This window comes from Thunnus thynnus, chromosome 10, assembly GCF_963924715.1.
Source record: "Thunnus thynnus chromosome 10, fThuThy2.1, whole genome shotgun sequence".
Taxonomy (NCBI): Eukaryota; Metazoa; Chordata; class Actinopteri; order Scombriformes; family Scombridae; genus Thunnus; species Thunnus thynnus.
This window is the reverse complement of record NC_089526.1, coordinates 848,266-968,265: the sequence shown is the minus strand read 5'-3', so window position 1 is coordinate 968,265 and position 120,000 is coordinate 848,266. Positions and strand designations below refer to the sequence as shown.

Here is a 120,000-nt window from a genome sequence, read left to right as displayed (position 1 = left end):
TTCTCCTCTAACATCTCTGTGACGTCACATGATGCCTTTCCTTTAGAAAGATGGTTTTTACCATCTAACTTCATGTCAAATCATTCCCTCTTTATTTCTGTCTCAGCTGATGGATTCATGTTTTCTAATAGTTTCAGCTCCTCTAATACAACAGCTGACACTGATAAATGTGTCTGCTGGTTTCTGACAGCAGAAAAATCTAATTCTGCTTTTCACTCTTATTGAGAACATTTGAATGAAACCACAAACGGAGCAGAACTAGTCTCTTTATATGGACATTTTAGGGGCGTCAATGATGCTAATGATGAAATCTCAGGAACGTTCATCAGAGATTTATAAGAGTTTGTGACGTTAAGAGAGTTTGTTGGAAACAACAAACCTCACAGAGAGAGAAGTCCGAGAGGTTCAGGAGGAGAAAATGTTCTTGCATGAGGTCCACATTGTTTACTGATGATGTCGTGCAGAGTACCAGCTGGAGTCGGAGAGCCTGAGCCGATGTGAGTCGCTGAGGGGCGTGGCTGTTGCCAAGCAACAAGGTGACATCCCTCACTGTACAGAAGATGGCAGGTTCAGGTATTTATCTGTCTGTAACATCAAGGTAGAGTTCATGGATTCATAAATATATTATTGCAGTATAACATGTGTGTGTGTGTGTGTGTGTGTGTGTTTCTGTGTGTGTGTGTGTGTGTGTGTGTGTGTGTGTGTGTGTGTGTGTGTGTGTGTGCATCTGTGTGTGTGTGTGTGTGTGTGTGTGTGTGTGTGTGTGTAGACCTGTGCAGTGCAGTGGGCGGGGTCAGGAGTGTTGGTGTGTGGATGCTGAAGGTCAGGAGGTCGTCGGGACTCGAACCAGCAGCTCTGCTCCAAACTGTGAGAGAAACTTTCACACTTTAACACATTTAATGATCAGAGGTGATAATGTCATAGTTTACATGTTTTATCACAGTTTAATTGCAAAACTCTGTGTGAGTCGAACAGCTCAAACACTTTTAGACTACAGGGACACAATACTGCTGTCATGTGGTGCAGAAAATGTTCTTCATAGATTTTACTGGCAGGAAAATTCAGAAATAAAGAAAAAACAACAAAGAACTAAAGGATTAAAGGAGGTTCACATATTTCCAGTGTGTCCACACAGTCATTTAAAGTCTGTGTGAAGCTTCTATTCAGCTTCAGCAGTCTGAGTTAGTCATATCAAGTGGATATCTGACACATTTACAGTCTTTTTAGCATCAAATTCCCTCTTTGTGTTTCCTCGGACAGTGTTTCCCTGTTGAGCTGCAGGTGGAAGTATAGTAACAAAAAGAGGAACTTTGGCACTAAAAAGACTGTAACGTTGAAAGATATCTACTTGATTTGACTCATTTGGACGCTGAAGCTTCATATTAGCTTCAGACTGTGGATTTTGTCCTCCATCACTTCCATTGTAAGGTCATTATGAAGGGATCTTCTAATGGTCAGTATGAACAGGAGGAATGATTACAGCAAGATAAACAGCTTTAATGTTCATTTGGGCTCAGTGTCATTTGGTTTAAGACACTTGAAAAACTGTGAACTCGTCCTTTGACACACCTGTTGTACTGACGTGCTGAGCTGCAGGTAGACATAACACTCTCAGTCTTTTTAAAACTTATACGTCAACGTTTCCACACTTATTGTCTTCGTCAGTATAAAAGTGACAGCGATGAAATACAATCCAGGTTTTTTGGGGACTTTAAGATAAATGAAATTACTATTTATATATCTTTTAGTTATATTATCTGTAATTAATCTCTCTACCTGTCTGCCTGTCTGTCTGTCTGTCTGTCTGTCTGTCTGTCTGTCTGTGTGTCTGCCTGCCTGTCTGTCTGTCTGTCTTTCTGTCTGTCTGTCTGTGTGTCTGCCTGTCTGCCTGTCTGTCTGTCTGTCTGTCTGTCTGCCTGTCTGTCTGTCTCTCTGTCTGTCTGTCTGTCTGCAGGTCCGTCTCCCTGCCAGCTGCAGTCCGTCCTGCAGTGTTCTCCTTCAGGACAGTTTGAGTCAGTTCAGTGTGACTCCAGCAGGGATCAGTGTTGGTGTGTAGATCAGGACGGCATGGAGCTCTACGGGACCAGACAGACCGGCCGACCTCAGCGCTGTACATACTGATACTCATACTGACACAACTGTTACTAACACTACTACTACTACTACTACTACTACTACTACTACTGCTACTACTGCTACTACTACCACTAATATACTGCTGATGCTATGAAGAATGATGCTTCTAAAAGAGGGAAACCTCTCCAGTAAACAGACACCTCGGTCTGTTTTTAGTTCAGTACAAATGCAGAGCTTTTGGTCTCCAGCACTGTGTTGTTTGAATGTGTTTGGTGTGACCTGCTGACATCATCAGACCGACTCACCTGTTGACCTTTGACCTGCAGGTGCTGGCAGCTGTGAGGTGAGAGCGAGGCGGCTCCTCCACGGCTCCATGTCTCCGTCTCCTCCTCAGTGTTCAGCAGACGGAAGTTTCCTCCCTGTTCAGTGTAAATTCATCAACATGACGGACAGAACAGAGCTGGACCTGCTGCACACCTTCAACAGGTAACTCACCTGTCTGTCTGTCTGTCTGTCTGTCCGTCTGTCTGTCCATCTGCACACTTTCAACAGGTGTATATTTAGGGCCTGAGCCCCAAAGGGGTGAAGATCCTATTGTATTTCGTGTGTTTGTTTGTTTCTTTCTTCTTTATTATTACGCCACTTGAACCCTAAATTTGACCCCCCAAACATGCTCAAAAACTCCCAAACTGCCAAAATGTGCTCGAGAGCGCCACCTATGTATCTAATATGGCTGCCACGGCCCGTAGGAATGTCGTAAAGAGATCAAACCAAAACTCAACTATTTGTCTCATCAAGACCTACAAATCACATGCTGACACCCCTGACCTAAATCCAACAGGAAGTCCACAATATGCGCATCGGAGTACGACTTTGCATCAATTTTGGACCCCAAGAAACGCTATCTCCTCTTAGGGCGTTAATGGTATCGGCTTCAAGCTTTGATACATGTCTTATAACACTGTGCTGAACAAAAGTAATTAAAGACTTTGTAATAACTTGAACGGTTTAGATTTTGTAAGCCCTGAAAGTTGGAGTGCGACATCACACCTTACAATGTAAACCAATGGGGAGGCAATCTATGGGCATGAACTTTGTGTCAAACTGAGGCATCTGACGTCTGAACTATAAGTCTGACCACTTTCAAACCTGGATCAATGGATTTGCGATGAAAATTCCTACTAAAATATGATATTTAATGTAAGATTTGGCCAAAGTCATGGGATTTATGAGGAGATTTCACAAGAGGAGTACTCTGAAATCCTCCTCTCCAGCTGAGAGGGAGAAGGAGGGAAGAAAGTGGGGGGGGGGGGGGGGGGGGGGGGGGGGGTTGAATGGAGCTTATTTTTGTAGGATGCAGCAGAAAGGTCTATATACATACAGTACATTATATACAAACTTTGTATGAAGTTTGGTGTTATTATCATTTATTTTACAATAATTATAGGTCTTACATGTATAATTCAGTAGTGGGGATGACCTATGAGGGGAAGGGAAAAAATGGAGTGAGGGTGACAGTTTAGTGATAAAGTGCTGCAGAAAAATAAAATCAAAACTAAAATTTGTAGCTCTGTACTGCAGTTTTTCCTTTATTAGGGCCCGAGCACCTAGCGGTTCACTCACACTCTCCATTCAAATATATGAGTATTTTTCTGTGTCCAGCTGCAGTTACTTATTGTCTCTACACACCTGACAGCAGTGTTCAATGCTGACTTTTTTGTCGAGGAGTACATGTGTTCCTAAATGTAAAAAACTAGGAGCACATAGAAATTTAGGAGCACACGTCAAATGTTCAAGTAACTGTTTATTAAAGACAACAATTTATCACATACATATTTAAATGCTTTGTGTGTGTGTATGTAAATCAAAATTTCTGTTCTCTTTAGGGGTGTTTGATTATGGCAAAAAGCATAATCACAATTATTTTTGCTCGATATTGACATCACGGTTATTTAACACGATTACTTTTTGACTATCATTTTTTGTGATTGCTGATATATGCACATATTTTTTCCCACTTGGCTGAGGGAACTATTACACATGCAAGCATAGCTTGTACTAAGTATGATCAAAAAAGACAATATGTGAGGGAAGAAGTCAGGAAGACTGGAGTTCAGGAGCTCAGCATTAAAACTTTAATGAACCTGCCAAGTGGGAGCAGCAGTTTTGGGGGTTTTTTGAGTTTATTAGACAGACAGGATTGATGTGTAGGATTTAATATTTGGTCTACAATCCGAAGTGGAGGGTGGCGGTAATGTGCCTAATATGCTATAATTTAGCTATCGTTGAAGCGTGTGGCTGTGGCGTGGCGTTGAGTTTTGATGTTTCGCCATGACAGAGGAAGTTGCTATAACTTTAGTGTAAATGCTCCAGTCTGCCCCAAACTTTACATGTTTGATAAGAGTCCCAGCCTGAACACGTCTACATGACAATATTCAGTCAGTGATGCAAACTGGCTGAATAGCGCCCCCTATGAAATTTCAGCGAAGCAGCCCCAGCAGCAGGTAAAACAGTGGACAAAGGAAGTGATGTTTATCTCCTTCTTGCACTGTCTGAAAACAGCCGGGTCTGAAGACGTCTACATGCCCGTCACAGAAGCCCTTCGACTGCGGCGCTGTTCGACAAGCGCGGAGGCGCGAGGGCCCATTCAATGCTGCTTGCAGCTTTAATTTTATGTATTTTTGTGTGTATGTTTGTGTATAACTGTGGATATTTTGTTTATATTTTTGTGTTGTTTCAGGTTCCCAGAAGCCTTCGAGACGTTCGGCAGTTTCAGGAAGTTTTTCCCGCTGGTTTCTTCGTACTGCTTCTGTTCAGACAGCAGAGGCCGAGAGCTGGAGGACACAGGTACACACACATTTTCACTATTTTCTGACATATTATAGACCAAACAATTAATCAATCACATGCTTGTTTGTAACCCTGTCAGATATAATATGATGACGATGATGATGATGATGATGAAGGGGTGTACTTCCTGTCCAGGTGTGGAGCTGCTCCTGTCTGAAGTGTACGACTCGGCATTCTCAGGTCTTCAGTCCGGTCGCTCCTTCTCTCAGACCAACATCTACAGAGTCCTGCAGAGGAGGATGCTGGGAGTCCGCCTCGCCCTCACCGGACGTTTCAGATGTAAACTCACTTTTTAAAGTTTATACTGGTTTAAACTGGTCATGACGATTTAAACTTAATGTTTATATCATATATACTTGTTTAAATTAGTTAATCAGTAAAGTTAAACTGGTTCAGACCAGTAAAGACAATAATGAGATAGTAAAGATCCAGTAACTCTGATCTCATTTATACTGGTTTAAAGTAGTTTGAGCAGACGTAACCTGGTTCAAACTGCCTCGCAGTGTTAAACTGACCATTTTAGGGAGCTTTAGAAGTAACGTCTGGATGAGTTAACAGTGGTTTGAACTGGTTTGAACTGGTTTGTCTGCTTCATTAAGCGCGAAGGTCCATTCTTGACCTTTGACAAAACTATCTCAACTGAGGTCATCAAGTCTTGATCAGCAGATAATCATCGTTTTTACTGAGTTGGGTTTGTTTTGTCGCACTGAATTACACAGTTTTAGGTGCTGCTACAGATGTTAGTATCTGGATTAATTAACATCACATTAAACCAGTTTAAACCAGTTTAAATTAGTCCTGACTTCATGAACTACATGCAATAATCTGGATCTGCTTTACACAAGATTAAATTTGTTAATCCTCAAAAGTAAAATTTATTCAGACCAGTAAGCAGCATCAATGAGGTTTGTAAGATGTATCTCTCTGCACTCATGTATACTGGTTTAAACTGGTTTGAAGAGATGTGAGCTGTGTCTGTCTCTCAGGTCCGTCTCCCTGTGAGGAGGAGCGGCGGGCAGCGATGGAGGCGTCCAGCGTTTTCATCCCGTCCTGTGAGACCGGCGGATCCTTCAGCCCCAGACAGTGTCAGCAGGGGGGGCAGTGCTGGTGTGTCGACCCCACAGGGAGGGAGCTTCCTGGGACTCGACAGCTCGGAGACTCCCTGGTCTGCAGTGAGTGTCCTGGAGCTTATTCTCATCTCATTTAGTCTCCTTTATCTCCTCTCATTTCCTCCCATATCCTCTTCTATCTCCTCACTCTTCATCTAAACTCTTCTATTCTTCTTTTCATCTCCTGTAATCATGTCATCTCTCCTTTATTTTTGCTCATCTCATCTCATCTCATACATTTTTTAATCTCATCTCGTCTTGTTTCTTCTCACTGAATTTTATCTCATCTCATCGTTTTATCTCATTGCTTCTCATCTTTTCATTCGTTATTCTCATTTCCTGTCATCTATTCTCACATCATTTCATCTTCTCATCACCTTTCATGTCTTGTCATCTATTCTTACATCATCTCTTCTCACCTCTAATTTTTTTTTCTCATCTCATCTTCTCATTTCCATGAATATAATCTGTTCTAATCTGTTTCTCTGCTCTTCTGTTCTTGTCTTTATCCATCTCATCTCATCTCATCTCATCTCTTTTAATTTCTAATATCTTTATTTCTCATCTCTTCTTTTCTGTACTCTTGTTCTTATCATCATCCTCTCATTTCCTGTCATCTGTTCTCACATCATTTCATCTTCTCATCTCCTTTAACATCGTCTCATGATTTTATATTTCATCTCTTGTCATGTTTCAACATCTTTTCAATTTTCATTCTCTCTCTTCTCATTTCATTTCTTCTCATCTTCACTCTTCATATCTCTCATCTCTTCTTCCATCTTCTGTCGTCTCCTTTTAAGTCTCATTTCTTCTTCTCCTCTCTTAATGTCTTGTCTCTTTTCATCCCGTCTACTTTATCTCTAACTCATCTTATCTCTGCGTTTCTTCTTGTCTTCTCATCTCGTTTCCATCTCACTTCATCTCATCCGATCTCTTCCCTGTTCTTCTTTTCTTTTCTCATTTCATCTCATCTTCTCATGTCATTCATTCAATGTATTTGCTTTACCTCTACCCCTCCTCTTCCTCCTCCACCTCCTCTCCTGATTCTCCTCCTTCTTCTCCTCCTCCTCCAGGTTCAGGTCTTGCTGACTGTCCCTCTCAGCGTCGTCTGGCTCTGTCCCGGCTCTTCTCAGGCCCCGTTGATCCTCCTCTCCCGGCCTCGTCAAGCAGATCTCCGGCCTTCTGTCGCTCCCTCCTCCGGCCTCTCGAGGAGCTCCTGCCGGTGGAGGCGGATCTGACCTCCTTCCTGTCTCACCTGGTCGAAGTCCTCCACGGTCTCTTCCCCTCGGTGGGTGGAGCTCAGCAGGCGCTGGCTCGCTCCTCCCCCCGCCGCCTCCAGGAGAACCTGTTCGGAGGGAAGTTCCTGAAGAACGCCGCCGCCTTCAACCTCAGCGGGGCGGTGGGAGCGCGAGGAGCCCTCGGCCTGGACCGGCTCTCTTCTCAGGATGTCATCTCCAGCCTGCAGGAGAACCGGGACCTGGTCCAGTCTGTCAGCAGAGCCCTGGAGGACCCCGCCTTCCTGGCCGCCCTCCAACACGCACTGATGGAGACGAGCAGCTCGGACTCCGCCTCACTGCAGCAGGTCAGAAACCACAAGTCCTCCAACACCTGACAAAACCTCTGAGGTCACGCAGACAGTTTAGAGCTGCAGCGATTAATCTGTCGATTATTTTCTCCATTAATCAATGAGTTGTTTGGTCTTTAAAATGTCAGAAAATGAAGAAAAATGTGGATCAGTGTTTCTAAAAGTCCAAGATGACGTCCTCAAATGCCTTTATTGTCCACAACTCAAAGATGTTCAGTTTACTGTCATAGAGACTAAAGAAACCAGAAAATATTCACATTTAAGAAGCTGGAATCAGAGAATTTGGACATTTTATTCTTAAAAAATAACTCAAAACAATTAATCAATTATCAAAATAGTTGCCAATTAATTTAATAGTTGGCAACTAATTGATTAATCGACTAAGTGCTGCAGCTCTAGTGGAGTTTCCTTGTAAACAAACAAAAGTGACGTTTACATTCACTGTTACTCACCAGAACACATCGTGTTAATCGTCCAAAACATTTGCAAAATATATATTTTAAAGTATTTTAAATCTCTGCTTTGTTTATGTCTGTGTTTACTGTGTTTCCGCTCTTCTTCTTCTCTGCCTTTGCTGGCACATCGCCGTGTTTCTCGGCTCACTACAGCCACCTGTAGGTCAGTGGGAATGTGAGACGATCGATGCATCGCCAACGTGCGCTGGTTATTACAGTAACTCCCACATGACCTGCAGAGCTGCTTCTCATCACAGCTGAAACTAACTTCATTCATTCTTCTTGTTTTTAGGTTCTGACTCCTCTGCTGCGTCGCTGCTCCGGTGAGGACAAGGAGGACGCGGCGTCCATCTTTGTCCCGAGCTGCACGTCCAGCGGTGGTTTCCAGCAGGTTCAGTGTCGGGCAGCTGAGTGCTGGTGTGTTGATTCTCAGGGTCAGGAGGTCGTGGGGTCGCGGACCGCCGGTCGTCGGCCTCGATGCCCGACCCGCTGTGAGAGAGAGCGAGCGGCGGCGCTGAAGGTGAGAGAAAACATGGCGGCCGGAGCTGAAATCCACATCCCAGCATGCTCGGAGGACGGGGACTACCTGCCGCTGCAGTGTGTCGGATCACGCTGCTTCTGTGTGGACGCTGACGGAAAAACAACCACTGCGGGGTCAGCAGGGGGCGCCGTCACATGTAAGTGATCGCTGACGCTCAGCAGATGTCACAGCTGACGACACAAAACTGCTTTAACGTGAATAACCGAGTGTGTTCTGGTCCAGGAAACTACCTGCCAGATCTGCAGGAAACAGTCCAAACTCCTGCCAGCGCCCCCTACAGGCGGCAGAGTTCATTACAGCCACAATATGAACAAACATCCTGATGATTCATCTGTTCTTACAGGCTGAGCAGCAGCAGCTTTGTCCTGAGGTCAATGTCTGCAGCAGAGTTCAATCAGTCATGCTGTTGATTTTATATTGTTTTTGGCTTCAAGGCCCCGTTTTTAAGCTCCGTCTCTCGTCAAATAAGATGAAGCCCAGTGGATGAAAGTAAATTACACTACATTATTAAACTTAAACTTTTTGGCGTCTCCTCACATAACTGTTATAACAACTGTTTGTGGCCCAGAGAGGTAAAACTCTCTAATATTTGACAAGAATGCAAATAAAGCAAAGAAAACTAATCCAAACATCTGCTGACTGTTAAAGGTCAGTCAGTCACAGCCCAATTTTACTTTTGTACTTTTACTTAAGCAGGATTTAAAATGCAGGGCTTTTACTTTAAGTATTTTTACATTGCTGTTTTGGTACTTTTACTTTAGTAACGGAGTTTTTCTTCCACCACTGATGAAGCCACAGAGCTGCTCTTTAAAGATGAATATACAGTAGCTGTGAAGGATCATTCGGCCTCTTCTTTCTTTACATTTTCCAGCTCTGAGATTTGTTCATAACATCCTGATGATGTGGAACCTTCCAGGTTCTGATCTCAGTCACAGAGGATCCGTCTGTCTGTCTGTTGTGTTTCAGGTCCAGAGAGAAACGAGGAGAAGCTTCAGTCCTCCGCAGGTCAGATAAAAACCTCAAACTTCAGCTTTAATTCATCACAAATTCACCCTGTAAACATTTGTAATTTTGGCTAAAAGCTGGACAAACCTCTTTTAGAAGATCTGACTTTTGATCTGACTTCTGGCTTTTAAAAGGCACTCAGCAACACACAACAACGACAACAACAGCAACAACAACAACAACAACAACAACAACAACAACAGAGCAGCAGGAAAGACTCAGTGTTAAATGTATAAAACAAATGCAGTTTTCTTTTAGTTTATTTACAGATTAATATTTGTGAAATTTTACTGTAATAATAATTCTTTTATGATAAAGAATCAATCAGTCATTTCATGCAGGTTAGTTCAGTTCAATACAGATGATTGATGAGCTGATTTAGAAAAAAAGAGAACAAATGGAACAGACTAATGGACACGAGCGATAAAAGAAATTAAAATGCTGAATGATAAAAATGTATAAAACAGATCAGACAGGAGCATAAGAAGTAAAAGCGCAGTAACTACAGTTTGATGTTGACTTCCAGGTCGCTGCTCTCAGGTGTTTGCTGAGGTCACAGCGTTCAGACAGGAAGTGAAGAGCATCGTCGCTCTCTCTAACTCCTCCCACCTCCTGCTGGGATACGGATTCCTATTGGCTGAAGGTCTGCATCTGACCCCCGAGGAGCTGCAGATCAGCCAATCAGAGGAGGAGCTGCGGGTCTCTGACAGGCTGCTGAGCCGCTCCAAAGCTGCGCTGCGATTGGCTGCCTACTCCAGTGAGTCACAACTGCAAATTAAGACGAAGGTTTATGTTCCACATGGAGAAAATATCTGGAATTTAATCCAAAATACTTTGATCCCAGAATGAATTTCTACATGTTGAAGGTTTTATTTCAGTTAATCAACAACAATTATTCCCGCTGATCATTTTCCAAATAATCCATCAGGTTTTATATTGATTTCCTTCGTTACAGGAAGCTTCAGTTCTTCACTGTAAAAATCAACCAGCAGAGAGAATCAATATTCAGTAAACTATGTTTTAGTAAAGTTAAGTTTCATCACATGAAAGTCGAGCTGCAACCATTAATCAATCAACTGATAATTAATCTGCAACTATTTTGATAATCAAATAATCATTTTATTCATTTTTTTTGGTTGCATCTTTTCAGATTTGAAGCTTTTTACCGTCATACATGATGATAAACTGAATATTTGTTGATTGGACAAAACAAGACGTGAAATCGTCATCATTTATAAACAAAACAATTAAACAATAATGAAAAAAGTTTTAATTGGTTTGTTTAAGAAAGTAATATAACAATAATTTAATAGTTATAACACTGTTATAACAAGTACTTTTACTTTTGATACTTCAAGTACATTTTGGTACTAACTTCTGTACTTCTACTTAGACTTTTACTTGTATTTTAATACTTTGCTATTGATACTTTTACTTAAGTAAAACGTCTCCATACTTCTTCCACCACTGATGATGTCATAACAACATCGTGCTTCATGTCCTCAGCTGTTCAGATGTTCCTGCCGCCGCGGCGTCGCTCCTACCAGCCGTTCACGCCACAGTGTGACGCTGACGGACTCTGGCTGCACACACAGTGTTACCACAGCACAGGTTACACACACACACACACACACACACACACACACACACACACACACACACACACTCATAAATCAGAAAGAATGATATTATATCATAAAACACTATAAGTGTGTTGTGTGTGTGTTTGCAGGTCAGTGTTGGTGTGTTGATGAAGATGGCGAGTACATCCCTGACTCTCTGACCAGCCGCTCGCTTAGCCTGCCCAAATGTAAGATAACACACACACACACACACACACACAGACATATACACAGACACACACACAGGTGTAACAGGTGTGTGTGTCCTCCTGCAGGTCTGACTCGCTGTCAGAGAGCTCAGGCTCGCACTCTGCTCTCTGGTTGGATGAAAGGCTCTGATGTCACTGCCGCCACCATTTCATCCTACCGGCCAAAGTGTGAGAAGGTAACACACATGCACACTCACACACGCACACACACACACACACACACATGCGCGCGCACACACACACACACACACACAAACACAAATGCACACACACACACACACACACACACACACACAAATGCACACTCACACACACACACACACACACAAATGCACACAAATGCACACACACTCACACACACACACACAAATGCACACTCACACACATACACACACACACACACACACACACACACACACACACAAATGCACACACACCCATCTGACATTTTAATTAATTTGAACATGATGTCATCCTCTGTAACACAGAATCAGTCTGTGATTCATATGCGTGTGTACTTGTATTGCTATCTTTTTGGGGACCATCGTAGTGAGGACCGGTCCTCACAATGTTTGGTTTTAATACTCATGTTAGAATTAAGTTGTGTGTGTGTGTGTGTGTGTGTGTGTGTGTGTGTGCGTGTGTGTGTCTGTGTGTGTGTGTGTGTGTGTGTGTGTGTGTGTGTGTGTGTGTTTCAGGACGGTTGTTTCTCGCTGCTGCAGACAGAAGGCGCTGCAGGCTGGTGTGTGAACCCTCTGACCGGAGAGATGATACAGACGGCAACACCGAGCCCTACCGGACAGCTGACATGTACACACACACACTCACACACACACACACACACACACACACACACACACACACACACACAGACACAGTCATGTTTTCATCACTTTAGAGGACATCAGTATTTTCAGCAAAAAGATTTTAAACACTAGTTTCATCTTTAACACATTGTATTTTATGAACTTGTGTGTTTTTAATGTAAAATCTGAAAAGTAACTATAGTTATTAAATGAATGTGTTGCAGTAGAAGTATAAAACAGAAACAGAAATACTAAAATAAAGTACAAATACCTCAGAATTGTTCTGAAGTACAGTACTGTAGTAAAAGTACTGCAGTAACTGGTAAACTGTTCATGGTGCGTTCAGGTCCCAGCTGGTGCGAGCTGCAGGGTCTCCAGTGTCGCCCCAACGGCTCCTTCATCCCTCTCCAGTGTGATGTCACTTCCTGTTGGTGTGTCTCTGAAGACGGAAAGGAAGTAGGCGGGACCAGGACGCTCCGGCAGACAGGACGCACGCCGTCATGTGACCGTAAGTTTGTTTGTTTGTTGTTTGTTGTAGTTTCACTAAATTTGAATCTTCACTTTGCTCACTTCCTGTCTCCAGGTCCTCTCTGTCCCGACCCCGCCATTACCCATGGTGCACTGGTCTGCCACCCAGCAGCCAATAGCCGACAGAGCTGTGATCTCGTCTGTCACCGTGGTTACCAGAACTCACTTCCTGTCAGCAGCTTCCTGTGTGAGACTGACAGTCGGCGGTGGGAAGGAGACAACAAACCGCTGCCTGGATCCTGCCAGAGTAAGACCTCTGACCTCTGACCTCTGACCTTGAAATCACCAATCCCCTGTTTTTAAAGGTTTCATCCCCCCAACTTTAAGTCACGTTAACTTGTTTTTAGATTCATTTCCTTCCTTTCAGGCAGAATCAGGTTTCAGTTTATTTCTATGAAAATTAACCTGTCAGTGTTTCATTAACATCATCATTCAGTTTGGAGCAGAGATTGAAATGTTCAGTGTATTTAATTTTTAGTTAAAGGAATAAAACATAAGAAAGACAAAAAAACATTATCGTCCTCTTCAGTCTGTAACTTTTAAATCTACATTGATCAATTTTTCGCCACTAGAGGGCAGAAAAAAACATTAGAGTCAATATCATAAATGTGTTTCTACACATGACACACTTTGCACGTATTCACCAGGACAACTAAGAAACAAAAACACAGGTTTAAACCATGAACATAAAACAAAAACCACAAAACATAAATGCAGTTTTCAGCACAACTGCGGTTTATGATCATTTAAATTCTTGTGTGTGTGTGTGTGTGTTCAGTGTCTCGGCCTCTACAGTCGGTGTCGTCCTCTCAGCTCTGGATGTTGTCGTCTTCCTGCTCTCAGATCAACAGTTTACAGTCTCTGTTGTTCAACATGATGACCAGCAGGGGGCTCTGCTCTGCACAGGTGAACACTGCACACTACAGCACACCTGATACTGACTCATACTCTTTATTTAGTACATACACCGTATTATATATTGTATGGAAGCCCATTTATGCCAAGAAAAGAAAAAAAATGGATCTAATGGATGTAAATATATGGCAAGAAAAATTCTCATTATGAGTCAAAATTTTAAGATACCAAATGATGTCATATTAGAGCGTTTTATTTTAATCAAGCCGAACTTCTCTTGTGTTTATATTTGTTTCTTGGTGGAAATGAGCTTCCATAATGCAGCACATGAAAAATATAACAGTGTTTATGCTATTATTATCATTATTACTATTTATTTTTTATAATGTTTGATTACAAATGAGTCATACGACTGAAGAGTGTTTGACACATGATTTAATATAAATAAACAAACAAGTACAAACTAAAATAACATAACGCTGCTGTGGCTGCACAGTCATCTTTGTTATTGTAATAATAGAAAATATTTATATATTTCTAATCTGATCATCATTTGAATCATTTGAATCTGGATCAAAATACACAGCAGAGCAAACAATCAAAGTTACGTCTACCAGACTGTTTTCATTCTAGTAGTAAATATTCATATGTGTTTTTATGATTTTATCCAAATGTTTTATTTTAAACTTTTATTAATGTACAAATAATTATGTTTGTTTTTATTTGAATGTAATAGTCATGTCCTTGTAAAGCAATTTGGTTTTGTTTTTAAATGTAATTAAATTACCTTAATTTGACTAAATTTCCCCCGAAGTTGACTGAAATTCAGTTTTTGCTCACAAACAAGAGGAACAGATGAGACCGAGAACATGAACTCGTTGGCAGACGTGAAATTTAAACTTGTTCTTTGAATTTGAGCTGTAATTTGGGACAAAACTGGATTAAAAGTCTGACTGGTGAATGTAAAAGTGAAACGTGTGTGTTCAGCTTCCCGCGTCCGGCCGCTCCGTGTCGGTGTGCGATGACTCGACGGTGCGTCTGCGGTGTGACGGCGACGACGCGCTGACGTTAACAGTCAGGTGGACCGCCGTCCTGTCTGACCTCCCGACCTCTGACCTCCCCGACCTCCACGACATCGGTGAGTAGATACAAACTGACACTGAGGGAAGAAAACGTCCCACCAGACTCCATTAAAAAATCGTCAAAAGTCCCCAAACTGGGTTCAGGACTCTCATGTTGGTGTGTTTTTTAATATCAGGTCTGTTCCTGAATGAGTCTCGTCTTCTGGAGGGAGTTCGGGGGCTTCTGGGTAAGATGACATCAGAGCCCAAACTGGTCTCCGTGACGACTCCGAGCTTCGGCTGTTCCCGTGGTTATCACCTGGACGGTGACGGCGAAGGCTGCGGTGAGTCGCTGTTCTGTGTCACCTGACTCTCACATCAGTGTCAGTCTGTGAATGAAGCGGTCAGACGGTGATTTCGTGTCTCCGTCTCTGTTTTTTCGCAGTCGTTTGTCCCGCTGGGAGTTTTTCCAGCGAGGGGGCGTGTCTTCTGTGTCCTCAGGGAACCTATCAGGACGAAGAGGGGCGGGACTTCTGCAACAGGTGTCCCAGAGGCTCCTCAGCTGCTGGAGCATCGTCTGTCAATCAATGTGAGACCTTTTTTAATTTCTAAGTTAGTCATGTGACTTATTGATCACCATGGATACTAATTACACGTCATCTTAAACAGTATTAAACAAAATACAATATTCTACTTAGAAATAGAAGGAACAGATTCAACCCATCAATTAAATTTCATCATCATGACGACTTGACTAAATGTTGTTGTGCCTGTTTGTGACTGACAGGTGTGACAGAGTGTCAGAGGCGGGGCTTACGGTGTTCAGACCGAGGCAACTTCCTGTCAGCGCAGCCTGACTTCCTGTCCGGCAGGTGGAGGTGTGTCAACAGTGAGGGGGCGGAGCTCGAGTGGACCAACAGCGACACGCCTCTGACTGATGAAGAGTGCTCAGGTGAAAACTCAGCAGCCAATCAGAGAGCAGCTCAGAGATCAGCTGTTTTTGTTTTTTTGTAATGTGTTTGTGTGTGTGTGTGTGTGTGTGTGCGTGTGTGTGTGTTCTAGTTCTCAGCAGGTTTCAGGTTGTTCCTGGATCAGAGCTGCTGGTCGGAGCTGAAGACGCTGAAGTCCTGCAGACGATGACCTCTGACCTCAGAGCCTGTGTCCAAGGTGACACACACACACACACACACACACACACAGAGTATGTTTGTGGTGTGTATTTGTGTGTTTACTGTGTGTTTGTTCCCTCAGCTTGTGCAGTACAGCCGTCCTGCCACCATGTGGCGCTGTTCAACAGACAGACTCAGTGTGAACTGTACAGCACACACACACTGAACACACACTGCAACACCTCGCAGCAGGTACACACACACACACACACACACACACACACACACTGCAACACCTCCCAGCAGGTACACACACACACACACACACACACACACACACACACACACACTGAACACACACACACACACTGCAACACCTCGCAGCAGGTACACACACACACACACACACACACACACACACACACACACACACTGAACACACACACACACACACACACACACTGCAACACCTCGCAGCAGGTACACACACATACACACTCTTCATCCTCGTCATCCTCATTCTTTCACCTACAAACTGTTTGTTTACTTTAAGTTGATGCAGCTCAGTATCTGGAGGTAAAATATCTTTGTGCATAAATCAAATCTTTTATTTATATATTTTTAACGTAAACATTAACGCTGATTAAAGTTTTATTTTCTGTCTGTGTGACTCCAGACCAGCGGGTTTCTGGGTAATTCTCAGGCCGAGCTGTTTGATTGGCTGAGCTGCTCTCTGAGAGTGAGGGGCGGAGCTTCAGATCTGCTGGTTATCAGGAAGAAAGGTGCTGTATCCATAGCAACAGATGACTGACACTGACATAATAACAAACAGGTGTGTTTACCTGAGTGTGTGTGTGTGTGTGTGTGTGTGTTTCAGGGGCGGAGTCTCCCTCGCAGCAGCAGCAGCAGCAGATCTTTGTGAGGATGAGGATGATGAAGGCGATCTCAGGTGTGTTCAGGACTCAGGTGTTCTCCTCCAGACAGACGTCTCTCGCCGACGCTCATCGTTTCTGTCAGGACGGCTGCAGCCGCGACACCTGCTGCCACGGATTCATCCTCAACCAGAACATCCTGAACGGAGGTACGTTACCATGGAGACGGGAGCACATGTGACCTGAGGGAATGAATGGATGAATGAATGGATGGATGAATGAATGAATGAAAGTGTACATTTATGAATGAGAGAGTGAGTAGATAAACTGGGTGAATAAATAAGTGAACTACTGAATGAGTGAACGCATGAAGAAATTGAATGAGTGAATGAATTAAACAATGAATGAATTAATGAGTTTATGAAGGAATTTAATGAATAGCTGGGATGAAAGAATGAATAAATATATAAATGTGTGAATGAATGAGTGAATGGATGAATGAATGAAATGATTAAATGAATAACTGTATGAATAAGTGAGTGAGTTCATGAACGGCTGAGTGACCAGAAGGAATTGATTGAATACGTGAATGAACAAATGAACTGAGTGAATAAAATAGTGAATTAGTGGGTGAATGAATGAGTGACTACATAATAATGAACGAATTATGTGAATGAATACGTTACTGTGGTGAATAAATGACGTAAATGTGTGAATTAGTAAATTAGTAACTGATGTCAGTGAATGAACGCATTTGTGTGAAATGAATGAATGAATGAAACAGCTGGTCTCACCCCCCCCCCCCCCCCCTCAGGTTCTCTGCTCTGTGGTTGGCTGAGAGCTCCGTCAGTCCTGATGTGCGGGGACGAGGACTGGGACGTGATTGGACAGGGAACGGCCAATCGTATCTGCGGGGCGGGGCTTATCTACAACGAACAGCGGAGGAGCTTCGTGTTCGACTTCGGAGGACAAAAGTTCACCATCAGTAAGAAAATAAAATGTCAGCTGACTGGAAGAGACGAACGCCATCAGGAATCTTTCCAACGTGTGTTTGTGTGTCTGTGCAGCTGATTCTTCTCTGCCGGCCGACAGCAAGAACAAGAAGGACTACCAGGCCTCCATCGTCAGCTTCCAGGCCGTCTACCTAAACACCGGTACCTGACCTCTGACCCTAACATGAACCCTAACCTCAACAGGGTCCTTACATCCCTGCAACCCCGACGACCTCCTCTATATATTCATATATGGAGATTAAAAACTTATGGATATTAAAAAAGAAGAAAAAAATACAAAATTTACACTTACATGTTTAGTTTCTCTCAATAAAAAGTCTTCAAGAGTATGTAGAGTTCTCACAGTGACTCTGACCAGAGGTCAAAGGGTTAAATGTGATTATATGATTCACAGAGAAGTTTGTCCCTCAGTGCTGCTTGTTGATGTTTTTCACTGTTGTTGTTGTTGTTGTTTGTGTGTCAGACGCTGAGTCAGCAGCTGGTGGTTCTGGTTCTGGTTCTGGTTCCTGTGCAGCAGCAGAGCTCAGTCCTCCTCTGGACGGTTCGTATCATCGATCAGCTGATGCTGAATGTTTGTTCTTTCTGGTCTCTGCTCTGATGTAAACATCAGTACAGTATCTAGCACAGCATGTAAATACATAGTTCAGTTAATTTATGAATAAATATTCTTGATTACGCAGAGTTTATTGAGTACTAGTGTGTGTGTGTGTGTGTGTGTGTGTGTGTGTGTGTGTGTGTGCGTGTGCGTGTGTGTGTGCGCATGTGTGTGTGTGCATGTGTGTGTGTGCGTGCAGCATCAGTACAGTTGAAGTTTGAGTCTCTGTCAGAGGACGACGTCCTCGTGGATCCTCAGAGGAAACTCCCTGCTCTCTCCTTCTGGCTCAACAAGCAGAACTACGACTCCCAGCAGGCATTGCTCTGGTGTCTCACACGTACGTCACACGCTGAATTTATTTTCTCTTACAGAGAATAAAACAGAGTTAAAGTTTGATCAGCTGACAGGTGATGAATGTTGTGTTTCAGGCTGTGACGGGGAGCAGCAGTGCTCTGTCGCTGACCTCAGAGACGCTGACTCGGCAGGTTTCTTCAGCTGCTCGTTGTATCCGGACAGCAGAGTGTGCGGAGCGTACGACAAACCGCTGAGACGCCCCTGCCGCCCCCTGCTGGACAGGACGCCCGACAACACCTACAGCAAGAAGGGTGAAAACAACACTGCTACTGGTGGAGGAACAGGAGGACGTTTGTAAAGATCTGTAGGTTTATTAAAGGTGATTTAACACTGTGTGTGTGTGTGTGTGTGTGTGTGTGTGTGTGTGTGTGTGTGTGTGTTCGTGTTTGTTCAGTGGATTTGTCCGGACCAGTGAAGAGTTTCTACGAGAGAGTTTCCTTCCAGAAGATGGTTTCTTACTCCGTCCGCAGCCGAGTCAGTCTGACAGAAAACACACCGCTGTCTGAGGGGTAACACACACACACACACACACACACATACAGACACATACACACACACACACACACACACACACATACACACATACAGACACATACACATACACACACACACACACATACACACACACATACAGACACATACACACACACACACACACACACACACATACACACACACATACAGACACATACACATACACACACACACACACACACACACATACACAGAAACACACACATACACAGAAACACATACCTTCAACTTATGGTGAAATGTCAAAGTTTTTATTCAGATTTCTGCCAGTTTAACAAACAGAAACATAACAAATGTTAAATATGTGTTTGGTGTGTGTTCAGGTTCAGGGAGTGTGAGCGGCGCTGTGATGAGGATCCTTGTTGCCGTGGCATCGGCTTTGTTCGAGACACCAAATCCGCAGGTATCCATGGTTACCAGCAGATTTCTATATTTGGAGTGACGTCATGGGCTGGTTTCCTGACATTTAACTCTGGGCTGCTTATTTTGTAAATTCATTAATGATGATTTAGATGAACTATTGAAACAAACTCAATGTGAAAATCAGGACAGACTGATCAAATTATCCAAGACAAATTTAATATAAAAGCGGCAAGCAGTGTTGGTCGGGACCTCGCACTCTGGCCCGTCAGGATCAGATCATTTTGCTTTTTAAAAATGAGGGATATTTATTACAAATATGGTGTGCTTTTATTTTGAAAGTTTGGTTGACATGTGTACTGTCAGGTGTGTAGAGACAATAAGTAACTGCAGCTGGACACAGAAAAATACTCATATATTTGAATGGAGAGTGTGAGTGAACCCACACCTTTTTGAACATTTACTGTTTCCACATAGTTTTAGATACAAACTTCATTTGAACTTTAAATGAGTCACGAGACTTTGACCTACAAATCTTGAATTTACATGTTTTTTCTATCTGTTATTGTTTTTGAGATATTAGAGTGTGAGTTTTAAAGTCTTTTCTTGCTCCTCCTGTGATTTTATAATGAGTGTGTATTGCGGAATGTTTCACAGCACTGAGGGAGTGACATCACCAGGAGCAGTTGGAGAGGAGGATTTTAGAGTATGCTTCTTGTGAAATATCCTCATAAATCCCATGACTTTGGCCAAATCTTACATTAAAAATCATATTATAGTAAGAAATTATGTTGGGCATCCATTGATACAGGTTTGAAAGTGGTCAGACTTATAGTTTAGACATCAGAAGCCTCTGTTTGACACAAAGTTAATGCCCATAGATTGCCTCCCCTAGTGGTTTACATTGTGATTGGATGTGGCACTGCAACTTTCAGGGCTTATGAAATCCAAACCGTTTTTAACAACTTTTTCTCAGCACAGTGTCATAAGTCATGTATTAAAGTTTGAAGCCGATACCATTAACGCCCTCTGAGGAGATAGCGTTTGTTCGGGGTCCAAAATTGCATCAAAGTCTTATTTTGAAATTGAGATTGCGGACTTCCTGTTGGATTTAGGTCAGGGGTGTCAGCAGATGATTTTTAGGTCTTGATGAGACAAATGATTGAGTTTTGGGTTGATCTCTCTACGACCTTCCTACGGGCCGTGGCGACCATTTTAGTTACATAGGTGGCGCTAGAGAGCACATTTTGGCACTTTAGGGGTTAATGTTTACATTTTATCAAATTTTTCACCAGACCTGATGTGCGTGCTAAATTTGGTGAGTTTTTGAGCATGTTTAGGGGGTCAAATTTAAGGTTTAAGTGGCGTAATAATAAAGAAAGAAACAGCGAACGAAAGACAATAGGGTCCTCGTCCTTAGGCAGAGGACTACCGTTTTACAGTAGTCCTCTGCCTTTTGGCCTCAGTCCCTAATTATAAAAAATGACATGAATAATCAAAATTTTAAAAAATGTGAGTACATTTAGGGAAAGGAAAAAATATTTCAAAAATTTTAAATGTGCGTGCGTGCGTATGTGTGTGTGCAGGTGTGGTGTGTCTGGCTCTGATCAGTCTCGGGGTTCAGACCTGCGGTGAGGACGACAAGACGACCTGGAGGACGCAGGACTGCAGACCGTCTGAAGTGAAGACCACACCAGACCCCTTCGGCTGGTACCAGAAACCTGGTACACACACAAATACACACAAATACACACACAAATACACACAAATACAGACAAATACACACACAAATACACACACAAATACAGACAAATACACAACAGATACACACTGACATATATAAATACCGACGGTGTTCAACCCGACATGTTCGTGTTTTCAGTGAATCAGTGGAGTTCGTCTCCTGCTCTCTGTCCTCCGTTCAACCTGCCGCCACTCAAAATAAACGGTGAGACTGAAAAACTGCAGTACTACTACTAATACTGCTGTTACTACTACTACAAGTACTGCTACTGTTAACACTGATACTGCTGCAACTACTACAAGTACTGCTACTGTTAACACTGATACTGCTGCAACTACTACAAGTACTGCTACTGTTAACACTAATACTGCTGCTACTACTACAAGTACTGCTACTGTTAACACTAATACTGCTGCTACTACTACAAGTACTGCTACTGTTACACTAATACTGCTGCTACTACTACAAGTACTGCTACTGTTAACACTAATACTGCTGCTACTACTACAAGTACTGCTACTGTTACACTAATACTGCTGCTACTACTACTACAAGTACTGCTACTGTTAACACTAATACTGCTGCTACTACTACAAGTACTGCTACTGTTAACACTAATACTGCTGCTACTACTACAAGTACTGCTACTGTTAACACTAATACTGCTGCTACTACTACAAGTACTGCTACTGTTACACTAATACTGCTGCTACTACTACAAGTACTGCTACTGTTAACACTGATACTGCTGCTACTACTACAAGTACTGCTACTGTTACACTAATACTGCTGCTACTACTACTACAAGTACTGCTACTGTTAACACTGATACTGCTGCTACTACTTCTACAAGTACTGCTACTGTTAACGCTGATACTGCTGCTACTACTACAAGTACTGCTACTGCTAACACTGATACTGCTGCTACTACTACAAGTACTGCTACTGTTAACACTGATACTGCTACTACTACTACAAGTACTGCTACTGTTAACACTGATACTGCTGCTACTACTACAAGTACTGCTACTGTTAACACTGATACTGCTACTACTACTACAAGTACTGCTACTGTTAACACTGATACTGCTGCTACTACTACAAGTACTGCTACTGTTACACTAATACTGCTGCTACTACTACAAGTACTGCTACTGTTAACACTGATACTGCTGCTACTACTACAAGTACTGCTACTGTTACACTAATACTGCTGCTACTACTACAAGTACTGCTACTGTTAACACTGATACTGCTGCTACTACTACAAGTACTGCTACTGTTAACACTGATACTGCTGCTACTACTACAAGTACTGCTACTGTTAACACTGATACTGCTACTACTACTACAAGTACTGCTACTGTTAACACTGATACTGCTGCTACTACTACAAGTACTGCTACTGTTAACACTGATACTGCTGCTACTACTACAAGTACTGCTACTGTTACACTAATACTGCTGCTACTACTACAAGTACTGCTACTGTTAACACTGATACTGCTGCTACTACTACAAGTACTGCTACTGTTAACACTGATACTGCTACTACTACTACAAGTACTGCTACTGTTAACACTGATACTGCTGCTACTACTACAAGTACTGCTACTGTTACACTAATACTGCTGCTACTACTACAAGTACTGCTACTGTTACACTAATACTGCTGCTACTACTACAAGTACTGCTACTGTTAACACCGATACTGCTGCTACTACTACAAGTACTGCTACTGTTACACTAATACTGCTGCTACTACTACAAGTACTGCTACTGTTAACACTGATACTGCTGCTACTACTACTACAAGTACTGCTACTGTTAACACTGATACTGCTGCTACTACTTCTACAAGTACTGCTACTGTTAACGCTGATACTGCTGCTACTACTACAAGTACTGCTACTGTTAACACTGATACTGCTGCTACTACTACAAGTACTGCTACTGTTAACACTGATACTGCTGCTACTACTACAAGTACTGCTACTGTTAACACTGATACTGCTGCAACTACCACAATTACTGCTAGAGTTTCTACCAGTACTGCAAATACTACCCCTACTACCACTACTGCAGTACTCTCACTGCAGTACACAAAGTACTACCTGAGTATTTGTGTCTCAGTGTCAGGGTGGCAGCTCCTCGCTGACTCGGCGTTCCTCGTTGACCCGTCTGTCTCTACGTATGATGTCATACATGTGAGCCGTGACATTGCCGCAGATCGGGACGAGACGAGGGACTGGTGTCTCCACGGTAACCACAGCTGTTAAAAGATTCAGAGATTATTATCAGTGTTGGGTCAGACAGGAAGTAGCGGACCCTGATACTTCCTGTTGACTTCCTGTTTCAGCCTGTCAGGAGGCGGAGTCCTGTGTGGCGGTTTCAGTCAGTGAGGCGGAGTCCGCCACTCGCTGCGTCCTCTATCCCGACACCACCGTCTGTGGGCTAAGCTCCGCCCACAGCTTCTCCTGCAGGCTGGTCATCAGAGAGCCCGCCCCCCAGGTGTACCTGCGGACAGGTGAGCCAACTAGCCAATCACAGCGCAGCTACTCTCAGGCCAACGTTTTTATTCCCACCATGCTCACCTGTCCCTTCGTCTTCAGAGCCGTTGCCATTGGATACGTCCGTCTCCATCCCGGGTCATGGGACCCTGCAGGGTGTTGCCGTGGAAACAGTCCTTGGCTCAGAAAGGAAGGCGGTGGTTCAGTTCCTGGGAGTCCCGTACGCCCGTCCACCAATAGGATCACTCCGCTTTACAGCAGCTCAGCCGGCTGATTGGATGGGAACCTGGGACGCCACGAAACCACGGTAACCACCTGTCTGTCTGACAGAAAATACTAAACTAATAGATATAATATGATTTAGCAAAATACTAAGAAAATAAATTATGGGAACATTTCTAAACAAACTAACGTGTCCAAACTCTTGATGATGAAGGAACATGTGACCCAGTGCAGCGGTGTGACTCACTGACGTGTTTTTAATAGCAACAACGGAGGAATCAGATATATCAGGCTTTGATACACACACAATACTTGTTAGTAGATCAGTTCATTGTTGGATTTGTTGACAATAAGAAAATATAGAAAATAGCCAGAATTATCCTTTAAATGCGATGACTGTCTCTTGATGTCCTGTCCTTCAGTCCCAGCTGTATCCAGCCAGGTGATGTCGAGTCTGCAGCTTCCAGCGAGGACTGTCTCTACCTCAACATCTTCAGTCCTGCTGGTCTGGTCAGTACTTTTATTCATTTATTTATTTGTTTACAATTGATTGACAACAAGCAGATAAAAACTGTGACCAAATCCTCAACACCCCCAAGATCTCCATGTGACTTTAAATCACACTGACAGTTATTGATCTCACTGAGGTCAAACTGCACAAACACAGAAACATTTTATATAAACACAATTTGCAATAGAAGCATTACATCATCAGTGACCTCAGCTGACCTGTGTGTGTGTGTGTGTGTGTGTGTGTGTGTGTGTGTGTGTGTGTGTGTGCGTGTGTGTGTGTCAGAGGGGGCGTGTCCCAGTCCTGGTTTTCTTCTTCAACCCTTCTGCCAATCAGAGCGCAGGACTGTTGGATGGCTCCACCCTGGCTGCCATGGGTAACATCGTCGTGGTAACAGCCAGCTACCGAACTGCAGCGCTGGGATTCCTGAGTACAGGTAAACACACACGCACACACACCTGCACAAGTAAACACACACACACACACCTGCACAGGTAAACACACACACACACACACACACTTGCACAGATTAACGTACACACACCTGCTCAGGTAAGCACACACACACACACACACACACACACCTGCTCAGGTAAGCACACACACACACACACACACACACACCTGCACAGGCAAGCACACACACACACACACACACACACACACACACCTGCACAGGTAAGAACACACACATACACACACTTGCACAGATTAACGTACACACACACACACCTGCCCAGGTAAATACACACAGGACTTCCTGAATAAACTATGTAAACACCATCTGTCTCCAGGTTCATCTGGTCTCCATGGTAACTACGGCCTGTCGGACCAGGAGGCGGTGCTTCGTTGGGTTAACGCCCACGTCTCTCTGGTGGGCGGAGACAGCAGCAGAGTGACCGTCGGGGCGGAGCGTCATGGTGCTGACATCACCAGCCTTCACCTCCTCTCCTCTTCGTCTCCTCTGTTCCAGCGTTTGATGCTGATGGTGAGAATCCTGCAGACAGTCTGATCATTTAACACCTACAGAAAACAATCTGAATAGAAACTTACCTGATAAGCTGCGTTTCCACTGGAGGAACCAGTGTCGGGTTACTTTTAAAAGTACAGGAACTCTTGGAGGCAGGAAATAAAAGAAATAAAAGCTTCAAACATTTAGCAGATGATTTACTGGGGAGACAGAGACTCTCTGCATTCCCCTTTTCATTCATTCGTTATATCCAACTCATCAGCAGCAAATACAAAGAACAACAGGACAAATCTGTGCTGTTGTTTCCTCATGTGTGAATGCTGCATTTCAAATCTGAATCCATCTGGTTCCTCAGATGTGGTGGAAACACAAACAGGATGCACAACAGAGACTTTTAGTTCCAAGTTTAGTTCCTGAAATCAGTTCCTCTGGTTCCAAAGTACCTGAACTTCTGATGGAAACATGGCTGTACAGTCTGATCTGTCATCTGCTGAATGTAGCAGCACCAGCAGTTAGCAGTAGTGTTAGCATTTAGCAGAACAGCAAACAGAGGAAGCAGGTAGCAACAGCAGTTAATCAATTAGTCAATCAACAGAAAATTAATTGGCAGAAATTCTGATAATCAAATAATCATTTAAACAATTATGTAAACAAAAATGGAAAAAATGAACTGGTTCTAGCTTCCCAAACGTGAATATTTTCTGGTTTTAATACTAAACCGTTTATCTTTGGGTTTTGGACTATGATCAGACAAAACAAGACAAGTAAACATGGACTCATTTTTCACAGCAGTTGTTAGTGGCAGGAAAAGTAGAACTAGCAGCAGTACTTGCACTCACAGTAGGAATAGTATTAAACAGCAGAAGCAGTTAGCAGTAGTAATAGCATTTAGCAGCACTTGTACAAGTTAGCAGCAGCAGTAATCAGCCGTAGTAAAATGTAGTTAGCAGCAGTAATGCTAGTTAGCAGCAATTAGCAGTTAGCAAATCTTTAAACTATTGAGCAGCAGTAATAACGGATAGCAGTAGTAAAAGTAATTAGAAGCTGCAGTTAGTAGCAGATAATTGTTACTGAGCATTTAGCAACAACAATACGAGTTAGCAGCAGCATTAGCCGTAAACAGGAACAATAAACAGCACCTGCAAAAATAACTAATGAAGATTTACAGCTGTTAAAGGCTTTAAATGTGAATGAAACCAAAAGTAGAAAATAGTAACTGCTGTCAGTAGTTTAATTTCCCACCAGACACACACCACAACAAAACGTCTACAACTGAATCTCAGATGGAAAAGTCTGCGTGGAACTAGAGCTGCAGCTAACGATCATTATCGATTCAATTGTTGATTAGTCTCTCAATTAATCATATTAGTTGTTTGGTCCATAAAATGTCAGAAAAAGGTGAAAAATGTGAATCAGTGTTTCCAGAAAGTCCACGACGACGAAGATATTCAGTTTGGTGTCATAGAGGACAAAAGAAACCAGAAAATATTCACATTTAAGAAGCTTTAATCAGAGAATTTGGACTTTTTCTTCTTAAAAAATGACTCAAAAGGTTTAATCGATTATCAAAATAGCTGGTGATTAAATTAACAGTTGGCAATTAATTGATTAATCAACTAATCATTGCAGCTCTATTCAAAACCATTTAAGGCTCTAAATATGTAAAATAATCAGTCAGATGTTTGGCGTCTCTGCTCTGCGTCACAGCTGCTGTGTTCTTGTTCTTCCTGCAGGGCGGTTCTGTGTTTTCTCCATCGCTGGTTCAGACTGCCTCCACATCCAGACGCCAGGTGGTCGATCTGGCCAAAGAGCTGGGCTGCGTGACCTCTGATCCCGCTGATGACGACAAGATGGCCGCCTGCCTCAGAGCGACACCTGTGCACACGCTCAACGCTGCTCAGACCAAAGTAGAGTCCACACAAACTGAGACAGGTTATCATGATGAAAGTCCAGGTTTCCACATGTCTCACCTGTCCTGTGTGTGTGTGTGTGTGTGTGTGTGTGTGTGTGTGTGTGTGTGTGTGTGTGTGTGTGTGTGTTGCAGCTGATGGCGGTCAGTGGTCCGTTTCAGTCCTGGTCTCCGGTCCGTCAGTCCGTCTCTCAGTCGTCTTTCCACAGAGTCGACCTGCTGCTGGGAACGTCGGAGCATGACGGTCTGATCAGCCGAGCGCGCAGGATAAAGGTCAGAGGTCACCGTGATGTTTACATGAGACAGAAACAGCTGCATTCAAAAAACTGTAACTGTGAAAGCTGCTTAAAGAGGAAAAAACGTTTTTAAATTTGAAGAAAGAAACTAAAAAATACTCCAACATTCATTGTGTCGTTTTATAGAAAGTGTGAAAACAGCTGAAACTGAAGCAGGTTCTTAAATAGAAAAACTGTTGTTTTAAGAGGTCAGGAGCAAAACATCTGTAAACACAATTAAATCTTTGAAAATAATAGTATTTAATGGAGCTTAAAGACAAAATAATAAAAAAAATACTGTACAATTAATAAGATACAAAAGATTTCCTCAAAAGTAAAGATGAAGATCACTGAGACACATTTTCTGTTTTCTCAGGATTCCAACACTGCGAAGATATATAGTTACACTAGAAATACCAATAATTATTATACAAAATAAAGTCCAATAGATAAAATCACTTTAAGCACAAAACAGCAAGTTAGTTGTCAGCAAGCTAAGAAATAATCCAACAACATCAGATCAGATTAACAGGGGTTAGAGTCTACGAGGTCCCAGTTAACAGTTAAAATAAACAAAAAGAAGAGAAAAAACATCAAGACAGCAGCCTGACCTAACCTCATATAACTAATCTCCCCGACAGGAACAATTACCCTTACACACAAATGCTCAAGGAGCTCTACAACACACACACACAACATTCCTACAATAAAAGATGAATGATGAAATCATTCCAATGTAAACATACATGTACCTCAGAAAGGCTGCAGATTAACACCCACCCAACCCCCGACACTGAGCTCTCCTCTGAAACGGACGCCAAACTGCCACAAAATAACACGCAAGATAGTTATAATAATAATAATAATAATAATAATAATAATAATAATAATAATAATAATAGAGAGATAGTTTCCTCACAGTGAAGCAGGAACGTCTGCAGTCACAGTCAGCATTAGGGGTGTGCCCGAATACAAATACGTTATTCAGCAAAGCACAAATAGTGGGTTTTGTACGAATATTTGTTTCATACAAATATTCTTTTTAATTATTTCTATTCGAGAAGAAAAAAAAACATGTCAAATACCAGCGAGCAGGTCGGTTACATCACTATCTCAGTGTCTCTCCTCTGCTCCGCTGTGACGTCTATCAGCAGGTCTCAGTGAGGGGAGTCACATCCACCTGCTACATGACGCACATTTCCTTATTTGGACATCAGTCCTGGAGTTGGGGGTGTTCCCCAGAGATAAAGCTGAACTACTGACACAAGCAAAGTGCTCTCAAGAGACTCTCCATAACCTGTTGTTCCTCTTCTCCTTTCCACAAAGTTAGGTTGTAAAAAAATAGGCAATAAATGAAAAGTGCAAAGCAAGAATCACCTTTGAAGTTCTTCTACATGTTACCTGCTGTGCTGTCTGTGTGTTATGGGTGTATAAATAGGTAGAGGTCTGTCTGCAATGAGGTGATGAGTAAAGTTTTATCTCAGTAGTCAGCGCAGTCGTCTCTGATCTGGGAGACTCCAGTTAGAGACCCGGTGTGGGGACGTTGTCCTTCATAAGGTAGTTTATTCATGAACACTGATTATAACACTTTAATTTTCTAAAATTAAAAGCCTAATAAAAACAAAAACAGGATTTTTAAGCCTCTTTCCACTTGTATTCAAATATAAATACTGGGCTCTCTGCACATCTCTAGTCAGCACGCCGCCGCTATCACACACCAGGTGACGGCTACAGTCCCCGTACAACTAAACTTAATTTACCCTCATTAGCGTCATGTGCAAAGAATTATGCAAAAAGCAATGATGTCTCTCAGTTAGGTGCCTGTTATGGATGGAGGTGATGAAGCATGACAGGATAAACACGTCAAAATAAAAGTTAAAATAACTGATTTCCATGGTTGTTCTGGAAAACGTGTCTCACTGATCTTTGTTCCATCTCAGGTTCCTGCAGGTATTTTTCCTGAGAAATACCAGAGTATTAATTCCTGTTATTGAACCCTCGTGTCTGTTATTGATCCTGTTTTCTCTCCTCTCTCTCTGTGTTCAGGACTTTGAGGCTCTGCAGGGTCGTGCTGACGGTAAGACGGCGTTCTACGAGGCTCTGAGTCGCTCGCTGGGTGGAGCGAAGGGCAGCGAGCTGCTGAAGGAGGCGGCGGCCTGGTTCTACTCTCTGGATCACAGCCCCTCCCCCGCCGGATACAACCTGTTCTCCAGAGCGCTCAACAACGCCACCAGGTCAGATACTGCGGTCACATCTGTAAGAACATCTGTTCATTCAGCTGTAAATCCTGGATGTTCCATATATGTGCTGCTGACGCGTATACATGATCCAGAGGACGTTTGGTTGCTTCAGTTCTACAAAATGATGTTTTTCATGGAATAAAAGAAGAAAAACAACTGATTCATTTAGTCACTGCGGATCACTTGGATTTAATGAGGTTTTATTTCAATCTTGTGGATAAACTTCAGGTGTTGTTACAGGGAAATGTCTTCTTTGTCACTTTCCAGATAAATCAAGAGCACTAATTAAATAATCTGTGTGTGCAGATTATTAATCGTTCGGGGCTCTGTAGAAACCAAAGTAGTCAAATGTTAAATGTCTGAAAACTGGCAAACTGACGGTTTAAATGAGGAACTAACTGATCAAAGAATAAATTAACAAAATCCTGAATCTACTTGGTCTTACAGACACATTTCAGTCTGTAATTACTGCACACTAATTAGAATAATGTAATAATGAATAATACCAGTTTGTTTTTTTGTTTGTCTTTGTGCTGCAGAGATCTGTTCATCATCTGTCCCAGTCTGCAGATGGCTAGCCACTGGGCTAACAGCAAGGCTAACGTCTTCCTGTACCATCAACCTGCCACCAACAACAGGTGCGACTGTTCACTGAGTGTTTTACATGCAAACAGGAAGTTGATCAGCAGCAGTTGTAGCCTCACACCTCGTTAGCTACTGAGCTAAAACACCTCAATTAGCATCAAGTAACAAACATGTTATTAGTACATGATGACTCAGCAAAAAAACATAGTTAGCTCATGAGCTAATGTTAGCATATCTTGCCCCTGGTGTGCAGATATCATGATTATCAATATGAGTCATGAACAGGTAACAGATCCTCACCTGTCCGGCTGTTTGTCTGTTTCCTGTGTGCAGGGCGGATGTGTCCGTCCCATTGGATGTTCAGTTTGTGTTTGGAGCTCCTCATCATCCAATGAGCTCTCAGCGTTTCACCTCCTCTGAGCGACGCCTCTCTCTGGCCGTGATGACCTACGTCTCCAGCTTCATCAGGACCGGGTGAGACGCTCGTTTCATAAACACACACAAAAAACACTCGGTTGAATCTATAAACGAGCCTCCATCACTAACCTGCAGGTAACAAAGAATGAGTCCATGAGAGTCCTGTAGAGCAGTTATTTATTGAACATAAAGTCGTCATATTCCATTGAAATAAAGGTTATAATCTACTAAACTTTGAACAGACTTGATTTATCTGCTGACCCTTTGGAGGGGCCCGACCCCTAGGTTGGGAACCACTGGACTAAACTAGCTAACTGTATATAAAGTAGTGTAAACTAGCTCCACCTCCAGCAGCTACAACAGTAACATGCTGCTCTGCTTCACTGGCACATTTAATAAAACTCGTTGTGCTGTTTTTTTTCTCAGGAACCCGAACCCGTCCCGTTTGTGGGCGGAGTCAGTTCTGCCCCGCTGGCAGCCGGTCCTGTCCTCTGTGGCTCCACCCACCTACCTGCAGTTAAGCCCCGCCCTCGACCAGCAGCGGGGTCTGAGTCAGAACGCCTGCTCGTTCTGGAGCCAACTGGGAACCAGACTGACGTCACAGAGCGGTGAGAGGATCCACTCGTCTCTGTTCTCAGTCTACTCTACTGCACTAAAACCTGCTCTACTGGACTTTACTCTATTCTGTTCTACCAAACTGCTCTCTACTGTTTTCTACTGAAGGGTGAAAGTCTCTCTACTAAACTGTTTCTACATCTGCTCTGTCTATTCAACTTTACTCTATTTAACTCTGTTGAATCTAAGTTGTTCTCTACTGTCTTCTACTCTTCTCCTGCTTTTCTCTACTGGAACCTGTTCTTCTTTATTTTACTTCACTACATTCGACTCTAATATTCTCTACTGTAATATGATTTACTCTGTTAATTTCTACTACGTAGATTTTCTACTTTGGAAGAATAAAACCAGATTTTACTTCTCGCTCGCCCTCCTGACTCTGCTCTAACCTGTCTCTCTCTCTCTCTCTCTCTCCAGGTGAGTTGGGGGCGGAGCCTGTCCGGCCTGCGTTGTTGACCCCTGTGCTCCCCGTGGCTGCACCATCCAGCCAATCACAGACTGAGAAAGATGCCTACAGCTGAACCGATGACATCATCAACCCTTTCTGATGACGTCACACCGCTTCCTGTCAGCCTCCAGATTCAGATCGATCCAAACAGTGAAGAATGAAATTAATTCTGTTCTTAATCGTCAATAAAAACGCATTTCAAACTGTCTCAGCCGCGTCTGTCATTCTGATGCAAACATGAGCAGCAGCTGCAGTTCCTCTGACGGCCACTAGAGGCCGCCGGGAGCAAACAAAGTTCAGCTGTCAGCATCTAAACTCTGAATCTTACTGAGAGACAGAAGCAAACATGATGACTAGCAGAGGTGAAATATTCTTTTGACTTTCTCATTCTGAATTCTCAGATTAACTAAACTTGACTTTACTCAAACTTTCTCCTTCTTTGTGTAGAAAAGCTTCAGTGAGCAACTTCTCATCACTCTGAGAGTCACTTTCAGCTTTCAGACAAAATGAAACTTATAAAACTCCACCAAAGATCCTCTGATGTTCGGATCTGCAACAATCAGAGTGTCTCTGACAGAGTGAGACGTCTTCTCTCATTCTCCACTTCAACCATCATTCACATCATATCAATCAATGACTCTGATCAATCAATAGTTTTTCACCAGGACCTTCAGGATTCTGAAAAAGTCAGAAGACTACAGCTGCTATTTCACTGTGTCTGATCGATAATTAATCAATATTTAGATACATGTAAGATCAGTTGCAGCCCGAGTTTTATCAAAAATAATAATCAATTATGAAAATCATCACTGGTTACGTCCCTAATAAAAAATAAACAAATAATGTGCAAATAATCAGCTGCACACAGAGAACATTAAACATGGTGGAACAGCTGGATGAGGAAGATGAACAACTGGGATTTTCCAGTTTGAATTATTTGATGAAATGAAAATCATAATAAGTGTTTGAACCAGGAAACTCTCCCTCCACCACAGAGTGGAGCTCTGTTCCTTCTGTGAGCCCTGGGGCATGATGGGAGTGTGCCAGGCCCCGCCCCCCCTCCTCCTCCTCCTCCTCCTCCTCCTCCTCCTCCTCCTGTGTGCAGGTGAGGCCGGCGTATAAAGGAGTCTTTCTCTGGATGGAATCAGACTCCAGCAGCCGCTCAACACTGAGAGCTTTGTCACAAACTGTCCAATATATCCTGCAGATTAACGATGGAGAGCCGGACGCTGCTGCTCGCCGTGTGGATCGCTCTCACCTGCGCCGCCACAGGTAAACTCACCTGTCTCACGCTTTCCTCAGAGTCTGCTGCACTCAGGCTAAACTCTTAAATAACTAAAAACTGAAGAGGTCAAAGGTCAGATCAGAGAGATACTGTCTGAAGGGGCGGTGGAGGGTTATTCTGTCTGCAACCATCAACTGTTCTATAAAAGTTCATTTACATGGTTTATTTTTAATTGTTTGTACATAAAAATATCTTCTGATGATTCTTTACTGTCTGGATGTTAAATACTGTAACCTCAGTTACTCATTAAATATCTGTTTTTCTTGCTTATTTATGTTGTAAAAAGGAAAGAAATTAAATAATTAGGCTGTATGATAAACTGAAATAATTACTCACCGTTATTTCTGAACTGTTGTGAATCAGTCAATCAACAACTAATTTGATAATCAATTAATCAAACAAAAATGTCAAATATGTGATGGATCTGATCTTTGTCACATATGAAGACAAACTGAATATCGTCGGGTTTTTTGACTGATATTTGAATAAAACAAACTATTTGAATACATCACAAAGACAAATCAATTAATATAGAAGATAATTACCAGATTAATTGATAATTAAACTGTTAGTTTCAGCGTGGTTGCAAAGTTCAGATTGATTATTATTTTTATCATGACGTGTTGGGTCTGAACAGCAGCAGACTGGTGGAGAATCTTCTTCTTCATGTTTTAGTTTGTCAGTTTAAATAAAAATCGGGCTGCTGAGACTTTGAATAACACAAAACTAAGAACGTAGTTTAATCGACTCAGGAGAAAAAGATCTTTGTGTGGACGGACGGCGTATTTTAACGACATCTGGAAAAATGCCAGTTTGCATGTAACGGGTGGTTTTGTGTTCTTGGCTGGGACCAGTAACTTCCTGCAGTCTGTGCTGGTTGCCTGGCAACCGCCACAAGATGACTCGGCACAAATTGAATAAAACAAAACAGTAAATTGTCGATTTTACACTGACTGTCAACAAGAAAGAGAATAAATTTATTTCCCAAAATGTTGAAGTTTTCATTTAAAAATCACAAAAGAAAAAATCAATAAACAACAAAAGCACATCAGAGCAGCAACTAACGATTTTCATTATTGATTCATCTGCAGATTATCTTCTCAACTCATCAATGAATCTTAATAATAGGAGAAAAGGCCCCGTTCTAATCTCAAATGTCTTGTTTTGATGTAAGATATCAGTTTACTGTCACGTATGACGAAGAAAAGCATCGAATCATCACATTGAGAAGCTGCAACCAGACAATAATCAAAGTTTTTGATTGATTAAACGACTGAAATGATTAATTGATTAGCAGAATTGCTGCCGACTTATTTTCTGTTGACACGTGAAAGACTTTATTTTTTTCTTCTCATTCCTCTAGTGTCGTCCGCCACGACTACTGTTACCATGACAACCCACTCAACGTCAAACAGCCACAGCAGGCAAGATGTTTCAACACACACTGTATCCATGATGACCAATCACACCAGTACCTCGACCGCCAGCAGAGACCCCAGTACCACCAGTAGCCACACAACAGCACATGGACACACCGACATCACCACACCTGAGACCAGTAACCCCACATCAACACCGAGACCCAACATCACCAAGGAAACCAGTCGCACGTCAGCATCACCTGAACACAACAGCAGCACCACAGCAGTGACACACAAATCCACAACTCCACACAGAAACACAATAACTGTTGCCATGACGACCACCACTTCAAAAAGCAGTGAACACACCACGGCACACAGTTCTCCTGTAACCACGACGACAAGTGCTGTGAACACCACACACAGCAACAACACTCATGGCAAATCTACATCCAGCACAGCAGCTGTTACCATGACGACCACCACTTCAAAAAGCAGTGAACGCACCACTGCACACAGTTCTCCTGTAACCACGACGACAAGTGCTGTGAAAACCACACACAGCAACAACACTCATGGCAACTCTACATCCAGCACAGCAGCTGTTACCATGACGACCACCACTTCAAAAAGCAGTGAACGCACCACTGCACACAGTTCTCCTGTAACCACGACGACAAGCGCTGTGAAAACCACACACAGCAACAACACTCATGGCAACTCTACATCCAGCACAGCAGCTGTTACCATGACGACCACCACTTCAAAAAGCAGTGAACGCACCACTGCACACAGTTCTCCTGTAACTACGACGACAAGTACTGCGAACACTATACACAGCAACAACACTCATGGCAACTCTACATCCAGCACAGCAGCTGTTACCATGACGACCACCACTTCAAAAAGCAGTGAACGCACCACTGCACACAGTTCTCCTGTAACTACGACGACAAGTACTGCGAACACCATACACAGCAACAACACTCATGGCAACTCTACATCCAGCACGACGACATCCACTGGTACCACGACAACAAGAGGCGGGACTGTAACAGCCAGCAGTTCACATGTTTCTGTTTCCCCAAATAAACCAATCACAGAAGAGGGCACGACCCCACACACGATCCCACCCCCGGCCAGCGCAGATGGAGGTGTACCTGGATGGGGGATAGCTCTGCTGGTTCTGGCAGCTCTGGTTCTGCTGCTGCTGATCCTGCTGCTGATAGCACTGGTGAGTACACACACACGCGCGTGCACAGTCTCGCCAGAAACTAAAGTTTCTCGGGAAAGTGTCAGAAACGCTCGAGGTGAAACAGAAACAGAGCAGAAGGTCTTTGAAGTAATCCTAAAATAAAAATGTTTTCTGTCCCTTTCACACAGTCAATGGGAATGCAGAGATGCAGAGATTCAATGTTTTGAATGAGGTTCAGATAATATTGAAGCTGATCAATGATCCACATTGTCATTGTCAAACAGCTAACAGTCAGTATTTTTCCTCTCCAGCTGGTGTGGTGCTGCTGTAGGGGGCGCTACAAGGGCTTCAGTCCCTACAACCACCTGACTGGAGACGACATCCCGCTGTACACCACCCACAGCCACTTCGAGGGGTCCAATGGGAGACAATACGTAAGTCAAATGTCACTGAAGATGAATCTCTATAAGGACACGACAACCAGAAATGTCCTCATGAGGACTGAGGTCTGTTAGGAGCTTGACCTCATTAAGACACACAACAACCTTAATGTGACAAGGACACATAACAACGCTCATGTCCTGACAAGGGTATGTAACAACGCTCATGTCCTGACAAGGATATGTAACAACGCTCATGTCCTGACAAGAATATATAACAACGCTCATGTCCTGACAAGGGTATGTAACAACGCTCATGTCCTGACAAGAATATATAACAACGCTCATGTCCTGACAAGGGTATGTAACAACGCTCATGTCCTGACAAGAATATATAACAACGCTCATGTCCTGACAAGGGTATGTAACAACGCTCATGTCCTGACAAGAATATATAACAACGCTCATGTCCTGACAAGGATATGTAACAACGCTCATGTCCTGACAAGAATATATAACAACGCTCATGTCCTGACAAGGGTATGTAACAACGCTCATGTCCTGACAAGGATATGTAACAACGCTCATGTCCTGACAAGGGTATGTAACAACGCTCATGTCCTGACAAGGATATGTAACAACGCTCATGTCCTGACAAGAATATATAACAACGCTCATGTCCTGACAAGGATATGTAACAACGCTCATGTCCTGACAAGGATATGTAACAACGCTCATGTCCTGACAAGAATATATAACAACGCTCATGTCCTGACAAGGGTATGTAACAACGCTCATGTCCTGACAAGGATATGTAACAATGCTCATGTCCTGACAAGAATATATAACAACGCTCATGTCCTGACAAGGGTATGTAACAACGCTCATGTCCTGACAAGGATATGTAACAACGCTCATGTCCTGACAAGGACATGTAACAACGCTCATGTCCTGACAAGGACACATGACAACGCTCATGTCCTGACAAGAATATATAACAACGCTCATGTCCTGACAAGGACACGTAACAACGCTCATGTCCTGACAAGGATATGTAACAACGCTCATGTCCTGACAAGAATATATAACAACGCTCATGTCCTGACAAGAATATATAACAACGCTCATGTCCTGACAAGGACACGTAACAACGCTCATGTCCTGACAAGGATATGTAACAACGCTCATGTCCTGACAAGGACACATGACAACGCTCATGTCCTGACAAGAATATATAACAACGCTAATGTCCTGACAAGGACACGTAACAACACTCATGTCCTGACAAGGATATGTAACAATGCTCATGTCCTGACAAGGATATGTAACAACGCTCATGTCCTGACAAGGATATGTAACAACGCTCATGTCCTGACAAGGATATGTAACAACGCTCATGTCCTGACAAGGATATGTAACAACGCTCATGTCCTGACAAGGATATGTAACAACGCTAATGTCCTGACAAGGACACGTAACAACACTCATGTCCTGACAAGGATATGTAACAACGCTCATGTCCTGACAAGGATATGTAACAACGCTCATGTCCTGACAAGGACATAAAACAACTTTCGTGTCCTCACAAAGATGCGTCACAACGTGAATGTCCTTACAAGGACTGTGGTCGCATCTAAAGCTGCAACGATTAGGTGATAAAACCATTAGTCAATCAACAGAAAATTAATTGTAAATTATTAATTGTTTTAGTAATTTTTCAAGCAAAAATGCCAAATATTTGCTGGGTCAAGGCTCTTTAATATTGCTTAGTCATAAATTACTGTAAATTCAACATTTGGGGGTTTGAGACTCTTGGTTAGACAAAATAAAACATTTGATGATGTCATATTGTGCTGCAGGATATTGTGACAAGTGTTTTTCACCATTTTCTGATGTTTTATTGACCAAATTATTAATCAATTAATCAAGAACATAATCAGAAGATTAATCAAAAATGAAAATAATAGTTAGTTGCAGCTCTAGACACATCACAACCCAGATGTCCCCACAAGGACGCCTAAACCACACAGGGCAGAATGTGTTGGAGTCTTTGTGTGCTGTAATGTGACACCTGGGAAAGAGTCTCTTCCCTGCAGCAAAGTTCATTCATTTACAATAATACATTCACTTTCTACTCATCTGTCAGATTCTGAATAAACGCAGCAGAATAGACTCCAGCTCCAGCACAATAATAAAGGCCAATAATCTTGTTCAGCAGAGTAGAAAGATTATGGATGATGTTGGTTTTAATGATAATCTAAACATCAACACAGCTTTAATAAAACATTCACAAGGGGTTAGAATTAGTTTCAGAGCTGCTGAGTTGCTGCGTTAAACATCACATGTCTCCGTAGTGACGTACGTTGAACCTGAATGGGTGTGCACTGGGATCGGGAGGATACATTAATAGTTTCCTCAGATGTTTGTATTTTAATGAGTCACAGTCAACATTTACACAGGGAATATGGAGAAATAACGGTGGCACCTACAATAAGTGCAATGTGATTAACGTCACCATGACGACACAGAAAGGGACAAACAAAAGCTGTCTGTCAGTTTAAGTGTTGACTTTGCAGCTTTAGCTTTGGTGATAAGCTCATATTGTTCAAACTAAGTCACTATTTAAACCTCATGAATCATTACCGTCAGTCACATCCTAGAGGCGTTTGTCATAGTTTTTGTGAGTTACTTCTTATTAACACAATAAAATTTAGCTGCTTCTGTGCTTCATCACGTCTGATCCCATCTTACATTAAACACATTTGGCGGGAAAGAGCTAAATAACAAAAACAGGCTCCATCATCACCGTTTAACCTGCTACAAACACCTCTGACAGCTCCAAAGACTTGGATTTCCAAACATGTTGAACTGTTGCTTTAAAGCAGACATGTGCTTTGCTCTCAATGCTCATCTCATAATTCATATTTTTCAGGAAGACCTAGATAAGCCAATGAAGAATCAGGGGATGTACACAGTCAGCCAATAGCAACGCTTCGCAGCTCGCCAACCAACCAGCAGAGAGAAGACTAACGTGACAAAGTCACGTCAACAAACATTTTTACACAGAACATGTTTTTCTGTTTGTTTTATTGTTTTTTAAGTTGTAATCCTGATTTTAATGAACATTTGACATGATGACTGTTCTCATAGGCTTTTATTTATTGTCTGTAAAGCACTTAAACAAAGTTAATAACAACAATGACAAATTAAGGTTTTCTTAAAAGAAAATGCTGTAAATTATATAAATGTAACAATTAAAAGGTTTTATTTAAAATGATAATAAAACAGTAATTACTATATAACTTTTCTGATAGTCTGATTGTTATAATACTATATTTTCTATATACTGTCTTCTTTATTTAAGATAATATCATTATTACTATTGATGATTTGTATTACACTTTTTCTGTATATATATTTTAGATCAATGTAATTGTAGTTTTTTAAATTACAAAAAAACTTAACACATTATGTTTGATATAAAAGTTTAAGTAATGTTGTTACTATAATATCTGTTTATGTTATATGTAATATGTTAAATTGTTTAGAGAAACATTTCCAATGCCACTAATATAAATTATATTTCTATTCATTATCTCTGTTTATTATATTATAGACATTTTAAAAACTTATGTATATGCTGTCGTCACTAATTATTTTAAAGATATATTTTTATAATTTCTTTCTTTTAAATAATTTGTAATATTATTGTCACCATTTTTGCTGTATTTACACTCAGCGGCCACTTTATTAGGAACACCTGTGCAATCTAATTATCGAGGTTTTGTAATACAGTCGTTATTTTGAAGGGTGTTCCTAATATTTTGTCCACCCCATTAACATACATGAGAGAAGCAAAATATTAGGAACACTTGTCAATGTAACGACTCCAATACATCATCACCGACTACGACCTCAATAATAGACAATAACAAACAATAATAAATAATAATAAATAATAAACATAAACAAGTAGAATTATCACCTTTCCGACAACGTCAACAAAAACTGAAAATGTAGAAACTTCATAAAAGTAGAATTTATTGGATTAAAGTAGATTAAACAGGTGTTCCTAATAAAGTGGAAACTGAGTGTATTTTAGGGCCATAACTAACAATTATTTTCATTATCAATTAATTTGTAAGTTATTTGATCAATTAAACGATTGATTGTTTGGTCAGAACATGGAGAGAAATGTTCATCACAGCTTCCTAAAGTCTAAACAGTCTAAAACTAAAACATAATCAGTTTATTATAAGATACGACAAAGAAAAACAGAAAATCTTTACAGTTCAGAAGCTGGAAATAATTAACAACAAAAATCAACTCATCAATTAGTTGTTTCAGCTCTAATATATTTTAGAATAGTAATAATTAAACCAAAAATATATTTAAATATGTTTTTTTTTTTAAATCACAGTGACTTTATATTATGTTACTGTTGTGATTATTTACATTTTAAAAGTATTTAGAGGTCGTTTCTATAACTGACACCAATATTAATAATCATATTTCCATTTTTTGGCTCTGCTCAGATTGATACAAAAAATGCTAAATATATATTATATTATTGATTATATTCACTCTTATTATATTTATAATTTTTTATTTTATTTTTCTGTTGTAATTTGTTGTCACTACTATTATTGTTTGTATATATTTCAGAATTGGAACAGTTATATTAATTCTTAAATAAAAACATCATGTATGACCTTAAAAGATTGATACAATACTATAACCACTCTTATTATTATTATCATTATTATTATTATATTTATTGTTATTATTATAGTTTCTGTTGCATATTATTGTCTCCGTTTTGTATTCAAATGTTTTAGAATCATAATTATATTAATGCTTATATAAATCTTAACACTGACTTGATATAAAAGTGTCTGTTTTGACACATTTTATGTTCTTTTTAAAGACGCCACTAGTGTTGATAATCACACCTGCATTCACTGGCTCAGTGCTGAGTTTGGCAGCAGCGTCAGCGTCCCAGTTTGTTCTGCATTGTGTTTGCGGATGGAAAATTCCAGCCTGAAAGTTGATCTTTTTAAACCAAAGTCCAGGTTTTACGTTTCATAACACAGCTTCATCACAAAGACAAACGAGGGCGTGGAGCAAGGCGGAGCGGCGCGCAGGAATTTATGAACTTATGACGTGTTTGATGATGAGATTGATGGAGCTGATGTGACTCAGACTGGACTCTGTCAGCATCAGTCACACAAAAACACTAACATGTTCAGCATGACTCAAAGCCACTCATTTCAGCTTCTTATTTTGATTTTTTTTACAACTTTTTTGTTGCATAATGTTATTTTGTGTGAATAAATGTCGTCACCCTTCAGACTGCTCATTTCCTTCAAGTGCATCATGAACCCAGAAGACATTTTATCCTTTAATATGTTTAATCTCATCATTATACTTTATAGATTTAATGCCTTTGTCTTCCCGCCGAACCATCTGGAGCTTGTTTCCAAAACAAGACCGACTGTATTGAAGTGAACAGGAAAACTCACCGTTTTTTCTTAGGAAATTAAGATTTAACTTGGATAAATCTTACTTGTTGTAATTACGACTTGGATGTTGCTGTAAACACTATTTACAAGTCAGTAGGTCTTCAACTAATGATTATTGTCATTATCAATGAATCTATCTATTATTTTCTTGATTAATTGATTAGTCGTTTGGTCTATAAAAGAAGAAGAAGTCAGTAAATGATGAAAAATGTTGATCACTGTTTCCCAAAGGCCTAAAACTCAAATGTCTTGTTTTGTCCAGAACACAAAGATGTTCAGTTTACTGTCATAGAGACTAAAGAAACCAGAAAATGATTCATTGATTATCAGAATATTTGGTGATTAATTTAGCAGTTGACAACTAAATCGATTAATCGACTAATCGTTGCAACTCTATAAGTCAGAGTCTCGTAATTATCACAACAGACGGACACTTGGGTGACTGGTGCCCACTGGTTTGAACTGGTTTATATGTCATAAGATCATCACATGGAGCGCTCTGGTTCAGTTTTATCACTGAATGTGTTCAAACTGATGACTGGGAGGAAGAAACTGACTGCTGATCAATTAAAGCTGATCTGTGACTCACATGTACGTTTATGATCAGAGGAAACTCCTCTCAGTGTTTGACACATGGTGGGTTCGGCTGTCGTCAACACTGTTAACTATCATTCATCACTGTTACCTCGGCAACAAGACGACCTGACCAACGGAAGTGATGGAGGACAAAATCCACAGTCCTCCTTCTGTGCAAAAATGTATTTAAAAGTTTATCTGAAGCTAATAAGAAGCTTCAGCGTCCAAATGAGTCAAATCAAGTAGATATCTTTCAACGTTACAGTCTTTTTAGTGCCAAAGTTCCTCTTTTTGTTACTATACTTCCACCTGCAGCTCAACAGGGAAACACTGTCTGAGGAAACACAAAGAGGGAATTTGATGCTAAAAAGACTGTAAATGTGTCAGATATCCACTTGATATGACTAACTCAGACTGCTGAAGCTGAATAGAAGCTTCACACAGACTTTTAAATGAGTGTTATTGTTGTTAGCGGATCAGAAGAAGAAGCTAGCAGAGTTAGCATGTCTGAGTAGATGGCTGCTAGCGTCAGTCTGCGGGTAAATGCTTCAGTGTTTCAGCCTGTAGCAGCTTCGAGTTGACTCATGTTCAGAGCTGCTGCTCGTTTATAAGATGTTTGTCAAACTGGAACAATATCAACTGTCACAGTTCAACTGGCTTCTAAACTAAACTAAGCTAAGCTAAGCTAACGAGCTAATGACTGATAAGGAATAAATGACTGTGTGGACACACTGTGGATTTTATCCTCCATCACTTCCATTGAAAGCACATTTGAAGGATCTTTTAATATCCAGTATGAACAGGAGGAATGATTACAGACACCTGACTGCTGGTTTATAGACACACTGGGAACACTGGGAACCAGTACACAGACAGAGTACACTCCCTTATTTGTGTCTCCCAGCAAATATAAAGTTGTGTGTAAAATCAACTGGACATTTTAAAAGTAAAACACAATTTGAAAATTTAAACCAAGAATATAAAAGAGAAGCTAAAACAAGATATAAAGAGATGAAATGAATCCTGTTCATTTAAAACTGCAACAGAATTATGACATGAAACCAGGATTTAAAGAGCACTGACGACATTATCAGTTTAATATATCATATGATAATCGATGGGCTCCCTCTTATTATTACAGAAATAAATAAAAAAATATTGTATGCTGTTGTTTAAAGACAAATATTGTGCTAATTTTAAATGTTCACACTATTTGTTTTTGTTGTTTGCTATTTTCAGAGTTATAATCTATAAACATACTCTCTTATCAGATTAACCCTCCAGTTGATGGTGTATCCTCCCATCCTGCAAACAACAACACAGCCAATAAATCATTAGTTTCTTGGGCGTTACTGGGTTTGGTTATTTTATTAATGGTTCATTAATGTGACTCACTTCCTATCAGCAGTGATTCAGCAGGTAACTCTGAAACACTGAACAGCAGCTTCACCAGCAGACTGAAACCCCTCACACACACACACACACACACACAACCTGTTTCAGACAAAAGTCAACATTATTGTTTATCTATTGTGGCACAAATTTAAAGGACCAGTGTGAAGGATTTAGTGGCAGATTGCAACCAACTGAATTTCTTTGAACTGCCGAGTGTGAAATGTGATTTATAAATAAAGATTTACCAACTTTTAGGAAACTCTAAAAAACTTATTACAAGAATCTCACCTCATGGACCATTTAGTAGTTTTTATAGCACTTTCAGTCATATCAATCAATCAATCAATCGATCAATTTTTATTTATATAGCGCCATATCACAACAGAAGTCATCTCAAGGCACTTTTCACATAGAGCAGGTCAAGACCGTACTCTTTAATTTACAGAGACCCAACAATTCCCCCATGAGCAGCACTTGGCGACAGCGGGAAGGAAAAACTCCCCTTTAACGGGTAGAAACCTCAAGCAGACCCCGGCTCTTGGTGGGCGGCCATCTGCTTTGACCGGTTGGGTTGAGAGAGAGAAAGAGAGAGAGAAAGGGGGAGGGGGGACAGAAGAACAACAATCACAACAACAACAACAAGCACAAGCAGCAACAGCCAGGGAAGGATGCCATCAGGACTGTGAAGGACCGCGAAGGTTCGGCCCGGGACTCAGTTGTCTTGTCTTTGACTGACTCACCTCCACAAAGGCGCCGATTTACCAACTTTTAGGAAACTCTAAAAAATTATTACAAGAATCTCACCTCATGGACCATTTAGTAGTTTTTATAGCACTTTCAGTCATATCACATGGTTTTCATCAGAAGGCGGAATTTGCTCATTTGTCATGAAATTGTTAAGATCAGATATGAAAGTTATTATCTTGTGGGCGATAATGTTGCTGTAATTAATGTGTAGAAGACATAAAAATAACAAATGTCTTCCATGTGTCAAATGTACAGAAGTATTAGAATTAAAATATAAGTGTCTCATTATAGAGATTGGTCTGTTATTTTATTATTATTTTAATTACTTAAATCAATGAATTCATTAAAGTCTTTTCAACATTCATCCTGTTTTTGTTGTTTTGTGAGCAGATCAGCAGGAGTTTGTTGTGAGTTTGTCCTCAGTGTAGCTGCATCTCTGTTTCCAAACACAAACACAACATAAGGCTGCATTTAAAACTGTCTCAGTTGGTCTCTGCTGCCATCTGCTGGTTTAAACACTGACGGTGCAGGAGTCAGACTTCAGGTTTCTGTTTCAAGTGTGTTTTATTAAAAAATAAGAACAGGAACCACAGTTCATGACATTTAAGTGATGTTAACAGAGATCCAGAACTGTTCTTCCTGATGCCTGCAGGCCAGGGTCAGAGGTCACAGGTCACAGGTCAGGGGGCGTCCAGGCTCCTCAGCCACAGGTCCAGGGCAAACTTGGTCCCAGTGCTGACTCGCTCCACGTCCGGGCCGCTGGCTGGCGCCCGGCTGACAAACACCGCCAGCGGCAGCGAGGAGTCACCCAGAGCTCCCTCTGTGGAAACCTGCGACACGCTGGAAACACAGCGGCGACCACCAGAGGTCAAAGGTCACACATAGTGTTCGGGAGGATGTTAGGACTCATCTAACAGACAGCTGTGATACCTGATGCTGCTCGGCAGGTCGTCGAGCTGAAGCTCTGCGTCCTCTCCGTCCTCTCCGTCCACGGCCGACACGATGGCTCTGACCAGCCGGCGGTCGGCCCAAAGACAAGCACTGACCTCAGCAGGCGACGGCCTCAGAGAGTCCTGCAGGACGGAGACAACCAGACAGTTTAAAGGAGGGTTCCCAGTGTTCCCAGTGTGTCTATAAACCAGCAGTCAGGTGTCTGTAATCATTCCTCCTGTTCATACTGGATATTAAAAGATCCTTCAAATGTGCTTTCAATGGAAGTGATGGAGGATAAAATGCACAGTGTGTCCACACAGTCATTTAAAAGTCTGTGTGAAGCCTCTATTCAGCTTCAGCAGTCTGAGTTAGTCATATCAAGTGGATATCTGACACATTTACAGTCTTTTTAGCATCAAATTCCCTCTTTGTGTTTCCTCGGACAGTGTTTCCCTGTTGAGCTGCAGGTGGAAGTATAGTAACAAAAAGAGGGACTTTGGCACTAAAAAGACTGTAATGTTGAAAGATATCTACTTGATTTGACTCATTTGGACGCTGAAGCTTCATATTAGCTTCAGATAAACTTTGAAATACATTTTTACATTGTAAGGTCATTATGAAGGGATCTTCTAATGGTCAGTATGAACAGGAGGAATGATTACAGCAAGAAAAACAGCTTTAATGTTCATTTGATGACTGACTGATGGTTTAAGACTCACTTTAAAACTGTGAAACTGCCCTTTAAGTGCTGAACATGGAGCTCCACATGATAACACACTGCTGGAGCCTCAAACATCCAATCAGTGATTGATTGAAGGACACATGGACACTGAAGAAGAAAATACACATTTGGGTAGAGACTTGATAATCGAGTGATGTCTGGGAACGACTCCTGCCTCTGACCCCTGCTGCTTTGACCTGTTTGATCCTGCCTGAATGCAACAGCCCCTCCTGTTTTTCACCTGCCTGAGAGCCCCCCCCCACCCCACTACGCTGCCTTGATCCTGTATGCAGATGCCCTACCTCCCTGCCTTTTGGTTACCAATTGTTCGATCTTACGGTGTAAAGTGTTTCCCTCTGCTCCGGGTCAGTAAGTTCACCACATTTCCAGAATGCTATTAAATCACTTCCACCACAGAAAGCTTTGAACAAGGACTTGAGTGATTTTCTTCAACAACACTCGGACTGTTACCTGTAGCTGCAGGTGTGTGAGGGACGAGTGCAGCAGCATGTAGACGACTATGTGGTGTCTCTGGGGGAGTCCTCTGGACAGCATGGGAGGATACACTGACTGCCAGACAGAAAGGTTGATTTTTAGTGAAATGTAACTTTAATCACAAACCATTCAGCTGCTCTGCTTCCAGAAAACTCAGCGTTTAGGTCAATCTCTTCTTTTCCTTTATGATGACTGGAAATCATCAACATTTGCCAAGTAGAGACAAATAACTCACCTCCCACAGTCCCAGTATTTTTGGAGAAACTTCATCTGGTTCCAGTTTCAGTCCAGTTTCCTCCTTTAACTCCCTGAGACCTGCATCCAGCAGCTACACACACACACACACACAGTACAGCATGTATTCAGATCTCTGCTGGATTCAGTTAAACAGTCTTTAATAAATGAGAAAAGGCTGAATGTGTTGACATTCGCTCACGACTGAAAATCTGCCGTTGAAACATCTGAAACAAGTGAAGCACTGACAGCAGATCAGTTAAAAGAGAAATACTGATGTTGAAAAGTTTAACCGCTTTATCTGAACCACTGAGTAGGAAGAAATAACTTTAACTCTCTGTGTAAATGATGACATCTGACATTTTAGGTTTGTTTTCTTTCAGTTTAATTTCCAAACTAGTAGATTAGATCAGTGACTCCCGTCGTTTTATGTCAGACGCACCCAAACATCTCCGTCAGATACTCTCAGGTATCTGCTGCACATTTATCAGACTCAGCTTTATTGGTCGAGTATATTTACGCATACAAAGAATCTGATCAGGTTTCGAGTGGCTCTCAACGTGCTCACACAGAGCAACGCTCAGAAAGATACAGAAGACCAAGCAGCAACCTCCAGGGCTGAAAAACAAAACCAACACACAGGTGCCAGAAGCTGCAGTTCCTCTAATGGCCTCTTGAGGCTCCAAGAGCGAGTCAATCTCCATGGACCTCCATGCTAAAACACCCAACTTTACAGCAGTAATAAACATGACAGGTGGGTGCCATCACAGGCAAGTTGCTACCACGACGAAAAGGTTGATTAGGTAACGTAAACATGGCGTAACCACAGATTCACAGCGTATAGTCGTCGCCGTCGTTATTTCAGTGTGTTTTCAGTTTATGAAAGTTAATTGTAACATTTTAGTCGCCTAAAAAAGTCTTGTTGAGTGTTTGGTTGAACTAAAAGACCCTCCACGGAGTCGAATGTTCAGTTTTTTCTGGTAAGTACATCTACTACTACATTTTAATGGTTTTTAGGCTGTTTTTAGCTAGTAAAAATTAGCATTAGCATCATCACAGTTAAACATAGACTGTAAATGCACCATGCTAACCAAGCTAGCAGCTAGCAGCTAGCATTAGGGTCAGCTCCGCCCTCTCATCCAAATACGGTCTCTTCTGGCTCCAAAAATCCAAGATGGCGACGGTCAAAATGCCAAACTCGGGAGTCCACAAACCGATGAGTGACGTCATGGCGGCTACGTCCGTTATTTTTTACAGTCTGTGATATGGACATACAGCAAAGCTAACACTATCAATGGCTTGACTTAAATGATCTCTGTTTTATAATATTAACATTACTACCTGTGTATGTGTGTGTGTACTTTTACACATGTTGTTTTCATTGACTTGTAAAGTGCACAGAGACTTTCTATTTGAGCTACTCCTCAATATTTCCATGTACATCCAAAGTAACTGCAGCAGTGTCCTGTCTGAGTACACCTGAATAAAAACATACAGTAGAGATGATCTGGTTTCAATGTTGTTACCGATGCACACACTTACGAAAAATGTCTGAAGTTGTAAAAAGAAAGAAAGAAGATTGAGTGTTTACCGTCTCGTCCGGCTCAACATGGCCGCCTGTTAGAGACAGAAGCAGGTCACATGAGCATCAAACAGCATGAAACAAGCCGTGTGTGTTAAATAAAGACGACGTAGGAGAACAGACCCGGAGGAACCCAGACGTTGGGAAATATCCGAAGCTCCTTCGCCCGCCGTGTCAGCAACACTCTCTGATTGGCTGACTGCAAGATGATGGCCACGCCCACATCCACTCCCCGCTGCTGGACGTCCAATGGGATCGCTGCTGCTTCTGTGACTGACAGGTGTTTGATGGGACAGAAGGCGGGCCTCTGGGAGAGAAAACAATAAGAGGATTGTTAACAAGCAGCAACCTGCAGGCTGTAAAATGAAGCCAAACTGCAGTTCCTTGAACGACCACTTGAGGCTCCAAAAGCGAGTCAATCCCCATAGACCCCCATGTTAAAATGCACAACTTTACAGCAGAAATAAACATGTTTACAGCCTGGTACAAACAACGGTTTAGGTCTCTGTAGCTAATTTCCTCTTTCATGACAACTGTACCGGGGGTGAATTTTTTTTATTACTCACCCGTCTAAATTTTATTAAGTCGTAAAGTTCTGCATAATGAAGGACATGGTTGCTTTGAGTGACAGGTCCGCCAGCCGCTAGGTGGCTTGTTTCAGCCGTTTGGCCCCGCCTCTTTGCCCGTTTTTGATTGGCTTAGAGTTAGGCAGCGTCACGCACTGCCAAGATGGCGACGGCCGGACGTCACGGTAACTACGTCCATATTTTTATACAGTCTATGATCGTTACAGGCAGAGAAAATATTACGGTTTGAACTTGAACCCAAAGTCGTCTCTGACTCAGGTGAGCTCAGAGTCACTTTAAGATAAAGAGAAACAGATCGAATCCTAAACCCCATCAAACACTTGGACTCACTTTATTAGCTCAACGTTTCAGTCCTCAGACCTTCAAACACCTGGAAAAAACCCACCAATCAGAGGACGCCAGCAACACCTCCTCATATTTATAGAAATTAAAGTCAATGAGTTCCTAAAGTACAAAAACAAACGGGATGCTGAGCTCTTACAACTATACACAAACATGCAAACATGCATAATACATTTTCCAATATTAAAGAAATTCATCTTGCATTATGCTAAAGTCCCTAAAGAGACATTAGATAGGAACATTAGAAAATCACGTTACTGAGTGTAACCTTCAGTCTTTAAACGGGTAGAAAAAGGCACTTATAACATGTGATTATATGTCATTTGTGTTTTTGGAAAAATGTTCTTATCTAACTTCTCTGTAACTGTAAAATGTGAACCAATCATCTGTCATTTGAAAAAGTGTCGTCTCATATTTAGAGCAGCAACTGACGATTATTTTCATTTTTGATTGATATGTTGATTATTTTCTCGATTAATCAATTAGTCCTTTGGTCCATAAAATGTCAGAAAATGGTGGAAAATGTTAATCAGTGTTTCCTAAACCCCAAGACGTCTTCAAATGTCTCATTTTGTCCACAACACAAAGATATTCACTTTACTGTCAGAGACTAAAGAAACCAGGAAATATTCACCTTTAAGAAGCTGGAGTCAAAACTATTAATCAACTATCAAAATAGTTGGCAACTAATTGATTAATGATTTCAGCTCTATGATTGAGTTCAGTTCAGTTCCACTTTAAAGACAGAAGGTTGATGTTTTGTGTGTCTGACCTTCAGACGGACTCCTCGTCCTTCGTCTCCTCTGTACAGGGTGAACTGGTTTTTCTCCAGTGAGCAGCTCACATTCACCTCATCATCACCATCACTGAAGTGACCCGTTATACTCTGACGACACAACAACAAATATGACTCAGGATGAAATGGTTTCAGGTTTAACTTCTTTACATAATGTGATTACAGACCCAGAGAGCTGCGTCCGTCTGCACTGACCTGAACAAACTGAGCTCGCTGCGGAGCCGCTCGGTCTTTACACACATAAACCAGGATTCTCCTCACTTTATCCATCCTGCTTCCTCACCTGCGCTGCAACACAAGAAGCCACCAGGTTACCTCACCTGTCCGTCAGAGGGAGACGCCACATCCTCATCATTTACTTATTCATACTGGAACTAACTATTATTACTATTAATTCATCTGTCAGTTATTTTCTCAATTAATGAATTAGTTGTTTGGTCCATAAAATGTCCACAACCCAAAGATATTCAGTTTACTGTCATAGAGACTAAAAAAAAACCAGAAAATATTCATTTATTATTCAATATTCCATTTTCTGACCAAACAACTAATCGATTAATCGAGAAAATAACTGACAGATCAATTGATTAAATTAACTGAATGGAAACAATAATTAGTTGCGGCTGTAATAAGCTTTAGGAACAAATTACGTGTAAAATTCTCAAAACATCTTGTTAAATTTAGATTTTTGTTGCTCTGTATTAATCATATTTGGCTGATTTTAATGCCATGTTTTTGCTCAGCATGTTTGCTTTTCTGTTTCCTGTCAAATTATTATTAACAGTGACTGAACTCACTGTCTAACGTTACCTGCAGCCAACATGTCAACATTAAACACCGTTACATGATTCACGCTGCGGAAATAAATCTGAACATCTACAGTTTTTACTGTCAACGTTTCGATTCAGACACAACAAATAGACGCAGTGAAAACTCAGTAGAAACAGTAGAAACCTGCTGACAGATGAAACAGCCGCTGACATTTCAGCCTGACTGAACTTTCACAACAGGATCTCAGTCAACCATAGGGGATGCGAGTCGCGCATGCGCGGGCGGGTCAGCTAAATACGGCAACTCCACTTGGACAAACTTCATGTTGTCACTACAACTTCTGAGTGTCAACTGTGGATTTTACGCGCCTTTTTTTTTTTTTTTTACAGCACATGAGTTGTTACACAAAAATGTTTGGTTAAATTTCAAATTATTTGGCAAAATGCAAAACTGGACTCATTCAGTAATATTACAACTGTGGAAAATTTAACATGGCATCAATAATTTTATCTTTCATTGAAATGATCGGAGGTAAACAGCAGAAATACTGATGCTGCATTCATGTGCTACTCAGATGGCTCCTTTTCCTGAAGGTCCTGGGAGTCGCTCTTCTGACCTCAGTTTGTTCATGAGCTTTTAAGTCGTAATGTGGAAACAACATGAACGCTACAAAGATGTGTTATATTTTGTGCCAGACTTGTTGATGCACCAGTTCATTCCCCAAAACCACTAAAATATTGCTTCATTCGACCTATCAGGGTTGATACCAATAAATCACTCATCTAACTAACCAAGGTCACTTTACTCATCCTATATTACAAATTACATGTGAGCAAAAAAATTGATACGTGAATGAATAAAAACTTTACCAGCTGGGAACTCATCATAAAGTAATCCACCAGCAGAGTGTTCTTGCATGTATGTGATTGGCCAGCGCAGCTCTCTGCATCAACACCTCGCTACACTGTTAATCTACTGTAATCTATTCCCACTGTTCACCACAAATAGTTTCTTAATAATTCTGAGCTGAGGATGACTGATCTACAGTCACAGGAGTTTGTCAAAAACAGCAAAAAGGCTGTGAACACTGAAGGTAGAAGCTTCGTACGAAGTCAGGTGCACTTGCTCACTTCTAATATGTTCAGTCTTGTGGTTATGATCAGTAATTTGCTCTACAGTCATGCTGTTATAGTTAGCCTACATTCTCATATTTCTAATGTAAGGTGTTGCTTTACATATTACACCCTGTTTATACTTAATGAGCTTTATATGAATCAGATCTTTACAGCATTAGAAAGATGGATTGTGGTCGACTGTGTTGGACAATGCACACTACTGTTATCTTTATCCCTCTTGTTTCTCTTGTAGATGTCAGTTTTTGTTTAGTTACAAGAATTGTTTGTGTATTATTTTAGCTAAATGTGTATTTCCTCTGTATTAGACTGGGTTGTGTTACACTTGTTCTGGACACATTATTATTATCTTTCACATTTCTGCTCTTCTGAAAAGTTCTCACTCTTGGTTATTTAAACTGAAACCGCCAACAGCGCTCAGGATGTTATCAAGTGGTTGCTTGGGTATGTTCAGGTGGTTGATTAATAATAAAATGATGAAATCCAACATAACTATAATAGATTTGATCATGTATCAGATCTGCGTGAGATTGTATCTGATTAAGTGTAATTATATTAGACTAGTTTTTATTTCAGGTTGCAGTAGGTGGTGTTATCAGATGGCTGACTGGTGTTTCTACATGATTCTTTACTCACGACCCTGTTCAGAGCCCCTCTTTCCTCAGAAATATCTCAGGGTGAAGGAACTGTGGCTCCAGTGGGATCAGATCCAGAGAGGGGTCATCTCCTTCAGGTATCCAGATGTCAAACTTGCTCCCACTCAGGCCCTGGTTGGTGCTGCTGTGTTTCTGTCTGTCCTTCATATATATGAAGATAAACCACTCAACAGGATCGAAGCTACTGTTGCCTTTGTTACGTCGCAAAGCCACTGTGCATACTCTAATGAGCTGCTGGTTCTGGTTCAGATCACAGGCGGCGTCACATAGTGTTGTGTCACATCAATTGATGCGCATTGTCCTGACGCAATGATGTAGAGGTTTTCTTCTAATATCTGCGATCAGAAAACACTGAAGGTTTGACAACAACCTGAACAATCAATCAGAAAACACGTTTTAATATCAGAGATGAAGATCGACCCAAAGCAGCTCTCTCTCTCCCTCTAAAGCTTTATGGGCATGAAACTTACAAGAACAATATTTCCAAAGCACCAGTGTACAAATCGACCAAATATATATACATATCAGGATATACAAGTACCGCGATGAGAGGGGCTAGAGGTTGTGGGATATATGGATGCTTCAAAACCCAACATCTGAGCTTACAAAGAAACAACTAGTAGCTCAGTGTTCCAACATCCGTAAACGGCAACTGCTATCACAACTAGAGATGGATGAAGTACAACGAACGTGCTACGGCAAGGGGGAGCCAGGACGACAGGTCAGAGGGGAGATATCATCATCCTCCCCACACTCCGAGATTGGGTACCAGGCCCCACCAAGCCCTTACAGGGCGACTGACCTGAGACTGAAAATCATGACTAAGCTGGACACCAGGCACCCCCATAGCCGCTTACCAACGCTAAGTGACAAAGTACCCTCTGAAAGTCTGCTAGAGGATGTGAATGCAGCACTACGAACTGACCCAAGGGCGGACAGTTCTGATCATGAAGGACCCCCAACATGGAAGCTCCTGTCAGGCATCATAGTGGCTCCTTTTCAGAAAGGAATTGGTAGTAATACTGGTTGATAGAGCAGTCACTGAAGACTGCAAGACCAGGCAGACCAACCTGTGCACCGCCTAGATCAACTACAAGAAAGCCCACGACTCAATGCCACACTCTGGAGGCCAACTCAAAGACAGTTGCACACGTTATTATCAAGTGCGGCATATACCAAGGTGATGCACTATCTCCACTGCTGTTCTGCATAGGCCTGAACCCCCTCAAGCAGCGGAACAACCATCAGTCACCTCCTCTACATGGATAACATCAAGCTGTATGCCAGGAATGAGCGAGACATCGACTCACTGATCCACCTCACCAGGATCTACAGCAACGCCAGCGGAATGTCATTCGGGCTAGATAAGTGTGGTTGGATGGTATCGAAGAGAGGGAAGATGATCAGGACCGAGGGGGTTAAGCTACCAGAAGGCAGCATTGCAGATGTTCAGGACAGCTACAAATACCTCACGGTTCCCATTTGTCCTGCAGGCAAATGGGAACCATGAGGAGGCCGCAAGGAAGTCAGCCACAGCCAAATACCTACACAGAGTAAGGCAGGTCCTGAAAAGTCGGCTGAATGGGAAGAACAAGATACGAGCCATCAACATGTACGCTCTGCCAGTCTGGCCAAAGGAGGAGATAGAGGCCACTGATATCAAGACAAGGAAGCTCCTCACAATACATGGAGGATTTCATCCCAAGTCCCTGAGACTGTACACTAAGTGGAACGAGGGAGGCCGAGGACTGGTGAACGTCAGAGCCACTGTCCAGGATGAAACAACCAACATCCAGGAATACATCAGGAAGATGGCCCCCCAAAGATGAACTGCTAAGTGAATACCTCAGGCAGCAGAAACCCAATGATGCAGAGGAGGAGGAGGAACCATCATGGAGGGACAAGTTCCTACACGGCATGTACCACCGACAGATAGAAGAAGTGGCTGATATCAAGAAATCCTACCAGTGGCTGGAAAAGGCTGGACTGAAGGACAGCACAGAAGCACTGATCATGGCAGCACAAGAACAGGCACTCAGTACAAGATCAATAGAGGCGGGGATCTACCACACCAGACAGGACCCCAGGTGCAGGCTGTGCAAAGATGCTCCTGAGACAGTTCAGCACATAATAGCAGGGTGTAAGATGCAGGCAGGAACAGCGTACATGGAACGCCATAACCAAGTGACTGGCATAGTGTACAGGAACATCTGCACTGAGTATGGGCTGGAGGTCCCAAGGTCACAATGGAAGACGCCTCCTAAGGTGGTTGAGAATGACCAAGCCAAGATCCTGTGGGACTTCCAGATCCAGACTGACAAACTGGTGATGGCTAACCAACCGGACATCGTGTTGATCGACAAACAACAGAAGAAGCCAGTAATGATAGACGTAGCGATCCCAAGTGACAGCAACATCAAGAAGAAGGAACACGAGAAGATCGAAAAATACCAAGAAGAGCTAGAAAACATGTGGGGAGTGAAGGCAACAGTGGTGCCAGTGGTAATGGGAGCACTGGGGGCTGTAACCCACAAACTGGGAGAGTGGCTCCAGCAGATTCCAGGTACAACATCTGAGGTCTCTGTCCAGAAGAGCGCAGTCCTAGGAACAGCTAAGATACTGCACAGAACCCTCAAACTCCCAGAACTCTGGTAGAGACACACCACCCCCCCATGGGAGGGGGATTTTTTTATAGACATTAGAGAGTTTCTCAATTTCACAAGTCAATAAAATAATAATTAAAAAACAATTAAAAAATGTTTAGAAGCTTGTTATGTGGAGTTAAAACAATAATTATGATGTTTATACTGAATGTCTGCAGAGTTTCGTGTGTGTGACTCAGGTCACGTGATGCTGTGAACAAACTGACCTTCTGGACTTTTGGCTTCAGGTCAGTTCTGTTTGCAGTCGGTTAAAACGCTCAGTGAACGGTGAAATAACACACAACACATGAAGCTCACATTTGCTTTAATAAGAACAAACATGGAAAAAAAATCACTATTGATTCATAAATGTTTACAACAAACGTGTCAACAGATAGAAAAGCTTTCAACGTGTCATTCTTTACCTTTAGTGTCTTCTGCTGAATTTGGCATCAAAACAACTTTTATTAATTTTTATTTTGAAAAGCATTTCAGTAAACATCCATCTTGAGAATTTGATTCCTGCTGTGAGACGTTACTTTGAGTTGTACCTCAGTTTGTTCTGACATGTTGGTTCACTGTGTGTTACAGTTACAAATCTTCAACTGAAGACAAAGTAGAGTCTGTATCATCTGCTGCATATTTAAAATCAATAACAACTACTGCAGATTAACCCTCGAATTACCCAGAATGCATTAAAATGACGACTAGCTAACTGTCAACTCCTGTCAAAGGACCACAGCAGCGAAGATAAAGTGATGACAAGCAGAGAAAGATAAACAGTGATGATTATAGTTCATAGTGACAGAAAGAATCAGTGTATGATAGTAGTCTAGTATTACTACGTAGTGTTACTGAAGTATTACTGTAGTATTACTCTAGTATTACTGTGGTATTACTGTAATATTACTGTAATATTACTGTAGTATTACTGTAGTATTCATAGTGGTATCAGAGGGTTTTGTTTGTACTCTCACGGTGAGTTCGGAGGCAGTTTGGAAGTTTCCTCGTCTTCGCTGCCCAACAGGGCGACGTCACTGCCGAACTCCGACGCCGCACCGGACGCCAGAGCGCTGCCATCATCAACCGTCACCTGGAGGTCAAAGGTCAAATCAAGGGTTTGTTCTGTTTTAATATTTAGTTTTGGGAATGTTTACTTTTTCTCTGAAATCTGAGTTTCAGAACTGTTTCTGATCCGTCGCTTTGCAATTTTAAACACATTTTTCTACATACATTAAATTGTTACGTTAATTTTATTTTCTTTATTTCTTTATCTTTTCAGCGCTAAAATGATCTCTTTCAGCAAACATCCATCCGTAAAATTAGATTCTTACTGTAAACACATTTGTATGTATAAGTACATTTTTCTACATGTGGCCGACTTACACCTGAACTTTAGAAAAGCTGCTTCACTCACTAGTTTAAAGGAGCATTAAAGCATTTTGATTATACAAAACATCACTATAATAATAGAAGAAATGAACTTTGGTAAACTGGAGGTAAATTAGTTGCACTCAAAATAAAAAATATTACTGTTTGTTTTTCAAACAGTTCGGTCACTTAGAAAAACTCGACTTGTGGCTGAAGTTAAATAACTCACCGTGATGGGGGCGTAGCGGGCGTAGCCGTCGTGGCGTCTGATGGCTTTTACGGAGAAAACACAGACGGGGACGACGACACAAACCTGCAGGACGAGCAGAACCAGGAGGAGACCACGAAGTCCGAACAGAACCACCTGAAACATCCAGAGAAACGACTCAACTGTGATCCATCGATCACCGATCGATCGATCGATCGTCTGTCACATCAGCGTTCAGCAGAGCAGTGATTTAACAAATAAAAACCATCTGCTGGACTGTAGCTGAACACTGGAAGATGTGACGAGAAACAACTGAATAATAACTAATAATAATAATAATATTAATAACTGAATAATAAAATGTTTTACTCACAGCCTGTATTTATCAAACTGATAAAAGTAAAAATTATTCAAACCATCAAACTTGTTTTGAGTGTTAAAATCTTAACTCTTATTACTATTTTCTATACGTTCTGTGTTATTTATATTATATTTTATAATCACATTATTAATACTGCAGCACTTTGAGTTTTACTATGACTGAAAAGTGCAGAGCAAATTAAATGTATTATTATTATTATTATTATTATTATTATTATTATTATTATTATTATTATTATAAATGTTTTATATTGTAGTTAATTATTCACAAAGATTTAAAGATTTTGCACAAATAAAATTAACTTTTTAAAAAATGATAATTATATATGTTGTTGCAGAATAACAAACGATTTTCTTAAAGAATGTACAATACGACAGATTTAGGGTCAATCCATATTCCTTCATGTGATCAATCATGTGATTACCTGACTGATAAATGTGTCTTATTGATCACATTCAGACAACAACTGTTTTACTCTTTGCTTGGCTGGATAAACGGCTCTGAGAATTCACAGTTTACATTTTGTTACAAGTTTTTCAGGCAGAATTTTATTAAAAATATAATAATTTAAGTTAGAAACACCAGGAAGTAACGCGTTCCTAATAAATACCACAAATAACAAGACAGAAGTGCAACAATCAATAAAGCGCTAAAAGATTAAAGGGGCTCAAGTATTGAGGTTTTCACAGAAGAGCTGAGTTTTCAGGCGTTTCTTGAACGCACCGTGCAGAGCTGGTAGCTAATTTACTGCATGTTGATTGGCTGATGACAAACGCAGCACGTGTTGTCCAATCAGAGCCGCCACAGTTTGTAGGTGCACGTCGTCCAGTCGTCCATCGCGCTCCTGGACTCCACCGCTTTGTCTCTGCAGAGCTGTTGGGAGGGGGGGCCGTCAGACAGCAGCCAGCACAGATAGGCCACGCCCCCCAGGCTGAGCACGGCGCTGATCACGTTCCAAACCAGCGTCGCCCACACCTGCAGATCACAACGTAAACACAAGACTCCATTAAATCACAATAAATACGACTTTAGATGATGCGTTCACTTACTGATGGGAGTCACGACAGACGATGCCTTCAAATACAACTCTGGTTTATTTATACATTTTATTCTTGGATCAATCAAAAGAAATCAATAAAACATCTTAAAAACACGGACTGAACAAGTTTAAATAAAACCAGGCAGGGGCGGCGATCATGATGATGAAGAAGAGTCTGTCTGCTGAGGGAGCGGATGATGTCATAGTGTAAACTCACCAGTCTGAGTGACGTCGCTCTCCTCGCCGCCACAGCCAGCGAGCCGGAAAACACAAACTGAACAACAAGCAGAGACTCGTGTTAATATCCGAACTCAACGACAGTTATATTAATAAATAATCTGTGACTCGTCGTGAGTCGGTAAAGTTCACGTACGACGACGGCGACGCAGAGCGGAGCGTGAACGACCAGGATCTTTGAGTAGACGGCGGTGAGACTGAACAGGATGCAGAGCAGCCCGATGAAGATCTGAACCAACTGCAACACAAACAGAATCCTTCATTCATGTACAGCATCAGTAGGAACACATATATACTGTAAACAGAACTGTGTTTCTGCACATGCTCAGTAGCGTCTTACACAGAACTACTCTCCAGAGACTGAAAACATGATGCTGTTATTAGTTCACAGTCTCACCCCGAGGCCCTGCGGCTCCCCCTGCAGGAAGGCGGCGGTCATGTCGTTCATCTTGGTCGGGGAGGCAGAACTGGGGGGCGGGGCCTGAGTGGCTGGGGGCGGGGCCTGAGTGGTTTTGGTGGTGGTGGTGGCAATCTGGAGCGGGATGGAGGTTTCATCTCGAGGAATGACCTGAGTGATGACCACGACTCCAGGGGTGATGGATGTGGACGTCATGACAGAGGTCAGAGGTCAAGATTCCGCAGGAGAAACAACTTTACATGCAGAATCAAAACAAGGATGAATAAATAAATAAATCAACAAACAAACAAAATAGAGAGAAAAGAAAGGAGGCAGCTGGACAGTAACTTCACTCATTTCCACTCAGTTGTTTTATGTGCAAATTTTAAATATGAGGCAGCAGCAGGAAACACACAGAACACGTCTGCGTGAACAGTTCAGCTGAAAGTCATTTTCTCATCTCAGACTGTTTCATTTGAATCATTCTGAGTCCTGAAGACTTAAAACTGTAAAATATTTACAAAAAAACAAACAAAAACAGGTTAAAGAACGTTCAGAAAGTTAAAGGACGAGTTCATAATTTTTCAATCATTCAATCATTCCTCCTGTTCATACTGACCATTAGAAGATCCCTTCATAATGACCTTACAATGGAAGTGATGGAGGACAAAATCCACAGTCTGAAGCTAATATGAAGCTTCAGCGTCCAAATGAGTCAAATCAAGTAGATATCTTTCAACGTTACAGTCTTTTTAGTGCCAAAGTTCCTCTTTTTGTTACTATACTTCCACCTGCAGCTCAACAGGGAAACACTGTCCGAGGAAACACAAAGAGGGAATTTGATGCTAAAAAGACTGTAAATGTGTCAGATATCCACTTGATATGACTAACTCAGACTGCTGAAGCTGAATAGAAGCTTCACACACACTTTTAAATGACTGTGTGGACACACTGTGGATTTTGTCCTCCATCACTTCCATTGAAAGCACATTTGAAGGATCTTTTAATATCCAGTATGAACAGGAGGAATGATTACAGACACCTGACTGCTGGTTTAACAATATGTCTCCTGTGATGATATTTATTGCAGCTGTGCTTCTCCGGATGCTGTTAATGTCTGCTGTTGTTTTTGGGAAATGTAAATATTGCACACAGCTGATGTTCAGAAGGCTCACAGATGATTTAACAGCTTCTACAGGTGAAGAACAAACACACAACCACAAAATATCAAAGCATGAAGAGCTTCTCTGAAGTATTTCACTGTAACGTAGAAGACAAAAATATGGAAATGACTGTTCATTTTAGCGTTAATGTGAGTCACAGCTACCTGAATGTAATAAAAATGACAAACAGATCGCTGTTAAAATGCAGATAAATCTGGAAACACGTTTGTGACGCAGTGACGTCAAAACTGACAAACTGATCACGTAACAAATGAAATGAAAGTCTTCTCTTTAATATCTTCATATATGTGAATATAACTGTTCGTTATGAAAGTTTACCTGCTCTTTGAAGGTGCGCACGCGGAAGCTTTCGGACATGAACTTCTCCGTTGAAGCGATGCTGCCTTCAGGTGCTCACTGTAAGCTCGTAAGTATGAACTCCGGCTACACCGGTTGGTTTCGGGTTGAAATAAAAACCAAATGGACCTCACAGCAAAATATTATATTGTTGGATGTTTTTTTGTGTACATATGTATAATGTATAATATGTATAATTTTTTATTGTTATGTGAAGAAACTTTTTCGTATTTTATTTATTGTCATTGTTTATTTTTATGGTTATCATTATTATTTACATTGCAAAGAGACCACGTGAATCTAGTCTGCATACTGACCTCTTTGACTATATTTACTTCCTCTTTTGTGACCAGTGAGCACTGCGCAGACTCAGATTAAGTTCTGTTTGTGGTAAAATGTTGTAGTAGGACGCAGTTTTGTCTCCTGCACTTCCTGACTGAAATCATTTCCAAACGGCTCCTGAAGGCAACACAGTGAAGCATCACTTCCAAGAAACCAGCGCATTACGTCACTTTATTGATCCCAGTATCTGGAGAACCAGCGGTGAAAATAACTGAGTACATTCACTCAACTACTGAAGTATCATTTTTATGTACTTGTACTTTACTCGAGTATTTCCATGTGACGCTACTTTATACTTCCACTCCACTACATATCAGACCAACACTCTGACTCTATATTCATAAGGCTTCAACTGTAGGTTTATATCAATATAAAACAGGTATGGAAGCCTAATAGTGTATGTTCATCCCAACATGACATCTGGTAGAGCATCCAGTAGCAGGAAGTCTTCACTCTGGAGACATTTGAAGATGGGAAACAAGAAACATTGTCTTTATGAGTAGATCATTCTGTCACATACTGCTCACCAGATATATGTCTGTAATTCTTGTTGTAAATGTACAGCAGTGGAAGAAATACTCAGATCCTTTACTGCAGTAAAAGTACCAGTACAGCAAAGTAAAAATACTCCATTACAAGTAAAAGTCCTGCATGAAAAATCCTCCTGCAGTAAAAGTACATAAGTATTATGAGCTTGATGTAGTTAAAGTATTGCAGTAAAAGTACATAAGTATTATGAGCTTGATGTAGTTAAAGTATTGCAGTAAAAGTAGTGGTTTGGTCCCTCTGACTGATATATTATTATATATGACATCATTAGATTATTAATAGTGAAGCATCAGTGTTAGAGCAGCATGTTACTGTTGTAGCTGCTGGAGGTGGAGCTAGTTTACACTACTTTATATACAGTTAGCTAGTTTAGTCCAGTGGTTCCCAACCTAGGGGTCGGGCCCCTCCAAAGGGTCAGCAGATAAATCTGAGGGGTGGTGAGATGATTAATGGGAGAGGAAAGAAGAAAAAACAAAGTTCTGATACACAAATCTGTTTTCAGTTTTTGGACTTTTTCTCTAATCTTTGATTTTTGCTGAAATATTGGATCATTTGAACATTTATTGAAATGAAAGCATGTGAGAAGTTTAGAGGGAAAAATCACTATTTGGTGGAGCTGTTAACAACTCATAGACATGTGAAATGTGACCCCGACTACACACTGCTTTTTGTAAGATGTCAAAAGACAAAAAGGTTGGAAACCACTGGTTTCATCTTTAACAATGTGTTGTATTTTAAAAGCTTGTTATATTATCCATTGTGTCAAATCTTCATCTGAAAAGTAACTAAAGCTGTCAAATAAATGTAGTGGAGTAGAAAGTACAATATTTCCCTCTGAAATGTAGAAAGTAGCATCACATGGAAATACTCAAGTAAAGTACAAGTACCTCAAAACTGTACTTAAATACAGTACTTGAGTAAATGTATTTAGTTATTTTGCGCCTCTGCTATTTAAAGACTGCTGGGTTGATTATTATACAGCAGGTGGCGGTATGCACCGTTGAAGTTGGTTTGCGATCCGCACACTAACACGACGAAGAAGAAGAAGCGACGCGGGCCGGAAGTGTTATTGTTGTTAGCGGAACAGAAGAAGAAGCTAACAGAGTTAGCATGTCCGAGTAGATGGCTGCCAGCGTCAGTCTGCGGGTAAGTTTACACTGTTTCAGCCTGTAGCAGCTTCGAGTTGACTCATGTTCGGAGCTGCTGCTCCTTTATAAGATGTTTGTCGAACCGGAACAATATAAACCGTCACAGTTCAACCGGCTTCTAAACTAAGCTAAGCTAAGCTAAGCTAATGAGCTAATGAGGGAGAGGAGACAGTTTCTGTCTTGACTGATAAGGAATAAATGACTGTGTGGACACACTGTGGATTTTGGCCTCCATCACTTCCATTGAAAGCACATTTGAAGGATCTTTTAATATCCAGTATGAACAGGAGGAATGATTACAGCGAGGAAAACCTCTTTACTGTCACTATGGACACCTGACTGCTGGTTAAACACACTGGAATTCTGGAAATGTGCAGAATATAACGATATAGATAGATAGATAGATAGATAGATAGATAACTTGTATAGTTATGACATACAAGCAGTGATGGTATGATCAGGTGTTGTATTGATTGGTTATTGGGATGCAACTGTTTTGTCCAGAATCCAAAGATCTTCAGTTTACTGTCACAGAGACTAAAGAAACCAGAAAATATTCACATGTAAGAAGCTGGAATCAGAGAATTTGGACATTTGTTCCTTAAAATATGACTCAAAACGATTAATTGATCAAAATAGTTGTTGATTAATTTAATTGTCGGCAACTAATTGACTAATTGTTGCAGCTCTAATTGGTTATTTTACTGATCATTCAATAAAAGCGGCGTCCAGCAGAGGAAGACGTCTGTCCTCTGGAGTCCAAATCCGTGAGGACGGACGCAGAGACAAGCGTCTTCAGATGGGACAGGAAGTCACAGACAGCGTTCGCCCCTCACACAGGAAGTTCCACCGAGGACAGACAGGAAGAGGAGAGGACACCTGTCTTAGGTACAGCAGAAGTGACATCATGATGACAACTGAACACTTGTCGGATCATGTTTTACATAAAGTTTGGTTGAAATCAGCTGGTGTGCTAACAGACAGCTGTCTGTCTCCTGCTCAGGTGGCGGGACGACAGGTGAGCAGGCGGTCGCCACGGAGACGGGCGAGTCTAGTGAGGATGAACTGGGACGACTGGACATTGATCTGGACAGGAAGTCCAAACAGCACAACCTGACGTCCAGCAATGTGCGCGCCATCCTGCATGTGAGCGTCTCACACACACACACACACACACACACACACACACACACACACACACACACACACAAACACACACAGTGAACATACATACACCTGACTATAAATACACTGGGCCTTATGCAAGAACAATGTCACGTTCTTATTCTATAATTTCATTGAGAGAAAATCCAAGAAAACTGATGAACGCAACAGATTTTCTTAAATGACTCATACGAGCCTCTTCAGAGTGAATCTGTTGGTGTGAGTGTTTCTTGCATGAAGCCCAGCGTGTTTTCACAGTTTATAGTCCACATGTGACTGAGAACATGTATGAAACTCTTGGTAACGTGTTTCCTGTCCCGTGTCAGGAGGTGATCACTCATGAGCGCGTGGTGGCCATGATGAAAGCTGCCATCAGAGACACTCAGGACCTGCCCATGTTTGTGAGTGTTTCTGTCCTCCTGCAGCTGCAGGAAGCATCTTCACATTGTTAAATGGAATTTTCCCGCCACGTCAAACCTGTGAAGCTACAGACCATCTGTGTTTGTTTCTCACCAGGAGCCAAAGATGACCCGCTCTAGACTGAAGCAGGCCGTCCAGCAGGGACAGGTGAACTCAACTTCCCACAATCCTCTCTGATACTTAACTTGGAGACCCAAACAAGTCTGCTTTACCTGTCTGTCTGTCTGTCTGTCTGTCTGTCTGTTTGTCTGTTTACAGCCACTGAACTGGAGTCTGTCAGCAGTGAACACAACCACAGTCAAGGTAAACTAATAGACCCAGTCTGCAATTACTGTCTGTCTCTCTCTGACTGTCTAACTGTCTGTCTCTCTCTGACTGTCTGTCTGTCTCTCTCTGACTGTCTAACTGTCTGTCTCTCTCTGACTGTCTAACTGTCTGTCTCTCTCTGACTGTCTGTCTGTCTCTCTCTGACTGTCTAACTGTCTGTCTCTCCTACAGCCTCCTCAGTTTGTTGACATCGATCTTGAGGAGGATGAAGACTCGTCAGATGAAGAGTATTGTCCTGATGAGGAAGAGGAGGAAGAGGACACGGCTGAGGAGGTGGGTTTCAGTTGAAGTTGATTTATGGTTGATCAGAACTGGTTTTATGGTGTGTTGTTGTGTTAAATCATATAACTAAATGTTTGTGTGTGTGCGTGCGTGTGTGTGTGTGTGTGTGTGTGTGCGTGCACAGACCTTCCTCAGTGACGCTGACAGCTTTGCTTCACCTCCCAGAATGCACTGCCCTCAGCCTAGACCGCCAGCAGACCATACAGCTGATGAACAGGTACCCTGATGTCAGACCTGTTCAGGTGATTTACCTGCATGGTACCATGTGGTGAACACCTGTACATACCTGTCAGGAAACAGTGTGTATAGATATTATATATTCTCTCTGATCCTCACTGTACTGCCCAGGTGACACGTGATGTCATGTGTGATGTCATAGTACCTCCTGAGCTCAGGTGATTGTTAGAGGGGTCAGGTGTTCCAGGTGGGTGCTGGGATGTCCTGTCACTCTTCAGTCTGCAGTCGTCCTGCTGAAAGTTCTAACATCTGTTGTTTAGAGATCTCCAGGACACCTGAGAGAGGAGGTGATGACCTCCACCTGTGCTCCTCAGCACCTCCTCACTGCTCCCGCTGAATCCTCCTTCCTGGAGAGACTGAACGCTGTGGAGGAGGAACTGGACTGCAGCCCCGCCTACACCTATAACCAGGTAACCCCTCCCCCCTCCCAGCCCCGCCTACACCTATAACCAGGTAACCCCTCCCCCCTCCCAGCCCTGCCTACACCTATAACCAGGTAACCCCTCCCCCCTCCAAGCCCCGCCTACACCTATAACCAGGTAACCCCTCCCCCTCCCAGCCCCGCCTACACCTATAACCAGGTAACCCCCCCCCCCCCTCCCAGCCCCGCCTACACCTATAACCAGGTAACCCCTCCCCCTCCCAGCCCCGCCTACACCTATAACCAGGTAACCCCCCCCCCTTCCCAGCCCCGCCTACACCTATAACCAGGTAACCCCCTCCCTGTCTCTCTCTCAGTCTCTGGACAGAAAAGCTGGTGATGATGATGATGAAGGCTCCAGCTGTTTGGCGTACCGCACACGCTCCAAGCTTCCTCTGGTTAATGTTCCTCTGGGGCAGCTGGAGGCGGAGCTTCTGGCCCCTGACATCACCGCTGACATGTACGATCAGGGCTCCGCCCAGCTGGAAGAAGACCGTCACTGGACGCGGTGGCTGCAGGGTCTCATGGCCCCCGACAATGAAGGTCAGAGGTCACACAGACGGCAAAGGTGTTGTGAAGCCGTTTTCCTGAACAGACAGGAACTAGAAGACGTTCCTGGATGTTTGTTTGTTTTTTTTGTTGTTGTTTACAGTTCTGACAGCTGACTGAACCTGTTTGTTTTCTCAGAGGAAGCTGATGATGATGACGACCCAGAGTACAACTTCCTGGACGACCTGGATGAACCCGACCTGGAGGACTACAGGACGGACCGAGCGGTCCAGATCACCAGTAGGTCTCATGGACTGGAAGACACCAGTCCTCCCAGTAGTTCTGATAAAACATACTGGAGGAGCTTCGCAGGACCTCAGTGTTAACTGTTCCTCTTGTTTTTCAGAGAAGGAGGTGAACGAGCTGCTGGAGGAGCTGTTTGACACAGTGAGCTGATTTCTACTAATGATTCTGAGTTTAGATAGACGGTTACTGGTTTCTGTGGTTTCCATGGCGTTTTGTTTACCTGCTGAGTTGATGTGTGTCAGTATGAGAGTAAACAGTCACACAGCAGGAAATAACCAACAGGCCTGTCGTCACATTTCTGATCAGTTTAAACTCAAACAGGAATCCTGAACAACACTTTTGTTCCTGCGTTCAGGGACCGTTTAGTGAAAAATGTCTTTTCATGTGACGCTGACGTGTTTTAACTGTGCAGCTCCAGGAGGAGGAAGAGGAGGAGGAGGAGGTGGCTGCTGAGAAAGAGGAGCAGCAGGAGGAGGAGGAGGCCCCGTCACAGACTGGACCCAAATTCAACGTCCCCCAGGCTTTACGGTAACTATGTTCAGTGTGTCCTGGTAGGAGGTCGGGGAGGGGGCGGGGTCCTCCTGTTGGGACGGCGCAGCAGAGAAGTGCTGTGACTGTTTGGGTTGGGAGGAAGAAAAATGGCCTCTGCTGTTGCTTCTTCTTCACATAAAAGTCATGAAGAAGAATCCAGCTGAGAGGAGACATTTACTACACGGTGCACTGCGTTTACTCTCCGCCATTTTATTTGAGTGTCATCAAAAAGTAGTGTTGATGGCGTGATGCAAAGGCTCCGCCTCCTCCTGTGTCAGTTTATCTCAGCAGAAGCGTCCCGGTCAGAAACCTCTCCAAACACAGCTGGCACATCTCGGCGCAGGTATCATCGCAACTGTCGTCAGTCATCAGGCCACGCCCCTCGAGGGGTGGAGCTTGTGTTTGGAAACAGCTGTGTCACTGTTGAACCTGACAGAACTTAAAGGAGACATATTTTATGTTATTTATATTCTGTTCTGATGTCGGATGTTAAACATGTTTAAAGTCAAAACTCAGGGCTTCAACCTTGCTGATGAGCTGACGTTGGCTCGTCGTGCATGAATGGCCGTCCGTTGTTGCTAAGGTGGTTGCTAAGGTGTTTCCATGTGGTGTTTCTGGGGCCGGAGGAAGCTTCCTGAAGCTGACCAATCAGAACAGAGTGGGCTCATCAGGAGGCGGGGCCTTAAAGAGACAGGAGCTAAAACGGCCTGTTTCAGACAGAGGCTGAACTGAGGGGCTGCATAAAGGACCAGTAGGACCAGTTATCATGCAAAGATATTCCAGTAGAGCCCAGTAGAATATAAATATAGAGCTGGTATGTGTCCTTTAAGTTACAGTACTTTCCTCCCTGTTTGCTGTTTGTAGCTTTGAGGCACCGTTAGCCAGCATGCTAACAGAGCGGCGGCGGACGGTCAGGAAACAGTATGAAGCTCTGCAGCAGAGGAGAGCCCTGCAGGACACCACCAATCATCAGCGGGACAACGTGAACCTGAAGGACACACCCAGCCCACAACCCGACACCGTCACATCCGTCATAGTGCTGCCGAGCCGGGTCTGCCCCACGCTCCACCTGGACTACACGCAGAAACTGCAGCTGCAGCAGCAGATACAGCAGGTATTCAAGATGGCCACCATGTTGTCTGGGATCACTTCCCCCTCAGCTGCTTCCTGTTCCACAAATTGATGTCGAGACCCCCCATCACATGTTCCTGCCCCACATCTAGATTAGTCCAATCACATATATTTCTCTCCATAAGTATTTCATGTAGTATTATGTAGTATTTCATGTAGTATTATGTAGTATTTCATGTAGTATCTTATATTGTATCTAGTATGTATGTACCTCCAACCTGCAGACGCATGATATCCAGGTGTTTTTCACCTGAGACGCTGTGACTGAACTGTTTTTCTCTCTCAGCATGTTCAGCTGCTGACTCAGGTTCACCTGCTGAGCCGCCGTGTTGACGCCCTAAACCACGAAGCCTGCATCACTAAACACTACCTGGTCAGTCAGTAAACAACACAAACACTACCTGGTCAGTCAGTAAACAACACAAACACTACCTGGTCAGTCAGTAAACAACACAAACACTACCTGGTCAGACAGTAAACAACACAAACACTACCTGGTCAGTCAGTAAACAACACAAACACTACCTGGTCAGACAGTAAACAACACAAACACTACCTGGTCAGTCAGTAAACAACACAAACACTACCTGGTCAGTCAGTAAACAACACAAACACTACCTGGTCAGACAGTAAACAACACAAACACTACCTGGTCAGTCAGTAAACAACAAAAACACTACCTGGTCAGTCAGTAAACAACACAAACACTACCTGGTCAGTCAGTAAACAACAAAAACACTACCTGGTCAGTCAGTAAACAACACAAACACTACCTGGTCAGTCAGTAAACAACACAAACACTACCTGGTCAGACAGTAAACAACAGCACAGTCAGTAAACAACACAAACACTACCTGGTCAGTCAGTAAACAACACAAACACTACCTGGTCAATCAGTAAACAACACAAACACTACCTGGTCAGTCAGTAAACAACACAAACACTACCTGGTCAGTCAGTAAACAACAAAAACACTACCTGGTCAGTCAGTAAACAACACAAACACTACCTGGTCAGTCAGTAAACAACACAAACACTACCTGGTCAGACAGTAAACAACAGCACAGTCAGTAAACAACACAAACACTACCTGGTCAGTCAGTAAACAACACAAACACTACCTGGTCAATCAGTAAACAACACAAACACTACCTGGTCAGTCAGTAAACAACACAAACACTACCTGGTCAGTCAGTAAACAACACAAACACTACCTGGTCAGACAGTAAACAACACAAACACTACCTGGTCAGTCAGTAAACAACACAAACACTACCTGGTCAGTCAGTAAACAACACAAACACTACCTGGTCAGACAGTAAACAACACAAACACTACCTGGTCAGTCAGTAAACAACACAAACACTACCTGGTCAGACAGTAAACAACACAAACACTACCTGGTCAGTCAGTAAACAACACAAACACTACCTGGTCAGTCAGTAAACAACACAAACACTACCTGGTCAGACAGTAAACAACAGCACAGTCAGTAAACAACACAAACACTACCTGGTCAGTCAGTAAACAACACAAACACTACCTGGTCAATCAGTAAACAACACAAACACTACCTGGTCAGACAGTAAACAACACAAACACTACCTGGTCAGACAGTAAACAACACAAACACTACCTGGTCAGTCAGTAAACAACACAAACACTACCTGGTCAGTCAGTAAACAACACAAACACTACCTGGTCAGACAGTAAACAACAGCACAGTCAGTAAACAACACAAACACTACCTGGTCAGTCAGTAAACAACACAAACACTACCTGGTCAGTCAGTAAACAACACAAACACTACCTGGTCAGACAGTAAACAACACAAACACTACCTGGTCAGACAGTAAACAACAACAAACTAACCTCTCCTCCCTCCCGCCTCCAGGAGGAGCTGCAGCAGTTTGCCAGGCGTCAGGAGGAGGTGTTCCTCCCCAGCTGTTTCAGAGTCTGTAACCTGCGGCCAGCGCTGGATCTCCTGCAGGAGGTGGAGCAGAGAGAGGAGCCTCCTGCTGCTCCTCTTGCTCCTGCTGTATCCAGACGCTGGCTCCCCACGATGACTCCTGCTACCAACAGTAAGCAGGAGGAATGAACCTCCCTCTGTGAAGTGACAGGAGAGGTGTTTATTTCAGACCACGTCGATCCTGCAGACGTTCTGTCAGCTGTTTCATGTTCTGCTGCTTCTGTTTAGGCCACGCCTTCCCCCTGCTGCCCGCCGACACCACCTGGCTGTTCGCCACCCGGCCCGTTTTCCTCTACCCAGAACTACTTCCTGTCTGCAGCCTGGACCCCGCCCTCCACACCCGACACCACCGGAGCGTTTACACCGCGGGAGAGGACGGGTACGTAGATGCCTCTGTGCAGGCTGACAGTAATAAATTCCCATGATGCCTCTGTGCAGGCTGACAGTAATAAATTCCCATGATGCCTCTGTGCAGACTGACAGTAATAAATTCCCATGATGCCTCTGTGCAGACTGATAGTAATAAATTCCCATGATGCCTCTGTGCAGGCTGACAGTAATAAATTCCCATGATGCCTCTGTGCAGGCTGACAGTAATAAATTCCCATGATGCCTCTGTGCAGGCTGACAGTAATAAATTCCCATGATGCCTCTGTGCAGGCTGATAGTAATAAATTCCCATGATGCCTCTGTGCAGACTGATCATCCTGGGTCTGAAGCACTTTGAGGGGACGGTCCAGCCGGATCAGCTGATCAGCTCCTACCTGCTCTGTAAGACACGATGGAACTTCAGGAAACATGTCCGAGAGATGAGCAGCCCCAGAGCGCCACACAACAACGTCATCAAGGTGACATCACTGTGACATCACCACACGTCACCGCGTGACATCATCAGTCAATCTTACAGCACCTCGACTCTTTTCCTCTGTTACAAACGCCTCTGTAGTTGGACAGGTAACAGTGATCTCTGCCTGTTCGACGTGTTCTCAGGTGTTCCTGACACAGGGAGTCGTCCCCCCGCTGCCGCTGGCCTGCAGCAGAATCCAGCCGGGAGACCAGCGCCCCCCAGTGGACAGAAAGACTTCCACCATGCCTAACTGGCTCAAGGTGAGAGAGACTCAACTAGATCCAGACCAGTGTGAAGCCTGACACCTGCTGAATTAAATCACTTGGTTTTTATATTTAGGGACTGAGGACTACTGTAAAACAAGGGCCTAAGGGCGACGACCCTGTTGTTTTTCATGTGTTTGTTTGTTTGTTTGTTTCTTTCTTTCTTTCTTTCTTTCTTTATTATTACGCCACTTAAACCTTAAATTTGACCCCCTAAACTCACCAAATTTGGCATGCATATCAGGTCTGGTGAAAAATTTGATAAAATGTAAAAATTAACCCCTAAAGTGCCAAAAATGTGCTCTCTAGCGCCACCTATGTAACTAAAATGGCCGCCACGGCCCGTAGGAATGTCGTAGAGAGATCAAACCAAAACTCAATTATTCGTCTCATCAAGACCTACAAATCATAGGTGACATCCCTGACCTAAATCCAACAGGAAGTCCGCAATTAGCCTTTCAAAATAAGACTTTGCCCCAATTTTGGCCCCTGAACAAACGCTATCTCCTCCAAGGGTGTTAATGGTATCGGCTTCAAACTTTAATACATGACTTATGGCACTATGCTGAAAGTTGTTAATAACTTTGTAATAACTCGAATGGTTTGGATTTAATAAACCCTGAAAGTTGCAGTGCCACATCACCCTTACAATGTAAACCAATGGGGAGGCAATCTATGGGCATGAACTTTGTGTCAAACAGAGGCTTCTGATGTCTAAACTATAAGTCTGACCACTTTCAAACCTGTATCAATGGATTCACCACGAAATTTCCTACTAAAATATGATTTTTAATGTAAGATTTGGCCAAAGTCATGGGATTTATGAGGAGATTTCACAAGAAGCGTACTCTGAAATCCTCCTCTCCAACTGCTCCTGGTGATGTCACTCCCTCAGTGCTGTGAAACATTCCACAATACACACTCATTATAAAATCACAGGAGGAGCAAGAAAAGACTTTAAAACTCACACTCTAATATCTCAAAAACAATAAAGGATAGAAAAAACATGTAAATTCAAGATTTGTAGGTCAAAGTCTCGTGACTCATTTAAAGTTCAAATGAAGTTTGTATCTAAAACTATGTGGAAGCAGTAAATGTTCAAAAAGGTGTGGGTTCACTCACACTCTCCATTCAAATATATGAGTATTTTTCTGTGTCCAGCTGCAGTTACTTATTGTCTCTACACACCTGACAGTACACATGTCAATCAAACTTTCAAAATAAAAGCACACCACATTTGTAATAAATATCCCTCATTTTTAAAAAGCAAAATGATCTGATCCCGACGGGCCAGAGTGCGAGGTCCCGACCAACGCTGCTTGCAGTTTTATTTAATTTTTATATTATGTTGCATAAAGATACTGAATCTACTAAGCTGTTAGTAACTGTGCAGTCTGATGGAACCATCAGGTTGTTGGTTGTGACTCTGTTCCTCTGATGATTCTCACCTGCAGAACAGTCAGCAGATCATCCAGAGGACCCGACTGAACACCTGTCCTCCACGCTACCCCTCCTCCCTCCCCCAAGGCTGCACCCTCAGGCTCCACCCCTACTGGCACAACAAGTCGGCCCGCCCACCGGCCCGCCCACATAGACGGCTCTTCACCCTGGCCCATAATGCATCTCTGCTGCCGCTCTGCCCGGCAGACAGACAGGTGGACAGGCCGGCAGACAGACAGGCAGACAGACAGGCAGACAGACAGGCAGACAGAGAGGTGGACTTGCAGTCAATCAGCTACGTGGCCCACCTACCTGCTGCAGATGTCACATTACCCACCAACGTCCCCGCTGTTTCAGGAGCTGTTCCTTTAGCTCCGCCTCCTCCCCGTGGGGCCGGTCCAGTCCCCGCCCACCCCTTGTGTGCTGACATCATCCAGTCCTGCCTTCCTATTGGGCAGAGAAGCGTTTCTAGGCAACAAGACACCGGGCCCCTGCCCCTCCTCCTCCCCCTCCCCTCCGTTTCCAACCCTGACACTACAAATCCCATAATGCCCTGCTCAGCTGCTGTTGTGAAGCCAGGCTACGTCGTCCTCCAGATGGTGTGGACGCCTTCGGCTCCGTCCACCACCACCTCCCAGCATGCTCTGGGGCAGAAGCTCCACGGTCTGATCAACCAGGAGCAGGAGGAGGTGGAGAAGACCTCCACAAGGCCCCGCCCCCAGCCAGAGGCAGACAGACAGGTGGAGGTGAGACAGATGGAGGAGGGAGGAGACGAGGAAAGTCCAGGGTCTACATCAACACTGTCGTCCTGTGCAGGAGAGGAGGAGGAGGAGGAGGAGGAGGAGAGGAGCTGGACTCATCTGGGTGTCGTCTGTTTGAACGGAGGAGAAAATGGTGGAGAGGAGGAAGAGAGGAGAGAGGCAGGAGGAGGTGGAGAGGAAGAAGAGAGTAGAGAGGCAGGAGGAGGTGGAGAGGAGGAAGAGAGGAGAGAGGCAGGAGGAGGTGGAGAGGAGGAAGAGAGTAGAGAGGCAGGAGGAGGTGGAGAGGAGGAAGAGAGTAGAGAGGCAGGAGGAGGTGGAGAGGAGGAAGAGAGGAGAGAGGCAGGAGGAGGTGGAGAGGAGGAAGAGAGGAGAGAGGCAGGAGGAGGTGGAGAGGAGGAAGCAGGTGGAGGAGGAGGAGGAGGAGGAGGAGAGGGAGAGCAGGGAGGAGGAGGGGAGGAGGAGGAGGACGGACAGAGGGAGGACGGAGAAGGAGAGCGGGACGAGGACGGAGAGAAGGATAAGGATGAAGATCAGGACAGGCAGGGCGAGGAGGAAGAGGAGGAGGACTTTGATGACCTCACTCAGGATGAAGATGAGGAGGAGGTGATGTCATCAGCGTCGGAGGAGTCAGTGCTGTCTGTTCCAGAGTTACAGGTAAACAGGAAGTAATGTGGATCAAGGTTTCCTGATGATTATGGAGAAATCGTTATTGGTTCATTGAATAGTTTTCAGCTAATCAATATTTAACGGAGTCAGTGTGGACAGAGAGCGTCTGCTGTTTGGCGTTTTCACTTTGAACTTCAGACTCTCAACACCACCTGCAGAGGTCAGAGGTCACTATGTGACTTCTGAGCTGTTGTCTAGGAGACGACTGAGCGCTGACCTTTGACCTTTTCTAGGAGACGATGAAGCAGCTGACGTGGCTGGCGTCGGAGAGGAGGCTCTGTGCAGACGGAGACTCTGAGGAGGATCACTCTCCGACCTCCCCCGGCTCTCAGGAGGAGGAAGAGGAGGAGGAGGAGGAGGGGCCTAAAGGGGAGGGGTCAGGAGAGGGGAGGAGCACTAAGGCCGGGGGAGATGAGGAGACGCCATCCTGTGAGGGGACACCCAGAGGAGGAGGGAGGTGTCCTGGACGAGGAAGAGGTCTGTCTCTGATGGACAGTTTTTCTTTTTAATGTCGGGAACTTTTCTCTCAGTGAGTCGATGATGTTTCATGTTTTTGAGTTTCTTCTTCTCTGGACTTCTTCTGTGTGTCTGCAGGTCGAAGCCGACCTCTCCGCGGTCTGAGGAGGAGTCGTCAGGAGCGTCACAGTAAAGACGCTGCTAAACTGTTGCTGCTGTACGACGAAAACCTCCTGGACAACGACCCACACAGAGAGAGCAAAGACGTGGCGTTCGCCCAGAGTTACCTCAACAGGGTGAGACGCCAAAACTCAGAACATGACTTCACTTCCTGTGAAGTTACAGAGAAGATGAAGCCAAAACCCAAAGATTAGAGAAAAAGTCCAAAAACTGAAAACAGATTTGTGTATCAGAACTTTGTTTTTTCTTCTTTCCTCTCCCATTAATCATCTCACCACCCCTCAGATTTATCTGCTGACCCTTTGGAGGGGCCCGACCCCTAGGTTGGGAACCACTGGACTAAACTAGCTAACTGTATATAAAGTAGTGTAAACTAGCTCCACCTCCAGCAGCTACAACAGTAACATGCTGCTCTAACACTGATGCTTCACTATTAATAATCTAATGATGTCATATATAATAATATATCAGTCAGAGGGACCAAACCACTACTTTTACTGCAATACTTTAACTACATCAAGCTCATAATACTTATGTACTTTTACTGCAATACTTTAACTACATCAAGCTCATAATACTTATGTACTTTTACTGCAATGCTTTAACTACATCAAGCTTATAATACTTATGTACTTTTACTGCAATACTTTAACTACATCAAGCTTATAATACTTATGTACTTTTACTGCAATACTTTAACTACATCAAGCTCATAATACTTATGTACTTTTACTGCAATACTTTAACTACATCAAGCTCATAATACTTATGTACTTTTACTGTAGGAGGATTTTTCATGCAGGACTTTTACTTGTAATGGAGTATTTTTACTTTGTTGTATTAGTACTTTTACTGCAGTAAAGGATCTGAGTACTTCTTCCATCACTGGTCACAGGATCGAACAGTGAATTCAGCTACAAACTGTCTCCTCTCTAACCTGGAGAGGAGTTTCCATAGCAACAGTAGGAACAGGTGAGGTCGTGCTGATGGTTGTCTAGGTGACCGTGTTGCTGTGTGTCGTCAGGTGCGCGAGGCGTTGCAGGACGTTCCCGGGAAGGTGGAGGAGTTTGTGTCTCTGCTGAACGAGTTCGAGCTGGTGGGAGAAGGACAGCAGGTGATCGTGCTGTTCAGGAAGCTGCGCTGCATCCTGGGAAACCGGACGGACCTCCTCCGAGACTTCGCCGCCTTCATGCATCCCGAGCAGGCGCTGGAGTGCGGACTGGTGAGGAGCACGGGGTGGTTGTATGTAGCCCGCTGTGAATGAACCGACTCTGATGTCAATCGCTGATCTGTTTCTCTCCCGGCTGAGCAGTTTGAGGAGCAGCAGGCATTTGAGCGCAGCCGACGTTTCCTGCGACAGTTGGAGATCAGTTTTGGAGATAATCCGTCACATTACCAGAAGATCATCAAGGCTCTGCAGGCCGGTCCAGACCTGAGTCCGACCAGCATCCACGAGGTACCAGAGAGGTTAACCATCAATCAGTCTGATTACAACACAATCACTGACATTTCAACCAGAGATCGGAGCGACAGCAGTCAGCTTCTTTTAAATTCTGTTGCGCTGTTACTACAGTAATTACAGCAGCCTGAAGTCAAAGCTGAACGAGCATCTTCAGGCTACCGTAATTACTGCAGTAGCAGAGCAACTGAACTACCTGATTTGTTGACTTTTCCTTGATTTTTGTGTTTCTACTCTGTATGTCAGCTTCATAGTTAAATGGTTTCTTTATTTATCTGTTTTAATTGTGTTTATTATTGATAATACGATCGGTCTGATTGAGTCTACACAGGGTATTTTATTATGATGTTTTTGTGTCTGACGTCCTGTCCAGACTGAACTTGGTTCCGGGTCTGTTGAGGTGAAATCAATCAGCTGTTTAATGTCTTTCAGCTGAAAGCTCAGATGGACACCCTGCTGAAAGGCCACACCCATCTACAAGCTGAATTCTGGGTATTTTTTGATGAGCTCCGCCCACCTCCTGCCCGTCCGGGACAGTTCGAAGAAGCTCATTGGCCAGAGGAGGGAGGGGGCGGGTTAGATGGCGGTGAGGGCATCAGCGCAGGGTCAGGAGGCGGAGCCAGCTGTGGCTTTGAGGAAGTTACGCTCCCAGAGCTCGAAGAAGAAGAAGAGGGACATAAGATCCAACCAATGGCAAGCCGGCGCCAGAGGAGGAAGATGGACGCCCACAGAAACTACAAGGTGTGAAAAATAAACCTCACATGGTGACCTTTAGTGACCTTCTGACACATGAACTTCTTCTGACGCTGTTTTTTGTGTTTCCAGGACTGTGATTGGTCAGATAAAGACTGGCCCTGCCTCTGTCACGATGCAAAGATCCGCAGACACAGGAGGAAAGGATGCTCTCGCTGCCATGGCAACAAGGTCTGTTGGTGAGGTCATCACGTGTAATGTGAGCCGGTGATAGAGAGGTACAAACACCTGACACACCTGACACACCTGTTCATTTCCTCCACAGAGCTCAGGGGGCGTGTCCAGAGCCATGAAGAGTCTGGACCCTCTGTACGCCCAGATAGGCTCCACCCACGACGAGCCAGGAGACAAAGACCTGGATCTGAAGGGGGACGACAGTCCACAACCAGGTGAGTCCTTTACTCACTGTGACAGAATCACCTGTAACAGGTTCAGTTAACAGACAGGTGTGTGTGTGTGTGTGTGTGTGTGTGTGTGTGTGTGTGTGTGTGTTATAATAACAGACAGGTGTGTGTGTGTGTGTTATAATTAGTGTTATAATTAACAGACAGGTGTGTGTGTGTGTGTGTGTGTGTGTGTGTGTGTGTGTGTGTTATAATTAACAGACAGGTGTGTGTGTGTGTGTGTGTGTGTGTGTGTGTGTTATAATTAACAGACAGGTGTGTGTGTGTGTGTGTGTGTGTGTGTTATAATTAACAGACAGGTGTGTGTGTGTGTGTGTGTTATAATTAACAGACAGGTGTGTGTGTGTGTGTGTGTGTGTTATAATTAACAGACAGGTGTGTGTGTGTGTGTGTTATAATTAACAGACAGGTGTGTGTGTGTGTGTGTGTGTGTGTTATAATTAACAGACAGGTGTGTGTGTGTGTGTGTTATAATTAACAGACAGGTGTGTGTGTGTGTGTGTGTGTGTTATAGTTAACAGACAGGTGTGTGTGTGTGTGTGTGTGTGTGTGTGTGTGTGTGTGTGTTATAATTAACAGACAGGTGTGTGTGTGTGTTATAGTTAACAGACAGGTGTGTGTGTGTGTGTGTGTGTGTGTGTGTGTGTGTGTTATAATTAACAGACAGGTGTGTGTGTGTGTGTGTGTGTGTGTTATAATTAACAGTCAGGTGTGTGTGTGTGTGTGTGTGTGTGTGTGTGTGTTATAATTAACAGTCAGGTGTGTGTGTGTGAGTGTTATAGTTAACAGACAGGTGTGTGTGTGTGTTATAGTTAACAGACAGGTGTGTGTGTGTGTGTGTGTGTGTGTGTTATAATTAACAGACAGGTGTGTGTGTGTGTGTGTGTGTGTGTGTGTGTTAGTTATAATTAACAGACAGGTGTGTGTGTGTGTGTGTGTTATAATTAACAGACAGGTGTGTAAAGATTATTGTTTCTGCTGACAGATCGCAGCGCGGCATCATGGGAAGGCTCGTTCCCTCTGACGGATGAGAAGGAGGAGGAGGAGGATGAAATGGACGATGAGGAGGATGATGAAGATGAGGAGGAGAGGAAGAGCAGCGAGAAGGAGCAGAGCCCTTCTCTGAAGAGGAGCAGGAGAGAGGAGGCACTACAAACTCCATCCACCTCCTCTCTCACCTCCTTAACCCCCTCCATCTCCTCCGTTACACCCTCCACCTCCTCTCTTACCTCCTTAACCCCCTCCACCTCCTCTCTTACCTCCTTAACCCCCTCCATCTCCTCCGTTACACCCTCCACCTCCTCTCTTACCTCCTTAACCCCCTCCACCTCCTCTCTTACCTCCTTAACCCCCTCCACCTCCTCTCTTACCTCCTCCACCTCCTCTCTTACCCCCTCTCTTACCTCCTCCACCTCCTCTCTTACCTCCTCCACCTCCTCTCTTACCTCCTTAACCCCCTCCATCTCCTCCGTTACACCCTCCACCTCCTCTCTTACCTCCTCCACCTCCTCTCTTACCTCCTCAACCCCCTCCACCTCCTCTCTTACCTCCTCCACTTCCTTAGTTACCTCCTCCACCTCCACGTCCTCTCTTACCTCCTCAACTCCCTCCTCTTCCTCAGTTACCTTCTCCACCCTCTCCATCTCCTCTGTTACCACCTCCACCTCCTCTGGTACCTCCTCCACATCCTCTGTTCACCCCTCCACCTCCTCCTCCACCTGTCCTTCTACCACTTCCTCCTCCACATATTCCATCTGTCTTTCTACCTGCACCTCCTCTGCCTCCTCCACCCTTCCCTCTCCTTCCTCTGCTCCTCCTCGACCCAGTCCTCCTCCTGACCTCCCCGTCTGTGCAAAGAACATTTCTCTGACTGCGAGTGGAGAGAAAGTCATCCTCTGGACCAGGTACACCTCCTGCTCTTCCTCCTCCTGCTGCACCTGCTGCTCCTCCTCGTACTCTGTAGGAGGAGCAGGAGGAGCAGGAGGAGGTCTGACTGTGTTGAAACTTGTTGCTGTTTTTCAGGGAGGCAGATCGAGTCATTCTGACCACCTGTCAGCAGGAGGGAGCCAATCAGAACACGTTCCAGGCCATCTCCAGTCTGCTCGGCAACAAGACTCCCAGCGAGGTGATTGGCTGTTCAGTCTTCTGTTGAGGTTTTAAACCAATCAGCTGACAGCAGTCATTAACGCTTCTCGTCTCTGCAGGTCTCTCGCAGGTTTCGGGATTTGATGCGTCTCTTTCGGACCGCGGCTCGTCAGACCAGCTCAGAGGACGAGGCTCCGCCCACTGATCCGGCAGCCAATGAGGAGCAAGACTGATATTAACCAATCAGAAGAGCCGCAGAATAACATTGACCAATAAAAGGACTCGGAGAGTCTGTAGCAGAAGAAATAAAGTTCGTTTGATGTTTTGAAGACTTTTGTTATGAAAGGAGCCACAGCTGATGTTGAAGGTCAAAGGTCACAGATGTGTTTATTGTACATGAAAAAACTGTAAATACAAAACTTTCAGATTCTTTAATATTTTTGTAAAAAAGTTAATTTTTTTTTTAACAATAAAAATGTTTTGTTAAAATGTGTCCTGAAGTCCTGAATCGAACCAGATCACACCAGATCAGACCAGTTCACACCAGTTCACACCAGTTCACACCAGTTCACACCAGATCAGACCAGTTCACACCAGATCACACCAGATCAGACCAGATCAGACCAGTTCACACCAGTTCACACCAGATCAGACCAGTTCACACCAGTTCACACCAGATCAGACCAGTTCACACCAGATCACACCAGATCAGACCAGTTCACACCAGATCACACCAGATCAGACCAGTTCACACCAGTTCACACCAGATCAGACCAGATCAGACTGTGTTTGTTTTGTACAGATTTTCTCAGACATCAGAAATAATTAATCTGACAACAGAATATGTAACAGATGCCCATCAGCATATATATATATATATATATATATATATATATATATATATACACACATATATATATATATGTATACATATACACACACAGTATATTTACAGATTATTGACCATATTTAGTGACATTAAACTTTCATCAGCCACCAGCATGTTAAACTGCAGCATCTCAGAATAACTCAAACTGTTTTTTCCTGGATTAACAGTTATAATCCAGAATAGAACTTTTTACAGTGTTTGGTCATAATGTTTCCATGGTGACGGCCTTCTCTGAGTTACTGCGGATATTAAGAAATTCTCCTTTTGCAAGTTTACTGCTTTATTTCATCCTGAACTGGTCAGACTGGTTTAATAGTGTCAAATAACGAGAACAGAACAGATCGGCTGCTTTTCAACTGTGTTGCTCTAAAAGCGGGAAACAGAAACACCAGCATGTTGCTCAGTGAGGCAACAAGCGCCAGAAAACAAAACTGGTTTCACTCGCTGAGACAAAGAGGAAGTCGTGTCGGCGGGGTTTGTTTTCATTCCACAGAAACATCCTCGATTCATTGTTCCAGCGCAGAAAAACACAAAAACACTCACAGACTGAAAAACGCAGCGCGATAAAACACAGAATAATAAATGTAACACAATAAATGCTAAAAGTCACCACACAAGCTGACGTAACAGAATATTGAGGTTAAAACATGACTGATCAGTAATATATGATGACTGATCCTGAGCATGAAGCAGCTGCTCCTCTCCAGTGGAGGAAGAGGATGAGGAAGAGGATGAGGAAGAGGATAAACACCTGCCTGCTGTCAGCAGCTGCAGGTGTCGTATTTCACAGCAGTCCATTAATGTCTCTGTGGCTCCGCCCACAGACCGACATGACATCATCACGTGGGCGGGGCCGTTCTGGTTGACAGGTGGGGGGCGGGGTCATCCCTGTGCTCGCTCTCCAGTCTCGGGGTCGATGGCGTCATCCAACTCTGCAACCAGGAGTACAAAAAAAACTTTATTTCAACTTTAAAAGGACTCGATGTAGATTTTATTTCACCAGCTGATGTTTCAGTAACGAGTCTTTTTCAGAGTTTAAAGGAAAATCCAGATGACGTCCTATGACGTCAGTCGGACCAATCAGCAGCTCCCACGTCTTGAGGCTTCAGTACGTTAAAGTGTCGCCGACGGCCGCTAGCTGCTCCGACTGAGTCCCGTTCAAAAAGCCTCAACTTCTCTCTAGAAATACCGAGTCAGTCATTGTTTTCAAAACGGAAGCGATGCATCTCTGAGCTTCAAACATGGATGTATAATAAGAGCTGATGCGGCGCTGCTGCTGCTCAGACTTGCTCCAGTTTCTCCCAGTGGTCACTCCCAGTACTGCAGCCCAAAACGCATTTCCTCCAAAGACCTCCGTTATAAAAGACACGTCTGTAAAACTGTTGACAGACAACATCTATTACGACTCTTCCTGTTATGAATGTTTGATCCACGGAGGTTAAATATTAATATTTCTATGAGCTGAGCGGGAACCACAAACACTGCTGCGTATATTCAATGAGCCGCACAAAACAACGCACCAGCCGAGCAGTTCCTACTGGACTGACTGGACGCCATGTTCAGCCTCCAGCTCTTATAACACATCCATCCATATATTATACATACACGCTGTACACAGAGACATTAGCAGAGAAGCTACACAGACGACGTCATGTCCCGCATGTCAGCACAACTTTCAGTTTGGAACTGTTTTTGAACCATTATGGGACTGAAAAACTAAAAGATCTGACAACAACCTGTCTGTCTCTCACCCATGCAGTCTTCAGCTCTGTTCTGCAGGTTCTGATGGTTCTGCTGGTTCTGATGGTTCTGCTGGTTCTGATGGTTCTGCTGGTTCTGATGGTTCTGATGGTTCCCTGCAGCAGGAGGATCTTCTTCCATGTGAACATCTGCAGGTCAGGGGGTCAAATGTTCAGTGACAGAAACCACCAGTGAAACTGGTCTACGACCTTTGACCCTGTTTCAGCTTCTCTTCAAGCAGCTGCAACACCAACGTGTCACAAAACATTTGTTTAATCATTTTGATCATTTGTTCAGTTGTAGATATTGATTATTGATTAGTGTGAAGGTTTTTCTCCACTGGTTGGTGAAATGTGTTTCATATAAAATGTCATAAATCAGGAACTATAGCGTGGGGGGCGGAGCCAAATCTGAATACAGTGTTCAAAAAAGCACAGATAGCAGGTTTTTATGAATATTTATTTTGTACGAATATTTTTAAAATGATTTCTTTTTGGGAAGAAAATCAAACGTGAAATAACAGCGAGCAGGTCTCTGCGTGTCTGGTGGAGCTGAGCCTTGGCTGAGCGGTCAGTGAGGTGACAGCAGCGTTTGAGACCCGGTGTGGGAACCATCCTTCACTGGTCCTTGTTTCACCAGGAATATTTCATCCTTTACAACGTACAAATAACAGCCTGACTAAGAAGCACAAATCCTGATGAAATATCGTCTGAATTTGAGCATTTAATCAACATCTTTAAATCATGTTTCAACCTGTTTTAAACGTCTTTCCAATAGGAAATGCTTACTGAGCAGGTTTGTGTGTGTGAACCGTTTGTTCCTGTGTGTTCGTGCTCCTGCCGTGTCTGTTCGGGTGTAACCACACGTACAGTCGTCACAACGGCTCCTGGAGGTTTGTGAGAAAGAGATAAAGGAGGATTCGCCGGCTGTTGAACGTCGCTGCTCTGCAGCAGCTTGTCTGTCTGTATCAGTAACTAAACAGCCGCTCTGAGCGTCAGTCTGATAAAACTGTATCGACTGTTTCTTTCCTCACTGAGTCCAACGGGTGAAACTCCAAACACCGTCTCTCATCTTTATACTTTTTTTAAATTATTAATTTATTTGTACGAGCAGATGAGAGCTGAGAGTTGGCGCTGTGGCGCTGGCTCCGCCCACAGGCCTCTGGGGTGTGGGCGGGGCCAGCGCCAGGTAAAAACTCACCTGGCTGTGATTGGTTGGCAGAAAAGACACTCTGGCACCTGGACAGAGGTGGGAGGGGCTCTGAGTAAACTGTGCTGATTGGCTGATCACTACTGGGATGGTTGATGTTGTTCCAGTATGAGCCAATGGTAGAGGAGGCTGCTGCTGACACGTCTGTCAACAGGAAACAGGAAGTGATTAAAGGTCAGAGGTCAGTCTGACACCTCCATTCATGCATAATAATACAATACAGTACTACACACTAATACTACATAGTATATATTAATACTTTACAGAATAAAAATGATGAAACAACAGAGTTCTGACAGAACAACAACTGTTGACTAGAAGATGTTAGAGGACGTGTGTGAATGTTGACAGATGAAATATCTCTGAAGATGAACTGTATCATGACAGGAAGTTATGAGCTGAGATGTTTTATTCACAGAGCTGGAAGTTAAACTGTAATCGTGTCAAAGTTTTTCACTTCTATACATTCTTCTACACACCTGAGCCTTCAGAGCTTAATATTTGAAAAAGTATCAAAGCAGAAAACAGTTGAATAGAAGCATAAATGTCCTTAAAGAGGAAGTTGAACATTTAAAGGGTTAATGTGGGTAGAAGTTGTGTGTGTGTGTGTGGGGGGGGGGGGGGGGATTCCCATCACTACAAGTCATCTGTTTTTAGTGTATAAAGAGTTAAATGTTGAAACTTTATCTGAACACGAAGCTTTCAGACTGAACAGAAACAAACAATGAGGTGAAGTGTGTTGAAAGTTGAGGAAACTGACCGTATGTTTGTCTGCGGAGCTTCCTGAAGGGACAGTTCTCTCTGATCCGCAGCAGGCAGGACTTCCTCCTCACAGGCAGAGACTCCATCAACAAAACACTCGCTTTCACCCTCAAACTCTGCTCAAACGACGTCCTTTCTTCACTTCAGTGAAGACTTCAGTCAACACAGAGTCTTCCGACAAACACCGACTGTGTCTGTGTCTGTGTGTGTGTGTGAGAGCTGAGCAGAGTCAACCCACACACACCTGAGCCTTCAAAGTAAAAGCTTGTCAGAACAGGTAAACAGAGACGTGCTGCAGCCTGAAGACAGAGCTGCGGTGGAAGAACAGTAACAAAAAGAGGGACTTTGGCACTAAATCTTATTTTGTTGCAATAAAATATATATTTTTTAATTAATAAATACATTTTCCTACTGATAACTAATAATTAATGAAGCTCTGTGTGTTTATATGTTTATGATCAGATTTATTCTTATACTTAACATTAAAATCAATAAATTATTCAGTCAGTTAAAAAAACATTTCTGATCAAATCAAGATACGATCAATAACATGAAATCAGTGGGGTTAGGGTCAGACTTCCCCACAGACAGGAAGTTCCATCAGTGACGTCACTTCACACCAAAACTTATCAGACTTTTAGCGTTTAGGTTTTTCTGCTTTTATTTTGAAGGCGGGCTGGGCGGGCAGTACTTCCTGTGTGTAGGTGTGAGTTTGTCACCTGACAGACTGGTTCAACTGGAAAAACACCAGCAGCTTCATGTGACTGAAGAGAACTGAACAGGACTGATTGGTAATCAATAGTCTGATCAGAGTGTCTGTGACATGTTTCCCAATGTGTCAGTCAATCAATCAATCAATCAATCAATCACACAGTTCCTCCTCCAGCGGCAAACTTGAACTGCAGATAAAATCAGGACGTTTTTCAAACTGAGACTCCAGCAGTAAATACTACATACTACTAACTAACGCAGTACTCAGTAAGTACTACATACTACTAACTAACGCAGTACTCAGTAAGTACTACATACTACTAACTAACGCAGTACTCAGTAAGTACTACAAACTACTAACTAACGCAGTACTCAGTAAGTACTACAAACTACTAACTAACGCAGTACTCAGTAAATACTACAAACTACTAACTAACGCAGTACTCAGTAAATACTACAAACTACTAACTAACGCAGTACTCAGTAAGTACTACATACTACTAACTAACGCAGTACTCAGTAAGTACTACAAACTACTAACTAACGCAGTACTCAGTAAGTACTACATACTACTAACTAACGCAGTACTCAGTAAGTACTACATACTACTAACTAACGCAGTACTCAGTAAGTACTACATACTACTAATGCAGTACTCAGTAAGTACTACATACTACTAACTAACGCAGTACTCAGTAAGTACTACATACTACTAACGCAGTACTCAGTAAGTACTACATACTACTAACTAACGCAGTACTCAGTAAGTACTATATAATACATACTACTAACTAATGCAGTACACAGTAAGTTTTTTAAGCAGGTTTTACAGGTGTTTGCAGGTGTCTGCAGTGTGTTTACAGGTGTTTGCAGTGTGTTTACATGTGTTTACAGGTGTTTACAGGTGTTTGCAGTGTGTTTACATGTGTTTACAGGTGTTTGCAGTGTGTTTACATGTGTTTACAGGTGTTTACATGTGTCTGCAGTGTGTTTACAGTGTGTTTACAGGTATTTACAGGTGTTTACAGGTGTTTGCAGTATGTTTACATGTGTTTACAGGTGTTTGCAGGTGTTTACAGGTGTTTGCAGTGTGTTTACAGGTATTTACAGGTGTTTGCAGTATGTTTACATGTGTTTACAGGTGTTTGCAGTATGTTTACATGTGTTTACAGGTGTTTACATGTGTCTGCAGTGTGTTTACAGTGTGTTTACAGGTGTTTGCAGTATGTTTACATGTGTTTACAGGTGTTTACATGTGTCTGCAGTGTGTTTACAGGTGTTTGCAGTGTGTTTACAGGTGTCTGTAGTGTGTTTACAGTGTGTTTACAGGTATTTACAGGTGTTTACAGGTGTTTGCAGTATGTGTACATGTGTTTACAGGTGTTTGCAGTGTGTTTACAGGTATTTACAGGTGTTTGCAGGTGTTTACAGGTGTTTGCAGTGTGTTTACAGTGTGTTTACAGGTGTTTGCAGTGTGTTTACATGTGTTTACAGGTGTTTGCAGTGTGTTTACAGGTATTTACAGGTGTTTGCAGGTGTTTACAGGTGTTTGCAGGTGTTTACAGGTGTTTGCAGTGTGTTTTCATGTGTTTACAGTGTGTTTACAGGTGTTTGCAGTGTGTTTGTGTGTTTGCAGTGCGTTTACAGGTGTTTGCAGTGTGTTTACATGTGTTTACAGTGTGTTTACAGGTGTTTACATGTGTTTACAGTGTGTTTACAGGTGTTAACAGGTGTTTACAGGTGTTTGCAGTGTGTTTACAGGTGTCTACATGTGTCTGCAGTGTGTTTACAGGTGTCTGCAGTGTGTTTACAGGTGTTTGCAGTGTGTTTACATGTGTTTACAGGTGTTTACAGGTGTTTGCAGTGTGTTTACATGTGTTTACAGGTGTTTGCAGTGTGTTTACATGTGTTTGCAGTGTGTTTACATGTGTTTACAGGTGTTTACAGGTGTTTACATGTGTTTACAGGTGTTTACAGGTGTTTGCAGTGTGTTTACATGTGTTTACAGGTGTTTGCAGTGTGTTTACATGTGTTTGCAGTGTGTTTACATGTGTTTACAGGTGTTTGCAATGTGTTTACATGTGTTTACAGGTGTTTACATGTGTCTGCAGTGTGTTTACAGTGTGTTTACAGGTATTTACAGGTGTTTACAGGTGTTTGCAGTATGTTTACATGTGTTTACAGGTGTTTGCAGGTGTTTACAGGTGTTTGCAGTGTGTTTACAGGTATTTACAGGTGTTTTCAGTATGTTTACATGTGTTTACAGGTGTTTGCAGTATGTTTACATGTGTTTACAGGTGTTTACATGTGTCTGCAGTGTGTTTACAGTGTGTTTACAGGTATTTACAGGTGTTTACAGGTGTTTGCAGTATGTTTACATGTGTTTACAGGTGTTTGCAGGTGTTTACAGGTGTCTGCAGTGTGTTTACAGGTGTTTGCAGGTGTTTAGAGGTGTCTGCAGTGTGTTTACATGTGTCTGCAGTGTGTTTACAGTGTGTTTACAGGTATTTACAGGTGTTTACAGGTGTTTGCAGTATGTTTACATGTGTTTACAGGTGTTTGCAGGTGTTTACAGGTGTTTGCAGTGTGTTTACAGGTATTTACAGGTGTTTGCAGTATGTTTACATGTGTTTACAGGTGTTTACATGTGTCTGCAGTGCGTTTACAGTGTGTTTACAGGTATTTACAGGTGTTTACAGGTGTTTGCAGTATGTTTACATGTGTTTACAGGTGTTTGCAGGTGTTTACAGGTGTCTGCAGTGTGTTTACAGGTGTTTGCAGGTGTTTAGAGGTGTCTGCAGTGTGTTTACAGGTGTTTGCAGTGTGTTTACAGGTGTCTGCAGTGTGTTTACAGTGTGTTTACAGGTATTTACAGGTGTTTGCAGTATGTTTACATGTGTTTACAGGTGTTTACATATGTCTGCAGTGTGTTTACAGGTGTCTGCAGTGTGTTTACAGGTGTTTGCAGTGTGTTTACAGGTGTCTGTAGTGTGTTTACAGTGTGTTTACAGGTATTTACAGGTGTTTACAGGTGTTTGCAGTATGTGTACATGTGTTTACAGGTGTTTGCAGTGTGTTTACAGGTATTTACAGGTGTTTGCAGGTGTTTACAGGTGTTTGCAGTGTGTTTACAGTGTGTTTACAGGTATTTACAGGTGTTTACATGTGTTTGCAGTATGTTTACATGTGTTTACAGGTGTTTACATGTGTCTGCAGTGTGTTTACAGGTGTCTGCAGTGTGTTTACAGGTGTTTGCAGTGTGTTTACAGGTGTCTGTAGTGTGTTTACAGTGTGTTTACAGGTATTTACAGGTGTTTACAGGTGTTTGCAGTATGTGTACATGTGTTTACAGGTGTTTGCAGTGTGTTTACAGGTATTTACAGGTGTTTGCAGGTGTTTACAGGTGTTTGCAGTGTGTTTACAGTGTGTTTACAGGTATTTACAGGTGTTTACATGTGTTTGCAGTATGTTTACATGTGTTTACAGGTGTTTACATGTGTCTGCAGTGTGTTTACAGGTGTCTGCAGTGTGTTTACAGGTGTTTGCAGTGTGTTTACAGGTGTCTGTAGTGTGTTTACAGTGTGTTTACAGGTATTTACAGGTGTTTACAGGTGTTTGCAGTATGTGTACATGTGTTTACAGGTGTTTGCAGTGTGTTTACAGGTATTTACAGGTGTTTGCAGGTGTTTACAGGTGTTTGCAGTGTGTTTACAGTGTGTTTACAGTGTGTTTACAGGTATTTACAGGTGTTTACATGTGTTTGCAGTATTTTTACATGTGTTTACAGGTGTTTGCAGTGTGTTTACAGGTATTTACAGGTGTTTGCAGGTGTTTACAGGTGTTTGCAGTGTGTTTGTGTGTTTGCAGTGCGTTTACAGGTGTTTGCAGTGTGTTTGTGTGTTTGCAGTGCGTTTACAGGTGTTTGCAGTGTGTTTGTGTGTTTGCAGTGCGTTTACAGGTGTTTGCAGTGTGTTTACATGTGTTTACAGTGTGTTTACAGGTGTTTACATGTGTTTACAGTGTGTTTACAGGTGTTTACAGGTGTTTACAGTGTGTTTACAGGTGTTTACATGTATCTGCAGTGTGTTTACAGGTGTTTACAGTGTGTTTACAGGTGTTTACAGGTGTTTGCAGTGTGTTTACAGGTGTTTGCAGTGTGTTTCCATGTGTTTACAGTGTGTTTACAGGTGTTTACAGGTGTTTGCAGTGTGTTTACAGGTGTTTACAGGTGTTTGCAGGTGTTTGCAGTGTGTTTACAGGTGTTTACATGTGTCTGCAGTGTGTTTACAGGTGTTTGCAGTGTGTTTACAGGTGTTTACAGTGTGTTTACAGGTGTTTACAGGTGTTTGCAGTGTGTTTACAGGTGTTTGCAGTGTGTTTACAGGTGTTTACAGTGTGTTTACAGGTGTTTACAGGTGTTTGCAGTGTGTTTACATGTGTTAACTGTGGAATCTTTATAAAAATGATAAAAACAGAAACAAACAAAAGTTTTTAATAAACCAAATATCAAATGTTTAATGATCATAAAATCAATACAAAATAAACAGGAAGTAAACAGGAAACAAACATCAGATGGTGGGCGGAGTTACATGTTATCCTTAAAAACTTTGATCCTTTTTACCAACGTTGTTTCTCTTTTTAAACATTACAAAATAAAACAGCTTTTATCAACTGATTTTTGTTTTGTTTTTTCAGCTTTTTGTTTTCAGATTTAGTTTATAAAAAAATAAAGTTTAAAAAAACAAAGTTGATTTGCAATATTTCAACCTGACAGGGAGGTTATTGATGGATCAGCTCTCATCCCCAGAACCTCTGTCTACCGGCGGGTGGAGTCAGCACCTCCTCAGGAGGAGGAGGCAAGCTGAAGATGGACCCCGACGCCTCGACTGAGAAGATGAAGTACATGTTGGTGACCATCATGGCGAGACTTGGCAGGAAGGAGAGGCCGAAACCGAAACCTCGAACACTGCTGCCGAAGGCTGCGGCCACCCAGTAAAACAGCCTGGAGACAGAAAACAAACGCACCTTCACTTAAAAGTTTCAACCAGCCAGGAGACAGAAAACAAACGCACCTTCACTTAAAAGTTTCAACCAACCAGGAGACAGAAAACAAACGCACCTTCACTTAAAAGTTTAAACAAACTGTAGAACATTTAGAACGTTCCATATTAAACAGACTGTAGAACCTTTGGAACGTTCCATATTAAGCAGACTGTAGAACCTTTGGAACGTTCCATATTAAACAGACTGTAGAACATTTAGAACGTTCCATATTAAACAGACTGTAGAACCTTTGGAACGTTCCATATTAAGCAGACTGTAGAACCTTTGGAACGTTCCATATTAAACAGACTGTAGAACCTTTGGAACGTTCCATATTAAACAGCAGGTAGAACCTTTGGAACGTTCCATATTAAGCAGACTGTAGAACCTTTGGAACGTTCCATATTAAACAGACTGTAGAACCTTTGGAACGTTCCATATTAAACAGCAGGTAGAACCTTTGGAACGTTCCATATTAAACAGACTGTAGAACATTTAGAACGTTCCATATTAAACAGCAGGTTGAACCTTTGGAACGTTCCATATTAAACAGACTGTAGAACCTTTGGAACGTTCCATATTAAACAGACTGTAGAACCTTTGGAATGTTCCATATTAAACAGCAGGTAGAACCTTTGGAACGTTCCATATTAAACAGACTGTAGAACATTTAGAACATTCCATATTAAACAGCAGGTAGAACCTTTGGAACGTTCCATATTAAACAGACTGTAGAACCTTTGGAACGTTCCATATTAAACAGACTGTAGAACCTTTGGAACGTTCCATATTAAACAGACTGTAGAACCTTTGGAACGTTCCATATTAAACAGACTGTAGAACCTTTGGAACGTTCCATATTAAACAGCAGGTAGAACCTTTGGAACGTTCCATATTAAACAGCAGGTAGAACCTTTGGAACGTTCCACAGTAAACAGCAGGTAGAACCTTTGGAACGTTCCACAGTAAACAGCAGGTAGAACCTTTGGAACGTTCCATATTAAACAGCAGGTAGAACCTTTGGAACGTTCCACAGTAAACAAGCATCACAGTAAACTTAAATCTCACCGTCCGAAGGCGAAGATGATGGTGAGCAGAGGGACGAGCTTCAGCTGCTCCTGGCTCAGGTACATTGCCATGACGACCAGCTGCAGGAAGTAGATCAGGAACAGGGAGGCGGAGTCAGAGACAAAGCGCCGGTGCACGCTGACCTCCTGAAGCTCCGCCTCCTTCACCTCCTCATCAAACAGAGGCCGAACAACACCCAACTTGAGCCGACTGACACCCAGAACCAGCCAACCTGAGAGGTGAGACAGGTGACACAGACAGGTGAGCAATAGACAGGTAGGACAGACAGGTGAGACAGACAGGTGAGACAGACAGGTGAGACAGGCAGGTGAGCGAGGGACAGGTGAGACAGACAGGTGAGCCATAGGTGAGACAGACAGGTGAGAAATAGACAGGTGAGACAGACAGGTGGGACAGACAGGTGAGACATAGACACGTAAGCAATAGGTGAGACAGACAGGTGAGAGACAAACAGGTGAGACAGACACAAGAGAAAAAGACAGGTGAGAGATAGACAGGTGAGCGATAGGTGAGACAGACAGGTGAGCGATAGGTGAGACAGACAGGTGAGCGATAGGTGAGACAGACAGGTGAGAGACAAACAGGTGCGACAGGACTCACCCAGGATGATGGGTGTGGCGGCGAACACGGAGCAGCGCAGTGTGTAGACGAGTCTGAGGGGGGCGCCATCAAGCAGGGGGGCGTCAAACGGCAGGAAGACATAACCCCCCCACACAAGGACGGGGAAGAAGAGCGCCGAACTCATCAGGGACACGCCTATCTTCAGAGTGTCTCTGCCAGTACAGCCCCGCCCACCTGAGAGAGAGAGAGAGACAGGTCAGAGCCCCGCCCACCTGAGAGAGAGAGACAGGTCAAAGCCCCGCCCACCTGAGAGAGAGAGAGAGAGAGACAGGTCAGAGCCCTGCCCACATGAGAGAGAGAGACAGGTCAGAGCCCCGCCCATGTGTGAGAGAGAGAGAGAGAGAGAGAGAGAGAGAGAGAGAGAGAGAGAGAGAGAGAGAGAGAGAGAGAGAGAGAGAGAGAGAGAGACAGGTCAGAGCCCTGCCCACATGAGAGAGAGAGAGACAGGTCAGAGCCCTGCCCACATGAGAGAGAGAGAGACAGGTCAGAGCCCCGTCCATGTGTGTGAGAGAGAGAGAGAGAGAGAGAGAGAGACAGGTCAAAGCCCCGCCCACATGAGAGAGAGAGAGAGAGAGAGAGAGAGAGAGAGAGAGAGAGAGAGAGAGAGAGAGAGAGAGACAGGTCAGAGCCCCGCTACCCTGAGAGAGAGACAGGTCAAAGCCCCGCCCACATGAGAGAGAGAGAGAGAGAGAGAGAGAGAGACAGGTCAGAGCCCCGCCCACATGAGAGAGAGAGAGAGAGAGAGAGAGAGAGAGAGAGAGAGAGAGAGAGAGAGAGAGAGAGAGAGAGAGAGACAGGTCAAAGCCCCGCCCACATGAGAGAGAGAGAGAGAGAGAGAGAGAGAGAGAGAGAGAGAGAGAGAGAGACAGGTCAGAGCCCCGCTACCCTGAGAGAGAGACAGGTATTCTTACATCTGGGAGGGGGTGTGTCCTGGGTCCAGTCGTACTGGTAGCCATGCTGGTTGTAGTCCTGTAGTCCTTGGGGATCCAGGAAGGGGCTCTTCTCTAACTCCCAGAATGCCTCGCTCTCTCTGGGTGAGGAGGGCGAGTGCAGGACGGTCACTGCAGGACTGAACACCTGAGCTGCTTTCTCCGGCAGGCGGTTCTCCGCAGGCTCCTCCTCCTCCAGGTGTGTCTCCCTTGACTCCGCCCCCTCCACCGCCGGCCCTGACGCCTTGTCTTTACCTGCCCCGCCCCTCCTCGCCCTCCCCTCGGCCATCAGCTCCCTCTCGCTCTCCGTCCAGCTCGCTGCATCTCGGAGAGACACGTCTGACCTCACACTCATCCTGTCACCTTTACCTGTCTGTCCACCTGTCTGTCTGTCTCCTGGCCACTGCAGCGTGCTGGCTTCCATCATGGCGGACTTCACCACCTCCTCCTCTTGTGTCACCTTTGTCCCCCCGCTGTCGTCCATCTTCCTGTCAGAGTGTCTTCAGGCCGATCGTCTGTCAGAGAGAACAGTTAACCAATAATCAGTTAATCGGTTCATGAGTCATCGTATCAGTTACAGTAATCAGAGCACCAAATTTGGGTTCATCCACTGTTGAAAATAGTCCCAATAAATGGACATTGGGAACACTGGGAACACTGGGAACACTGGGAACACTGGGAACACTGGGAACTCCTCCTCTACAGTTACCTGGAACATTTTGAACACTGAATAAATAAAAGGATTTTTTCTACGTAACGCTGACATCTACTGTCGATCAGGTGGAATTACATCAACTGTAAAATCATCATCAGCACGATGAAGAGTCACAGGAGACATTTAATCACAAAACATCAGTGGAAGAAGAATTCAGATCCTTTACTGCAGTAAAAGAACCAATACAGCAAAGTACAAATACTCCATTACAAGTAAAAGTCCTGCATGAAAAATCCTCCTGCAGTAAAAGTACATAAGTATTATGAGCTTGATGTAGTTAAAGTATTGCAGTAAAAGTACATAAGTATTATGAGCTTGATGTAGTTAAAGTATTGCAGTAAAAGTACATAAGTATTATGAGCTTGATGTAGTTAAAGTATTGCAGTAAAAGTACATAAGTATTATGAGCTTGATGTAGTTAAAGTATTGCAGTAAAAGTACATAAGTATTATGAGCTTGATGTAGTTAAAGTATTGCAGTAAAAGTATATAAGTATTATGAGCTTGATGTAGTTAAAGTATTGCAGTAAAAGTACATAAGTATTATGAGCTTGATGTAGTTAAAGTATTGCAGTAAAAGTACATAAGTATTATGAGCTTGATGTAGTTAAAGTATTGCAGTAAAAGTAGTGGTTTGGTCCCTCTGACTGATATATTATTATATATGACATCATTAGATTATTAATAGTGAAGCATCAGTGTTAGAGCAGCATGTTACTGTTGTAGCTGCTGGAGGTGGAGCTAGTTTACACTACTTTATATACAGTTAGCTAGTTTAGTCCAGTGGTTCCCAACCTAGGGGTCGGGTCCCTCCAAAGGGTCAGCAGATAAATCTGAGGGGTGGTGAGATGATTAATGGGAGAGGAAAGAAGAAAAAACAAAGTTCTGATACACAAATCTGTTTTCAGTTTTTGGACTTTTTCTCTAATCTTTGATTTTTGCTGAAATATTGGATCATTTGAACATTTATTGAAATGAAAGCATGTGAGAAGTTTAGAGGGAAAAATCACTATTTGGTGGAGCTGTTAACAACTCATAGACATGTGAAATGTGACCCCGACTACACACTGCTTTTTGTAAGACGTCAAAAGACAAAAAGGTTGGAAACCACTGGTTTCATCTTTAACAATGTGTTGTATTTTAAAAGCTTGTTATATTATCCATTGTGTCAAATCTTCATCTGAAAAGTAACTAAAGCTGTCAAATAAATGTAGTGGAGTAGAAAGTACAATATTTCCCTCTGACATGTAGAAAGTAGCATCACATGGAAATACTCAAGTAAAGTACAAGTACCTCAAAATTGTACTTAAGTACAGTAATGGAGTAAATGTATTTAGTTATTTTCCAGCACCGATGTTTAAATAAACATTAACAGAGAAACTGAACAGGCTCGTCGATGATGTAACAACATATTTCAACGTTGCTGGAACATCCAGACAACATGTCCAGGTAATGTCCAGGTAACGTCCAGGTAACGTCCAGGTAACGTCCAGGTAACTGTCATTAGCTCACCTGACTGTATCACTGCTGTCCTGTCACGTTATCACATCAGTGATTTTATTGCCCTTCATAATATATAGCAACAGTAAACAGCTGATTCTGAACCCAGCAGGTGAGGTTAGCTCCGCCCATTGTATGTGACGTCACTCGGACTCTGACATGGCGGCCGTGAGGCGTTTTGGATTAAACATCAGATTTAAAACAAATCAGAGTAAAAACCGCAAATGAGTATTATACGTCATCACCTGTGTGTGTATCGCAGACAGACTGTGTGTTAATATCCAGAAACAAACTGATAAATAATCAATATTCAGACTGTGTGCTAACATGCTAACATGCTAACAGAGCTACAAACGGACTCAGATTAAACTAAACTTTAAACTCAAACTGAGTCTGAACTAAAGATTAAAGTTCAGATTAAATAATCACCTTGACGATCTGATCTTCCTCTTCTTCTTCCTCCTCTTCTTACTCTTCTTCCACTTGTTTCTCTTCTGTTGTTGTTTGTGAAACTCTCCGGAAGTCCACTGCAGGTGTGGTCACGTCACGTCACGTCAGGTGAATGACAGAGAAACTGGTTTTAAAGGAAAAGTCTCCGGCGGGTTTATTATTATATTACAGTTACAGACAGAAATATTTCCATCGTTTACTTCATAAACAGTAGAATATACAAGTATTGTCAGAAGAATGTACCTCAAGTATAAAAAGTGAAACTTCGTTATGCAGTAAACTGTCAGTCAGTGTTTTTATCAGCTGGAACTGTGCTTTTATACACTGCTGAGTTGTTTTATCTTTAATAATGATTCATATCTAATAAACTGATAATTCGTTGGAAAAGCTTTATGGGTAAAGTAACATCTGTCAGATACATGGAGCTACTGCAGTAAACAATATAGATAAATATAGTAAACAATACTTCAAACTTAACCACAGTACTTCATCAGTACTTCATCAGTACTTCATCAGTACTGAATCAGCAGGTGAAAATATCAAAATGAAACTAAAGAAATGAAAACAAAAGTGATGGAAATTAGAGAAAAAATAGTGTTTTAAACCAAAATGACAATCACAAAATAACACAAGTAAGACATGAACATATGTAGAGAAGGAAAAGAGGAGAAGGAGAGGAGGAGATAGAGGAGGAAAACAGGAGGTAAAGGAGGAGAAGAGGACATGAGAAGGAAAGAAGAGGAGGAAATATAAGGGTAGAGGAAGGAAGGACAGAGGGAGCTAGAGGAGGAAAGGAGGAGGTAGAGAAAGAAAGGATGTAGAGAACAAAAGAAGGAGGTAGAGGAGGAAACTTGGAGGGTTTGAGGTCTTAACAGAGATGGCGTGTCTACCAGGTTCTGGTTGAAAGTGATTGTGAGTGTCACACAGACTCAGATCCCAGAACTCCTGGATGACACATCCCACCTCCTCCAGACCTCCTTTGAGATGATGCCATCAGGGCGGAGCTTCAGTCTGCTGGACACAGAAAAACCTCCATCCTCACTGCCAAGATCAACAGCAACTCAAACTGCAACCTGCAGACGTCCTGAACTACACAGCATCTGTATATGTGCTGTAGACTATCACCAGAGCTATACACCAGCAAGACTGGACCTAGAGGAGAGGAGGAGGAAGGAAGGAGGTAGAGAAGGAAGGAAGGAGGTAGAGAAGGAAGGAAGGAGGTAGAGGAGGAATGAAGGAGGTAGAGGAGGAAAGAAGGAGGTAGAGAAGGAAGGAAGGAGGTAGAGAAGGAAGGAAGGAGGTAGAGAAGGAAAGAAGGAGGTAGAGAAGGAAGGAAGGAGGTAGAGAAGGAAGGAAGGAGGTAGAGGAGGGAAGGAAGGAGGTAGAGAAGGAAGGAAGGAGGTAGAGGAGGGAAGGAAGGAGGTAGAGAAGGAAAGAAGGAGGTAGAGAAGGAAGGAAGGAGGTAGAGAAGGAAGGAAGGAGGTAGAGAAGGAAAGAAGGAGGTAGAGAAGGAAGGAAGGAGGTAGAGGAGGAAGGAAGGAGGTAGAGAAGGAAGGAAGGAGGTAGAGAAGGAAAGAAGGAGGTAGAGGAGGAAAGAAGGAGGTAGAGAAGGAAGGAAGGAGGTAGAGAAGGAAAGAAGGAGGTAGAGGAGGAAAGAAGGAGGTAGAGAAGGAAAGAAGGAGGTAGAGAAGGAAAGAAGGAGGTAGAGAAGGAAAGAAGGAGGTAGAGAAGGAAGGAAGGAGGTAGAGAAGGAAGGAAGGAGGTAGAGGAGGGAAGGAAGGAGGTAGAGAAGGAAGGAAGGAGGTAGAGGAGGAAAGGAAGGAGGTAGAGAAGGAAAGAAGGAGGTAGAGAAGGAAAGAAGGAGGTAGAGAAGGAAGGAAGGAGGTAGAGGAGGAAGGAAGGAGGTAGAGAAGGAAAGAAGGAGGTAGAGAAGGAAGGAAGGAGGTAGAGAAGGAAAGAAGGAGGTAGAGGAGGAAAGAAGGAGGTAGAGAAGGAAGGAAGGAGGTAGAGAAGGAAAGAAGGAGGTAGAGAAGGAAAGAAGGAGGTAGAGAAGGAAGGAAGGAGGAAGGAAGGAGGTAGAGAAGGAAGGAAGGAGGTAGAGAAGGAAGGAAGAAGGTAGAGAAGGAAAGAAGGAGGTAGAGAAGGAAGGAAGGAGGTAGAGAAGGAAGGAAGGAGGTAGAGAAGGAAAGAAGGAGGTAGAGAAGGAAAGAAGGAGGTGGAGAAGGAAGGAAGGAGGTAGAGGAGGAAAGGAAGGAGGTAGAGAAGGAAGGAAGGAGGTAGAGGAGGAAAGAAGGAGGTAGAGAAGGAAGGAAGGAGGTAGAGAAGGAAAGAAGGAGGTAGAGAAGGAAAGAAGGAGGTAGAGAAGGAAGGAAGGAGGTAGAGAAGGAAGGAAGGAGGTAGAGAAGGAAGGAAGGAGGTAGAGAAGGAAAGAAGGAGGTAGAGAAGGAAAGAAGGAGGTGGAGAAGGAAGGAAGGAGGTAGAGGAGGAAAGGAAGGAGGTAGAGAAGGAAGGAAGGAGGTAGAGGAGGAAAGAAGGAGGTAGAGAAGGAAGGAAGGAGGTAGAGAAGGAAAGAAGGAGGTAGAGAAGGAAGGAAGGAGGTAGAGAAGGAAAGAAGGAGGTAGAGAAGGAAAGAAGGAGGTAGAGAAGGAAGGAAGGAGGTAGAGAAGGAAAGAAGGAGGTAGAGAAGGAAGGAAGGAGGTAGAGAAGGAAAGAAGGAGGTAGAGAAGGAAAGAAGGAGGTAGAGGAGGAAGGAAGGAGGTAGAGGAGGAAAGAAGGAGGTAGAGGAGGGAAGAAGGAGGTAGAGAAGGAAGGAAGGAGGTAGAGAAGGAAAGAAGGAGGTAGAGGAGGAAGGAAGGAGGTAGAGAAGGAAAGAAGGAGGTAGAGAAGGAAAGAAGGAGGTAGAGAAGGAAGGAAGGAGGTAGAGAAGGAAAGAAGGAGGTAGAGAAGGAAGGAAGGAGGTAGAGAAGGAAGGAAGGAGGTAGAGAAGGAAAGAAGGAGGTAGAGAAGGAAGGAAGGAGGTAGAGAAGGAAAGAAGGAGGTAGAGAAGGAAGGAAGGAGGTAGAGAAGGAAGGAAGGAGGTAGAGAAGGAAGGAAGAAGGTAGAGAAGGAAAGAAGGAGGTAGAGAAGGAAAGAAGGAGGTAGAGAAGGAGAGGAAGAAGGAAGGAGGTAGAGAAGGAAAGAAGGAGGTAGAGGAGGAGGACAGTTGTGTCTTTGTGTTTTTCAGCTTCAGCTTGAGCAGCTGCAGACTCGATGTGCCAGCCAGCACCAGCCTCCACACACACACACACACACACACACACACACACACACACACACACACACACACAGTCAGTGTTTTTCAGCTGATCGACCTCCGACCTCTCTGCGGTACGTGTGACTCCTCCTGATATTAGTTTTAACATTTTAACACAGCAGATATATCAATAATCAATAATCAATAATCAGTAATGTTGTGTTGTTATTGTTACAGTATATATATATATATATATATATGTGTGTGTGTGTGTGTGTGTGTTTACTTTTTAATGCAGTGATTTCTAAACATTATTAAACTGAAATATTGATTTCTTGACTCCTCCTTTATTGTGTAGCGTTACCATGACAACCGTTAACTGTCCTGCTGTTTCAGTTTTACTGACTTCAGTGTTTGTTTTGATGTGTTTAAGAACAAAATATAAATCTGTAGTTAAACTAAATGTTTCCTGGTTTTTGTCTTAAAATGTTCATAAAAGATAGAAATATGACAATATAAATATAAATATAAATATTGTGATAGTGTATAAATGTGTATATTGTGTTTATATGTAGTTTAATGGTTGATAGTGTATAAATGTGTATATAGTGTAAATACAGTCAGATGTGTAGCTCTCTATAGAACGTACTACAGTGTATCTACAGGAACGAGTCATAGAAACGCAGCAGGAAGCTTTGGTCTTGTGTTTTGGTTGAATATAGATGTATTTCAGTGTGAATACATGTTAGTGTTGGAACAGAAACTGAAGAGTTTGAACATGATGAGTCAGTATTGATCCCTGCAGGGAACCAATCAGAAACAGACTGTCGATCATGTTAATAATCTGTCAGCTGATCATTAAACAATATTTATATTAAAAACAAACTGATTTTATTGTATCAACTCTTGACTTCCTGCGGTTTGATCAGTTAGATCTGTTTCCTTTAGGTGAGTGACACAAGGACGAGGAAGAGGAGGAGGAGGAAGAGTGACAGGAGGAAGAGGAGGTCATGAGGAGGGGAGGGAGGCCAACAGGAAGTCCTCTGGAACAAACTCTCAGCTTCCTCTACAAGATGGCCGCTCATGGACAGGTGAGTTACTGATCAGTGATTGGATAAAAAGATGTGACGTTTGAGGTCAAAGGTCAGAAACATTTTCAGAATCAACTGTGAGATCATTTAATCTTTTTCACTCTATTGTACTGAGTAATACTGTGTTATACAACAGAGTACTTTACTGTGTAATACTGTGTTATACAACAGAGTACTTTACCGTGTAATACTGTGTTCTACAACAGAGTACTTTACCGTGTAATACTGTGTTCTACAACAGAGTACTTTACCGTGTAATACTGTGTTATACAACAGAGTACTTTACCGTGTAATACTGTGTTATACAACAGAGTACTTTACTGAGTAATACTGTGTTATACAACAGAGTACTTTACCGTGTAATACTGTGTTATACAACAGAGTACTTTACCATGTAATACTGTGTTAAACAACAGAGTACTTTACTGTGTAATACTGTGTTATACAACAGAGTACTTTACTGTGTAATACTGTGTTAAACAACAGAGTACTTTACTGTGTAATACTGTGTTATACAACAGAGTACTTTACTGTGTAATACTGTGTTAAACAACAGAGTACTTTACTGTGTAATACTGAGTAATGTGCAGCAGTATTACTGGCTCTACTGATCAGTATTTAATATACTTCAGTTACTTCACTGATGGAGTAATGTTGAGATAAAGTTGCAGTAATACTGTGAGAACCAGCTGACCAGCAGCTCTGCAGGCTGTAGTAATATGGTAGTACTATAGTAGTACTGCAGTAGTACTGCAGTAACGGTGTGTGCATGTAGTTCCTCATCCTGTCAGCAGGGGGAGGGGTGGAGCTTTCTGCTGGTTGTTGCCTCTGCAGACAGCAGGATGTCATCACTTCCTCCTCTCCTGTGTTATCTGTTGTAGCTGGTTGTCATGGTAACATGGTATCAGTCTGTACCAGGAGGCAGCTGTGTGCAGATGTTTCATTCAGCTCGTATATACTGTGTACATATACAGTACACATAGATACTGTGTACATGTAAACACATAACTGGAACAAAACAAACAACAATGAATAAAACAATAATATTTAATATATTAAGAACAATAATAAACGTTCATGTGAACAATAAAATAAACAACAAAGATTAAAAATAAAAACATCTTTAATTTCTTTAAGAAACATGTTGATGGAAGATCTGACATGTTTAATATGTTCATGTTCACACTATAATAAAGTCTGTTTGTTTGTCAGGATCTTTAATAACTTAACTGAAATATAACTTTCAACAAAAACTTCAGAAAGTTACACTTTTCCAGCATGAACCTGCTGTTTATACATCTAATAATATAATATAATATAATATAATATGGTGTAATATATAATATATAATATAATATAATATAATATAATATAATATAATATAATATAATATAATATAATATAATATGGTGTAATATATAATATAATATAATATAATATAATATAATATAATATGGTGTAATATGTAATATATAATATGGTGTAATATGTAATATATAATATAATATAATATAATATAATATGGTGTAATATATAATATAATATAATATAATATAATATAATATAATATGGTGTAATATGTAATATAATATAATATAATATAATAATAGAATCTATCTATTTTTACAGGATCAGTTTTCAGCATTGATGTAATTTTAACTTCATGTTTCAATATAAACATGTAACCGTCCTTCATCATACTACATGTATGTAACAGTTGTGCTTCATGCAGTATTTTTAGTCTGTGGTACTACTGAAGTACTGCAGTATCCGAGTACTTCTTCCACTGACAGACATTCATTCATATTTATATTCTGACAGATAATAAAACTTATTGATTACATTAAAATGTTTTACATCTATCATTGATGTTTTCTGCTGTGTCCGTTATGAAGCCGTTATAATATTATTTTCCACTCACACCGGCGTACACCGGCCGGGCGGGGACGGCACGCGAGGGTTCCACGTCACACAGTAGTGAGTTGTACACTCCGCTGCTGGGGGGGCGGGGTTAATCGGTGCCGTCGGGATCTTTAATGTACATCACCCATGTGACCTCGTGCAGCTCTCTGATTGGCTGCTGTGGATCACGTGATCTTTTGACACGTTGTCATAGAGACTAACTCCACCAACACCGACCACCTCGCGGCCCTGGATAAGAAACAAGCACACCCTGACAGATGCCCGAGGGCGGGGTTTAAAGTGCGAGCAGTGACGTGATTGGCTGAAGATGCCAGCAGCGCGCTGAGCTGTGGTTGGTCAGAAGTAGAGAGAGGAGCTGTCAATCAGAGAAAGGGACCGCCCCCAGGTTCAGATTGCGGACTGCTCCGGGACCAGAACCCAAAACCTCTACTGGATCTATTATTGATCATCGATCGGTGTGATCGGTTGGATTGTTCGGAGGGGATGTCCCGGCTGCTGGAGAGCAGGCGGCAGGACAGGATGAAGGAAATCAATTTAAAGGTGAGTTCACCGGAAAGAAAGATTTCAAAAAGAAAGAAACGGATAAACGGACGCGTGCACACTCACAGCACTGATCGATAAAAATAGTTATTGATGGAGTGTGACTGATCAGAAAGTTTGGATGTGATCGATCAGGAACAGAGTTTGAACTCGGAGTCTGTTCCGCTTTGTCCGCGCCGACACATCTGTGAGTCGGTCGCGGGTTTGTTCCGTTACTACAGATGTTGGATGATGTTAAATGTTAGAACTTATCGATAGTTGGTCCCGGTGATTGATCAGTGATCGGCAGCGTGGACAGATGTGAGGAGCTGCGGTTTGTGTGTGAACACACAGCTGAACTTAGCGGAGCTCTCAAACGGGAAACGGACACTTGGAATTTTTTTTTCTCTCTTTTCTTTCCGTTCAGACTGAAAACCGGTTTCATGTTTCTCCCGGTGGAGCGTGTCGGTGTGTGTCGGTGTGTGTCGGTGTGTGTGTTCAGTTTCTACCTGTACAGACTGTGTTTCTGTGTGTCCGTTAGAAGCAGCGTGGCCGCTTTGTCCTACAGAAGGAAACGAGCGGGGGGAGGGGAGACCGTGTGTGTGTGTGTGTGTGTGTGTGTGTGTGTGTGTGTGTGTGTGTGTGTGTGTGTGTGTGTGTGTCTTCCAGTCAGGAAGTGGTGATCAGGAGTGAAGGTGGATGTTTGACCTCTGACCTCTCAGATGTGACTATAAACAATCAACAAACTGTTTCAGTTTAAACTAAATTTACAATGAAACTGATTCTAGTTTCTGATGAACTGAAAGAGAGAGAGACAGACAGACAGAGAGACAGACAGGCAGAGAGAGAGACAGACAGAGAGACAGACAGGCAGAGAGACAGACAGACAGATAGAGAGACAGACAGACAGAGAGACAGACAGGCAGAGACACAGACAGACAGATAGACAGACAGACAGAGAGACAGACAGACAGAGAGACAGACAGGCAGGCAGACAGACAGAGAGACAGACAGGCAGAGAGACAGACAGGCAGGCAGGCAGAGAGACAGACAGAGAGACAGACAGACAGAGAGACAGGCAGAGAGACAGACAGGCAGGCAGGCAGAGAGACAGACAGACAGATAGACAGGCAGAGAGACAGACAGGCAGGCAGGCAGAGAGACAGACAGAGAGACAGGCAGAGAGACAGACAGGCAGGCAGACAGAGAGACAGACAGACAGACAGGCAGGCAGAGAGACAGACAGAGAGACAGACAGACAGAGAGACAGACAGAGAGACAGACAGACAGAGAGACAGACAGACAGATAGACAGACAGACAGAGAGACAGGCAGAGAGACAGACAGAGAGACAGACAGACAGATAGACAGGCAGAGAGACAGACAGGCAGGCAGGCAGAGAGACAGACAGACAGACAGGCAGGCAGAGAGACAGACAGAGAGACAGACAGGCAGAGAGACAGACAGACAGATAGAGAGACAGACAGACAGAGAGACAGACAGGCAGAGACACAGACAGACAGATAGACAGACAGACAGAGAGACAGACAGACAGAGAGACAGACAGGCAGGCAGACAGACAGAGAGACAGACAGGCAGAGAGACAGACAGGCAGGCAGGCAGAGAGACAGACAGAGAGACAGACAGACAGAGAGACAGGCAGAGAGACAGACAGGCAGGCAGGCAGAGAGACAGACAGACAGATAGACAGGCAGAGAGACAGACAGGCAGGCAGGCAGAGAGACAGACAGAGAGACAGGCAGAGAGACAGACAGGCAGGCAGACAGAGAGACAGACAGACAGACAGGCAGGCAGAGAGACAGACAGAGAGACAGACAGACAGAGAGACAGACAGAGAGACAGACAGACAGAGAGACAGACAGACAGATAGACAGACAGACAGAGAGACAGGCAGAGAGACAGACAGAGAGACAGACAGACAGATAGACAGGCAGAGAGACAGACAGGCAGGCAGGCAGAGAGACAGACAGACAGACAGGCAGGCAGAGAGACAGACAGAGAGACAGACAGAGAGACAGACAGACAGAGAGACAGGCAGACAGACAGACAGACAGAGAGACAGACAGAGAGACAGACAGACAGAGAGACAGACAGAGAGACAGACAGACAGATAGACAGACAGACAGAGAGACAGACAGGCAGAGAGACAGACAGACAGGCAGAGAGAGAGACAGACAGGCAGGCAGACAGACAGAGAGACAGACAGACAGAGAGACAGACAGGCAGAGAGACAGAGAGAGAGAGACAGAGAGACAGACAGACAGATAGACAGACAGACAGAGAGACAGACAGGCAGAGAGAGAGACAGACAGGCAGGCAGACAGACAGAGAGACAGACAGACAGAGAGACAGACAGGCAAAGAGACAGACAGAGAGACAGACAGGCAGAGAAACAGACAGAGAGACAGACAGACAGACAGGCAGAGAGACAGACAGGCAGACAGACAGACAGGCAGAGAGACAGACAGATAGACAGGCAGAGAGACAGACAGGCAGACAGACAGACAGGCAGAGAGACAGACAGGCAGACAGACAGAGAGACAGACAGACAGAGAGAGAGACAGACAGACAGAGAGACAGGCAGACAGATAGACAGGCAGAGAGACAGACAGACAGAGAGACAGACAGAGAGACAGACAAACAGGCAGAGAGACAGACAGAGAGACAGACAGACAGAGAGACAGACAGAGAGACAGACAAACAGGCAGAGAGACAGACAGAGAGACAGACAGAGAGACAGACAGACAGAGAGACAGGCAGACAGATAGACAGGCAGAGAGACAGACAGACAGAGAGACAGACAGACAGAGAGAGAGACAGACAAACAGGCAGAGAGACAGACAGAGAGACAGACAGAGAGACAGACAGACAGAGAGACAGGCAGACAGATAGACAGGCAGAGAGACAGACAGACAGGCAGACAGACAGACAGAGAGACAGGCAGAGAGACAGACAGACAGAGAGACAGACAGAGAGACAGACAAACAGGCAGAGAGACAGACAGAGAGACAGACAGAGAGACAGACAGACAGAGAGACAGGCAGACAGATAGACAGGCAGAGAGACAGACAGACAGAGAGAGAGACAGGCAGAGAGACAGACAGAGAGAGAGACAGGCATAGAGACAGGCATAGAGACAGGCAGACAGACAGAGAGACAGAGAGAGAGACAGAGAGAGAGACAGACAGGCAGGCAGACAAGCAGAGAGACAGACAGACAGACAGACAGACAGACAGAGAGACAGGCAGAGAGACAGACAGACAGGTAGAATATATCAACTGTACAGTATTTGTAGTTCAGGTGTAGTTCAGGTGTAGTTCAGGTGTAGTTTAGTGGTTCAACACTGTTTCACAGTGAAATGTTACTTTTTACTGTCGTTACTGATTCAGATTTGACATAAAAACATGTCTGATTGTAAATTTCATCATTAAAACGTTGTTGTGTTTCTGGTGTAAAATCAGTGCGACCCTTCAGGTTTATCTGCTGACCCGTTGGAGGGGCCCGAGCCCTAGGTTGGGAAGTAGTTGAGAGTACAGCAGGAACACGCTGACGCTTCAGCGTTAATAACATCCGACGGTCTTTGATCCGACTGTTCTGGCTGCTCTGTTTAATGTTCAAACAGCATTTTATTAAAACAGGAAACACAAACAGTCTGATCATATTTAATCTGAAGCAAAGCAAACAGCTGCAACCAGCGACTCCAGCAACACATTTCATATTTCACTGGGAAAAAATCTATAATAACAGCTGAAGAGTTATTGATCTGACGTCAGTAAGTTTCCATGACGTCAGTGCAGACTGGTTACCTGTCTCACCTGTCTGAGTTCATTTCAGCCATGAAGGTCACAGTGGACTAAAGACTTAACCTTCATTAATGATGTTGATGAGTTTATATCAGTGTTTACAGCTCAGAGTTGTTGTCATGTTGTTTTACTAAGATACGATCTAATCTGCTGTTTGTGTCGTTTATTGCGAACTGTATCGGACCGACAGAGAGACGAGTTGTGAAATCAGGGAGTGTGTTTGCTGCAGGTTCAGGTGAGGCGTGAAATCTGATCCAGGAAGTCAGTTTGAGGAACAGATCAGAGAGTCTAAAGGTTTATTACATATTAAAACTCCACCCAGTTTACAATAAGACTTTATGTTTCCTAGAAATTCAGCTCATATCTCCTCTGTTTCCTGTTGATATTGCTTCATCATGTTCACAGCTTATTAAATGAATGTGTGTTTCTGACTGCAGTGGGAGGTCAGAGGTCAGAGGTCACAGGGTGCTGTGTCTGTGTTCAGGTTAGTGAAAGATGCAACTTTCACCTGATCTGAATCAAACAGAGACGATGATGTTTCATTAACTTAAACTGAGCTGCTTCATAAGATGGAAGAAGAACTCAGATACTTTACTGTAGTAAAAGTACTAATACAACTACAATACTAATACAAGTACAAATACTCCATTACAAGTAAAAGTCCTGCATGAAAAATCCTCCTACAGTAAAAGTACATAAGTATTATGAGCTTGATGTAGTTAAAGTATTGCAGTAAAAGTACATAAGTATTATGAGCTTGATGTAGTTAAAGTATTGCAGTAAAAGTACATAAGTATTATGAGCTTGATGTAGTTAAAGTATTGCAGTAAAAGTACATAAGTATTATGAGCTTGATGTAGTTAAAGTATTGCAGTAAAAGTACATAAGTATTATGAGCTTGATGTAGTTAAAGTACTGCAGTAAAAGTAGTGGTTTGGTCCCTCTGACTGATATATTATTATATATGACATCATTAGATTATTAATAGTGAAGCATCAGTGTTAGAGCAGCATGTTACTGTTGTAGCTGCTGGAGGTGGAGCTAGTTTACACTACTTTATATACAGTTAGCTAGTTTAGTCCAGTGGTTCCCAACCTAGGGGTCGGGCCCCTCCAAAGGGTCAGCAGATAAATCTGAGGGGTGGTGAGATGATTAATGGGAGAGGAAAGAAGAAAAAACAAAGTTCTGATACACAAATCTGTTTTCAGATTTTGGACTTTTTCTCTAATCTTTGATTTTTGCTGAAATATTGGATCATTTGAACATTTATTGAAATGAAAGCATGTGAGAAGTTTAGAGGGAAAAATCACTATTTGGTGGAGCTGTTAACAACTCATAGACATGTGAAATGTGACCCCGACTACACACTGCTTTTTGTAAGACGTCAAAAGACAAAAAGGTTGGAAACCACTGGTTTCATCTTTAACAATGTGTTGTATTTTAAAAGCTTGTTATATTATCCATTGTGTCAAATCTTCATCTGAAAAGTAACTAAAGCTGTCAAATAAATGTAGTGGAGTAGAAAGTACAATATTTCCCTCTGAAATGTAGAAAGTAGCATCACATGGAAATACTCAAGTAAAGTACAAGTACCTCAAAACTGTACTTAAATACAGTACTTGAGTAAATGTATTTAGTGACTTTCCAGCTGATATTAGACTGAAGATCAGAATAAATCAACATTTTACTGAAATGTTCACTATAAACATTGAAGTTTTATCATCATTTAAACATCGAAGGATTTTATGACTGTGGAGAGTTACTACACAGAGAAATATTTTATCTTTTATCTCTGTGATCTCGAGGTCAACAGCAGTAAATACGGCGTTCGTGCTGCAGAGTAATCCATCATGAATGTGTGTTTGCATGGATGTGATTGGCCGACGCAGCGTCTCGCTGGATGACGCCGTGCTGCTGCTCCCACTTTTCCACTGGATGTTCCAGCTGCTGCTGACAGAAGGAGGTCTGACTGTGACTCCTGCTGTCCAGCTGTGTCCAGCTGTGTCCAGGTGTTTCCAGGTGTTTCCAGGTGTTTCCAGGGGCCAGATGCATAAAACTCTGTATGCACAAAGCCATAAATATGCAGACGTGTTGTTTTCATCAGATTCATGAAGCTGTGTGTTGACATGGTCCTGTTCTATAAATCTCAGTGTGAAACAGAAACGGATGAAGACGCCTTTTAATCAGCTGTTTTCATATCAACACGCTGCCTGCTGCACCTGTCAGTCAAACAAACAGGAAAGAGGCCGTTTCAGTGATTATGTTGCAGCAGCAGAACAGCTGCTCCTCATAACGTCCGGATCATTAATTCATCACACGGACTGTAAACCAGCAGCGGCTCAGAAATGTTTTCAATGATTAGACAGCGCTCTCCACCATCATCATCATCATCATCAAAACACCAAATGAGGAAATATCTCTATGAAGGATGATGTTCAGACGCTGTAGACACGTGGTGGTCCAACACCTCACCAACACTCAGCTGGTGGATCTCAGCGTATATCGTGTTAAACTGGATCAAAGGGTTCTTTGTATTATTAGAACATTGATGGATGAGCTCAGAATATCTGAGATCTTTTGTTTTTATTAGTGTGGAATCAGCTGGACTGATGGATTAGAACAGCGTCCTGTGTAAATTAAAAGAATGATTAAAATGAATAATACTAAAGTAATTAATCTTTATTATGTTTATAAATTGTGCCTTTGATATGACGCAACTCCATCATTGTGTGTGTTGAGTCAGTTCGGTTGAACCGGCGACTCACAGATGAAACATCCACATCAAACATCATCACATCCTCTGATTCAGGTCTCAGTCAGCAGGACACTGGTCCTGGTTCAGCAGGGCACTGGTCCTGGTTCAGCAGGGCACTGGTCCTGCTTCAGCAGCGCGCTGGTCCTGGTTCAGCAGGGCACTGGTCCTGGTTCAGCAGGGCACTGGTCCTGCTTCAGCAGCGCGCTGGTCCTGGTTCAGCAGGGCACTGGTCCTGGTTCAGCAGGGTACTGGTCCTGGTTCAGCAGCATGCTGGTCCTGGTTCAGCAGGGCACTGGTCCTGGTTCAGCAGGGCACTGGTCCTGGTTCAGCAGCACGCTGGTCCTGGTTCAGCAGGGCAGCAGTTTGGTTTTTTTTTCCGTTTAAAACATGCGAGGAGTGAGAAGAGATGATGTTAGTGAGTCTAAGCTGCTTGAAAGGAATGAGACAAATAGTCTTCCAACAAATTAGGATTTAATTGTGTAATTAAGTTTAAAGTTTCACAGATCAGGTGCTGAATGAGGCCGTTGCAGCGTGACACTGATTATAAACTGCTGGCTGCTAAAAGATCTATGAAGAAAAGTAAAAGTGCTGCTGCGTCTTCTTACATGAGGAGTCATTATTAGTATGAAGACACATGTTGAGTTCTGTAGATTATCACCGGAGGCAGTAAACTGTCCATCATTCCTTGTGTGTCTTCTTCCTGCTGGCAGGAGGTCAAAAAGGTGACGGGCTGGATGTGATTGATTGATTATAAGAGCGTTTTTCTTACGCCAGTCAATTAGCCAATCAGCATTAAACTGGTAGAGTCAGTCAGGTGGACTCATCAGACTTCCTGCTGGCGTTAAAGCAGCCGGAGACGCTCCGACATTAGTCCTGATTCTCATCGCCTGCAGTCGTGTCTATAATGTGAATTATGGGATGTTTAATGTTCATCAGCAGTTTTCACTGATTCCAGTAATGTATGCAGAAGTAGCATCACATGACTGGTTAAACTATGTTTGAGTAAAAAAAAAGGAAGAATGTTTCCACTCATGTTATGGGATGTCTGATATGAAAGAATTCTAATGATCTGTTAACTCCTGCTGCTCTGTAGACGTCTCTGGTTTCACTGTACTGAGTTTTAATCAGTGATGTTATTTGGTGCTTTAACTCCTTCATGGCGGCTGCAGTGGAAACTATTAATTGGCAGCATTTTGGATGCAAATTCAGGAGTCGTATCTCCACCTCGTTACTGCAGTTACAGGCAAATCAAGCGCACCTGCAGAGCAGCAGCCCCACACTAATCTGATATAACAGAGTCGCACGTAACAGTCGTCATTCTGAAAGAGCAACTGCTGACAGGGAAACTCCAACACTCACTCACTCATTCATTCACTCACTCACTCACTCACTCTACCCCCTAACCCTAACCCTCAATTCATTCATTCATTCACAGACAACCCCAGTCACATCTCTGGTTCAGCAGTCAGGCTGGTTCGGGTTAGAGTTAGGGTTGGGGTTAGGGCGTTGGGGTTAGGGTTCAGGGGTTATGGCGTTGGGGTTAGGGTTCGGGGATTAGGGTTAGGGCGTTAGGGTTAGGATTAGGGTTAAGGTTGGGGTTAGGGTTAGGGCATTAGGGTTAGCGTTAGGGTTAGGGGTTTAGGGGTTAGGGTTAAGGTTGGGGTTAGGGTTCGGGGATTAGGGTTAGGGCGTTAGGGTTAGGGTTAGGGCATTAGGGTTAGGGTTCGGGGATTAGGGTTAGGGCGTTAGGGTTAGGGTTAGGGCATTAGGGTTAGGGTTAGGGGCTTAAGGTTAGGGGTTTAGGGTTGGGGTTAGGATTAGGGTTAAGGTTGGGGTTAGGGTTAGGGCGTTGGGGTTAGGGTTAGGGCGTTAGGGTTGGGGTTAGGGTTCGGGGATTAGGGTTAGGGCGTTAGGGTTAGGGTTGGGTTAAGGGTTAGGGTTAAGGTTGGGGTTAGGGTTAGGGGGTTAGGGTTGGGGTTAGGGGTAGGGTGTTAGGGTTAGGGCGTTAGGGTTGGGGTTAAGGTTGGGTTTAGGGCGTTAGGGTTAGCATTAGGGTTAGGGGCTTAGGGTTAGGGGTTTAGGGTTGGGGTTAGGATTAGGGTTAAGGTTGGGGTTAGGGTTCGGGGATTAGGGTTAGGGCGTTAGGGTTAGGGGGTTAGGGTTAGGGTGTTAGGGTTAGGGTTGGGGTTAGGGTTGGGTTAAGGGTTAGGGTTAAGGTTGGGGTTAGGGGTAGGGTGTTAGGGTTAGGGCGTTAGGGTTGGGGTTAAGGTTGGGTTTAGGGCGTTAGGGCGTTAGGGTTGGGGTTAGGGGCTTAGGGTTAGGGGTTTAGGGTTGGGGTTAGGATTAGGGTTAAGGTTGGGGTTAGGGTTCGGGGATTAGGGTTAGGGCGTTAGGGTTAGGGGGTTAGGGTTAGGGTGTTAGGGTTAGGGTTGGGGTTAGGGGGTTAGGGGGTTTGGGTGATCAGGTCTCTTTAGAGAAATGTTGTCATTGCTCTGAATGACACGTGAAGGTCACGTCCTGTTTATAGGGAATCTGTCCGCTGGTGTCTGAGAACACGGAGGAAGGTGTGTGAAGGTCTGTCAGCTGCACTCTGACAGGAAGTGAAGTGTTGAGGTGGACTGAGTGGTCCTGGTTGTGAGGTCAGCTGGTTCAGACAGGTAACACACCTGGATCACCTGGATCCCAGTCAGGGAGCAGCTGAAGATCAAACCTGCTGCAGGTCACGAGAACTGGTTTCATCCAAGTGGCAACCTCTGAGGCTGTAAAATGAAGCCAAAAACTGCAGTTCCTTGAATGCGAGTCATTCCTCATAGACCCCCATGTTGAAATGCCCAACTTTACAGCAGAAATAAACATGTTTACAGCCTGGTACAAAAAACGGATTGGTCTTTATAACTAATTTCCCCTTTCATGACAACTGTTTAAATTGTATTAAGCCGTAAAGTTCTGCATAATGAAGGACATGGCTGCTTTGAGTGACAGGTCCGCCAGCCGCTAGGTGGCTTGTTTCAGCCGTTCGGCCCGCCTCTTTGCCCCTTTTTGATTGGCTGGGAGTTAGGCAGCGTCACGCACTGCCAAGATGGCGACGACCGGAGCGGCTCACTTTGAGCTTCAAAACCGCTCTTCAGAAACCAACGGGTGACGTCACGGTAACTACGTCCATATTTTTATACAGCCTATGGTTTCATCTCATGATTGATGGACTGAAATTCTGTCAGACAGCAGCTGGTTCACTTCCTGTCTGACTTGGACACGTAGACTGTTTGGACAAGGTTCTGCAGGTTCTGCGGGTTCTGTGGGTTCTGTGGGTTCTGCGGGTTCCAGCCTCAGAGTTCAACATGATGCGTTGAGCAGAGTGGTGTTCTGTCTGGTTTGATGTTTCTTGCTGGTGTGTTTGTGTAGCAGTCGTAAGTATCTGCTGGTCTGATTAGTTAAATAAAGGTTTTTTATTTAAAATCCTCTCTGTCTCATGACCCCCCCTCCCCCCCCACACACACACAGAGGTCTCTTTCTTTCTCTCCTCACTGAGCTCTTTATTTATTGATCAGCTGATCACTGACTGTCAGCAGATCATTGAACCAATTTCACCACTTAAATATCTGAGTTCACTGATTGAAACTGTTTCAACCAACAGAACAATAATAAGAGTTTATGTAAAAGTATCACAAGTTTCATGTTTCAATGTTCTCTGAAATTAACCCCTGAACAAATAATTAACTGGTTATCAAATAACATTTAACTAAATTTAATCTAAGTTTCTGATCAAAGTTTCCTCTTTCAGATGCAACAGTCAGACATGTTGTTAGTTAAATGTGTTGGTTCAGTTCATCTCAACCAGCTCGCCGTCTGCGCTGCTCGCCATCTTGTTCTTTTTCCTCTATGGTGGAGGTTTGTTTTGGATCATTATCTTGCAGCAGGATGAACTCCTGACCAGCTGGCTGTAGACCAGTACTGTACTGGGTGGCTCTGCAGGATGCTGTGGTCGCTCTCTGGGTCCAAGTCACCAACTCTGGATCCAGAAAAAATCCCCAGACCATCACACTTCCTCCTCCGTGCCGCCACACAGACAGACGGTTTGGAAGTTATCACCTGCAGGAATCGTTGCATCAACTTTGAAGGATTTATTTACTTTTACTGAAAAGTTGTGAGTCGTTAACACTTTACTTGAAAAAAGCCTTTTTATAACATTTACATAATGTCTCAGTTTTTGGTCACCAAACCGTCTGACAGTTTACTGCTTAGAGCCTAAAACTTCAGCACAGAACTGTATACAGTATATAAATATATATATAAATATATATATAGGGATGCACGATATTGAATTTTTTGCTGATATCCGATATGCCGATATTTCCAACTCATTGTGGCCGATACTGATATATGCACATATTATTACCAGCTGGCTGAGTATTATACATGCAGCATAGATTGTTCTAAGTATGATCAATAAAGACAATATATGAAGGAAGAACTGAGGAAGACTGGAGTTCAGGAGCTCAGCGTTAAAACTTTAATGAAGCTGCCAAGTGGGAGCAGCAGTAGAGTTTTCATTGAGTTTATTAGACAGACAGGATTAATGTGTAGGATTTAATATCTGGTCCACACTCCGGACCAGAAGGTGGCGGTAATGCACCTGATACGCTGGTTGACAACCGCCGTTATAAACCAAAAAGAAGACTTTTTTTTTCCAAACATCCTGTCAGCTGAAGTGTTTCCTATCACTGCAGCCGAACACAGCAGCTCCTCTACGGACTGTTTCACCCTGACGGTCCCGGTGTTTCCTCCGCAGGCTGCACTTCACTCAGCTGCTTCTTCCCACTTTAACCTGACTAACAAACCGGGACTCGGTGCTCCGGTTGGATCCACATGGAGAGCCGAGGCTAACGTTAGCTGGGAGGCTAGCGGAGCGTTAGCTGCAGCATGACCGGAGGGAAGCACAGCCAGCTAGCCTCCCAGCTAACGTTAGCCTCGGCTCTCCGTTTGGATACAACCGGAGCACCGAACCCCGGTTTGTTATTCAGCTGAGTGAAGTGCAGCCTGCGGAGGAAGCACCGGGACCATCATATATATACATATTTATTTAATCTCTCCATGAGCAGATTTAGATGTTCTGTGTTTGAATCAGACACCTGAACTCCATCAGGTGGAGGTTTGTTTATCTGGCCTCTGCTCTCCATACGAGGATAAAAGCAGCTTATCCAGATCAGAACGTTGAGTCTGCTGATTAAGTTAATCTGGTTGTCATATTAACATTTTAACCTGCAGACATGCAGCTTATTGATAATCAGCTGATCAGAAGATGTTTCAGTCTCATGCTCAGATATAATCTACAACTAAAATAACAATAAAACCTTCTTATTCAACACAGATTCATGAATTTATGTTTTAGAAACAAGACACTGTTCAGTCTCATGTTCTGCTCTGTGAGCCACACACACACACACACACACACACTTCCCCTTCCTGTCCCTCCCTGTTCAGAGCAGAAGTTAATGTGAAAAACACAACAGTCAGTCAGACCAGAAACAAGAAGTTCACACAGAGACTGAAATTCTGTTTCTATCCCTCGTTTCTTTTATCAAATAAAGAAGATAAACAGCACGTATACAGTGTATATATACTCCAGATATATATCTATAGATACAGTATCTATATGTCTACAGTATATATACACTGTATATAAGGAGAAATGAAGGAAATCAGGCAGTAAAGCAGGAGTTGAAGTGATGATGACATCATCAGTTTGTGTTTCTCAGCTCTTCCTCAAACTGTCGCGCTCTTATTTTATTCTCACATGATGAAATCTACTTCCTGTATGCAGTGTTACATTACATCACCCGACGACTGTTTTAATAGATCAATATCAATGATCGATTTGGTTCTTTCTTCATCTGTCTGAGAGACTCATCACAGATGAATACATGCAGCACAGCTGTCAGACTGAAAAGGTTAATGTGGATCAATCACATCAGCCACAAAATAATCAATAATATACTGAACATGTTTACTGCTGCTCAGCTGTGTTTTGGATATTTCATTATGAAGAACAGACAGTTTTACTGTCTGTGAACGTCCACAGACGCTGCTGACAGCTATGTACCTCTATGTAACCATGGAAACGCATGTATACGACCAGCATGTGACCTCAACCTATGACATCCTGGGATCCTATCAGAGCGAACACCAGTAGGATTGATTGTTTGTTTTGGTTTGGAGAAGGTTCTTTCCTCTGCTGCTATTCCTGAGCTTTCTGCCATTCTTTCCCCATTAAAGGGTTTTTTACGGAGTTTTTCCTTATTTGAATGGAGGCTCTAAGAATAGAGGAAAAAGCCCCCTGAGGGGGGATTTGTGATTTGCTATATCGAGCTGTATAAATAAAAATCGACTTGAAGTTGACGTGAGCGTGCACGCTGCTGAGCTCGATGGCTCGCCGTAACAAACCGTTAAACATCTGACTGCGTCTCGTTACTGATGCTGATTGATCTGATATCAGTTCTGTTTAAAATGTGTTTCAAACTTCTGAGCTGCACTTGTGTAAAGAACAACTTGTTATTGATAATTTATCTGTTGCATCACAGCTGACCGGAAGGAACACACACACACACACACGCACGCACACACACACACACACACACGCACACATGCACACACACACACACACACACACACACACACACGAGCTGCACGTATCTAAGCAGCAGTCGTGATAAGAGCTGCTGAGAAAAGCGGCTTCATTGCTTCCTTTCTAACCTCCTTCAGCATCGGTTACACTTCACCATCCTTCACTAAAGGAAAGCAGATCATTCCGGCCCACAATTCCTTGCAGCAGCAATATTTGAAGCAACCAAGCGACGCACCATTCAGACAAAATAAAGTTTCAATAGAATAAAGTGTAAATAAATAACTAGTGTGCTGCTTTTTAAACCTAATGATGTATTATCAACAGATGTATTATTAGATATACAGGAACAGTTACGCTTTGATCGTATGTTGAGTTTAAACTTGATGTCCGAATCATATATCAGCATAAACATCTGAGATCACATCGAGCCTCTGCGGTCGTTTCCTCCTGCGACTGTTTCTTATGTTTCGCTGTGAGCTGAGACGCAGCAGCAGCAGCAGCAGCAGCAGCAGCTCCATGTCTCCCACTAACTGTTTAACTCTCCAGCTGCTTTTTATAGGCCACTAATTAAAGACGGGCTCACTGGGATATTTACTACACAGCTGGGTAGATGCTTATTGGCCAGTCATTGAGCGCAGTAATCGTTGATTATCTGGTGGTAATAATCTATTCTGTCACATTATCCACAGACTGTATCAACCAGAACAACTTCAAAACACAATCAAGTCAACATTTCAAGGTGTTTACTGAGCTGTGTGGTGGTTCTTAAGTTATTAGATGTATTATAGGCTAATAACAGATCATAATCAGCATGTTAAACATAACACAGAAGAAAGGGATGTGAGACGTTTTTAGTCGGATGATGTTTTTAATTCATCATGTTTGAAACTTCAGAATGATGATATGTACAGTAACATGTTCTGTTTATCTTTCATACATTTATTTTCATACTATCATTTGGATTCAGGAGTCTGAGCAAACCTTCTCTTATGTTTCAGTATCTAAGATGCGTTTTTTTGTAGTCCATCCTCAGAACTTTGTAGTTTCACCACAGCAGACCACGTCAATAACATCCGTCGTCACATGATCACGTAGCCCAGTCTGAGTGCAGTCGGTTGTCTTTCCTCGACTTTGTGATGTTTTCCATCGAGGTCGAGGAAAAGTGGTTGGAAAAGACGATAGGATGTACTTTTCGACTGCAGCCACACACACACACACACACACACACACACACACACACACACACACACACACTGTCGGGTCATGTGACTGCAGGCTGTGTCTCAGGGGGCGGAGCTTCAGCAGTCTCAGATGCCTTGCTCGGGGGCACGAAGCTGCTCTCATGTATTATAGATGAAGGTTTGACTCCCAGCAGACAGACACTTTGCTCGAGGACACGACGGCAGCAGCAGCAGCACGGCCTCATGGGAGCTGTAGTCCAGAAGGCTTCAAAGCAGCAGGAACTACAGGGACCATCAGCCCCGTCAGCAGGCTGACCTCTGACCTCTGACGCAGGTCACATGATCCAATCTGAATCTGAGGGTTCGTCCCAACACACTCTGTAGTTAAGTGACATGTTTCCTGTTACTGTCACAGCGTCTCAGCACCTGTTCAGACGTCAGGAGACTTTCTGATTAGTATGAACATACGTCACAGTACATGTTACAGTCAAGTAAACAGTACTACAGTTACAGTCAAATATAAATACAGTACATGTTACAGTCCAGTAAACAGTACTACAGTTACAGTCAAATATAAATACAGTACATGTTACAGTCCAGTAAACAGTACTACAGTTACAGTCAAATATAAATACAGTACATGTTACAGTCCAGTAAACAGTACCACAGTTACAGTCAAATATAAATACAGTACATGTTACAGTCCAGTAAACAGTACTACAGTTACAGTCAAATATAAATACAGTACATTTACAGTCCAGTAAACAGTACTACAGTTACAGTCAAATATAAATACAGTACATGTTACAGTCCAGTAAACATTACTACAGTTACAGTCAAATATAAATACAGTACATGTTACAGTCCAGTAAACAGTACTACAGTTACAGTCAAATATAAATACAGTACATGTTACAGTCCAGTAAACAGTACTACAGTTACAGTCAAATATAAATACAGTACATGTTACAGTCCAGTAAACAGTACTACAGTTACAGTCAAATATAAATACAGTACATGTTACAGTCCAGTAAACAGTACTACAGTTACAGTCAAATATAAATACAGTACATTTACAGTCCAGTAAACAGTACTACAGTTACAGTCAAATATAAATACAGTACATGTTACAGTCCAGTAAACATTACTACAGTTACAGTCAAATATAAATACAGTACATTTACAGTCCAGTAAACAGTACTACAGTTACAGTCAAATATAAACACAGTACATGTTACAGTCCAGTAAACAGTACCACAGTTACAGTCAAATATAAATACAATACATTTACAGTCCAGTAAACAGTACTACAGTTACAGTCAAATATAAATACAGTACATGTTACAGTCCAGTAAACAGTACTACAGTTACAGTCAAATATAAATACAGTGCATGTTACAGTCCAGTAAACAGTACCACAGTTACAGTCAAATATAAATACAGTACATGTTACAGTCCAGTAAACAGTACTACAGTTACAGTCAAATATAAATACAGTACATGTTACAGTCCAGTAAACAGTACTACAGTTACAGTCAAATATAAATACAGTACATGTTACAGTCCAGTAAACAGTACTACAGTTACAGTCAAATATAAATACAGTACATGTTACAGTCCAGTAAACATTACCACAGTTACAGTCAAATATAAATACAGTACATGTTACAGTCCAGTAAACAGTACTACAGTTACAGTCAAATATAAATACAGTACATTTACAGTCCAGTAAACAGTACTACAGTTACAGTCAAATATAAATACAGTACATGTTACAGTCCAGTAAACATTACTACAGTTACAGTCAAATATAAATACAGTACATTTACAGTCCAGTAAACAGTACTACAGTTACAGTCAAATATAAACACAGTACATGTTACAGTCCAGTAAACAGTACCACAGTTACAGTCAAATATAAATACAATACATTTACAGTCCAGTAAACAGTACTACAGTTACAGTCAAATATAAATACAGTACATGTTACAGTCCAGTAAACAGTACTACAGTTACAGTCAAATATAAATACAGTGCATGTTACAGTCCAGTAAACAGTACCACAGTTACAGTCAAATATAAATACAGTACATGTTACAGTCCAGTAAACAGTACTACAGTTACAGTCAAATATAAATACAGTACATGTTACAGTCCAGTAAACATTACTACAGTTACAGTCAAATATAAATACAGTACATTTACAGTCCAGTAAACAGTACTACAGTTACAGTCAAATATAAACACAGTACATGTTACAGTCCAGTAAACAGTACCACAGTTACAGTCAAATATAAATACAATACATTTACAGTCCAGTAAACAGTACTACAGTTACAGTCAGATATAAATACAGTACATGTTACAGTCCAGTAAACAGTACTACAGTTACAGTCAAATATAAATACAGTACATGTTACAGTCCAGTAAACAGTACCACAGTTACAGTCAAATATAAATACAGTACATGTTACAGTCCAGTAAACAGTACCACAGTTACAGTCAAATATCAATACAGTACATGTTACAGTCCAGTAAACAGTACTACAGTTACAGTCAAATATAAATACAGTACATTTACAGTCCAGTAAACAGTACTACAGTTACAGTCAAATATAAATACAGTACATGTTACAGTCCAGTAAACAGTACTACAGTTACAGTCAAATATAAATACAGTACATGTTACAGTCCAGTAAACATTACTACAGTTACAGTCAAATATAAATACAGTACATTTACAGTCCAGTAAACAGTACTACAGTTACAGTCAAATATAAACACAGTACATGTTACAGTCCAGTAAACAGTACCACAGTTACAGTCAAATATAAATACAATACATTTACAGTCCAGTAAACAGTACTACAGTTACAGTCAAATATAAATACAGTACATGTTACAGTCCAGTAAACAGTACTACAGTTACAGTCAAATATAAATACAGTACATGTTACAGTCCAGTAAACAGTACCACAGTTACAGTCAAATATAAATACAGTACATGTTACAGTCCAGTAAACAGTACCACAGTTACAGTCAAATATAAATACAGTACATTTACAGTCCAGTAAACAGTACCACAGTTACAGTCAAATATAAATACAGTACATGTTACAGTCCAGTAAACATTACCACAGTTACAGTCAAATATAAATACAGCACATTTACAGTCCAGTAAACAGTACTACAGTTACAGTCAAATATAAATACAGTACATGTTACAGTCCAGTAAACAGTACCACAGTTACAGTCAAATATAAATACAATACATTTACAGTCCAGTAAACAGTACTACAGTTACAGTCAAATATAAATACAGTACATGTTACAGTCCAGTAAACAGTACCACAGTTACAGTCAAATATAAATACAGTACATGTTACAGTCCAGTAAACAGTACCACAGTTACAGTCAAATATAAATACAGTACATGTTACAGTCCAGTAAACAGTACCACAGTTACAGTCAAATATAAATACAGTACATTTACAGTCCAGTAAACAGTACTACAGTTACAGTCAAATATAAACACAGTACATGTTACAGTCCAGTAAACAGTACCACAGTTACAGTCAAATATAAACACAGTACATGTTACAGTCCAGTAAACAGTACCACAGTTACAGTCAAATATAAATACAGTACATGTTACAGTCCAGTAAACAGTACTACAGTTACAGTCAAATATAAATACAGTACGTTATGTTGTTTTCTGTTATTTATATCCTGCTCTGATGTTACGGTATGTAGAGATGTCGCCTGCAAGTCAAAACTCAGGGCTTCAACCTGCTTCGTTTGAGACATTTTTTCTGACGAGCTGACGCTGCCTTGTCGCCCGTAAACAGCCGTCTGTTCTGTAGCCTTGTTTACTGAGGTGTTTCCATGTGTTGTTCACTCTCCAACTATAGTTTGTTTATGTAGCCTCCGGAGCCGGAGGAAGCTTCTTGAAGCTGACCAATCAGAACAGAGTGGGCTCATCAGGAGGCGGGGCCTTAAAGAGACAGGAGCTAAAACAGCCTGTTTCAGACAGAGGCTGAACTGAGGGGCTGCATAAAGGACCAGTAGAAGATAA

General features: G+C 42.7%; 7 protein-coding genes across 12 annotated transcripts in view; 4 read left to right on the top strand and 3 right to left on the bottom strand.

The window, feature by feature from the left end:
• tg (thyroglobulin) overlaps positions 1 to 32,193 on the top strand; it is a 33,361-nt gene extending 1,168 nt beyond the window's left edge. Inside the window, exons 2-49 of the mRNA XM_067600287.1 lie at positions 465 to 573; positions 770 to 867; positions 1,955 to 2,110; positions 2,403 to 2,562; positions 4,817 to 4,923; positions 5,062 to 5,205; positions 5,913 to 6,098; positions 7,109 to 7,617; positions 8,368 to 8,752; positions 9,583 to 9,621; positions 10,148 to 10,378; positions 11,128 to 11,232; positions 11,354 to 11,431; positions 11,519 to 11,628; positions 12,151 to 12,262; positions 12,605 to 12,766; positions 12,842 to 13,033; positions 13,565 to 13,692; positions 14,629 to 14,779; positions 14,900 to 15,046; positions 15,148 to 15,291; positions 15,490 to 15,654; positions 15,765 to 15,869; positions 15,954 to 16,063; positions 16,488 to 16,593; positions 16,689 to 16,892; positions 17,498 to 17,668; positions 17,751 to 17,837; positions 18,160 to 18,237; positions 18,491 to 18,628; positions 18,720 to 18,896; positions 19,040 to 19,154; positions 19,503 to 19,582; positions 21,126 to 21,263; positions 21,422 to 21,487; positions 23,417 to 23,545; positions 23,643 to 23,810; positions 23,896 to 24,100; positions 24,438 to 24,525; positions 24,812 to 24,962; positions 25,321 to 25,514; positions 27,230 to 27,403; positions 27,541 to 27,678; positions 29,727 to 29,914; positions 30,460 to 30,558; positions 30,839 to 30,979; positions 31,349 to 31,530; positions 31,955 to 32,193. Coding sequence (XP_067456388.1) covers positions 465 to 573; positions 770 to 867; positions 1,955 to 2,110; positions 2,403 to 2,562; positions 4,817 to 4,923; positions 5,062 to 5,205; positions 5,913 to 6,098; positions 7,109 to 7,617; positions 8,368 to 8,752; positions 9,583 to 9,621; positions 10,148 to 10,378; positions 11,128 to 11,232; positions 11,354 to 11,431; positions 11,519 to 11,628; positions 12,151 to 12,262; positions 12,605 to 12,766; positions 12,842 to 13,033; positions 13,565 to 13,692; positions 14,629 to 14,779; positions 14,900 to 15,046; positions 15,148 to 15,291; positions 15,490 to 15,654; positions 15,765 to 15,869; positions 15,954 to 16,063; positions 16,488 to 16,593; positions 16,689 to 16,892; positions 17,498 to 17,668; positions 17,751 to 17,837; positions 18,160 to 18,237; positions 18,491 to 18,628; positions 18,720 to 18,896; positions 19,040 to 19,154; positions 19,503 to 19,582; positions 21,126 to 21,263; positions 21,422 to 21,487; positions 23,417 to 23,545; positions 23,643 to 23,810; positions 23,896 to 24,100; positions 24,438 to 24,525; positions 24,812 to 24,962; positions 25,321 to 25,514; positions 27,230 to 27,403; positions 27,541 to 27,678; positions 29,727 to 29,914; positions 30,460 to 30,558; positions 30,839 to 30,979; positions 31,349 to 31,530; positions 31,955 to 32,058 — 7,154 coding nt within the window. The 3' untranslated portion in view covers positions 32,059 to 32,193. The remainder of the gene's footprint in view (positions 1 to 464; positions 574 to 769; positions 868 to 1,954; positions 2,111 to 2,402; positions 2,563 to 4,816; positions 4,924 to 5,061; positions 5,206 to 5,912; positions 6,099 to 7,108; positions 7,618 to 8,367; positions 8,753 to 9,582; positions 9,622 to 10,147; positions 10,379 to 11,127; positions 11,233 to 11,353; positions 11,432 to 11,518; positions 11,629 to 12,150; positions 12,263 to 12,604; positions 12,767 to 12,841; positions 13,034 to 13,564; positions 13,693 to 14,628; positions 14,780 to 14,899; positions 15,047 to 15,147; positions 15,292 to 15,489; positions 15,655 to 15,764; positions 15,870 to 15,953; positions 16,064 to 16,487; positions 16,594 to 16,688; positions 16,893 to 17,497; positions 17,669 to 17,750; positions 17,838 to 18,159; positions 18,238 to 18,490; positions 18,629 to 18,719; positions 18,897 to 19,039; positions 19,155 to 19,502; positions 19,583 to 21,125; positions 21,264 to 21,421; positions 21,488 to 23,416; positions 23,546 to 23,642; positions 23,811 to 23,895; positions 24,101 to 24,437; positions 24,526 to 24,811; positions 24,963 to 25,320; positions 25,515 to 27,229; positions 27,404 to 27,540; positions 27,679 to 29,726; positions 29,915 to 30,459; positions 30,559 to 30,838; positions 30,980 to 31,348; positions 31,531 to 31,954) is intronic.
• Positions 32,194 to 34,577: 2,384 nt separating this feature from the next.
• LOC137190548 (mucin-21-like) lies at positions 34,578 to 39,427 on the top strand. The gene is made up of 3 exons (XM_067600100.1): positions 34,578 to 35,865; positions 36,138 to 36,260; positions 39,139 to 39,427. The coding sequence occupies exons 1-3, from the start codon at positions 34,660 to 34,662 to the stop codon at positions 39,190 to 39,192; spliced, it is 1,383 nt and encodes a 460-aa protein (XP_067456201.1). The 5' UTR covers positions 34,578 to 34,659; the 3' UTR covers positions 39,193 to 39,427.
• Positions 39,428 to 42,494: 3,067 nt separating this feature from the next.
• gon4lb (gon-4 like b) lies at positions 42,495 to 79,451 on the top strand. 2 transcript variants are annotated; one of them, XM_067600286.1, is made up of 30 exons: positions 42,495 to 42,843; positions 63,254 to 63,419; positions 63,535 to 63,677; positions 64,022 to 64,096; positions 64,212 to 64,262; positions 64,374 to 64,418; positions 64,614 to 64,715; positions 64,849 to 64,941; positions 65,222 to 65,371; positions 65,700 to 65,925; positions 66,070 to 66,171; positions 66,278 to 66,318; positions 66,590 to 66,705; positions 67,573 to 67,822; positions 68,126 to 68,212; positions 69,734 to 69,920; positions 70,037 to 70,187; positions 70,506 to 70,656; positions 70,799 to 70,915; positions 72,373 to 73,773; positions 74,019 to 74,262; positions 74,380 to 74,537; positions 75,446 to 75,643; positions 75,734 to 75,877; positions 76,313 to 76,621; positions 76,706 to 76,804; positions 76,899 to 77,022; positions 78,023 to 78,941; positions 79,060 to 79,162; positions 79,242 to 79,451. In XM_067600286.1, the coding sequence occupies exons 1-30, from the start codon at positions 42,820 to 42,822 to the stop codon at positions 79,353 to 79,355; spliced, it is 6,090 nt and encodes a 2,029-aa protein (XP_067456387.1). In that variant the 5' UTR covers positions 42,495 to 42,819; the 3' UTR covers positions 79,356 to 79,451. The 2 variants fall into 2 exon arrangements, with proteins under 2 accessions (XP_067456387.1, XP_067456385.1); XM_067600284.1 differs by lacking the exon at positions 42,495 to 42,843 and adding an exon at positions 62,421 to 62,529.
• nudt17 (nudix (nucleoside diphosphate linked moiety X)-type motif 17) lies at positions 44,986 to 51,217 on the bottom strand. 4 transcript variants are annotated; one of them, XM_067600280.1, is made up of 9 exons: positions 51,091 to 51,217; positions 50,332 to 50,424; positions 50,113 to 50,226; positions 48,535 to 48,718; positions 48,421 to 48,446; positions 46,831 to 46,923; positions 46,572 to 46,670; positions 45,377 to 45,519; positions 44,986 to 45,286 (listed from the first exon to the last, which is right to left on the bottom strand). In XM_067600280.1, exons 2-9 carry the CDS (start codon positions 50,404 to 50,406, stop codon positions 45,127 to 45,129), a joined length of 894 nt encoding a protein of 297 aa, XP_067456381.1. In that variant the 5' UTR covers positions 50,407 to 50,424; positions 51,091 to 51,217; the 3' UTR covers positions 44,986 to 45,126. The 4 variants fall into 4 exon arrangements, with proteins under 4 accessions (XP_067456381.1, XP_067456384.1, XP_067456383.1 ...); XM_067600283.1 differs by having other exon boundaries at positions 50,332 to 50,419; positions 51,091 to 51,183; XM_067600282.1 differs by having other exon boundaries at positions 50,332 to 50,456; positions 51,091 to 51,182.
• Positions 58,076 to 60,582, bottom strand: si:dkey-7j14.6 (uncharacterized protein LOC556585 homolog). The gene is made up of 5 exons (XM_067600279.1): positions 60,475 to 60,582; positions 58,973 to 59,226; positions 58,712 to 58,813; positions 58,556 to 58,612; positions 58,076 to 58,274 (listed from the first exon to the last, which is right to left on the bottom strand). Exons 2-5 carry the CDS (start codon positions 59,186 to 59,188, stop codon positions 58,092 to 58,094), a joined length of 558 nt encoding a protein of 185 aa, XP_067456380.1. The 5' UTR covers positions 59,189 to 59,226; positions 60,475 to 60,582; the 3' UTR covers positions 58,076 to 58,091.
• Positions 79,452 to 88,921: 9,470 nt separating the features above from the next.
• Positions 88,922 to 94,898, bottom strand: tmem79b (transmembrane protein 79b). The gene is made up of 5 exons (XM_067600278.1): positions 94,759 to 94,898; positions 92,098 to 92,630; positions 91,166 to 91,360; positions 90,545 to 90,776; positions 88,922 to 89,435 (listed from the first exon to the last, which is right to left on the bottom strand). Exons 2-5 carry the CDS (start codon positions 92,597 to 92,599, stop codon positions 89,231 to 89,233), a joined length of 1,134 nt encoding a protein of 377 aa, XP_067456379.1. The 5' UTR covers positions 92,600 to 92,630; positions 94,759 to 94,898; the 3' UTR covers positions 88,922 to 89,230.
• Positions 94,899 to 101,383: 6,485 nt separating this feature from the next.
• Positions 101,384 to 120,000, top strand: part of arhgef2b (rho/rac guanine nucleotide exchange factor (GEF) 2b) — a 38,516-nt gene continuing 19,899 nt past the window's right edge. Inside the window, exon 1 of one of the 2 annotated variants that reach the window (XM_067600271.1) lies at positions 101,384 to 101,565. In XM_067600271.1, coding sequence (XP_067456372.1) covers positions 101,509 to 101,565 — 57 coding nt within the window. In that variant the 5' untranslated portion in view covers positions 101,384 to 101,508. The remainder of the gene's footprint in view (positions 101,566 to 120,000) is intronic. The other variant, XM_067600272.1, reaches the window with a different exon arrangement.

Bases quoted from the DNA above. Each gene is read 5' to 3' on its own strand.
- gon4lb (XM_067600286.1), top strand. From the start codon at position 42,820: ATGGCTGCTAGCGTCAGTCTGCGG. The intron at 64,263-64,373 runs GTGAACTCAACT...GTCTGTTTACAG, and splicing joins AGGCCGTCCAGCAGGGACAG to CCACTGAACTGGAGTCTGTC. The intron at 66,706-67,572 runs GTAACTATGTTC...TGCTGTTTGTAG, and splicing joins AACGTCCCCCAGGCTTTACG to CTTTGAGGCACCGTTAGCCA.
- LOC137190548 (XM_067600100.1), top strand. From the start codon at position 34,660: ATGACAACCCACTCAACGTCAAACAGCCACAGCAGGCAAGATGTTTCA. The intron at 35,866-36,137 runs GTGAGTACACAC...TTTCCTCTCCAG, and splicing joins TCCTGCTGCTGATAGCACTG to CTGGTGTGGTGCTGCTGTAG. The intron at 36,261-39,138 runs GTAAGTCAAATG...CATATTTTTCAG, and splicing joins GGTCCAATGGGAGACAATAC to GAAGACCTAGATAAGCCAAT.
- tmem79b (XM_067600278.1), bottom strand. From the start codon at position 92,599: ATGGACGACAGCGGGGGGACAAAGGTGACACAAGAGGAGGAGGTGGTG. The intron at 91,361-92,097 runs GTAAGAATACCT...TCTCTCTCTCAG, and splicing joins GGACACACCCCCTCCCAGAT to GTGGGCGGGGCTGTACTGGC. The intron at 90,777-91,165 runs GTGAGTCCTGTC...CTCACCTCTCAG, and splicing joins CGCCACACCCATCATCCTGG to GTTGGCTGGTTCTGGGTGTC.
- si:dkey-7j14.6 (XM_067600279.1), bottom strand. From the start codon at position 59,188: ATGACGTCCACATCCATCACCCCTGGAGTCGTGGTCATCACTCAGGTC. The intron at 58,613-58,711 runs GTACGTGAACTT...CTTGTTGTTCAG, and splicing joins CGCTCTGCGTCGCCGTCGTC to TTTGTGTTTTCCGGCTCGCT. The intron at 58,275-58,555 runs GTGAGTTTACAC...TGTGATCTGCAG, and splicing joins GAGCGACGTCACTCAGACTG to GTGTGGGCGACGCTGGTTTG.
- nudt17 (XM_067600280.1), bottom strand. From the start codon at position 50,406: ATGGATAAAGTGAGGAGAATCCTGGTTTATGTGTGTAAAGACCGAGCG. The intron at 46,671-46,830 runs GTGAGTTATTTG...TCTGTCTGGCAG, and splicing joins AAATACTGGGACTGTGGGAG to TCAGTGTATCCTCCCATGCT. The intron at 45,287-45,376 runs GTATCACAGCTG...CTGTGTTTCCAG, and splicing joins GACCTGCCGAGCAGCATCAG to CGTGTCGCAGGTTTCCACAG.